A 144,179-nucleotide genomic window follows, 5' to 3' on the forward strand; every position below is an offset into this window, starting at 1 on the left:
GCAGATGTGATTTGATGCACCAGAATCTAACAACCAATCTTGATCATGATTAGACAAATCAACTGATAACACTTCATCATTCATACCTGTCTTGGATGCCGAACCTGTATCTGTCGTGTTTGCTTCTTTCTTCTCTGTTGAAGAGTCTTCTTTGGATGTTTGCTGTCTCTTCCAACAGTCCTTCTTCAAATGTCCCAATTTTCCACAAAACCAGCACTTTACCTTACTCTTATTCCCTTTCGATTTTGAACGCGACTCATTGTGCTTACTGAACTGTCTTTCTTTAGAACGACCTCTGACCATCATTGCTTCCGATGTAGAGGTTTTTGAATTTGACCTCTTCCTTGTCTCTTCGGACAACAAAGCTCCAACAACATCATCAAATTCAAGGGTTTCTGATATACTAAGACTTATAGAAGTAACAAAATGATCCCATGACTCGGGCAACGAGCATAATAAAGTTATAGCTTTATCTTCTGATTCAAATGTTACTTCTATACTTTCTAATTGCACCAAGAGAGTATTAAAGACATTCAAATGATCAGTAATAGCTGTACCTTCCTTCATGCACAAACTGTACAATTGTCGCTTCAGAAGAATCCTATTGGTTAAGGATTTTGTCATGTACAGCTTCTCCAACTTTGTCCACAAACCAGCAGCAGTTTTCTTTGACACGATGTTAAACAAAACATCATCTGCCAAACACAGTTGAATACCGCTCAGTGCTCTTCCATCCAAATCGCTCCATTCATCATCTGTCATGGTGTAAGGCTGTTTGGATTTTCCCAACAATGCCTTCGCCACACCTTGTTGCACAAGTAGATCATGCATCTTCACTTTCCAGATTTCGAAGTTGTTTTTGCCATTGAACTTCTCGATCTCAAAATGAGCACTTTGAGTTTTTGCCATGTTGTAACAAACAAAATCTCCAATTCCAACTTTTAATAAATGAAGTTGTGATTTAACAAATGCCTTTACCTTATACTAAAATGCCTCTGTCGTACCATGTCATTATAACTTCAGAAACCAAAAAAAATGCAGTTTTACCAGAGGGAAAAATGCCTGAAGCTCCTCAACTGCGGAATACCCGCACCTGAAACAAAATCCATGAGAGGCATTAAATTGGCGTGATTAACCCTTTCGTCTCCGTGCCAATAGCTCTTTCTGGCGCGCCAGCACGACTGTTCCTGAATCTTCTGTGCTAATGGGCGCGACTATTACTGAATAAACCACGCCAGCCCTTCTTTAACTCAAAATTGGCGCGACTGTTTGTGCCAAAACGGCGCCAACAAAAAATCTCCACCTTCTGCAGCAGACTTGGCGTCTCTGTCACACGTACCAGCTCCACAACATGCTCCGATACCAATTGTTGGAGCAAACAATGTGCAGCGGAAATTTAACAGGCATACACAGCACATAAAAATCATAAAAAAAATAACACAAAGATTTAACGTGGTTCACCCAACCAATTTGGGCTACATCCACCAAACAGAGGAATCAAAAATCTTATTATTCAACAGGATATTACAACAATTTAAGTCTTCACACATACTCTCAGCTCACCCTATTTTCTACATACATCTCCTCTACGGGCTTACATTTCCTTTATAGCTGGAGTATAAAACTGAATCATAAATTCTCTCACAACAGATATAGGATGCATTAACTCCTCCTCAAGAATAATGGAGCTAATATAGCAACTAATCCTATTGTTGTCACCTACATGAGATTTTTGCTAAATTAAATAAAACAGAAAATCTCAACAACTTTATCCATAGTTTAATATTATGGATTGAATTTTGCTATTTTTTAGCGTTGCATTTATTACAACAAAGGTTACAGTTGTACATGATTCATAAGATACCATAAAACTTCAACGAGTTGAATAATTTGATTACTACACATGGCATTTCATCGAACACCTTTGGTTTTTACTTGTAGAGTGTTTAGTTAAATTCCCATGGTTGTTATGTATAAAATGGGATGCATTACAAGTGCAAGTTAATAACAAACTCACGGGTAAAACAATAACAACTTCACTTTCAAATTTGCTTAAATGATTTTAAAAATTAATTAATACGATGATGTTATTTTATCACATTTATAGTAATTACAATGGTTTATATTTGTATTTAATATTCATTTATAATTTAGAATGAAAACTATATTTTGTAATGTAATATATAATTTTAATACATTAAAATACATATATTTAAATTATATGGCATTTAGAGTAGTGATAATTTAATATAATGTTACCACTCATTCATGTATGTAACGTTGTTTTTTTAGTCACATGTGAGGGGCTCGATTCATCTCTGCTAAGTTGGTCACAATATGTAAAAGAAGTGTCCAAATACAGTTAGCTTAAATTATGTTAGACAAAGTAAGATTTTGAATATTATCCTTGAATGATTGAATTTTATTAAGCTAAGCATTTTGAACTTGAAAATCTATGTTTCATTAGAACTATGGAATTTCAGGGAATATGAAAAGCGGTAACCTGAGAAACAAACCAATTTCACGATGCAACTATATGAAAAATTATTACAACTACATTCAACGGTAGGATAACTAATAAAATATTTATTAAAATATTCCATTTACTAACATCAAGTAGGAATAAAAAAAAATAATAAATAATAAATTCATCAAATACTATTACATTTTTTTTTGCCTAAATGAAATTCTCTTTTGTTGCAAGATGGGATATTTTACTTCAATTTAGCTATATTTAAACTAAGTGACAGGTACTAGCTACTATGTAGCACTTATTTACATTGTGCCCGCAAGTGACATGCACGGTTAATGCGACCACATGTTCTAATCGTACCACCTTGCAAAAGTAAATCTTTCCACATTGCAAAGTTTCTCAAGTTGCGCATCCTTTCCAACTCACAAAATCTATGGTGAGGCTAGTAATATGGAACAATTTTATAAACGACTATTAGAAGGTTTGTACATAATTCATTGCACATATAAATATTGCAACTACAGAAAAGTGTTGGCATTGCACTATCTCGTGACACAAAAATTGTGACCCCGATAATGCAAAATAATTTTTTGATGTCAAAGATAATGAGTAAAATGAACAAAAAATACTTGTCACCCGTCTTTATCATGCAATCATGAAATTTCTGCATTAACAATTTTGCTGGGAGAGTTTGACTTTTGTTTGACTAAGATTTTCTTCATGGTTTGACTTGCTCTGACTAGGAAAAGTTTGATATTTTCAGGTTGAGTTGAATAGCATGGGAACCAAGGAAATCTAGGTAGGTTGACTAGCATTGAATTCTGATTTGATCATAGGAAAATTGTAGAATTTGACTGCAACAATCTCTCTCTCCTTCGACTAAGTTTGACTGGGATATCTTTGACTGTTTTGGGCTAAATTTAACCAACATTCAATGTTGCATCTATTGTTGCTTTGACCAAGTTTCTTGGAGGGTTGACCATTGACTGTTGTGGATTGTTTAGGGCACGTTGACTATTGTTGTCTTGGATAGAATTGCAAATTTTTGACAGTTGACCAAATTTTACTTTTCATCATTGGTATATTGAATTTATGGTTGGTTGACTTGGCTAATAGTCAAATCCTTTGACTTTGACTCTCATTGATGTATATTTCTCATTGTACTCTCCACTAAATATTTTATGACAATCTAATATAAGAATAATTTCAAATGGTTTCCCCCTTGTGGGGGTTTTCCAAGGTTTTTGACCAAATCAATGTCTCTTGTTGATGTGTTGATTGTCTCCTATTGTCATTGCATTTACTCTTCCGTTGTCATGTATTGTTGATTAGTGGAAGAATTAATTATTGTTGAAAATATTTCTTATTGAAGAAGTTAATTGGGCTAAAAGTAACTGACATAACATAAAGCACTTGAAAAATTAACATAGAGTACTAGGCCCTAGGTTCTTATTTCAAACCATAGAGAGATTTCTTTAGTCTATATCCATGATCCTTGTCTTGTGATAGTTGAAGTCCTTCTAGCTTCTCAACATAATATTCTTCTTACAAATCTCCATTAAAAAATCTTGAATTTACTTCCATTTGATAAAATTTTGAACTCTTTAAAAGATGCAAAAGCCAAGAGCATCCAAATTTCTTCAGGTATAGCTACTAGAACAAATGTCTCCTCAAAGTCCACACCTCTAGCTTGGGCATATCCTTTACATATGAGTCTTTCCTTGCTCCTTACTACCTATCTATCTTGATTCAATTTTTTTTTTTTTAATAAACCCAGTTGGTTCCAATCACATTTTTTTCCTTTAGTCTTGTTACATATTCCCATGTCTCATTTTTCTCAATCTTATCCAGTTCTTCGTTCATGGATTTAACCCAACGTTCATCTTGATTGGAATAAGGAAAATTCTAAGGCTCCATCAAGGAGATACGAGTTAAGTCCTCTTGGTTTGATGTGCTAACAAGCTTCCTTCTTGTATGAACTGCTAATTCCTTATCTCCCATAATTTGTTTATCTCGATGGTTTTTTTTGAAATATATTGATGCTGTTTTTGAATGCAATGGATCACCTTCTTCTCTTTGTTCCTCATCATGCTCTTCATTTTGATTTCCATATGCTTTTTCTTCTTGGTAGATAATTGGTTTTCATTGGGCTCGAGGCAAAGTTTCATCTATTTTTACATCAATGCTTTCAACAACCTTTCAATTCCTTTTGTTGTAACATCTATATCCTTTGCTTTTATAGGCATATCCATGAAAATTTCCTCCATCATCTTTGGAATTGATTTTTCCTAAATCATCATCTTTTACCTTAATGTAACATTCTTTTACAAACACTGAAATGTTTGACTATGACTAGTCTAACTTCCCATAGTTTATAGGAAGTTTTCATTAGAGAAATTTTGAGTTCTAAAATGGGCTTCCTAAGGAATATTATAAAATAATAGTGGAAATAATAAAATAATATTAGATCACCTCATCAAGATTTGGATGGAAAAAATAAAAAACTATTCTTTCAACTTGTATTTTCAACTTATCTCCATATTTACTCAAATTTCAAGCGAGAGCACTCATTGGATGCAAAATCTAATTTTGCATCCAATGAGTACCCATGTTGCATACTTTCGGTGGACCCTACTACACGAAAAATAATGAGTGCTCCCACTTGAAATTTGAGTAAAATCATAGAGAGGTAAGTTGAAAATATGAGTTGAAAAAGTAGGCTTCTATTTTTATATTTTTAACTTTTTGCTCAAAAAATGATGAATCATCCCCCATGGCTTACATCATCATATTGAATCGTATTGACTCTTATAAAGTTGACTTTTGTTGTACATTTTTGTTTTGAGGCCCATTTTTTACCTCAAAATTTCTCTAATGATCATTTACCCTTACTTGAGCTTTATTCAAGATATAGACTACCATATACACTACTTCTCCCCAAAATATTCCTAGTAACTAAGCTTCAAAGAGCATGGATTTGGGCATTTCTTTTACTACTTGATTTTTCCTTTCAATCACACCATTTCCTTATGGAGTTCTTGCAACAACGATTTTCCTTCTAATTCCATGGTGTTCATAGAAATCAATGAACTCATGTGAAGCGGACTCTCCTCCTCTATCAATTTTTAGATATTTAATATTTAGATTAATTTCATTTTCTACTAGAGCCTTCAAGGTTTTAAAGTTTTCAAAAGATTTTTAATTTTCTTTACAAGGAAACCCAAGTAATTCTTGTATGATCATCAATTAAAAACATAACATACCTTTCAAGTTTCAAAGTTCGAGTATTGGCTCTCCCATAGAGGTCAATGTGAATGATTTCTAGAGGCTTGTATGTAGAATATTCTTTTTCTTTGAAAAAGACTTTGGTTTGTTTTCCAAATTGGCATACTTTATAGATGGAATTATGAGGCTTTGATATTTTAGGCATGCCCTTTATGGTATGTGATTTTGTAACCTTTACCAAATTATCAAAACGGATGTGTCCAAATATTTTCTGTCATAGCCAATTCTCTTCTATATTTTCCATACAACATTTTTTTTATTTCTTCTTCACAAATAATGTATTCATTTCCTTGATTTCTATTATCCTTTATCACCAGTTAATTTCTTGTATCATCATTTATGATTTCACATCTCTTGGAACTAAATTTAATATCATACCATTGATCACACATTTCAATAACACTCAAGAGATGATGTTTCTGTCCTTCCATATGAAAAACATTTTGAGCCTTACCTCTTCAATTATCAATGATGATTTTCCCTTTTCCAATAATTCTTGTAGATGCATTGTTACCAAGAATTACCTTTCCTCTATTGTCTTCCTCAAGTTTGATGAATTTACTCTGATCACCTATAATATGTCTTAAATAACCGATGGGCCTCTAAATTAGACATAAATTAAGGCATATGACCATCATTCAACACATTAAACCTCTCTTTTTTGCATTAGATAATGTATTTTGAACTTTAATACATTCATTATGAAGGTTTATGAATAATTTCATATTTGTGCCTAATACTATTTATTTTTGTGGAATATTATGAGAATATTGGGTAGATTATGAAGATTTGGAGGAGGAGATAATTTAGGACTTGCTCCCTACTACAGGAGGATCACTATTAAATAATAAATCAACAAGATATTATGGAATTATGGCACAGATTGTGGAGTTCCAACGATTGAGAAAATATGGGAATGTGTTCCTTGTCGTTTAATGCAGATTCCTAGTATTGGGGACCAGATCCACTAATCAAGGGATTTTGGTGGGGAAAGCTTCTTCCATTTATGGGGAGTGATTCCTAATCATTTCATATAAGTACCAAGTCCAATTTCCCTCTAGGGGGAGATTTACATTAGTGTTCTTGTGGAGAGAACTTGTATTTATGCAGTTCCATTGTATTTTCTTGCAGTGACGTAATTGTATTGATGAAAATAATGAAGATTGGTGTCATGTTCAGCTTCTAAATCTTGTTCTCTTCCATAGGTCTCTGAGTTTCCTTAGGCTTGGCCATCCCATGAGCCTCAAAGCCCTTTTGTATCATTTTTTTTTATTCTTTTCACTCTTATTCACACACATCGCTTGTTTTTATTTCTTTCTACTTCTGCATTTAGTATTAATGATTTCTTGTTGTAGGATTGAGTTAAATCGTTAATTTAAGTTTTTTTGCAAGATTACAAGCATCATTTCATCCTTGGAAAATATTTGTAAGGTCATAGTAATCATTGAGCTACTTGGATTAGCTTTCTTATTCCCAAATCTAGATTTCTGGAACTCCTTTGTGGCAAAGAACAATAAATTTCTACTATTTTTTAAAGCATGCTAACGAGCTTCAATCGAGTTGGTTTCACTTGCATAAGATCAAAAAAAAATTCTAGTTCGTAACAAAAATTACCCCATTGAATTTTCACTTGATTATGTTAGGCATTTTATAGATTTACTAGCTCATTAGTTCTCGAATTTCTAGATTTTCGACTAGTAATTTTGCGCTATTTTTTAGCATGGGTTAACAGAGGTATTTTTGAGTGATTCCACCTGGAATGGGGACCTAAGACATCCTAGTCAATAAAAAAATTTGTCCCGTCCAATTTGGGTTTTATTTTCTTGGTCATTTGATGAATTATAATTTCGTATACTAAATCTATAACATCATGTAGTAAATGGGATCCAGTAGGAAATCTTGTAGCATCCTGTAGGAAAGCCTGTTTTGAGACTGAATTGAGAAAAATCATAATTGAAGTTGGGATTAGGCCTCTGCTTGACCTCCATGCCATCAAGACCATTTTAACCCTCTTGCTCCACACTTGTCTCCCCTACCAAAGATTAAGGAAAGATTACCATTTGCATTTATAAATCAAAAAGATTTTAAAAAATGAGTTCTTTTATATTTACACATGCACACAATAGTTAGTACTCTCTAGATCATATTTTATGCTCGGTTAGTTTAAATCATCACATATGATAAATAGGCTCAAGATAGGATTCTTTCACATTTAGTTCATGATCTTTATGGAATTTGAATAGGTTTCTTTCCTTGTACTTTCTTTCTTGCAATAGGTTAAGGTTCCATTTTGAACATTTCATTTTCTTCAATTAGTTTAGGATTTGACTTCAATACATGCAATCCATTACATCATGACAACAAAGGAAGGACACATTGTATGTTGCACATATAGTGCCGATACCTCTTAAGTTTGTATGAAACCTGGGTTGATAATTAAAGTCGGTAACCTTGGGAGTTGCAACATTCTTGTTGCAATACTGAGGCTCATCACTTTTTGGCACTGTTGCTAGGGAGGTGTCAAAGTATGCATTGTTTTCTTCCATAGTTGATTCATTTCTTTTTAATTTTTGCAAAAACAAAAAAAATAATTACATTAGGCATATTTCATTTCAAAAGTAGAGAACTGGATTGCATTATTGTTTTCATGCAATCATAAAAACAAAAAATTTCGAACACCAACCCACCCCCCCATTTGATCACGTAGTGCAGTAAGAGCCACATCACCATCCACTTTTGTAGGTACAAGAAGAAGAGATGACAAAGAATGTAGAAGAAATGGATGGAGATGATGACAATGAGGAAGATCCTCTCGGATTTCCCATTCAAGATACCAATGGCAGCATGCACATGAAGAACATCCCTCCATTTTTTTTCCAAAATTCCATGGTCTAAGGTCAGAGGATCTAAAAACCTTTCTCTTTGAATTTGAAATTTCTTGTAGATCTTCTTGTTACTTATTAAAAACTCAAATATTGAGATTGTTTCCAGCAACATTGAAGTATAGGGCTCTTAAACGGTTCATGACTTTAGGGACTAATTCAATAAGATCATTGAATGATATGAAAAATACATTTCTAGAAATATATAAAGATCAGGATCTTACAGAAGAAATATTTATAATGAATCAAAGAGAAGATGAGAGTCTAGAGGATCTAATAGAGAGGTTCATGGATAATGTTAAGAGGGGAAAATTGCATCATTTAGGATCCGACACACAAAAAACCCTCTTACTAAGAACAATTAGGGATGAGTGGATTGATATTCTTGATCTCATGAGTAGATGTGATGTATATCAATTATCATTTGAAGAAATTTATGAAACATGCAAACACATATCAAGAGGAAAGACAAGAGTAAGTAAATCAGCATCAAGATCGGTAAGTCAAGCTAAACTTGGAAATTTGTTTGATGATTTTAAAACAAAAATTCTTGGCAATCTAACAAAACAAGTAGAAATGTTAAGAATGTAAGATGAAGGAAAATAAAATGTTGATATTTGTGTTGCAGAATCACATGATGTTAAACATTTTCCATGATTACTAAGGTTGAAAGAAGTTTACCAAGAGGACAATGGAGAAAATCAATCACCAATGCAACGATGTTATGTAGCTCCAAGAGGACCATGGAAGCCTATTCAGCTTAATATGATGCAAGAGCATAATTCACAATTTCAAGGTTATGCATATCCACCTCAAAGTAATTGGAACACACCCTTTCCTTGGCAACATTGGCCATCTCAACCCCAAAACCAATCTTGGCGACAAGGTTGGCAAGGAACTGATGGCAGCCATCCACAATATCCTAAGTATTTTCCTCAATATCCTCCATACCTTAATCCATGTTATCCTTACAATTCACCTCCACCACAACCACGACCCCAACCACATCCATATCAAATATACACTCCCACTCAACTACCTGTACCACCATTTCCAAACCCACACATGGAAGTAGCTCAACCCACTTACAATGCTGGGGTACAACCCTTCCAAACATCTCCTCTTGAGCTCAATGGTATTCATCATAGCTCAGGAAGAGTATTGCAAAAAAGAGATTCTCTTGATATCATTGAAGTACTACATCCAGAAGAAGAAGATTCAAAAGAGAAGATCAAAGAATCATGGGTTGCACTTAATGAAGAAAAGACATCAAAATCAGAGATTGAGAAAACTCCCACATGGTTACCATCAAATCCTCGATGTATTCAAGAGATCAATCAACAAAAAGAGGAGGACTTGAAGGTCATGGTAGAAGAAGACATCCAAGATGGTCCAAACTAGCAAGTGGACCAGAGTCATCACAACCATATTGAAATATGGTTCCAGACAGTCACTAAGTTGCAACAATACTCTCTTCTTCAATTGTGCTTGATAACATCAAAGTCAAAACATTTGATCACTCAAATTCAGGTACATGTCAAAGCATACATTTCAAGCCTGCACATCAGTTTTTTTGTCATCTTGGTGTGCAAATGGATCCATTGGAAGCATTCTTATACTTGAAAGTGATTTTGTTCTTCAAGTAGGGTAGGGTAGAAAAAAAATAAAAATAAGAGAAAAAATAAAAATCTCAGGTGAAAACCTCCTTTGAGGTGCCTCAGATTGGCTGACTTATTAAAACCTCCATGAGACAGTCAATGGGTTGGGAAAAAAGAAAAAAGAGGAAAAAAGAAAAGATCCTAGCTGAAAACCTCCTTTGAAGCACCTAGGCAGACCTACTAGCTGAAAGCCTCCTTGAGGCGGCTAGTAGGCCTAGAAGAGAGAAAAAACGCAAAAATAAAAAAATTATTTGCTTCATGTATCTCTCTGATGAATGCATGTACCTCCAAGGAACAAAAACAAGTTGGCACCAAAGAAAAGAAAAAAATAGGTCAAACCTAGTCAAAAGAAGTCAAATTATGTCTTTCTCCTCCTTTGCTCAAATGCTCCAACAAGGCCAAGACCATGCCAATCCATCACCCTCATCTATTTCTAGCATCACCCATCATTCTCAAGCTTTTACCATTCAGTTTACTTGCTGTCCTAAAAAACTACAAGATACTCTATATTACTACACGATACAAAAATACATAGAGCATAAATTTGTTTTTTCCATAACTTGAAAACCATGCATCAATTTCCCAAGATGTTTAAGGGGGAGATGCATATGGATGATGGTAACATGCTCAAGCAATTTCAGCAAATTACAGTGCACAATTTTCAAGAAAGCAACCTCCATCACCTACAACCATTTTTACATTTTCTCGATATCCATGCATCCATTTAAAAAGTTGTTTCATGGGTAGATGCATATGGATGATGTTAACATGCCCAAGAAATTTTAGAAAATTCTAGTGCACGGTTTCCAAGAAATAGGCCTCCATCACCTTCAACCATTTTTAGTTTTTTCTTGAGATCCGTGCATCCATTGACCAAATTTGTTTTATGGAGAGGTGTTATGAAACCAGCTCACAAAACGATGATGGAAACATGCTCAGAAAGTTCAGGTCAATCCATTCTACCATTTGGGAGATATGGACAAAAAAAAAGGTTGTCCTGTAAACCTACAGGATTCCCTAAAAACCTACAGGATCCTACAGGAGATCCTACAAGATATAGAACAACACCTACAGGATTGGCAGTGGGCATTTTTAAAATGAAAAAACAGAGGTTGGCTTCATCAGAGAGTGATAAGGAGGTAGGAGTTGAACTTTCCCACATTTTTCCAAGTGAAAAGAATATATAAAATCCTTCTATTATGTTGAAAAATATTGTAGTCTAGGGGAATTGTATACACAAAATTTTCATCTAAAATTCCTCATCCATTAAATTTGATAAGGAGATATATTCAACCCTCCACATCCATCAAAGAAAAATGACAAGGGGATTTAACAAGAGGGAACCCACCGTCACAATGAGGATTCATCAACATCACCATCCAGTACCTGCACATCAAGGAACAACATCAGAGAAAAAAGAGAAAAAAACATGGAGAAAATACAAGAACGGATTTCACTCTCCAACAAACAGCATCTACAGGAAGGCCATCAGGTAGGTACATGTATGCAATATTCTTGACCTCTTCTCTTGAGCATATTATAGTTAGAAATTTATTGTCAATGCATGAGAGATGAGGTTTTATAAGCTAAGGATGGGTCAACAATCTCAGCCGCCTTCACCCATGCAAGGTTGAAAAGTCAAATTATGAAGAGTGATGATTTCAAGGAATGAGGACAGCAGTAAAAAGAAGAAATTTCTACAAAGGCCAAAGTTGCCACAACACTCCAAGCCCTCCATCCACTTCATATTCACTATCTATTCATCATTCATCCATCCGATTTCATTCTTGAAAAAAAAAACGGAGCATCCTCTCCATTTTCACAAACCTACACTACTCCCTTTGAGCCCTAGCATCATCATCCAATCCATCTTCATCATTTCTCATCATTCCCATATAGTTAAAAGACACTGAAAGAAGAGGAATGAATACTACAGGAAAGAAGAATGTTGCTACAAGAAGGAAGAAATGAACAAACTATGCTAAACCCCAAGATGGCAGAGCTTAAGAGAAACCTAATCAAAACAGAGAACTCCAAGGCCATTAGGCAGTCATCTAGGCCACAAGAGAGAAGAAGAAGGCAACAAAAGAAAATGAGGTATTCACCATCAAAACAAAACTCAAACTGCAGTGATGAAAAGATGTTTTCCAAGAGGTCTCCAATCTCTTTCTAGCTTTTTTCCAAGGCCTAAAAATGGGAAAAAGGCATGGGATTCAAGTTGAGGCTCTATCCTAGGCTTAGAATATTGTTTATGCTCAAAAAGGGTTTCTTGTAGTTTTAACATGGTTTGTTGCAGTTTTGACAGGAATTACTACAAGATGTCCTAGTTCTCATCTAAAGGCAGTTTGAAGGTTTTAGAGGTGTCCAAATGGTGGAACAAGGTAGCAGAAGGTTGATAAGGATATGGAAGACCTTGATAAACTGAAAAATATTCAAGAACCCATCTTGAATAAGGGTAAGAAAGAAATATAATGGTCTCAAGAAACACTTATTTTTCTTTGCACAAATATGTTTTTGGGCTTGTCCTTGCAGAACTTACAACCAAGATTCTTAATGCACAAGAGAGAGGCCACGAGAGCCATGGATGAGGCACAATGAGGTCACTAAGTTTCTCAGAGGATGAGCAACAATTTTAGCAGGGGGGTATGATGGGCCTCTAAACTAGACATAAATTAAGGCCCATGCATCTAAATTAAAATTAAATTAAGGCCTATGACCATCCTTCAACACATTAAACCTCTCTTTTTGCATTAGATAATGTATTTTTAACTTTAATACATTCATTATGAAGGTTTATGAATAATTGCATATTTGTGCCTAATATTATTTATTTTTGTGGAATATTATGAGAATATTGGACAGATTATGAAGATTTGGAGGAGGATATAATTTAGGACTTTCTCCCTACTACAGTAGGATCACTATTAAATAATAAATCAACAATATATTATGGACTTATGAAATAGATTGTAGAACTCCAATGATTGAGAAAATCTAGGAATGTGTTCCCTGCCATTTAATGTAGATTCCTAGAATTGAAGACCAGATTCCACTAATCAAGGGATTTTGGTGGGGAAAGCTTCCTCCATTCATGGGAAATGATTCCTAATCATTTGTATAATTACGAAGTTGAATTTTCCTCTAAGGGGAGATTTTCATTAGTGTTCTTGTGGAGAGAACTCGTATTTCTGCAGTTCCATTGTATTTTCTTATAGGGATGTAATTGTATTGATGAAAATAATGAAGATTGGTGTCATGTTCAGCTTCTAAAGCTTCTTCTCCTCCACATGTATCTGATTTTCCTTGGTCTTGGCCATCCCAAGAGCCTCAGAGCCCTTTTGTATCATTTTCTTTCATTCTTTTCACTTCTTATTCACATGCATCTCTTGTTTTTATTTCTTTCTATTTCTGCATTTAATATTAATGATTTCTTGTTGTAGGATTGAGTTAAATGGTTAATGTAAGTTCTTTTGCAGGATCACAAGCATCATTTCATCCTTGGAAAAGCTTTGGAAGGTCATAGTAATCATTGAGCTACTTGGATTAGCTTTCTTATTCCCAAATCTAGATTTTTGGAACTCCTTTGTGGCAAAGAACAGTAAATTTCTGCTATTTTTTAGAGCATGTTAACGAGCTTCAATTGAGTTGGTTCCACTTGAATTATATCACAAAAACATTCTAGTTCATAACAAAAATTATTCCATTACATTTTCACTTGATTAGGTTAGGCATTTTATAGATTTACTAGCTCACTAGTTCTCAAATTTCTAGATTTTTGACTGGTAATTTTGTGCTATTTTTTAGCATGGGTTAACAGAGGTCCTTTTGAGTGATTCTATCAGAAATGGGGACCTAAGACATCCTAGTTAATAACAAAATTCGTTCCATCCAATTTGGATTTGATTTGCTTGGTCATTCGATGAATTATAATTTCGTATAGTAAATTTGTAGCATCCTGTAGGAAAACCTGTTTTGAGACCGAATTGAGAAAAATCACCATTGAAGTTGGGATTAGGCCTCTACTTGACCTCCATGCCATCAAGACCATTTTAAACCTCTTTCTCCACACTTGTCTCCCTTGCCAAATATCAAGGAAATATTAGCATTTGCATTTATAAAGAAAAAAGATTGAAAAAAATGAGTTCTTTTATATTTACACATGCACATAGTAGTTAGTACTCTCTAGATCAGATTTCATGCTCAGTTAGTTTAAATCATCACATATGATAAATATGGTTAAGATAGGTTTCTTTCACATTTATTTCATTATCTTTATGCAATTAGAATAGGTTTTTTTCCTTGTACTTTCTTTCTTGCAATAGGTTAAGGTTGCATTTCGAACATTTCATTTCATGAAATTAGTTTAAAATTTGACTTCAGTAGATGCACTCCATTACATCATGACAACAAAGGAAGGAAACATTGTATGCTGCACATATAGTGCCACTACCTCTTAAGTTTGTACGAAACCTGGGTTGATAATTAAAGTCGGTAGCCTTGGGAGTTGCAGCTTTCTTGTTGCAATATCGAGGCTCGTCAATAACCATTGTCAACATACCATTTATTTTCTTATTTTTGGACATATAACATGAGAGCACACTCTTCCTTCTCTTGTTTCTTCCATACTATTGGATTTATAGGAGGACATTTTTTCTTGCCTCTGTTTTGAGATCTGATTAGACTACTGCAATATTGTGCTTTGTGCCCATATTTGTTGCATATGTAGTATTCAACATAATTCTATAGAGGACTGGATTGCATTATTGTTTTCATGCAATCATAAAAACAAAAAATTTCGAACACCAACCCACCCCCCCATTTGATCACGTAGTGCAGTAAGAGCCACATCACCATCCACTTTTGTAGGTACAAGAAGAAGAGATGACAAAGAATGTAGAAGAAATGGATGGAGATGATGACAATGAGGAAGATCCTCTCGGATTTCCCATTCAAGATACCAATGGCAGCATGCACATGAAGAACATCCCTCCATTTTTTTTCCAAAATTCCATGGTCTAAGGTCAGAGGATCTAAAAACCTTTCTCTTTGAATTTGAAATTTCTTGTAGATCTTCTTGTTACTTATTAAAAACTCAAATATTGAGATTGTTTCCAGCAACATTGAAGTATAGGGCTCTTAAACGGTTCATGACTTTAGGGACTAATTCAATAAGATCATTGAATGATATGAAAAATACATTTCTAGAAATATATAAAGATCAGGATCTTACAGAAGAAATATTTATAATGAATCAAAGAGAAGATGAGAGTCTAGAGGATCTAATAGAGAGGTTCATGGATAATGTTAAGAGGGGAAAATTGCATCATTTAGGATCCGACACACAAAAAACCCTCTTACTAAGAACAATTAGGGATGAGTGGATTGATATTCTTGATCTCATGAGTAGATGTGATGTATATCAATTATCATTTGAAGAAATTTATGAAACATGCAAACACATATCAAGAGGAAAGACAAGAGTAAGTAAATCAGCATCAAGATCGGTAAGTCAAGCTAAACTTGGAAATTTGTTTGATGATTTTAAAACAAAAATTCTTGGCAATCTAACAAAACAAGTAGAAATGTTAAGAATGTAAGATGAAGGAAAATAAAATGTTGATATTTGTGTTGCAGAATCACATGATGTTAAACATTTTCCATGATTACTAAGGTTGAAAGAAGTTTACCAAGAGGACAATGGAGAAAATCAATCACCAATGCAACGATGTTATGTAGCTCCAAGAGGACCATGGAAGCCTATTCAGCTTAATATGATGCAAGAGCATAATTCACAATTTCAAGGTTATGCATATCCACCTCAAAGTAATTGGAACACACCCTTTCCTTGGCAACATTGGCCATCTCAACCCCAAAACCAATCTTGGCGACAAGGTTGGCAAGGAACTGATGGCAGCCATCCACAATATCCTAAGTATTTTCCTCAATATCCTCCATACCTTAATCCATGTTATCCTTACAATTCACCTCCACCACAACCACGACCCCAACCACATCCATATCAAATATACACTCCCACTCAACTACCTGTACCACCATTTCCAAACCCACACATGGAAGTAGCTCAACCCACTTACAATGCTGAGGTACAACCCTTCCAAACATCTCCTCTTGAGCTCAATGGTATTCATCATAGCTCAGGAAGAGTATTGCAAAAAAGAGATTCTCTTGATATCATTGAAGTACTACATCCAGAAGAAGAAGATTCAAAAGAGAAGATCAAAGAATCATGGGTTGCACTTAATGAAGAAAAGACATCAAAATCAGAGATTGAGAAAACTCCCACATGGTTACCATCAAATCCTCGATGTATTCAAGAGATCAATCAACAAAAAGAGGAGGACTTGAAGGTCATGGTAGAAGAAGACATCCAAGATGGTCCAAACTAGCAAGTGGACCAGAGTCATCACAACCATATTGAAATATGGTTCCAGACAGTCACTAAGTTGCAACAATACTCTCTTCTTCAATTGTGCTTGATAACATCAAAGTCAAAACATTTGATCACTCAAATTCAGGTACATGTCAAAGCATACATTTCAAGCCTGCACATCAGTTTTTTTGTCATCTTGGTGTGCAAATGGATCCATTGGAAGCATTCTTATACTTGAAAGTGATTTTGTTCTTCAAGTAGGGTAGGGTAGAAAAAAAATAAAAATAAGAGAAAAAATAAAAATCTCAGGTGAAAACCTCCTTTGAGGTGCCTCAGATTGGCTGACTTATTAAAACCTCCATGAGACAGTCAATGGGTTGGGAAAAAAGAAAAAAGAGGAAAAAAGAAAAGATCCTAGCTGAAAACCTCCTTTGAAGCACCTAGGCAGACCTACTAGCTGAAAGCCTCCTTGAGGCGGCTAGTAGGCCTAGAAGAGAGAAAAAACGCAAAAATAAAAAAATTATTTGCTTCATGTATCTCTCTGATGAATGCATGTACCTCCAAGGAACAAAAACAAGTTGGCACCAAAGAAAAGAAAAAAATAGGTCAAACCTAGTCAAAAGAAGTCAAATTATGTCTTTCTCCTCCTTTGCTCAAATGCTCCAACAAGGCCAAGACCATGCCAATCCATCACCCTCATCTATTTCTAGCATCACCCATCATTCTCAAGCTTTTACCATTCAGTTTACTTGCTGTCCTAAAAAACTACAAGATACTCTATATTACTACACGATACAAAAATACATAGAGCATAAATTTGTTTTTTCCATAACTTGAAAACCATGCATCAATTTCCCAAGATGTTTAAGGGGGAGATGCATATGGATGATGGTAACATGCTCAAGCAATTTCAGCAAATTACAGTGCACAATTTTCAAGAAAGCAACCTCCATCACCTACAACCATTTTTACATTTTCTCGATATCCATGCATCCATTTAAAAAGTTGTTTCATGGGTAGATGCATATGGATGATGTTAACATGCCCAAGAAATTTTAGAAAATTCTAGTGCACGGTTTCCAAGAAATAGGCCTCCATCACCTTCAACCATTTTTAGTTTTTTCTTGAGATCCGTGCATCCATTGACCAAATTTGTTTTATGGAGAGGTGTTATGAAACCAGCTCACAAAACGATGATGGAAACATGCTCAGAAAGTTCAGGTCAATCCATTCTACCATTTGGGAGATATGGACAAAAAAAAAGGTTGTCCTGTAAACCTACAGGATTCCCTAAAAACCTACAGGATCCTACAGGAGATCCTACAAGATATAGAACAACACCTACAGGATTGGCAGTGGGCATTTTTAAAATGAAAAAACAGAGGTTGGCTTCATCAGAGAGTGATAAGGAGGTAGGAGTTGAACTTTCCCACATTTTTCCAAGTGAAAAGAATATATAAAATCCTTCTATTATGTTGAAAAATATTGTAGTCTAGGGGAATTGTATACACAAAATTTTCATCTAAAATTCCTCATCCATTAAATTTGATAAGGAGATATATTCAACCCTCCACATCCATCAAAGAAAAATGACAAGGGGATTTAACAAGAGGGAACCCACCGTCACAATGAGGATTCATCAACATCACCATCCAGTACCTGCACATCAAGGAACAACATCAGAGAAAAAAGAGAAAAAAACATGGAGAAAATACAAGAACGGATTTCACTCTCCAACAAACAGCATCTACAGGAAGGCCATCAGGTAGGTACATGTATGCAATATTCTTGACCTCTTCTCTTGAGCATATTATAGTTAGAAATTTATTGTCAATGCATGAGAGATGAGGTTTTATAAGCTAAGGATGGGTCAACAATCTCAGCCGCCTTCACCCATGCAAGGTTGAAAAGTCAAATTATGAAGAGTGATGATTTCAAGGAATGAGGACAGCAGTAAAAAGAAGAAATTTCTACAAAGGCCAAAGTCGCCACAACACTCCAAGCCCTCCATCCACTTCATATTCACTATCTATTCATCATTCATCCATCCCATTTCATTCTTGAAAAAAAAAACAGAGCATCCTCTCCATTTTCACAAACCTACACTACTCCCTTTGAGCCCTAGCATCATCATCCAATCCATCTTCATCATTTCTCATCATTCCCATATAGTTAGAAGACCCTGAAAGAGGAGGAATGAATACTACAGGAAGGAAGAATGTTGCTACAAGAAGGAAGAAATGAACAAATTATGCTAAACCCCAAGATGGCAGAGCTTAAGAGAGACCTAATCAAAACAGAGAACTCCAAGGCCATTAGGCAGTCATCTAGGCCACAAGAGAGAAGAAGAAGGCAACAAAAGAAAATGAGGCATTCACCATCAAAACAAAACTCAAACTGCAGTGATGAAAAGATGTTTTCCAAGAGGTCTCCAATCTCTTTCTAGCTTTTTTCCAAGGCCTAAAAATGGGAAAAAGGCATGGGATTCAAGTTGAGGGCCTATCCTAGGCTTAGAATATCGTTTATGCTAAAAAAGGGTTTCTTGTAGTTTTAACAGGGTTTCTTGTAGTTTTGACAGGAATTACTACAAGATGTCCTAGTTCTCATCTAAAGGCAGTTTGAAGGTTTTAGAGGTGTCCAAATGGTGGAACAAGGTAGCAGAAGGTTGATAAGGATATGGAAGACCTTGCTAAACTGAAAAATATTCAAGAACCCATCTTGAATAAGGGGAAGAAAGAAAGATAATGGTCTCAAGAAACAATGATTTTTCTTTGCACAAATATGTTTTTGGGCTTGTCCTTGCAGAACTTACAACCAAGATTCTTAATGCACAAGAGAGAGGCCACGAGAGCCATGGATGAGGCACAATGAGGTCACTAAGTTTCTCAGAGGATGAGCAACAATTTTAGCAGGGGGGTATGATGGGCCTCTAAACTAGACATAAATTAAGGCCCATGCATCTAAATTAAAATTAAATTAAGGCCTATGACCATCCTTCAACACATTAAACCTCTCTTTTTGCATTAGATAATGTATTTTTAACTTTAATACATTCATTATGAAGGTTTATGAATAATTGCATATTTGTGCCTAATATTATTTATTTTTGTGGAATATTATGAGAATATTGGACAGATTATGAAGATTTGGAGGAGGATATAATTTAGGACTTTCTCCCTACTACAGTAGGATCACTATTAAATAATAAATCAACAATATATTATGGACTTATGAAATAGATTGTAGAACTCCAATGATTGAGAAAATCTAGGAATGTGTTCCCTGCCATTTAATGTAGATTCCTAGAATTGAAGACCAGATTCCACTAATCAAGGGATTTTGGTGGGGAAAGCTTCCTCCATTCATGGGAAATGATTCCTAATCATTTGTATAATTACGAAGTTGAATTTTCCTCTAAGGGGAGATTTTCATTAGTGTTCTTGTGGAGAGAACTCGTATTTCTGCAGTTCCATTGTATTTTCTTATAGGGATGTAATTGTATTGATGAAAATAATGAAGATTGGTGTCATGTTCAGCTTCTAAAGCTTCTTCTCCTCCACATGTATCTGATTTTCCTTGGTCTTGGCCATCCCAAGAGCCTCAGAGCCCTTTTGTATCATTTTCTTTCATTCTTTTCACTTCTTATTCACATGCATCTCTTGTTTTTATTTCTTTCTATTTCTGCATTTAATATTAATGATTTCTTGTTGTAGGATTGAGTTAAATGGTTAATGTAAGTTCTTTTGCAGGATCACAAGCATCATTTCATCCTTGGAAAAGCTTTGGAAGGTCATAGTAATCATTGAGCTACTTGGATTAGCTTTCTTATTCCCAAATCTAGATTTTTGGAACTCCTTTGTGGCAAAGAACAGTAAATTTCTGCTATTTTTTAGAGCATGTTAACGAGCTTCAATTGAGTTGGTTCCACTTGAATTATATCACAAAAACATTCTAGTTCATAACAAAAATTATTCCATTACATTTTCACTTGATTAGGTTAGGCATTTTATAGATTTACTAGCTCACTAGTTCTCAAATTTCTAGATTTTTGACTGGTAATTTTGTGCTATTTTTTAGCATGGGTTAACAGAGGTCCTTTTGAGTGATTCTATCAGAAATGGGGACCTAAGACATCCTAGTTAATAACAAAATTCGTTCCATCCAATTTGGATTTGATTTGCTTGGTCATTCGATGAATTATAATTTCGTATAGTAAATTTGTAGCATCCTGTAGGAAAACCTGTTTTGAGACCGAATTGAGAAAAATCACCATTGAAGTTGGGATTAGGCCTCTACTTGACCTCCATGCCATCAAGACCATTTTAAACCTCTTTCTCCACACTTGTCTCCCTTGCCAAATATCAAGGAAATATTAGCATTTGCATTTATAAAGAAAAAAGATTGAAAAAAATGAGTTCTTTTATATTTACACATGCACATAGTAGTTAGTACTCTCTAGATCAGATTTCATGCTCAGTTAGTTTAAATCATCACATATGATAAATATGGTTAAGATAGGTTTCTTTCACATTTATTTCATTATCTTTATGCAATTAGAATAGGTTTTTTTCCTTGTACTTTCTTTCTTGCAATAGGTTAAGGTTGCATTTCGAACATTTCATTTCATGAAATTAGTTTAAAATTTGACTTCAGTAGATGCACTCCATTACATCATGACAACAAAGGAAGGAAACATTGTATGCTGCACATATAGTGCCACTACCTCTTAAGTTTGTACGAAACCTGGGTTGATAATTAAAGTCGGTAGCCTTGGGAGTTGCAGCTTTCTTGTTGCAATATCGAGGCTCGTCAATAACCATTGTCAACATACCATTTATTTTCTTATTTTTGGACATATAACATGAGAGCACACTCTTCCTTCTCTTGTTTCTTCCATACTATTGGATTTATAGGAGGACATTTTTTCTTGCCTCTGTTTTGAGATCTGATTAGACTACTGCAATATTGTGCTTTGTGCCCATATTTGTTGCATATGTAGTATTCAACATAATTCTATAGAGGAGAAAATTAATTGCCTCTTCTAATATTATTTTCATAAATACCTATAGATTTTTTGCTTAAATAGTTGTTGATTAGATTGATTAGAAGTTTTATTTCATAATTTCTTCTTGCATAGGATCCACAATCAACTACCTTATGACCAAAATTATTGCAAGAATAATAATGTCCATAAAAGAAATTTTGGTACCTATATGAATATTTCCTATTAAATGGATAACTTTGTTGAATATGATTTTCCTACCTTCTTTGCTATAACATTTTTGATTCATAGTTGCATTTCAGCATTTTAGCATGCTTGCATGGGTTCCATGTTCTCCTTTTTCTAATTTCATTGCACATCTCTTGAATTTTTTTGGATTATTCAACATTGTTTTAATTAAAGAAGATTCATGGCTTTGTTTTCTTTTTAAAATTTTATTGAGTGCATTAGCATAATTGATAGGTTTTTACTTTCTTTTTTTATTGTTGTTGATCTTGAATCTCACTTGGGTTCTTTGGTTTCTCTTCATAACCAATACTTGTATTTAGTAATGGAGATCTATAAATAATAATGATGTTATCTAATGACTTAGAACCTTTTTAATTAGTAATTTCAAATATTGATTGAGAAAATCTAAGACATTATCTAATTATTTTCTTCAAAATTAATTTCTTTTGCCAATCTTTTATAGTGTTCTTCTTTTTTTTTTAACTACTTCGACAAAATCTCCTTTATCATTTTGGTTTCTTCTAGTTCAATTTTTAGAAGAATGACAGAATCTGCATGACAATATTCATCCATATATTCTTGCAATTGTTTTTCTAATTGATTTACTCTTCTTTTTAGAGGTCTTAATTCTTCTAGGGAACATACGAGTTCTCCTTTAAAATCCACTTCCACTTCAATCTCTTCTTAAACATTTTGATCACTTATAGCTATGAATAAATCTCTCCTCTTTCATCTGCATACATCATTTCATTGATTTCACAATAACTATGGTCTTTGGGGTACAAGCTTCTCTTTTTGATATTTCATCTTCTTTTATGATCACAAGGTTTGATTTTTACTTTATCATCACTATCATTCAATTTTGCAAAAGGAAATTTGGATGTGTAGTGGTCTATTCTACCATATTTGAAACATTTGAATGGAAGGCTACCTTTTATATTTCCAATTTCAATTTTAAACTTTCCTACAAATTTGGCTTCCTCTTCATCTAATTCATGATTGGAGTGTTCCTGAACCTTATGCTTGTTTATTTCTTTGGTTGATTTATGTAGCTTCTTTGGATCCTATTTTCTCCTTCCCCTTTATTAACTTGTATGTAGTAAGATTTCCATGAAGAGTATCCATATTAAGGCTTTTAATGTCTGATAATTCCTCAATAGCTCAAAATTTTGGATTAATCCTTGAGGGAAGGGAGCTTAATTTTTTTCAAACAATATCATACTCCTTGAATTTCTTTCCAAGACCTATGATAGTGTTGAATATCTCATCCAAACAAAGAAAGAATGAGGCAATATATTCATCGTCATCCATTCTCAAACTTTTGAACTAAGTTTTATAAGTTTGGTACTTAACTTCATTTACTTTATCATCTCAATCATTACAAATTGAAGCTTGTCCATAGGATCTTTGGAAAAATTGAAATTCATTACTTTGACAAATTTGGTATTAGATATACCGCTTAATATGGAATTATTTTCTATAGCATTATATGTATAGAGTGAATTTCCATTTGCATTAGAAGGATGAGTTCAAGGAACCTAATAATAATTTTAAATAGCCATCCAGACATCAATAACTAAAGACATAATGTAGGTACTCATTTTTATTTTCCAAAAGGCATTGTTTAATCCATGAAACTGAGGATCCTTGCTTGAAGAAAGTTCCTTGAGATCTACCTTCCAGTGATTAGTTGTCCTTGAAGGAACCTCACTCTGAAATCAATTGTTGGAAATATAATTATACTGAGAGGAGGGGTGAATCAGTATAATTTTCAATATTAACTAAGTAAAAAAATGCACATGTGAAAGAAATCACATTAACAATAAGAGGTGCACTAGATATGTGTGAAATAATTATTTTAGTAATCATGATAATGCATGAACCAACCAGAAGGAGGAACCAATCCCATAGGATTTTTTACTAGCACCAACTAGAAGGAGGTGCAGGTTTTAACGCCGTACAGAAATCACCTGCATACAAATTCAAAAAACAGAAAATAAACAATGGCGAGAGCATAACACATAAAACACATATACATAGAGATTTTCCCCTGGATCCCAAAACCGGCACTACCAGATTGATTTTTCATTATATTCCTTTCAATGTTACAATACATATATATGCATGTTGAAGCATCCAATACCATGGACCAAAAACCATCACGCCCAAAACCATGTGCGAAAACCATGCACAAAACCATAGGTAGGTCTGCCCACCTAATATAAGGTCCCAAAAAAATTTCCCCGGGTCACTGCCCTGGACCCCATAGAAGGGGGTTAACTTCCCCCCTCTAACCCCCTTGTTTGACTAGGGGTGCTAGTTGTGGAAAGAATATAACACAACCCAACATTCTACCACTTGTTGTTTTCTTTCCATAGGGGGCCACATGAGAGCTTAGTCATTTATCCAGCCCTGCAACGCCCATTGTTTCTCTACACAAAGAGAACTTATCAAAGCTCACAGATTTTGTCAATGCATCTGCAGTATTCTTCAAAGTGTTTACCTTTACTAGCAACACCTTTTCGTCTTCTATCATATCCCTCACAAAGTGGTATTGAACATCAATGTGCTTTGTCTTTGAATGGTAAGCAGGGTTCTTTGCCAAGAAAATTACACTTTGGCTGTCACAGTCTATCCTTATAGCTCCCTGTACTAACCCCATACTTGAACACAATCTCTGCAACCAAACTGCTTCTTTGCTTGCATGAGTGGCTACCATGTATTCTGCCTCTGTAGTTGATAGTTCCACTACCGATTGTTTCTTACTCATCCAACTGATTGCACCTCCAAATAGGTTAAACACATACCCACTTGTAGATCTTCTCTGATCCAGATCTCCAGCCTAGTCTACATCAACAAAGCCACAAATATCCAAAACTATGTCCAATCGTGGTCTTCCTTAGTAGAAAAAACCATAATCACTAGTGCCACGCAAATACCTGAAAACCCGCTTCACTATTGTCCAATGCTCCTTTCCTGGTTTTGACATAAACCTGCTCAAGACTCCCACTACATGTGCAATGTCTGGTCTAGTACAGACCATCGCATACATCAGGCTACCGACTGCACTTGCATATGGAACACGAGACATGTCCTTTTCCTCTTCTCGTGTCTTCGGACACTGTTCAACAGATAAATTTACACCTACAGGAATAGGAACTTTCACAGGTTTATTATCCTACATATTAAGCCTCTGCAGTATTGTCTCAACATACTTCCTGTGGTTTAACTAGAGCTTCCTCTTTGCCTAATCTCTTTAATTTCCATGCCTAAAATATAGTTTATAACACCAAGATCTTTCATTTCGAATTTGGAGGACAATGGGGTCTTCAAATCCTGGATAGTTTCTTTGTCATTTCCAACCAGCAACATATCATCCACATACAAGACCAAATAAATAACATGGTCTCCAATTAATTTAAAATACATACAGTGATCTACTTTGCTTTTGATGAAGCCAAGTCCCCGTATAAATGTATCAAATTTCTGATACCATGTCCTTGGTGACTGTTTTAACCCATACAGAGACAGTTTTAACTTGCATACCAGTTCTTTCATAGCCTTCACCGCAAAGCCTTCAGGTTGCTTCATGTAGATCTCTTCTTCTAAATCCCCGTGAAGAAATGTTGTCTTCACATCCATCTATTCTACCTCAAAATCAAAAGTAGTAGTAACAGATAAAAGTAATCTAATAACAACTACCTTGGCAACAGGAGAAAAAATATCACCAAAATCAACTCTCGACACTTGGGAATAACCTTTTGCTACCAATTGAGCTTTGTATTTCTCCACCTTTCCTTTTGCATTTGTCTTCTTCTTGAACATCCATTTGCTGCCAGTGGGTTTCCTTCCAGCTGGAAACTCCACCAGATCCCAAGCGTCATTTTTGTGCAAAGATTCCATTTCATTAACCATGACCTTTTTCCAGAGTTTTCCATTCCATGAATCTACGGCTTCCTTCATAGTTCTAGGATCATCATCAGTAATAGGTAAAGCAAAATTTGAATAGAAAGAAGATGGGCTATATCTTTCTGGTTGCCTTCTTTCTTGAACTGATCTTCTCACACCCAGAGTTTGTGGCTCTTCATCTTCTGATTCCTCTTTTGCTGTAGAGTCTAATTCTTCCTCCTTAAGTTCAAACTCTATCTTCTCAAGTTCCTTTGGTTGGACTTCATGTTTAATAACATCTTTCACCTCTTTGAACACCACATCTCAGCTGTACACAACCTTCCTTGTCACTGGGCTCCAAAGCTTATAATCCTTTAAACCATCCTTATACCCAATAAAGATGCACTTTTCAGATTTACTATCTAACTCGGTTATTTTATCCTTTGGAACATGTACATATGCATCACATCCAAATACCCTCATATGTGAAAAAGATGGTTTCTTACCACCCCATACCTCTTGTGGATTCTTATCCTCCAACATTGATGAAGGTGATCTGTTAACCAGGTAACATGCAGTCTGCACTGCCTTTGCCCAGAATTCCTATCCTAACCTGGCACCACTGAGAATGCTTCTTGCCCTTTCAATCAACGTCTTGTTCATTCTTTCTATGACTCCATTTTGATCAACTGTGTCTGGATTAGTCTTCTGCCATGCGATACCACACTTCTTACAGAATTCTTCAAATTCCTTCTTGCAAAACTCTCTACCATTATCTGTCGTCAACACCTTTATCTTCTTCTCTATCTGGTTTTCCACTAGAGCCTTAAATTCTTTAAACTTGTCAAAGACTTCAGATTTATTCTTAAGGAAATATATCCAGGTATTCCTTAAGAAGTCATATATAAATGATACATAGTACATAAACTTACCTAGTGATGGAACCTTCAAAAGTCCAAACACATCACTGTGCACAAGCTCTAATATGTGTTTTTCCCTCTTAACTCACCGATTTTTCTTCCCATATACACAATTTTCACAAAAATAAAAATCCAGAGAGCTATTAGTCATACCTTTTACCATAACTTTACCATGAAGTGTTCAAAGGCCCTTCTCTCCAATATGTCCAAGCCTTTGATGCCATAGCATGGTCTTTTCTCCAGAGACCACTAAAAAAAAACAATGCTACCTTGCAGCTTGTACATAGTTCCAATTTGAACTCGCCACATCAATGCCAGTGCTCCCCGAACCATCTTGCAGGTATCTTTCTTGAACACTATTTTTACACCTGCATCATCCAGCGTGTTTATAGAAATTAGATTTATGGCTAATGTAGGAATATGCAGAACACCCGAAAGTGTTCTAATCCTTCCACCTTGCAAGTTCAACTTGACTTTTTCACGACCAACGATTCTAGCCTTCCTGCCATCCCCCAAAAAGACATCAACACCATCATATTTCTCATACTCGCAGAACCACTCTCTATGGGGAGTGAAGTGAAGGATGCACCTGAGTCAATCAACCATGCCTCATGATCTACATGTGTACTTGAAGAAGCCAAGTACACATCCCCACCTTCATTTGAGGTGGTTTCTTCCTCTGTAGAAGGAGCATCATCAGATCCCTTTCCTTTGTCAGGATCTTTAGATTTACAGTCCCTTTTGTAATGCCCTTCCTTTCTGCATTTCCCGAACACCTTTATAGGTTTTCCTAGAGATTTAGATCTCCCTCTAGATTTAGATCTCCCACTCGATGACTTATTTTTGTTTTTGTTATGGGACCTTCCTCGTATAGACAAGGCATCACCATTCTGGGTCTCCATATTTTTCCGTTTCATCTCCTTCATCAGTAAGGATGAGACTATTTCATCAAACTGCAAGGTAGTTGCATTGATACCTATTGCAATAACTAGAATATCCCTCTGGTAGAGAACACAACAAATTGATGCACTTATCTTCATCCTTAATTTTAATATCAACAGATAATAACTGACTTTCCATAGTATTAAATGCATTTATATGCTCTGTCACCGAGTCTCACCTTTCATCCTCAGGTTATACAACTTTTTCCTTAGGAACAATTTATTCACCAGAGGCTTAGATTGGTATAAAGTCCCTAATATGTCCCACAAAGCCTTCACCGTAGCTTCCCCTTATACATTCAACAATAATGAATCTGAAACACAAATCATATTGTGCTCTTTTCCTTTCGATGCAACTTCTTCCATTATTCATCGGACATTCATGTTGGTTTAGTACCTAGATCTACTGTGATCCATTGATCTTTATCTACCAACAGATCCTCCATCTTGAGTTTCCATAACTCAAAACTCTGACCATTGAATTTCTCGATCTCTATCTTTCCACTACTCGCCATCTTCTTTCACCACCAGAACCGATCCCGCAGATCTCCCACTGAATGGGGTCTACCATAGGCCCAGGTGAAACCCATTAGCAACAAAGGGGTCCCCTTGAAGCCAAAACAACTCTGATACCAAATGTAGGTTTTAACCCCGTACAGAAATTACTTGCATACAAATTCTAAAAACAAAAAATAAATAATGGCGAGAGCATAACACATAAAACACATATTTTCCCCTGGATCCCAAAACCGGGACTACCAGATTGATTTGTCATTATATTGCTTTCAATGTTAGAATACATGTATATAGATGCCTAAGCATCCAATACCATGGACCGAAAACCATCGCGCCCAAAACCATGTGCAAAAATCATGCACAAAACCATAGGTAGGTCCGCCCACCTAATATAGGGTCCCAAAAAATTTCTCGGGGCACTGCTTTGGACCTCGTAAAGGGGGCCTAACCAACCTCCTCTAACCCCCTAGTTTGATAAGGGGGGATAGTCGTGGAAAGAATATAACACAACCGAATAGGAGGCACCAACCACATAAGAAATAAATAAATCGACCTAATGAATGCTTAACCAATTCCTTTTTGTATGCTTTCATATTTTGTATCTTACTTAGTATTTTGAAACTTTAGTGCATCTCATAGACTGAGGATTGGTGTCCTCATCTCCTTAACAAATTGGAGATTGCTATATTTGTAATTTCGTGATTACAATAGGATTAATGTCATATCCTTGACAAGTTGAAGCCTGCTAAATTTTTAAGTGGGTTCTTACAAAGGATTAATGTCCTCACAAATGATTGTAATCAATTGAAGATTGTTTTCAAGTGTTTCGTCTTCAAGATTTAACTTGCACTTTAATTTCTATGTTCATACATTATGGATGATTGATTATGTGATATGAATTCAATTTTCAACATTAATTAAGTAAAAAATTATTACAAGTAATGAAATATTTATTTACACCCCCATGTATTTCCAACAATTGGTATCATAGCCAACTTATTCAAGAACAATATAAGAATTGGAAGAATTTATTACGAGGGGCCATGACCAGTCGAGAAGCATCAATAAAAATTCCTTTCTATTATGGAAAATATTTTTTCTTTTGGAAGATAATAATGAGAACACACTTGATGTTTCTTGGGGTCAATGTTTGGCATTCTATTATAGATGGATATAAGGTCCCATCCTCTCCTCCAACTATGTAATATGGGATAAAGGCTTATGCATCCAATGAAAAAACTATGAACCCCATTTTAAGTGCCTCATTAGATTCAAAATTTGTTAAAACTATGCAATGTGAATTAGCTAAAGAGATGTGGGAAAATCTTGTAAGAAACTATGAAGGAGATGACAAAGTAAAGAAGGAAAAACATTCAACTTTTTGGAGACTTTGGAAGCTTGTAAATTATTGATGTAGAGGATGTTGCTTCTTATTTCCTTCAAGTAGATGAAGTGGTTACTTGTCTCAAATGGTTTGGTGAATAAGTTAAAGAAACAATGGTTGTTCAAAACATTTTGAGTTATCTTCCTCTGCATTTTGATGCCAAGATATCTTCCATAGAAGAATTAAGAGATTTAGAGTCTAAAAATGGAAGAGCTTCGTAGAATTCTCTACACATATGAAATGAGGACAAAAAATTCGTCACATAAAGTAGAAACATTTAAAGCATATAAGAAGTCAAGAAAATGCAAGTTTGGAGACTATTCCAGTGATGGATCTCATATAGAAATGGCTCAACTAGTCAAAAAACTTAAGAGAGAATCCAAGTTCAAAGATCATTTAACTCTCATATGTTTTATCTATGGTAAGATATGACATTTTGTTGTTAAGTTTCCTTATAGGGAGGATAGTGATGATGAATAAAAACATAGAAAAAGGGAATTAAGAGGAAAATATTTCAAAAATAAAAATATCTATTGTTGTAACCAAAATAACACTAGCATAAGGAGTTGATGCTCAACGAGTCTTTCCCAATACTCACCAAACAAGTGTGTGATAAAGTAAGTAATGAGATCCAAGATGAAATTAATACATAAGCATAGACTTATAAATGAGAAGTTAATAAATGTGCACTTGAAAACATCTTAGGTTGGTGTAGACTAATAGATCAGAAAAATATGTTAGAGATGCTACTCCTAAGAAAAGATATTTCTCCAAGCCACCTAGATCCAAATTATTGCACAAAGCATTGACAAACAAAAATAATATTTCTTTTTGTAGAGGGAAAATTAACACATATAAAGGAAAATTACATCAAACCATAACAACATAAATGCAATGGATGTATGGGATGGGAATCATCAATTTGCATTAATCAATCAACTTAATACAAAAGTATACCATTCAAAAAGTGAAACCTCTTCTTTATTTTGTAATCCTAGCTTTCTCTCAAAGATGGTCTCTAAATAATTAGACAAAATGATAGAACTCTCTCATAAATATTCATTATCTTTTACTCACTCTTTTCCTCTCAACATGATTTAATTATAAAGGCCATTTTCGTTCCCTAGAAGTATGTATTTTGACACCTAAGGTCTCGAAAAGTTTTGAAACCTCTAAAATAATTCACCCCTAACCAAGTCATGAACAATTAGATTGAATTGATCTCCTCAGGAAGGAAAAAAATCTAGAATTATTAGCAAAGAAGCAAGTTGTGCAATAGAAACCTGCATTTAATTACTTATAGTATACACTAGAAAATGGACTCTAGACGCATGTTGTCAATATGAAACTAGCATTTTTGCTATAAAATTGGAAAAATCAAGAGGAAAAGGTATGCATCTTGGTCAACAAGTAAAAGGTCTCTCCTACTAACTTAACGTGGGTAAAAAGGATATAACATTTTCCTCTTAATGCATGAGGTTAAAAGAGAAATTGATGGCCAAAACGCATTAAAAAATATAGAGCTCAAAGTGGAAGGAAGGAGCTAGGACTTTAGAGTTAGAACAGAGGAAGTCATATGTTGAAATATGAACCATACTAGTATCATCCCCACGTTCGGAATAACCATGCTTGGTCATAAAGAGAAATTTAACATGGATACCAATTATACACTACTAATCTATGACATTAAATGCTAGGACATGGCCATGAGGAATACATAGTGGATCCATGTGACAAACTAGAAGATCATAGCCACCAACAAATATGACATGGATCTATGTCATATTATGCATCAGTAGGACTATGACACATAGAAAGAAGGTGTTGGGTCCCTATAATACTAGTGATTACCCCATTACTATTGTAGTTATACCCCTTATTTATATTGTTGTGCCCCCATTACCCCCATATTGTTATTAATGTGCCCATAGAATCCCTCTATTGTTATTTTTGTGGCTTTATATTATTATTGTTAGGTCGGCTAGATTATATTGTGACTCCATAGACTCCTATATATAGAAAGGAGGTTTTGTCATTCGAATCATCCAAGAATTGTTCATTTATATAATGTAAAGGAGGTTGCCCCCTCGAAGAGGCTGAATTCTAAGGCGTGGATCTCTCTTTTCTATCTTTTTGTGAGCTGGTTTCATAACATTTGGTATCAGAGCTTTGGATTCTAGGGTTTCGCTGCTCCAAACAGGTCATCGTGGCATTTTCGCTATAACTGTTTTTCTGTGATGTTTCAGAAGTCACAAAAAAAACCCATTTGAGAAGAAATCGCGCTGAACCTTGGGTCCAAATTTCAGAGCTTGTCGCACGATATTTTCGGAGATATGATCTCAGGAAGTTGGTCTTTTTGCAGACTCCTGAATTACACTCAAAACAGGTGACCTGGGGAAAATCGTCATAACTTTCTTTCTGAGCATCAGATTGAAATTTCGTAAGAAGTTACAGAAAGAGGATGGACTGTAGTTTTCTTTTATATATTTTTTAGAGTCAAAGGGTGAAACAGTGACACGTGGCACTTCATACAAGTTTTCTCTACTGAACTAGTCTATAATCAGGTCACTGCGGGAGATTGTGCATAACTCTTTCTTGGAGAATCCAATTTGGTTCAGACTAGTGGCATTGGAAAGAGGACACAGAAGGCTACTACAAGTCACAATTTCAGAACTGGATGATTCGAAATTACAGAGATACATCAGATTCAATATCAGGCTTCTATAAAGTAAAAAGAAGGTGTGTAGTTTTTATTTTTTATTTTTGCATAAGCTTGGTTTGAAGGAATTCAAAGGACCTAGTAAAGCATTATTATCGGTAACTGATGCCCCGAGGAAAGAAAATGCAAACACCTAGTAAGGAACCTGAAAGCTCTACCATGACTCATGAAGAAGAGGAAGAAATGCTACATGATATATCAAAATTACAAGAAGTGAAACAAATGTCACGCTCACAAAAGCTAACAGATGCTAAGATAAATGGCGTGGAATCTAAGATAAAGGGAATGGAAGCTAAGATGGACGATTTGAAGATAGATTTGTAGACAGATTTGAAGAAAGACATGGCAAATTTGAAGACAGATTTGAAGACAGACATGGCAGATTTGAAGACAGATTTGACAAATTTTCTACAAGAGATACTTACTAATGGTGAAAAGGTTGTAAAGGAAGCTCATGATGTGAACAAAATTAATGTTAATCATGATTCCATAGATTCTAATGTTGGATCGAAGACCCACCATATTCCAAAAATCGATATGAGGAAGTTTGATGGCAAGGATCCCGCCACATGGATATTACAGATGGAGCAGTTCTTCGATCTCAATAATGTGCAAAACACACAAAAGGTACGTATGAAAACTTTATATTTGGAACCAAATCAATTTGTATGGTATCAATGGCTTTGCTCTCATAAACAATTTATCACTTGGGCAATTTTTACGGAAGAATTGATAGCACATTATGAGGATACAAAAAGCAACACTTTTTTTAGCCAATTGATAAGTCTCAAACAAAAGGGTTCAATAATGGAGCACATTGAGGAGTTCCAAAAATTGAACATAAGGGTAAAAGATATTCCAGAGCAGCATAGGATTGATGTGTTCATAGGGTCTTTAAAGGATAATATCCAACATGATGTTCGACTTTGGGAACCTGATTCATTAGAGAAGGCATTCAGGTTAGCAAGAAAAATGGAAAGCAAAATTATGGCAACCAGGAAGCATACCACTCACAACTATAAAGACGGAACGACAGTTGCCCCTAGTCTTCCACAACCTATAAGGTTGACACCACAACAATTGGAAGAAAAAAGAGCAAAAGGGCTTTGTTATAGTTGTGATAGCAAATACACTAAAGGTCATAAGTGTGCTGAGAAGAAATTATTCTACATAGGTTGTGAAGAGGAAGAAGAAAAGGAGCAAGAAAGGTCAAAAGAAGAAGATATAAACCAGGAACAAAGCCTAGATGAAGAACAAATAAATCCAACCATATCTTGTAATCCATTGGCGGGAATTACCACTCCTCAAACCATCAAGATAGAAGGACAAATCAAGAAGAAAAAGGTGATAGTGTTGATTGATTCAGGAAGCACCCACAATTTTATTCATTGTAGGGTAGCAAAAGAATTGAATTGCTTCCTATATCCAGCACCAGAGTGTCAAGTGATGATTGCAAATGGAGGAACAATAAATTGCTCTGGAAAGTGCCACAATATCAAGCTATCCATGGGAGAATATGTATTGACTAGCCCAATGCTTTCCATTCCAATGGGAGGTGCTGATGTTGTACTAGGAGTTCAATGGCTACAATCCTTGGGTACAATAGCTTTTAATTTTCAAGAACTTTTCATCAAATGTTCTGTGGAAGGAAAGGAAGTTGAATTAAGGGGTATTGCAGGGAAACCAGGAAAGATAATCAGCTCTAATGGTATGACAAAGCTTCTAAAAAAGGAGCAAAGGGGTGTAATTGCACAATTATGTTCGCTAGATGTTTCCACATTAGAATCATCTATTTCTCCAGATATCCAAAAAGTCCTGAACAATCATTCCAAGGTATTTGAGACTCCCAAAGGTCTCCCACCTATGCGTGATCATGATCATGCTATTCATCTGATTCCAGGAAGTGTTCCTCCAAACATCAGGCCGTACAGATATCCCTATGTCCAAAAAAGTGAAATTGAACGTATGGTTGCAGAAATGCTAGAGGCTGGTATAATTCAACCGAGTCAAAGTTCTTTCTCTGCTCCAGTAGTATTGGTGCACAAGAAGGATGGATCATGGCACATGTGTCCGGATTATAGGGAGCTCAACAAGCTCACTATTAAAGATAAGTTCCCCATTCCTGTCATTGATGAATTACTGGATGAATTGCATGGATCAATTTACTTCACCAAGTTGGATCTTCGTTCAGGATATCATCAAATCAGAATGAAGATTGAAGACATTCCGAAAACGGCATTTAGAACTCATGAGGGTCATTATGAATTTTTGGTCATGCCTTTTGGCCTTACCAATGCACCTTCAACATTTCAAGGTTTGATGAATTCAATTTTTAAACCATTCCTTAGAAAATTTGTGTTAGTATTTTTTGATGATATACTTATCTACAGCAAGTCTTGGAAGGATCATGTTGAACATGTTGACAGGGTGCTACAACTATTGGAAGAGAAACAATTATATGCCAAAAGATCCAAATGTTTCTTTGGAGTCCAGGAGGTGGAATATTTGGGTCATATTGTATCTCATGAAGGAGTTAAGGTAGACCCTACCAAAATTAAAGCCATTAAGGAATGGAAAATCCCCACATCCATAAAGCATTTGCGCGGATTTCTTGGGTTGACAGGGTATTATCGCAAGTTTGTTAAGAATTATGGGAGAATAGCAGCACCTCTAACGACATTATTGAAGAAAGATGCATTTTCATGGACTCCGGAAGCAACAAAGGCCTTTGAACATCTTAAAGAGGCAATGTGCCAAGCACCGGTCTTAGCTACACTGGACTTCACAAAAACCTTTATTGTGGAATGTGATGCTTCAGGAAATGGAATTGGTGCTGTTCTAATGCAAGATGAAAGACCCATTGCTTTTGAAAGTCGTCCAATCAAGGGAAAGTTTCTAAGCAAAGCTATTTATGAGAAGGAAATGTTGGCAATACTCCATGCACTTAAGAAATGGCGACCCTACCTAATGGGAAGACACTTCAAGGTAAAAACAGATCATGATAGCCTTAAATACTTTTTAGAAAAAAGATTATCCTCTGAAGAGCAACAAAAGTGGGTCACAAAGATGTTGGGTTATGACTTTGAAATCATCTACAAAAAATGGAAGCAAAATGTGGTGGCAGATGCACTCTCAAGGAAGGATGAGGATGTGGAAGCATTGTTGTGCGCTATTTCTATCATCCAACCAGATTGGATAAATGAAGCAAGGGAGGACTGGAAGAATGACGAAGAAGTGTGGGCACTTATTCGAAAGCTACAACAAGATTCCAGTACGTCTGATACATTTAGCTGGAAAAATGATCCGTTATGGTACAAAGATCGCTTATACCTCTGTAAGAATTCCCAGCTAAAACAAAAGATTCTTATGGAATTGCACACTTCTCCTTAGGAGGGCACTCAGGATTTTTAAAAACTTACCACAGGGTTAAGAAGGAATTTTTTTGGGATGGCCTTAAATTAGATATTCAAAAGTTTGTGGCAGAATGTTTGGTTTGCCAACAAAATAAAGTTGAAACAATTAAGACACCAGGTCTATTACAACCTTTATCCATTCCAAGCCAACATTGGGAGGAGGTATCAATGGATTTTATCACAGGTTTACCCAAGTCTGAGGGAAAGAGTGTCATCATGGTGGTAGTTGACAGACTTACCAAGTATGCACACTTTTGTGCATTATCACATCCATTTAAAGCCAGTACAGTTTCTACTGCATTTATGGAAACAGTTCAAAAGCTACATGGAAACCCAAAGATTATTGTAAGTGACAGAGATCCCATTTTCACTGGAAATTTTTGGACACAATTATTTTCTTGTCTTGGTACTCAGTTAGCTCATAGCTCATCTTATGATCCTCAATCTGATGGGCAAACTGAGATAGTAAACAAATGTTTGGAAGGATATCTTCGTTGCTTTGTATCTGATAAACAGACACAATGGGTCAAATGGTTGCCTCTGGCTGAATGGTGGTATAACACTTCCTTTCATACAGCAACAAAAATGACCCCATTTATGGCACTTTATGGGTATCAACCACCATCCATCACATCATATTTAAGAGAAAATTCTAAGGTTTAGGCAGTGGAACATCACATCGAACATCAACAACAAGTCCTCCAACTCTTAAAGGATAACCTCGTGTTGGCACAGAATAGAATGAAACAACAGGCAGATCAACATCGCAGTGAAAGAAGTTTTGATGTAGGTGATTGGGTATTCCTACGACTACAACCATATAAGCAAATGTCCCTCAAGCAAGCTAAGAAGGATAATAAATTATCACCAAAGTATTATGGTCCGTACAAGGTGTTGCAAAAGATTGGTACTATGGCATACAAATTGGAGCTTCCTGCAGCTTCTTGATTGCACCCAATTTTCCATGTTTCATGCTTAAAGAAGGTTATAGGCGACAAGCTCCCAGTTCAAACAATATTGCCAAAACTTGACGAGGAAGGAAAAATTATATTAGAACCGGAAGCAGCTATAGAAACAAGAACTTGACAGCTACGAAATCGATCAATTTCAGAGTACCATATCAAGTGGAAGAACTTATCCACTGAAGATTCCACATGGGAGGATGAGAATTTTATGCAGAAGTATCCTGAACTACTCAAGCGTTGAGGACAACACTTTTTTGAAGGAGAGGGGCATGTTGGGTCCCTATAATACTAGTGATTACCCCATTACTATTGTAGTTATACCCCTTATTTATATTGTTGTGCCCCCATTACCCCCATATTGTTATTAATGTGCCCATAGAATCCCTCTATTGTTATTTTTGTGGCTTTATATTATTATTGTTAGGTCGGCTAGATTATATTGTGACTCCATAGACTCCTATATATAGAAAGGAGGTTTTGTCATTTGAATCATCCAAGAATTGTTCATTTATGTAATGTAAAGGAGGTTGCCCCCTCGAAGAGGCTGAATTCTAAGGCGTGGATCTCTCTTTTCTATCTTTTTGTGAGTTGGTTTCATAACAGAAGGTTCCCTAGAGTAGTCCTCAAAGTACACAAAGATACATAAGTCTAATGCATCTTAGGAAGGGTTCCATATAAGAGTGAAATGTCTTGAACCCAAGGTCTTCTACACAGACTCGATGGTACAAATATACAACATATGGATAGAAGTGTTGATGTAAAGCATGGCATAAACTACTTGATTACCAATTAGTGAGGTATACCATTAATGGATGCAAGGGGAACCATCGAAAATGAAAATGGATCCTGAGGTACCTAGAATATTAGTCTAAGTGTCAATAAATGAGAAGAATTCAAACACTCATGGACTCAAACAATTAGGATTTAATAAGGTAAACCCACTATTGATCATGAGGAATCCTTCCACTAAGGTTTGCAATCTCCAAGGTACTACTAGATTCTAGATCAAACTCCCGGATAATGAGTTAGAGTAAATAGGATAAGATCTGTTGAAGGAGGGCCCTAAACTATTCCCCTTCAATAAACATAGAATAGACCAAGATATGATGTGACTAAATGAATTGATGAAGTGCAATTGAAATAGGGATGGTCAACACAAATAATGTCAGCAAGGATTGTAGATAACTGACTAAGGCTAGAACTTCTCATGAACATATAACGGCATGACACAAAAGTGACTTGGAAGCATTAACTAATGAGAATCAATCCAAACCAAGAAGGCCAATGCTTTCCTACAAAACTACTATTAGCAATAATAATGCCAAGATGAACAACTCACTTCTACTTGATCACATGAACTCATATTCTAACTGGAAGCATCATCCTATCACAAAGTATTCTCAAAAGGCCATAATTATACTAAAACCCAGTCTGGATGTAAACAATAAAAATCATTGGTCAATGTCCTAGGAATACATTAAAATTTTGATTTAGCAGGAGTTCATAGTGGATAAAACATATATATCTTGGTCACAACTGTTATCACAAAATCACTACTGAGGGCTGCAACCAAGCAAGATTTCATGTAACTCTCTCAACCTAACTTTAGATCAAAGATTAGCCTCTTTGATCAGAGAGGGCTCTCTCACAAACTCTTGATAAAATCCTTCACTACAATAGATGGCTAACTCTTTATTCATTCATGAAAGCAAAAGCTGGTTGGAAACATATCAAACTGGTTCTCATTGGGCTATGGAGTCTCATACACTAAGTGAACAAGAGAAACAAAGTCATTTCATGGAAGTCAAGGCTCTTTGCATTACATGTCCAAACATATTCCATAAAAACCACAGCTTGCTAAATACACAGGAAGTCAGAGCATAGGATATGAATTCTGAGTGATTGTACTATAACAAGGCTGTAAAATAACATATGATATAAAACACCACCATTACATTTGAACACAATAATCCATCGAGAATCTTGAGAAGAAATCAACACTGTTTTACTATTACTGTCATAAGTCTTACAATGGCCCAAAACAACTCTGTTTTTGTATAAAATGTCCAACCCTTTCTACATCCTCATCTGATCCCTTTATAGGCAAACAAACTTATTCACCTCGAGCTTCCTCCTCCAGCATGAGGGGAGCCTCGAAGGTGGCTATTCACTATCCCTATCTAGTGCATAACTAACTTATTAATTACATAATGGCTAAACTGAAATTACAAATGATTTTCATTTAATCAAAATCCACAATCTTTGCTCCTCGTAGCATGATGCTTTTCTGGCTCCTGACACATGTCCCTTTGCTGATTGAGTTGAGAAGGCTGAGCTACAGATACAATGAATACTGATTTTGGATGCTTGAAAGCGCTGATGGCTCATTAATTGACCAAAAGATGTGCTCCTATTTTAACGGTCTCTGTCTCCCATTTTCCTTCATCATATAAATACCACGCTCCAAACTCTTTAAACCTTTAATGACAACGCATAATAACCATATGCCATATGATCTGGATGCTTCATGGACCAAACAGGTGTACCAACCGAACATTCTGGTAACCCTACCAATACCCTAGTAGCTCGGTCATAAAGTGCCTTTGAGAAAACTTTATGAAAATAAACAAAATGTTTTATTTTCCCTTCAAGACCTACACCTGTCACTGTTTGAGCTGTTATGAAATCCATGTATGATCTCCCTCCTGTGTTTGAGACCTTCTTTTTACCATCCGCTGACCTCATCATCGAAATTCATTGTTTTTCCACAAAACAGCATTCTACAGCAGTTTCGTAGCGCGCTACGAAACTGCTGTAGATGTCAAAACAGAACCTATGTATCTTTGAAGCGTTTTCTACTTAGATTCATGATCTCTTCAGACATTTGTACAGCTATTAGGAACCTAAATAGTTTTAAAAAGATGAATCTTGCTTCTGTCATTTCATATCACAGCAAACTTGATTAGCATCAAACCAATAAAAAGCTTCATAAATCCCAACTGGAGCATAAAGTCACTGCAGTATTCCTTGCTGTCTTCAATAACCCCTGAATTTTCAGTTTCCAGTTTGTTTGAGTTTTTCATCCTCATACCATTTAGCGCAGCTAAGGCCTTCGACTTACTGTATACAAAATAGCCCTCTCCAACTCTAAAAATCATCTTCACCTGAAACTGTAATATGGATTTGAATGAAAAAATCATAACTGGCGCAGAAAGGAAAACATTCAAAGAGTATATTCTGGTCAGCACTATTTGGCAAAGTGCTCCAATTTCACTGATATAAATTGCACAGCCTCTGACAACTCGTGCAGCACCATGGCATTCAATTGATGGATGTAAGTTATGAAACATATCCCAATCTGGTTGTATGAATTCTCCCAGCAACAAGGTATTGTAAGTAACAGAGGAAATATATGCCTGAATTATAACTGTTGTTTGCTTCGCACTGTAAAGTCCGTCAGTATCATGGCACATATGAACAATATATTCATTATCAGGAAAATTGCGAACAATTGAAACTTCTAATGCCTGATGATATTGCCTTGTAATAGACACACAACCCTTATGACCATTACCTAAAGTTTCAATACCATCAATACCAACCGATGCCAAATAGCTGTGTAGCTCATTGCAGAAATTGTAAACCTTCTTCGAATGAACAAGGCCTAATCCACCTGCAAAAATGTTCCTGTACCTCTTTCGGAATTGGCTTTGAATCTAAATCGATGGCCATTTATGAAGTATAGAAAGAACTCTATTGATTATGATGAGCTGGATGCTGAATCCGTCGATATCACCGTCATCTTCCATCTACAGTGCCATGTGTTCAATACCATGCTCTGATGCATGCCATGTGTGCATACTGCTGTCGTTCAATCATCAGTGCAGAAACTTCGCCTTTCCACCGTCTTGTTTTTCTGTAGGTGGTATTTAAATGTGCATAGAAAGCTAAAAGCAAAGATCGGAATCTTGACCTCAGCATTCCCAATGTTCGTATCTCACCAAGTCGACGAAAGGAAATGCTCGTATCTCACCATAGATACCTCCAAAGATAGTGGAGTAAATGGTATACCAAATCTGTATGTCCACGAAATAAACAAGTACTATTGGAGCCCAGAGGGCAATCACCACGCCAATGTTGTTTTTTTGCGTTTGGAGAAATTCATGCCCTTCGAATGCAATAATATGCATTGTCACGCTAGCCTTTGTAGGCCCAATCAAGGGATGAATCTCATCGTAGTAGCTGAATGCCAGTTTGGTTACAAGAAGTAGGATCCAGAACATTGTGTATTTGAAAAGAGAAAACTGACTTTCGTGCATTGCCCAACCAACATAAAGTCACGGCCGTGCCCACCACATCAGGATATTCGCAATGCGCCATTTCGAGCTTTCAATAAATCGCTTTATCATGGCAATAAAAACAATATCGCCCCAATTACATTAAGAACCAGATTAGAACACGATTGCAGAAATGTATAATGAAGGGCTTTCCCACTTGTCACCAAACCGATTCTTGAAAATTTTGCCAAGACCAATTGGGTTATCATCAAACATACTGCAGAACCCAGTATTAGCAATTGCTATCAAACCAAACAGGAATCCCTGATCATCTTAGAGAATATGCTCACCCACAGCCCTTATTTTCTGGAACTCTAATGCTCTAAAATCTTTCTATGGGTACAGAGGCTACAGATTGACGAAGAAGCCATCACACGCTTGTATCTTACTTTAGAGCACTGTCATTCGGGAAGCATTCCCTTTGTAAAACCTCAAGGACTGAACTCAATGGCTAGAAGCCACTATGATGAAATGAAAGAATCTGGACAATTATCCTCGAGTGACCAAACCACTACAAGCAAAGAGGTAGTAGATGGACCGTCAACCTCATAGATGATACCAATTTTAACAAATAGGTATCATTTCTTTTTGCTGCTATAATGTGATAAAATTATGTACATTTTTTAGAACAATCATTACAAAGAGGCCTGCTGTAATGGGTGTAGGGTAGGATTTATCAGCTATTGGCCACAAGTTTGAATCCCAATTAAAGCACACTGCAACATCTGACAGTGGAATGCTATCAAACCTGAACCCCAGATCATCATAGGCAATATTCTCACCGCAGTTACCTTGTTCTACTCAGTCATAATAACCTTCTCATCGTGACTTAGGAAGTCCACCATTTATACTAATGACATCAATAAGTCCATTATTTGAAATACAAGCAGTCTCTGTTTCACCCAGATTTTGCATGTCATAATTAGTTTCTGGGACAATCTTAAAGCCAACAAACATTGAAGCGGCTTCAACTGCATTCCTTACATTGCCTTTCTCATCAAATGTGCAGCCTTCCAAGAGGCCACGAATTCTATGGTTCTGAATATTAAAATAATGCCAAACTGGATTTAACTCGGGCTCCAACTTCAATAACAGTATGATGGTGTTCTCAAGCTAAGATACATCAGATGCAACAGGCCGAGGCTCGTACTGCATTCAAGGGTGCGCAGTCCTTCCCTTAGTTTCACAAACAGATATAATGTCCTGTACCATTCCAACAACTTCCTCCAAGGAATGATTTGAATCCTTTATGTCACCAAGATCGTCTTCAAAGGAGTTTTGTCTAGCAGTCTCTTCATGTTTCACTGAACCAGGAGCGCCATTTGTTGAACCTACCTTAGCAAACTTCCCATTGAATATCAAAAGAGCTAATCTCCAAAATATTGGTACATGGTGCACAATGACAGATGTAAGCCTACGAATGAGTCTTCCTCTGAAAACATCTGCTTCTTTACCAGTCACTTCTTTAATATGAGACTCCCCTCTTATATCATTATCACCCAACAGAAAATAATAATCTATCGAAGACTGCACAAGCTCTTATTTGATTACCCAGAAGATTGGCCACTAAACCATAGACACTGTTTTGCAACAATGCCACATATGCAGCTTTGTGTAGTGCTTCTAGAAGTTTCCCTTAAATATCTGTCATTTCCCAATTTCGCAGCGCAGCCAATGCAAGGTCAGTGTTTTTCGCTACGAAATCACTAAAACAGGTGGCACTGCGAAACTGCTAACGGATTTATGCGCTACAAAAACAGTTTGTCCTTCAGCTAAACTGAAAATTTTTGGCAACACTATTTTCAGTGATAACAACAACAATAGTAATCAATATAGAGTCCACATAGACAAGATTATAACCCTAATCATTCATCATAGAGTGATTGGAAACTTGGCAAGGTAGGTTCTTCAACTTTACATAACTCCCCTACAAACACAACACTCTTATTGTAATTAGTCTTGTTGTTCTAATCAACATTCCTTACAACTAGAAACTTCAACAATATAAAATTTAACAACATACAATTTATCACATGATACATGAACAACAACTATTCAAACCCTACTACAAACAAAATGAACAACTAACAACCAACATATCAATAAAGTACAATACTCTTGCAACAATAGAGATCTATGAACTATACTACAACAACAACAAGGGCTTTTCCATATAAACCCTAGGTACACAATCTCCAATGCACATAATCTCTTAACGTAGACACACAACACATGGAATCAACCAACTAACTCTCTTGACATAAAAGATGCATCAAAAAAAGATGTTTTAATCAACACAATATTGTTCAACAGTAGAAGACACAAAATCCTTCTTATAAGCATGAAGTAATATTACACTCATTGGCAATAATTACAACAACCTCCATAAGCAATAAATTTCTCAATAAACTTGATCTCAAGCACCATTATACACTATACATTAATAACCCCTGTGATAAATTAATGTTAGATAATCACATAACAAAGAATGAGGATCATGAAAAACTCCTCCAATGAGTAAAATTGGTAACTGACTTTTCCCTTTTTAACAGCATGGAATTACAATGGAAAAAATCAATTTCTTAACCACCAGAAGCATTTGAAATTCTCCCCCATGAACATGTGTCATATCTTCATGATCTAAAATCCTTCAAAACTACCTCCCCGACGGGTTTACACTCTTTGCATACATGGTTGCTACTTTATAAGTGACTGCTGTTAAATTTTTTCTCTTGGTTGCTTGAAAAAATTAAGTTATGTGGAAGAAGTAGCTATTCCAAAGGATATCAATGAGCATACATGGATGAACCAACAATTATCAAACTAAAATAGACGTAAAACAAAAATTAAAATGTAAACCTTCACCTCCATGTGTGACTCCTCCTGAGCTCGTGCACTTTTCCTCCATGCCTCCTAATAATCTTGTGGACATGTCTTAATTTTAGGCCCTTGAAACACTCCATACTTCTATTGTGGATACCTCTTCAATGATCCTTCATGCAACTCACGATGTGCCATATGCTCCCCTTGGACCAAGTTGACTTCAATTTTCCATTTAAAGCAGTTGTTGCTCTTTCTTCTTCAAAAATTTGGTGGGCTACTCTCTGATCACTGCATATTCTTTTCTCTTCCATATTTTGGCATGCATATCATTGTTAAATGGGCCTTCCTTTTGCTTGGGTTGCATTTAAAATCTAAAAAAAATTCAATCTCTTTCCATGTGACCAAAATTATCACATGTACAACCTTTTATGTGACCATGAAATGAAGAAAGAGGATCATATTTTATGTTGATCACATTACATCTATGACTTGCATTCATGACATTATTTTCCCTTGCATGAGATCTCCAATCCATTGTATTATGATCAGAGATGTTACAAATAAAAAAAAATCCATAAATGAAACTATTACGCCTAACAATAGATAATCTTTGTGAGGGGAGAAATCATCCTTGATTGATTGGTTGAGAGAGTTTCCTTTTTGGTTGCATCTTCTGCTACATATTTTGCTAATGAACACTAGTTTGACTACTCCTACAATCAAGTGAAACATGCCAAAAATTATGACAACCAAAACACTTGACATCTCCCAATAAAGGAGCAAAGGGTCTGCTTGATGAAAGTATTTTTCCTGTTTCATTCCTTGGCTTCTTATTCTACTGTGGTTTTCCTTCCTTATTGTTTATGATATTTTATGTTTTTTCTATAGCTGCCTCTAAACTAGATTTTCCCTTATGAAGGATAAATATTGATTTGACAGAGGGATAACTTTGGCTACTCTTTTCCAATTTCAGTTGAGAGGTTTTCTGACTCTAGATCACTTCTTAATGAAACCACTTCAACTTCCAAACTTTCACGTTTTGTTATTCTTTTAGTTGGTTTCCCAAAATTTCTTTAATTATTCTTGATTCTTCTAGCTTGGTTATTAATATAATAATTTCATTTTTGAAAACATATTCCTTCTCATAAAAAAATTGTTTAACTTCTTCTGGTCTTTGTTCTCACTGTGAACAACTCAAATTTACCTCATAATATGTTGGACTAATGGAAGGCTTGCTTCGGTCTTCATCTTGATTTTCTGAAATTGATTTGTCGACCTAACAATCAACATCTTTTGCACTTGGGGAATGAATTTCAACTAGTTGATTATCGTCCTTGGCTCAAATATCCTCAAGAACATCATCTTCATTATTTGTACTAGGATATGGACAATGTATGCATAATGACCCTCACTTTCACAATTGAAGAAGAAAACAATACTCAATTATTTTTCCTTATTTTTTTGGCACCCAACTTCATTAGGAAAATAATTGGATCTGAAGTATTTCCCTCAGGATTAAATCCCTTCCTTTTCTAAGAAAACTTCTCCTTAGATTTCCATTTATTTACCATAGGTCCTTTGATCTACCTTCCAACAGTCAAGTTACAACTGAAGCCACCCACTCTTATACCAATTGTTGGTAACCCAGTCACCACTGAGAGGGGGCTGAATCAATAGTGAGGCTTCTTAAAAAATTATTATTCTTTTTCACTTTCTTAAAGCATTCATCAACATATATGAAAATAACACCATGAAACTGACACACATAACCACCATGACAAGTATACAAATGTGACACAAAGATTTAGGTGGAAACCCTTCCTAAATAAAAACCATCAAACTACTTTGATTCTTTGTTATTTATATTCTTTAATCTTGTTACATTGGTTTGTTGACTCCCACTAGCTAGGAAGCCCCAACTCCCTCTACATAAATTTTCTAGCACCCACCCTTATAGGAGAACCCACTCCCCAACTTGATTTGTTGGCACCAACTAGCGGGAAGCCACAACTCCCTCATTCATCAAGCCACCACTTTTTGAAGGTAATATTCTCCATTAACAATATGGATCGCCATTTCATTCATTTTCATACTGAGCCCAATCACAATCTACTCGATATTAATACATCAAAAATGAAACACCTCTCTCCAACACAAACACTCTCTGAAGCACATCAACAACCCATCTAACAACCATAAGCCCCATCTCTATAGGGCTCACATAACTAAACCCTAGTATCATACACACTCATAACACTAACAACACAATACATCATTTAATCTCATAATCTCATCCATACATGACATACTCACTCAAATCTATCAATATACTGGAATCATCAATGACACATTAGCAACAATATGCAATTACAACAACCTTACTTAATCCTACAACAATGAAAACAAGGCTTATATAAGAAATACATTTGCAAAGATATTACAAGGCATCTATAGCAGAACTATAGCAACAACAAAGAACCAACTTTGCTCACATACTAGTGCACTGAAGAATTACATGTATCAAGGCCCTCACACAAAGCTACAGTTCCAAAGACATTATCCTTTGCAATAATAAAACTATTAGCAATATTTGGAACTCATATCAAACCCTCAGGTACTTTGTTCTCTATAGCAACACCAACGCCTTCACACATACTTTAAGCCTGCAACACAAAACCACTATCATAGTAACACACAATACATGAAAACTCTGTGTGTAATAATTCACTCACCTAGTAACATATAAAACAAAAAAACATTAAACACACATTATATATATTTTTTGCTACCATCAACCAATGGTCAAATTTTCCCATCACTCTCATGGCTTAATGCCAAACCAAACAACCTTGATCTCATTCTCTTTGGCAATCAAACAATGTACTACAAATTATATGGTATATGTTTATTTAGCTCTAGAGTGCACACTTGATTCTACAAGTTTCTTCAAGTTGCACATCATACATTAAGTACATGCACCAGAGCTAATCGATTTACCAAGATTGCACACCAATACACAATTTGATCATGTCTACGTACTCATTGCATCATACAATCCAATGATACAACCATAACATTTTGATATGAACATTTACGCACAAAAACATTGCTCAGGAGCACACTTTGTTCCAGTCATGGCATCATCATTTAATATGATTATCAAACAACACCTCTGTGCACTTGATACTCCAATGTGAACTATCAGCCACCTATCATTAACTTCAATTTCTAATATATAATACACAATAATTCCAATCACAAAATCTTAACGATCTAATCTATTATAGAGAAATAAAAAATGACACAATAAATTGATCGCTTTACAACCGTGCTTCCAAACTATAACCATTTCTCTCTAAGTTACTTGAACAACTAGATCGATCCACAAGTTAATCCCTGGAAAAAATCAACTTGGAACTAATTCGCCCAAGCAACCTATTGTCACTGACTTTGTTTTCAGTCACCAATGGCTTTAGGAGCCAAATAGCAGTGATGTTTGATCCCAAAGTTTGAGTCATATAACCTATAAGAACTAGATGGGACCCTCTTCGGTGCATAGTGCTCGGAAATAGCTTTCCAATTATATATAGAAGTCCAAAAAAGGGTTCTTGGATAAGAAGTTAGGGCCTATTGAAGAATCCTTATATAAAGCTTAGAAAGCCCAAAAAAATGGCCAAGTTTTGGAGAAAAATCGCAATCTATACTTGGGACATTTCATCGCAATCACATTATCAACGATTGAATGATCCGGGCGCGTCACGTATATTGCATTTTCGCATATCGGCACGGTCCTGGGTCTAGGAAGAATAGTTTATCGATAGATTATCAATGCTGAAGGCCAATATTATGCTCTTGCAGTCCCGCATTATCACATTTCAGTCGGGCAATGTATTTATCGTAATCGGTGGGTCAAGGCCCAACACTTTCGATGATTGCGATGGTTTAAGTCTTGAAACTAGAAAGGGGTTGATTTGCGATATAGCAAAAAAAGTTTCAAAAAGGGGTCGATTCTAATTTACAAAGGAAATGGCCACCAAACCAAGGGTCGGGCCGCTCTTTCTCTCTCCTCCATGTGGTGCGATCCCGCAGTATCGCATATCGACGAGGTTTGAGTCCCAAAACAACGAATGGGGGTCGATATTGCAATATGTACCAAAATCACCAAGGAGGGCCAATTTTTACATACAAAGGAAAAGTATGAAAAACCAAGACCTGATCGGCCTCTTTCTCTCTCCTCTAGGGGGCCACGTGGCAACTTCTGATTGGTCCTCAGAGCTGATGTGGTGGATGGCATTAGAAATGATGTGGCAAGTAGGAATGATGATGTGGCAAGTAGGGATGGTGACATGGAAGTGGACACATGTCACTCGTTTTTGGCATTTTCAGGGGTCTAATGGGGCTGTTTCTGGGTGCCATGTGGCACGACTCATAGGGTGACATGTGGTAGTGATGAAATTAGCAGGTTATCAGAGATCGACAGTTCCTGGTTTGGGGCTTATCGGTGATTGTGATGTAATAAGGAAAGGGCCCTGGATGCGATGTATCATGAACTTCCATCTATAAAGGTTTTAGGTCCAGGAAATCAACCGATGAGGGACTTCTGTGATATAAAGAAAAAGGCCCCCTGCACAACAAGACAAGGCCTTAAGCGCTTTATAGATGAGCCTCTGGTCTCCGCCTGTGGTCATATGAAGAAAGCTACACAAGGGGCTATAATAAAGGGGCCTAAGAGATAAATTCTCGCAGATTTGTTTGTTTGAAATGAGTCAAAAGCCCACGGCATGGTACACCGATAACACTACATAGAGCTCTAAAGGATGGCTAGATTGACAGCTGGGAGTTTAATACAGACTTGGGCATATTCATGGAAAGATGACGTGCAACAAACCTCCATAAGTCTGTGTCGAAGGAATTTAAAGGTTGAATTGACTTAAGCAAACCAATGCTGCAGTGAACTGCCTCAAATAGCCGAAAGAAGCCTGATAATAGCAGGGACGTGACTTGATCAACGGCCTCCACTAAAGCAGCAAGGGGAAACCTCCTCCTTTCTCTCTTTATTCTCCTTCTCTGTGCATTTATTTCTGTATTTTACAAGAAAGGGATGCGATCCTGTTATAATGTTTTTGGGGGCAGCAGAGCCTATCACAGAGCCGAGATAACTAGTCTAGCATGAAACTCGCTTGGGGCTCAGATCTTTTTTTGTAAAATGTAATGATAGTTCCCCTCTCTTCTTATAAAAGGGGGAGAAATATTGTAGAAATGGGTTCTGGTTCTGGGGGGGTTGCAGAGATTCTCGAACCCGCGAGGACTAATCTCTATAAGGTTGATTTGGACTCAGTTTGTTGTATTCATGGGAGGGCTTCACTAATTCATTACTGGATGTAAGGACTAGTTATTAGACCTTTGAGACTAATGTAAATTATTCTATGGATTCCAAACATGGTTGATGTGCAGTAAGTTTTCCCTATTGTAACTTCATTTCATTGTGTATTTCTTCCTTAAAATGATGTTAAGGTAGTTGTGATGTTTGTGGTTGATAAATGGATTTGTCTTCACTGCTAAATAGAAGAGAGTACATGTGCATGACCACATAATTACTTCTATTATCTTTATGCATGGAGTACCTATCATCCTTCAGATTTACTCATGTCTGTGAGTAGATTACAGTACCTGTGCTGGCTCAGACTTAACTCAATTGTTGAAACAGAGATTGATACCCATTAATATGCAGTCTGAATCTTTACACCAGATCCCCCTATTTCTGTCATCCCACTTTCTTAATCTTTCATGTTTATGCTAAAATACAGTGGCTAAGGACTCTATTTATTACATCCCTCTGCACCTGATTTCCTCCTTCTCCTCCCCTCTCCATCACCACTTCAACTTTAGTTCAAGCTGTCTCATTTCCATGTGTAGGCCACTAGAAGGAGAAACCATTTCTCTTTGAGATTTCTCCATATACCCCCAACATTTGGATCCATGAGTTAGCTTGAATCTCACTCATTAAAGGAATATTGAACCAAACTCTCCTACCACCATCTTCATTTTGTGACAATTCGAGTACTGGAAACCCCCTCGCATATAACCTTACAAGCACTCTATTTAAGATGTCCTAGGCACTGGTCTACAATCAACCCAGAGGTTATCTCTAAGGAGATTTCCTTGCCTCCTGGTGGACTTGTTTTGTAGGTGAAAGATTTAGCCACAACATCTTTTTGGTGCCATTGCCAAGGAATGGATTAGAATATTTTTCCCTGGGTACGACAAAACATTTCATTTTATCTATCAGGTGATCATAGAAAGTGTGGGTAGAAGATCTCTCACCTTGGCAATTCCACTATCAATTTTATGGTAAACATCTCGATGAATCCACTATCCATATCTCTATTTTGATCATCCTCGCTTTTAAGCAGCCCCATACTCACTCTGATGCTACAGCAGCCCAAAAATCTCCCTTCTTTTGAAGCTAAAATCAATCATACAGGGAGTTTTTCAAGATGGTTGTTCCTGCATTCCTGGCCAACCAATTTGCACCACTGGATTTTTCTTCTATTGTCTTTTTCCCAATCATTTCCCTCCATATCATGAGTGGAACACCTATTTGCCTAAATTCAGTGAGAACTCAGAGAAAAGACCTGACCAGCACCTCAAAGACTTTCATGAATGCATGGAGGAACGAGGTATTCTTCTTGAAGATGTACAAATGAAGTTATTCAAACTATCTTTAGAAGGAGATACTAGGGTCTGGTTTAAAACACTACCTCATGGAAGCATATCTTCCTTGAAATGTTTCCATACAACATTCTATCAATATTATAAGAGATTTTATCCATAGAATGCTCTTCTTAAACATTGTTTCACACTTTGTGATGATGAAAACAGTCTTGAGGTTGATGAATCTGCTAAAGATGTTGGTGGAGCTCCTTTCCAAGAAAGCATCTACTCACACCAAGAAGCATCATCCTATGAGCCAGAAAGAGAAGAAGGAAACGCTAATGAGCTGCAAATAAAATCTCAAAGGGATTATTTAGTTGAAACTGATGTTTCTCCTTCTTATGATGGATATGACTATGATAGAGAGTCTAGTGAGGCAAATGTTGGGTGCTAAAAGGTGTCTTTTAAAACTCCTAATCGCCTCACATTAATTATCAATCTGGGTAAGTCTTTTTATTCCAAGAGTGTACACAATGTGTGCAAGCTATAATTCCAGAGAGTAATGCTTTATAATAAGTTGTTAAATTCAATACAAGAGTAAACGGATACAATCATAAATCTCAAGCTTGCAACTTTAAGGGAAATAATTCATCTAAGCATCATGACTCAATCTCAAACAAAACCATAATTCAATCTTAATCAACCAGTTCGAATGATAATCAACCGAGAGCACCGTAGCATTAACTGAGCTCTTTCAGTTGGACTTAAACTATTGGATAGAAGGAAGGAATTTAATCAATCACACTATATTCTTTAATTAACCAGAAATGATTCTTTAACTGATAACTAATTCAATCCATGACATGAATTAAATAAAACCAACTAGGATTGCGCATTAATTAAATGAATACTAGAAATCCGAATTAACAAAAATAAATCAACTTCAAAGTTGTAAAGAAGAATAAACTTGTAGGAAACAGAAAAAGCATAAAACAAGGAACAACAGTAAGATCCACCAGAGACCGGGCCCTAGCCACCAGCGAACACTGCTTAGCTACTTCAGAATATCCGAATGAACAACAATGCAAGTTGTATATTAATCATCAAAGTCACTTATCATTACAATACGATCTTGTTCTTCAGAATCATGCTTCTGTAAATTAAAATTACAATCAAAGTAAAAGATGAGAGATCCCTCTTCAGTTTTCCCTTTTATAGTCAAAAGGAAAAAGATAAATGTGATCCCTCAGGATCAGGGGATCCTGAGGGATTCAAAACTAAATGCTATCTTCAGACAATTCTTCTATCTTGCGCTGATCTTCTTGATTCGTTCCTTGGTTCGACCGCACACGACGCATCTCATTTTCCTTGATTGGCTTTTGTTGTTCCGACTTTGGAACAACATTTGTTCCATTTGTTGTTTTTCTACATAAAAAGTAATGAGAGTTAGTTTGGTCGGTCAAATCGTATCAAGAGAAGTTTCATTCATTCCTTATCAAAATCCTATCAATATTTTATTATATCATGGCACAAAATGGATAAGAAAGGAGGAAAAAGACAATAATAAAGAGTAAATACATACCTATTGCAAGGCTCAACAGTAGAGCTACCATAATCCTAGTTATGTGAAGTTGAACAAGAAGAAGAGGTCCATCAGGAGGTCAGCAAAGAGGCTTCATTCCATGATGAATATATTTCACATGAAGAGCACGATCAAGGACCTCCTCCTATATATGATTCATATGATTCAGAGGAGGAGGAAATGGTCATGGAGGTGCAGAAGGAGTTGTTTACCAGCAAATGGGGAGAAAGCTACCAACAACAAGTGTCTCAAGAAGAACCTAAAGATGAAATAACACATAGAGTTTATTGCTGCTTGCTGCAACAAGATGCCTGCTAAGAATTATCAACGCACCCTTCAATCTATGACTCTTACCATTCAGAAAGTGGAGAGACTGTTGCAGATTCCCAGGACAACTGTCCCATTGAAAAAGGGGCAGTAAATGAGCAGCAACCAGTTTTTCTTGGAAACACTGATGTTGAGGAGATGAAGTGTGTTTGTCACTTCCTTGACCAAGAGGATATTGGTGAGCAAGCTATAAGTGAAATAAAATTCTCTGCAAACATTCCTAGTTTATTCCATGACCCTATGGCTGAGTACATGAACCTATTCTTCAGTCAGCACTAGAGGTCATTTCAAGATCATGTATCAGGTTCTTCGTTTGCTAACTTTTCATGGTGCATGCTAATTTTGATTTTGTTTTTTCAGCAGTATGAAGGAATGTGGTCCAGTACTCTAATGTTGGTCCAGTTATATTGGAGAGTTGAACATACTTAGTTGAATTAAGCATTCTGCATAATTTAGGATTGTACATAAATAAGCTCACCAATTGAGCATTTACTTTCAGTTGTTAGAGTTTTTATTTTCTACATGTAGATGGATAAAGAAAGGTCCCATGGAGATTTTTCTAATTATAAGGTACATATATTACTGACTCCATGCCCAATGGTGAAGGATGCTGGTCTACAAGATCTCAGTACCTTGCCAACAAGGCACTGTCCCTGGTAGGAGTCAATGTTGTCACTCACTGTTTTTCAGTCACCAATGGCGTTAGGAGCCAAATAGTAGTGATGTTTGATGCCAAAATTTGAGCCACAAATGCTACCAGAACTAGATGGGACCCTCTACAATGCGTACCTCTGGGAAAGAGCTTTCCAGTGGTATATAGAAGTCCAGAAAAGGGTTCCTAGATCAAAAGTTAGGGCATGTTGAAGAATCCTTTTAGAAAGCTCAGAAAACCCAAAATAAAAATAAAAAGGGCTAAGTGTCAGAGAAAAGTCGCAATCGATACTTGGGACAGTTTGTCGCAATCACATTATCGATGATCGGCAGGTCCAGATGCATTGCAATATATTTCTTTTTTGCACATCGGCGGGGTCTTGGGTCTAAGTAGAACATTTTATCGGCAAATTATCGACACTGAAGGCTGATATTATGGTCCTACAGTCCCGCATGATCACATTTCAGTCACCTGGTGTATTTATCGCAATCAGCGGGTGAAGGCCCAACTCTTATCAGTGATTGCGATGGTTTAAGTCCTGAAATTGGAAAGGTTGTAGATTTTTGATATAGCACTAAAAGTTCCGAAAAGGGGCCGATTCTGATTTACAAAGGAAAAGGCCACCAAACCAAGGGCCGGGCTACTCTTTCTCTCTCCTCCACATGGCACAATCCTTCATTATCGCATATCAGTGAGTTTTGAGTCCCAAAATAGTGAAGGGGGCCTGATATTGCGATATGGACCAAAATTGCAGGGGAGGGCCAATTTTTAAATACAGAGGAAAAGTACGCAAAACTAAGACCTGATCAGCCTCTTTCTCTCTCCTCCAGGGGTTCACATGGTGGCTTATGATTGGTCCTTAGAGTTGATGTGGCAAATGACGTTATTAATGACGTGGCAAGCACAAACGATGAAGTGGAAAGTATGGGTGATGACGTGGTGGTGGACACGTGTCACTCATTTTTTGCATTTTTAGGGGTCCAATGGCGTTGTTTTCGGGTGCCACCTAGCACCACTCATAGGGTGACACATGGAAGCAATGAAATCAATAGGTCATCGGCGATCGACGATTGGTGGTTCCTAGTTTTGGGTTTATCGGCGATCGGTGCTTCTTGGTTTCGGGCTATTGGAGATTGCAATGTGATAAGGAGAGGGGCCCAGATGTGATATATCATGAACTGCCATCTATAAAGATTTTAGGTCCGAGGAATTGACCTATGAGGGACTTCTGCGATATAAAGAAAAAGGTCCCCCACACAGCAAGTCAAGGCCTTAAGCGCTCTAAAGATTATCCTCTCGTCTCCACCTATGGTCATATGAGGAAGGCAACACAAGGGGCTATAATAAAGGGGCCTAAGAGATAAACGCCAACGCCCACTGATTTGTCTATTTTAAATGATTTAAAAGGTTGTGACATGGTACACTCATAACATTGCACAGAGATCTAAAAGATGGATGGGTTGGAAGCTGGGAGTTTAATACAAATTTGGGCACATTCATGGAAAGACAACCTACAACACACCTCCATAAGTCGGCAGTGAAGGAATTTAAAAGTTGAATTGACTTAAATTGGCCAATGTAGCAATGAATAGCCTCAAACAACTGAAAGAATCATGATGACAGCAGGGACGTAGCTTGATCAATAGGCTCCACTGAAGCAGCACGGGGACACCTCCTCCTTTCTCTCTCAATTCTCCTTATCTGTACATTTATTTCTATATTTTTCAAGAAAGGAATTTTATCCCAATGAAATCTTTTTGGGGGCAGAAAAGCCTATAATGATAGTTCCCCTCTCTTCTTATAAAAGGGGTAAGAAATATTGTAGAAGGGGGTTCCGGTTCTTGGGGGGTTGCAGAGATTCTTAGACCTGTGAGGGTTGATCTCTGTGAGGCTGATTTGGGCTCAATTTGTTGTATTCATGGTAGGGCTTCACTCATTCATTATTGTATGTATGGACTGGTTATTGGACCTTTGAGACTAATGAAAATTCTTCTGTTGATTCCAAACATGGTTGATGTGCAGTAAGTTTTCCCTCTTGTAACTTAATTTCATTTTGTATTTCTTCCTTAAAACGATGTTAAGGCAGTTGTGGTCTTTTTGGCTGATAAATGGATTTGTCTTCACTGCTAAATAGAAGAGAGTACCTATGCGAGACCACAAAATATTACTTTTTTTTAATCTTTATTCATACAGTACAGATCATCATTTATATTTACTCGTGTCTATGAGTAGGTTACAGTACCTATAGTGGCTCAGACTTACCTCAACTTTTGAAATAGAGATTGATACCCATTAATATGCAGCATGAAGCTTTACACTAGCTCCCCCTATTGTCGTCATCCCAATTTCTTACTCTTTCATGTTTCTGCTAAAATACAGTGGTTGAGGACTCTGTTATTACAGTCCTTTGCACCTAATCTCATTCTTCTTCTCCCCTCTCCATCACCACTTGAAATTTAGTTCAATCTGTCTCATTTCCATGTGTAGGCTACCAGAAGAAGAAACCATTTCTCTTTGAGATTGCGCCATACACCCCCAACATTTGGATATATGAGTTGGCTTGAATCTCCCTCATTAAAGGCATATTGAACCAAACCCTCCTATCACCATATTCATTTCGCGACAATTGCAATGCTGCAAATCCCCTCACATATAACCTTACAAGCACTCCTCTAGTTAAGATGTCCTAGGCACTAGTCTACAATCAACCCAGGGGCTATCTCTAGGGAGCTTTCCTTGCCTCCTGCTACACTTGTGCTGTAGGTGCAATATTTAGCCACAACACCACCAAATCGAAACTAGATCAATCATGGACCAAATCATTTATATTTTAATTACATTCAGTATGCCTCATAATTGTAGACCAAATCAACATGAATTAATTGTGACCAAATCAAAGTATTAAATTCATTCCATTATGTATTTGGATAGAACCAAACAAGACCAATTCAATCACTTCAAAACCATGGGAAATTTCCATGGGGGAGATTCAGAAATTTCCTTTTCCACGCTAGATGATGTGGACATTTTTAACCATCATGAATCTAGATTGTTGATGATGTTTTCCGACGAGAAATTTGGGTTTTCAAATCTGCAAGTGTTGATTGCCCATATATAAATTGCGTTCGTTAGCTAATTTAGGGGAAAATAAAAATTCTTTTCCTATTTGCAACCACTACATCAACCTATACAACTTAGCTTCTAGCACACTCAACATTCAGTGGAAACCACCTCATTAAACACCTATAACAACATAACTTCACCAAGTTGACATCATTGTCAACAAAAAGCATTTCATAATATTTATTGTTTTAAAAAAGTTAAAATTTCAAGTAACATATTTCAATATAAAAGGTATGTATTTTATTCTCTAATGTAGAATATTTAAATGTATAAAATCTCAATGAATATTCATCATTTCTAAAGGCAAGGATTTGGTTCGGCCTTTGGGTGCTATTTATTGCCACTTTATCTAATTGATTTTTGTAAATTTATGCCTTGCTCATTTGGAACTGGTTTCCAATTAGATTGATGGCTTCTTCACAAAAATCTAGGCTTGGGCCACATAGCACTCATAGATTCAATAAATCTTAGTTGAGTTACCAATTTAGGGATAAAAAATGTTAAGAATGACAAAAATTCAAAATCATTGTTAAATTTAATTATCTTAGTAAATATGGTTTTATTGTTAAGGTAGTTGTGTAACCATGGGGAGTTATGTAATAGAGTCTTTGTATTAAAATGATGATTTCTTGAGAGGCTTCATGTAATATTGGAGAGTCATTATTGACTTTGGAGAAATAAGAATTCCAATCCCTTGCGCCATGGAGGTTCCCTTGACACACTGTTGGGTTTTTACCACATAAACTCATGTGTTTTTGGTTGTGTGATTCAGTTTATATTTCTTGTGCATTTCTTTCATATTGAAATGTTAACGAGCTCAAATACCAACAAGTGGTATCAAATATTAGTTGTGAGGGTCGTGAGGTAATTAAATTTTGTAAGTTTGTCTACTTACCACAACCACTCCAGGAGATTTGTTGAAGCTATAAAAAATCAAAGACAAATCCACCTAAGTCGCATACGAATTGTGGCCCACGAGGTCAAATTTTTAAGTTTAAGCCAAAAGTAGATGAAGAATTTGACCAAAGACACCACTGATGAATTATGTCACATGTAAAAGAGAAACTGATCAATTCTATCAAGAGCTGAGTTTCCATGCCACAAATTCATCAAAGTTGAACAATCGAAGAAGTTAAGGAGCTAAACCGCCATGCCACAGAGACATCGAAGTTGAACAGTCGAATAATTTAAGGATTTGAGCCAACATTCCATAGAGACGAAGTTGAACAATTGAAGAAGTTAAGGAGTCAAGTTGCTATCAAACTTGAATAGTTGAACTCTAGAGCAAGATGGGGTTTAAGACTTGGTCTTTGGCTTTATCCAATCCATTCAGGGTTTTGGCTTAGCCACTCCATAGGCTTGTGACGATGATTTATACAATTGAGTTTTCTATCGAGGTTGATCCAGGTCTGGGTGTGACGAAGGACCCTTCCAAGACCTTTTACTTTCATGATGTGTTAAATTGCATTTTAAAAGAACATTAATGAATACATCTGCATGCGGAAAAGGAGAGGAACATAACAATCATCAGCACATGAAAACATAAGAACCCAAGAAGTTGATAACGAAGTTCATCCAGGAGGGACTATGTCTCCGGGCCCCAGTGTCAAGATGGTGTAGGCTGCTGCATTAAGTGTTGTCAATAATGGTGATGTACACAAGAGATGATGTCACGATCATAAAAGAAAAAATGCCCTCATAGAGGAGTGGCTCTAAAAGATATTCCACTACTGGAATTCTCAATCAAAATACTTCTATTAGTATGACATAAAAACATGCATGATGAACATCCCACCAACATGGCATAAAAGGGATTTCAAAAACAAAACATGCGTGATGACAATAAGAGTATCCCAACAACATACAACAAGGGATCTCAAAACATAACATGATAAGTTATGACAATAAGTACATCACATAGAAGATTCTGCATCAAATCAAGTAAGGAATCATGACAACATGTAATAAACAAGATCTTGCATCAACATCAATCAAGGATCCGTGCAACATAATGCATAAAGAAGAAGTACATGAACACATAACATACCTCACAACAAAGGGCCATCTGAAGCTCGATGTTCATATCCTTAGCAAAAACAATCCACAGTGAATAACGTTGTTCACATTGTCGATGCGCAAGCAGGGCCCATTACCAATCTGGACTTTGGCTCCCCTTGCATCGATATTTTTCTGGCTTGTCACAATCAGGGGCATCTGAAACAGAAGCTGTCAAAGTGTTGAAGCTTGCTGAACCATCGATCTCACAGCATCGATCACAAGAAGAAGACTGCTCTGGATTATTTGGCTATGTATCTCTCTAGCTATCTGGCTTTGTAGTGCTCTGGCTATGTCGCTACAGTTCTGCGGTTCTACCTATCCCTCTGGTTCTTTGGCTCACCTTCTCGCACTGCCTCGATCAAGATCTGTGGCTCTGCGGCTCTGCTTGACCCTATGGTTCTTTGGCTCACCTTCTCGTGCTGCCTCGATCAAGCTCTGTGTCTCTGCAGCTCTGCAGTGCTCTGGATTTCAAGCTTCTCTGAGTAACTCACGGCACTGTCTAGCTATCTCTGGCTTTGTCTGGCCCTCTCTTTCTATGGCTCTCCATTGGGCATAGCCTCCTCCTTGGCTCTCTAGCACTCTAGCCTTGGCTCTCGACATTCATCATGTTTTATAACACATTTTTGTGACATTGCTACTTAAAACGTGGAGTCTGTTGGTTTAGAATAGAATCCGTTTGAGCGGAAGGTTTGGCTAGTGCAACAATACCACAAAAATGGCCTTTTTTCGTTCAAAATCAAAATACACAGAAGCATTGAAAATTCTGAAAAACCGGACTTCAAATTTCATGAAATCGGGTCTATAAATCCATCAGGTCTGGCCCTTTATCGCTGTCGGCATATCGCATTGTCAATGGCCCATGTCGCAGGGAATGGCAGATCGCCAATCGCTGATATGTTGATTCGCTGATCGCCGATATGCCGATATGTTGATATGTCGATCACTGATATGTCGATTAAATCTGGACCATTGATCTGACTTCCGATCCGACTGTTGAGATTGCATGTCGCGGATCACTATCGCATATCGCATTCACTGCGGCCTGGGGGTTCTTCCCTTGTCATACGCCGATGCCAATCGTTGATATCGCAATTGCAAGTCAGCTCTGCCCGGGTCCCGATATGGCATGTCTGCCTTCCTTCAACCCGATATATCAGAGATCACCGATCGAGGGTTCTAAAGACCCAGCCTTAAGTCCACCCTTTGGAATCCTGTGATTGTGATTTGCCTTATAAGGCTTTTAGACCCACTTTTAGAGGAAATGCCTCCTTTTTCAAAGGAACCAAGGCAAATTCTTTTCGCGATAACTTCATCATCCAGACTCGGATTGGAGTGTCATTCACACTGTTGGAATCAGGACAATGATATTTACGCTCTGGTCCTGGGTCAACATCATTCTGAACACTTTGATTTTCGAGCGTTCATAAATCCTCTTTGTCCTATGTGTCTTTCTAGAGCCACCTGGATCAATCCTCCCCACTAAGGAGCTTTTGGTCCTCAAAAAATCATGAAAGATAATCTACAACTCTCTTTGTACCCTGCCTACATCACAAGCGTCCTGAAAAGGTCTCGCTTCCATCTCCTTCACCTTTGTTCTTCGGAGCCTTAAGCGACGAACTGACACCTGCTACCTCTGCATCTTGTAGTAAATTGTTTTGCAAATTACATGCTTGAATGACATGACCAACTAATGACCCAAATGTCCCACACTTGCCACGAGCTTATAACACATACTCAGTGGTCAAGTTTACATTAAGATGGACGCAATATCCCAGCTATGACAGCAAGGCCAACCTATCATGGTTGCTTCAACAAGTAATGAAAAACATTTCATCACTGCAACACATGATTTACATACATAAAGCCAAACACTATTATTTTGACAAGTGATGGAAACATAACATCACTTTCAGAGTCTAAAATACAACTCAAAACATGACCAAACATCATTGTTGCTGACCAAGTGATGGAAACACATCATCACATTTACATTTTAAAATGCAACAAGTGATTTACAAAAGAATGACCATGAAACAACAACATGTCTAAAAACCATTTTTCCCTTATCACGGTGAATGGGTCGCCTCCTTGTGGTGATTTTTCTTGTCGAACAACTGCTCTTCCTAGTTCATGCACCGACACTTTGTCTTTAAGGCACTGCTCTGGATGGAGCCTCCAACAAGTGGCTCTTTGATGGCCATTTCTGTCACAATGACTGCAATAGGTTTTGTTCCTCCATATCTACTTAACCTGTTTCCTTTCATGCTGTTGAGAGGGTCTTTCACACCTCATGAGTGCCGCCATTCTTTTCCAACACTTAGAAAAGGTATGGTTGGTAAACCACAAAAGGTACACATTTTTTGATGCCTTGATCTTCGTTCATTATTAACAACATGATCATAATCAAAATGAACATTCGAAGATCGAAAATGGTTATACCTTCCCTTGCTATCTCTAGTGTTAGTATGGTGATGAGAGCTTGCCTCAGCTCTCTCCTTACAATGGAAACTGCCATGCGATGATGGGGATGTTTTCCCATCATTCTATTTCCCCGACGATGTCTCGGACGAATCTAACACCTTCGAGCACTCTCCATTAGTGTACCTCGAGCCTACAAATGGATATTCATGCATAACCTCCAAAGTTGGAGTTATGCCTTGGTTATTAGCACCAAGTTCTTCTTTCTCCTCATGCGTCATCCTTGTAAGGAGCCTCATGTTTTTCCCTGTAATTGGGATCTCCAAATCTCCAACAGACATCATACTATGAGAAGATGAAACCGACAGGAAAACAACATCTTTTACCTCCTCTTTCGATTTGGAAAGATCTGAAGAGGGTTTCTCATCATTCGTTGTTGGTGGTTCGCTCGTTGTCTCAGTGCATTCCCCAACTTCTTTCCTGACATACCCAAGTCTTGCCTGACGGGGTAATTTTTCTACTTTGATGGGATTGACAATGCCTTGGCCATTAACACCCAAGCCTTTTCCATCATACCCCATTCTCTTTAGTATTTTGGAGCCAATTCCTGTGGTATGATTTTCAAAAACAATGAAATCATCATTAGGAAATATACATGAAGATGGAGAACTACTTTTTACCTCACATGGGTTATGCTGCAGTGCTTCCAAGGCCTCGTCCTTTGCTTGCAGCTATCGTAGCAAAAAAAAAATTTCCTCTTTCTCTTCATGTAGATGCATCTTCAATTCATTGTTCTCTGTTTGAATATTATGTTTTTTTTGCTTCAGTTCAGCCATGGCCTCTTCTATGGCTTGTAACTGAAGCTACAATCGCTCCTTTTCCTCTGTCTCTTTCTGTAGAGTTTCATACATAATTTCCACTCTCTTGGAAATGTTAAGCATGGTCTCGTACATCGCTCTTTCATCCTCTGTCATTGTTCACACTGCAATTCACATCAACGCAAAGACCGCGATAATACCACTTGATCCAAGTCTGGGTGTGACGAAGGATCCTTCCAAGGCCTTTTACTTTCGTGATGTGTTAAATTGCATTTTAAAAGAACATTAATGAATACATCTGCATGCGGAAAAGAAGAGGAAAATAACAATCATAAGCACATGAAAACATAAGAACCCAAGAAGTTGATAACGAAGTTCGTCCAGGAGGGACTACGTCTCCGGGCCCCAGTGTCAAGATGGTGTAGGCCGCTGCATTAAGTGTTGTCAATAATGGTGATGTACACAAGAGATGATGTTGCAATCATACAAGGAAAAATTCCCTCACAGTAGAGTGGCTCTAAGAGTTATTCCACTGCTGGAATTCTCAATCAAAAGACTCCTATCAGTATGACACAAAAACATGCATGATGAACATTCCATCAACATGGCATAAAAGGGATTTCGAAAACAAAACATGCATGTTGACAACAAGAGTATCCCAACAACATACAACAAGGAATCTACAAACATAGCATGATAAGTTAAGACAACAAGTACATCACATAGAATATTTCACATCAAATCAAGTAAGGAATCATGACAACATGTAATAAACAAGATCTTGCATCAACATCAATCAAGGATCCGTGCAGCATAATGCATAAATAATAAGTACATGAACACATCACATACCTCACAACAAAGGGCCACCTGAAGCTCGATGTTCATATCCTTAGAAAAAATAGTCCACAGTGAATAACGTTGTTCACATTTTTGATGCACAGGCAGGGCCCATTACCAATCTGGACTTTGGCTCCCCTTGCATCGATAGTTTTCTGGCTTGTCACAATCAAGGGCATCTGAAACAGAAGTTGTCAAAGTACTGAAGCTTGTTGAACCATTGATCTCATAGCATCGATTGCAAGAAGAAGACTGCTTTGGATTCTCTGGCTCTGTAGCTCTCTGGCTATCTGGCTTTGTAGCGCTCTGGCTATGTCGCTGCAATTTTGTGGCTCTGCCTGACCCTCTAGTTCTTTGGCTCACCTTCTTACGTTGCCTTGATCAAGCTCTATGGCTCTGCGACTCTGCCTGACCCTCTAGTTCTTTGGCTCACCTTCTTGCACTACCTCGATCAAGCTCTGTGGCTCTGTGGCGCTTTGGCTTTCAAGCATTTTGGCTTTCAAGCTTCTCTATGTAACTCGCGTCACTGTCTAGCTATCTATGGCTTTTTCTGGCCCTCTCGTTCGGTGGCTCTTTGTCGGGCACAGCCTCCTCCTTAGCTCTCTGGTGCTCAGGCTCTCTGGCACTCTAGCCTCGACTCTCAGCATCCATCATGTTTTATAACATGTTTTTGTGACAAGGCTGCTTAAAACATGGAGTCTGTTGTTTTAGAATAGAATCTTTTTGAATGGAAGGTTCGGCTGGCGCAACAAAACCACAGAAATGGCATTTTTTTGTTCAAAAATCAAAATATGCAGAAACATTGAAAAATCTGAAAAACTAGACTTCAAATTTCATGAAATTGGGTGTATAAATCCATCAAGTTCGTCCCTTTATCATTGTCGACATATCGCGTTGTCAATGGCCCATGTCATGGGGAACTGCCAATCGTCGATCACCGATATGCCAATCCACCGATCACTGATATGTCGATATGTCGATCACCAATATGCCGATTAAATATGGACCGTTGATCTGACTTTCAATTTGACGACTGAGATTGCACGTCATGGATTGCTATCGCATATCGCATTCGCTACAACCCGGGGGTTCTTCCCTTGTCATACGCCGACATTGATCGCTGATTAGCCGATCGTTCCATTCGTCGATATTGCAATCACAAGTCGGCTCTGCCCGAGTCCCGATATCTCATGCATGCCTTCCTCTGACCCGATATATCGGAGATCGCCAATCGAGGGTTCTAAAGACCCAGCCTTAAGTTCGCCCTTTGGACTCCTCCAATTGCGATTTGCCTTATAAGGCTTTTAGACCCATTTTTAGAGGAAATGCCTTCTTTTTCAACGGAACCAAGGCAAACTCTTTTCGCGATAGCTTCATCATACGGACTCGGATTGGAGTGTCGTTCACACCATTGGAATCAGGACGATGAGATCTATGCTCTCGTCCTAGGTCGACATCATTCTAAACACTTTGATTTTCGAGTGTTCGTAAACCCTCTTTGTCCTGTGTGTCTTTCTAGAGCCACCTGAATTAGAGGCTGAGAGAGTAATTTGCCTAATCATCCATGCTTGGCACTGAGGAGCATGTTAGGTAACTTAAGAATTTTTTTTGAGATCTTTTTGGAATATTTTCTGAGTTTTGAAGTTTTTTTGAAGGTTATTTCTTTTTTTAAGAAAATTCTTGTTTGACTCTATCAAAGAAAGTGGGATTTTGTCATTTTAAAGAACAAAAAACAAATGTAGGTCATTGTTGGTAAGGTAAATCCCCTCTGCGGACAGAGGCGATCCCACTAGCCTATCACAGAACTAGCCACAAACAAACCACGCTGCTACGCAAGTTCCTAGTTATGCATCAAAGGTGAATCAAGAAGACTAACCTGGAGTCCAACGCTATGATTGAAGCAGAGTGGATATCCTCGCTCCCTTGCTCCAACAGACCATAAACGAACACCTGCACAAGCAAAGGAAGAGACAAATACCAACATAGAAACTACCAAGGCACAACTATATTTCAGTCAGAAAGGAAATAAATCAACATATCACCATGATAGATAATGAGATTGGAACTATAACAGCAGTCGCTCATCAATTAATAAACAGGAAAAGTTACAACCATTGTTCTGACGTCGACCCTTCTCCTGGCTGGGTGAGTAACTATATGTGTCTTGGCATGCATCTCCTCTCCGGCAGCATAACCTCTCTAGCACTCATTAGCATTCTCTCCATGACCAATAATCATCACTACTATCACTCAATTACCAAATCACTAGCATAACACTACCACCAACACTCTCGAACTAGCTTGTCCAATGCATAATGACAAGCTTATATAGATGGAGAAGGGAGGAGGATGCGATGAACCGGGACACCTTTTGTGGAATTAGCAAAAGCCATAAAGATGGATAAAGCTCGACAAAAGACTGATTTTCTATCCTCAGAAAAGCTCCATGTAATGAAGGAAACAACAGTCGGACGTGCATTAAGGCAAAAAGCATGACAAAATTTGGTTGGCGCGACCGTTGCTCTGAGACAGGGCGCCAATGGTCGCGCCCTCTTTTGAGGATCTCCATCATTGGCGCGGGTAGGATGCTGTGGACTTGCGCCAATGGAAAAAGAGCACTTTTTAGGGATGATCTGCAGAAGGTGTCTTCAGGGAACATGGAGTACATACTCAGGGGAACATAATGCAAGTGTTTTTAGCCCTTGTCACTTCTTATAACTCCCGGAATGAGTCCTCCAAGGTACGACAAGAGGAGTAACAGGGATGGTGACAAATTACTGTGTAACAGATGCCCCCTAAAGCATGAAGTCCGAGAGGTGGAGAGGGGTGAAATGCTTTACAAGAACACACACATAAGAGCACACAAGAGCACATATAGTTACTGCCGCCGAGGAGCTGTATTAAGAGACATGACTGATAGTTCAATTACAAGATGTACGTGGTATGGTCGCAGCCATCCATAAGAGAGTACATAAATAATCTAGATCCATAGTATGGACGCAGCCATCTGGTTAGGATCAATGGTTTGACTCAGGTATGGTCGCAGCCATCCAGTGAATGAGTCAAGTATCAAGAATCACGCCTGGATTACAATAGACACAATCCAGGGTCTTGCGCTCCATCTCGACCCGAACAAGAGTACAAGTCCAAGCATGTGAATATATGAGCTGAAGTCGAACATGCATGAACATCGCCTGATTACCAGTCAATAATGGAAACTGTTAACAGACGCGAGAGGTACCACCAATAATGACAATGGCCCTCAAGGTACTATAGGTACAATCTACAGCGTGTGAATCAATGTGCTGAAGTCGAACACCCGTAGAATCATTCGATCGGAGGGCAATGATGAAAACCTCACGTCGAACACGAAGAACCTGCCATTGAGGCATGCAGGCTCCAAGGCACCGGAAGGGAGCCTCTAGGTCAACTTCCTGGATAATGAGCTGAAGTCGACAGGGAGTGACCCTAATCGAAGGTGGGCCATAATGTTTCCCACATCATCGACACGAGATAGAGAGATAATGTCGTGAATCAAGATTGTGCGAACTATCAGAGGGAGGTTGTTTATTTTCAGAGGTCAACTTCTCTTGAACATATCGGCGGCACATTAACGGAATTGGCAGTATTTGACATCAATGTATCAATGGTCATTATGACGAGGCAATGAGTGAATGAGAGGTCAAATAGGGTACCCAAATCCATGGAAGCAAGTGAAAGATATGAGATGAAATATCCCCACCCTGGACACGAAAGCAAAAAGTGCCATGTTCAAGAGCGACATACTGCCGTTATGGTAATAATTATGGTTCAAAAAATTTTATTTTCCCCCACCATTTCTGGCGAGTACCCCAGTTATTTTTAACAAGCTTGATGGGGATAGCATATGCTTGTGTTGTGACAAAATCCGATGTCATTAAGTTTTAACGAGTCTGACAAAGGGAGAACTCGGCGTCTTTTCTTGTTTAGAGAGTTTGAAAAGACAGCAGAAAAGGAAACTCCAGGGATGTCCTTTTTCGTAAAGTTGTGTCTCTCGGGCCCGAAAAAGTATAAAATAATACCCGAAAGAACCGCCCGATCATTACGATCGAGGAGTACTTTTCATGATTAGTGACTTCGACCTGAAAAAGTAAAAAAGAGGTCAAAACCACGTCGTTTCGTAACCACTAACGAGTTTGAAACGACAAAAACCCAGTAATCTTTTTATGTTTTAACGGTCGACAAAAGAACTTAAAACGACCGCCTCTTATCACCATTTAACGAGTCAAGAGGAGCGACTCGGCAATCTTTTCCTCTTTAAATGGTCAGAAAAGAGCTGAAAGCGGACCTCCATTTTTATTTTCTTTAACGAGCCAAAAAGGGAAAAATACTCGGCAATCTTTTCATGTTTTACGAGTCAGAAAAGAGCGTAAAGGCGACTCGTCCTGAAGGAACAAGTGGTATAAGGGATGGCAACTGGTTCCGGTAATGGTGGAACTTTACTTGAAGCACGTGAAGGTTAAGAGGCTGGCTAACAAGACCACTCATCGCTGCGGTTCCTCAGGAAAGGAGAAACAACCAAGTGAAAGCGTATGATCGGTCAAAAAAGATGGTGGCGATGGAATAAAACAACCAAGGCTCATCTAGCAGAATTTTAGCGGATAAAAGGCAATCACGGGATGTAACTAGGTTCATTTTTACACAAGCTTGAACCATGAAGAACTTTGCTTGGATTCAGTTTCATGTTTACACAAGCTTGAAACGAAAAAAACTATGCTTGGGTTCGGTTTCATGTTTACACAAGCTTGAAATGAAAAACTATGCTTGTTAAAAGACAAAAGAAAATTGTTGCATGCCCCCAGCATGATTATACCAATCGAGATACATGCCTCCTTCATGACATTCACGGAGTGGATGGAATGAAGGTTTACTTAGAAGGGCTCGATTGGAGGATGCCCCCGGGCTTCAGTCACGCGCCCGGGCGAGCTGCCGTCATCAGAATGACGGGGTAGGTGCTGAGGCATTTCCTGTGGAAATAAGACCATTTAGGAATGGCAAATGGCTATATGTGAAGTGTGAACCGGGGAATGAAAGTTGGTCTACGACTTTAATCGTTCTGCCTTCATGCGGAAAACACATCACTCTGAAGAGTGAGGACACAATAGCACGTATGCGGTAAATATAGTCTCGTCCAAGGAGTAAATTATAATCTAACGGACCTTGGACTACCATGAGACCCATTTGGATAGCCTTCCCTTCTAACGTGATAGGTACATTGGGAAGAATTCCTGAAGGTCGAGTGATTTCTCGATGGAAACCTACAAGGCTTCTCATCTCAGGCAGAAGCAGTGGGGAACCAAGTGCTTCCCAAGCTGTTGAAGAAAGGATACTCACAGGAGATCCTTCATCAATAATTGTACCAGCCATAACCATGCGATAGACTTGAACTATAATTCGAAATGGTATGGAGGCTGGTAACCGAGGATTGACTAGGTGATCCCAATTAAAGGAAACAACCAGGTTGCTCGGAGGTGGGACTAGATAGACAGCCGGATATGTGTCTAATGGACTTTCTTCCTGTTGTGAAGAAATGAGAGGAATGCTCACTTGATCATTAACGTCTACGTCAATGAATAGAATTTGGACGGTGGGTTCGTCATTCTTGGCAGTGATAACATCATCTGAGGAGGTAACTTCTAAAGGCGAAACCGGGTCACTTGTAAGCCGGACCGTTTGACTGTTGTCTGGTTTGGATTCAGATGTAGGATCATCTAGGGGTGGAAGTTCTGAAAGCAAAACCGGGTCACTTGTAATCAGGACCGTTCGACTTTCGTCTGGTTTAGATTCAGATGTAAGAGCAGCTAAAGATGGAACTTCTGTAGGCAAAACCTTTTGAAAGACCGGGTTACTTGTAAGCTTGAACTGTGGACTTTCGGTTGGTTTGGACTCAGGGGGTTCATCTTTGATGATCAAGTAGTGCGTAGATGATGAATATAAATCACTTGTTCCGACCAGGGACTGGTCTGGAACAGGCTGAGCAACATTCTTTCCGACCAGGTACTGGTCTGGAACAGGCTGAGCAACACTCTTTCCGACCAGGTACTGGTCTGGAACAGGCTGAGCACAGGTAGGTTCAGGAAGAGAAAGCTGGACCAAAGAGGAATCATGTTTGACCACTTGGTTAGCGGAGAGACGCTCTGCAGGTGTAACAAGACGCTCTACAGGTGTGAAAAGACGCTGATATCCAGCGGGTAGTTGGGGTAAGGAATTCGACAGACTTGCCAAAAGACGGGAAGCTTCATCCATAAGTGGACAAAGGCGAAGGAGATGATTACCCTCACAAAGTCGACAAGGGAAACGAACCTTCCCTTTTCTGTTACCAACTAGTAAGGTGTCGTCAATTTGCGACAGCAAGGGACGAGTCGGGTCACGGGACCATATATCTAGGATCCTGGGAATGCCAGGACAATCAGAAAGAAAATGGTCCCCTTTGCACAATCGACAAGGAGACCGGAGCTTCCGCGGAGGAGCAGAAGGTGGTTCCACTTCTGATAGCTTCGTGGTAGATACGACCTTTCCCTTAGGAGACTTCTTCTTTTTGGTCTTCTTCTTCTTCTTCTTATCCACCTGGTTAGTGAAATCCAAGGTTTCACCAGGCGAAGTAGAAGATGAGGACACGGCAATAGGCGAAGAAGGGAAGGGGTCCACCTTAGAATCAACATGGTGTTGTTCGGGTGGAGGAGGTGGTGGTGGGACAGGAGTCATCACACTTGGGACCACCGAGTTTGAAAACAACCATACGGGTAAACCAATGGTCAACCCAGGCAAAGACAATGTTGCGATATACTGAACACCAACATTTCCAACAGAAGGAAATGGGTGAGGGTACCCATCAGGAGGAACACCTTGGCCGGTGGGCACCGGAAAGGCTGCCATTGAACGAGAATTAACCCTACTCAAGCTAACGCACGCAAAATCTAATTGGGTAGATGTTATCGTGGCCAATAAATTTTTAAGACACTGAACTTAACCTTTTCATTTTTTAAGAGTCGAGAAAAGGGTAAAAGATGACTCTAGTCTCCTTCGAATATTTAATGAGCACGAAGTGACAAGACGCTCACCGGCACCTTTTCGTTTAAGGAGTCCGAAAAGGATCAAAAGTGACTGCTCTGGAATTCTAGGTAGAGGGTGTGCCAAACTTTTCGCAAAACCACAGAATACTTTTTAGGGCACGGGTGGTCGATCCTCGTGAATGCTGTGTTCACTGCATTGCGAATCGTAGGGCGGCCGACACGGCTTCCTATGGATAAAGGCTTTATTCCTATAGGGGTCTCCCAATATATACTCGACGGTACGTGGGAGCACAGTCCGTATTGGCAGCTACCGTTTCACCGTGGAGGAATCACCCAACCACTCGACGATAAACTACCAGGTTTAACGACGCCGGAACACGTCTCTAACCTAGACCTCTAGAGTGTTTGCGTTAGGTTCCAATGCGTTGTTATGTTCATTTGGTTCATTTTAAAGTTTATCTTTGATTATGTTTCAGTTTTTTGGTCCTACCGTATGTGATATCTCGGAAACTTCTTACATGCAAACTATATGCCGGAATTAAATCAATTGATTCGATGAATTCTATCTACAGGAGGGTTGAGATCTTTTTCACAAACGAAATGATCACTTCAACAAAGAACAAAGATCCTAATGCAACTAATAACAAGAAACGAAATTTTGTCTTTTTCTTTTCGATAGCAACAAATAACAATAAATGCTAACTACTATAATGCAAAAGATTTTTTGTTTTCCTTTCCTTTAAGATGGCATGATGCATGTAAACAAATTCTAAGAGATATGCACAATCCAAGTTCAGTCAATGAAATAGAACCAACTCTAAAACACAAAATGAACCATGCAAGCAAGGAAAAACACAAAAACTAGTGAACTTCAAAGAGGCTAGAAGTGAAGTATTCAGAGTATAGAAGATCAAGCTTCAACAAAGCATTGGATAGGTGTAGAACAATCAACAAGCTGACTGGATGATCAAGAGACCGAAACTTCCCACAGAAGGCTGGACATGCAAAGTCACTGGAAATAAGCAAACAGCTGAGGGATACAGGCTAAGATCAGTCAAGCAGAGGTTCAACACAGTTCCAGAGGCTGAAAGAGATATATAAAGAGACTGAATGAGCTTTCTACCCACACACAGGCAAAATTTACAGAGTTGGCGCGACTGTCAGCCTGCAACTTGCGCTACCACAGAATTGGCGCGAGTTGCTTTTGAGAAACATGCGCCAACTGGCGCGACTGTCAGAAAAATAACCGCGCCAATAAAGCTTGCCAACTAAAAGGATAAATGATACAACCTCAGGTCGAGTTGACAGTGCTCAGATGGGTCAAACAGTAAAGAATCAACTCAAAACTGACTCAGGAAGCTCATGCACTCAAGCAAGCAGAAGAAAATTAACATGCAAGACAGAAATCAAAGAGTTACTCCCCAGCGGAGTCGCCAATTTGTTGGTAAGGTAAATCCCCTCTGCGGATAGAGGCGATCCCACTAGCCTATCACAGAACTAGCCACAAACAAACCACGCTGCTACGCAAGTTCCTAGTTATGCATCAAAGGTGAATCAAGAAGACTAACCTGGAGTCCAACGCTATGATTGAAGCAGAGTGGATATCCTCGCTCCCTTGCTCCAACAGACCATAAACGAACACCTGCACAAGCAAAGGAAGAGACAAATACCAACATAGAAACTACCAAGGCACAACTATATTTCAGTCAGAAAGGAAATAAATCAACATATCACCATGATAGATAATGAGATTGGAACTATAACAACAGTCGATCATCAATTAATAAACAGGAAAAGTTACAACCATTGTTCTGACGTCGACCCTTCTCCTGGCTGGGTGAGTAACTATATGTGTCTTGGCATGCATCTCCTCTCCGGCAGCATAACCTCTCTAGCACTCATTAGCATTCTCTCCATGACTAATAATCATCACTATTATCACTCAATTACCAAATCACTAGCATAACACTACCACCAACACTCTCGAACTAGCTTGTCCAATGCATAATGACAAGCTTATATAGATGGAGAAGGGAGGAGGATGCGACGAACCGGGACACCTTTTGTGGAATTAGCAAAAGCCATAAAGATGGATAAAGCTCGACAAAAGACTGATTTTCTATCCTCAGAAAAGCTCCATGTAATGAAGGAAACAACAGTCGGACGTGCATTAAGGCAAAAAGCATGACTAAATTTGGTTGGCGCGACCGTTGCTCTGAGACAGGGCGCCAATGGTCGCGCCCTCTTTTGAGGATCTCCATCATTGGCGCGGGTAGGATGCTGTGGACTTGCGCCAATGGAAAAAGAGCACTTTTTAGGGATGATCTGCAGAAGGTGTCTTCAGGGAACATGGAGTACATACTCAGGGGAACATAATGCAAGTGTTTTTAGCCCTTGTCACTTCTTATAACTCCCGGAATGAGTCCTCCAAGGTACGACAAGAGGAGTAACAGGGATGGTGACAAATTACTGTGTAACAGTTATTTTAGGGAAATAAAATGAATTTTCTAAGGAAGAAACCTTAGTTGAAAGGAGAAGGTGAAACCCTAGCAGGAAATCTATTACAGAAAGAGGAAACCCTAGTGAACCAGAAAAAGGAAATTTAGAAAAACTCTAGCTGGAAAATTTGAAAGAAGATTTTTTAAAAGAACTCAGACATTAGTAAAGTTTTTTTTTTTTAAAGAGCCCATGTAGGAATAAAATGGCTAAAATGACTAATGCTAAGTTTGAGGTGGAGAAGTTCACTGGTAAGAATAATTTTTCATTGTGGAAACTAAAGGTATCATATTTTCTGGTGCAACAATGATTGTGCAAGAATTAGATGGGTTTAGAAAGAAACATGCAAGCATGCTAGATTTGGATTTGGAGGACTTAGATGCCTGAGCTCTTATTACCATCAGGTTATGCCTTGCAGATGAAGTTCTCTTCAACATTGTTGAAGAAACTATTACTTTTTGTAGCATCATATGTGTTCTAGACACAAAACTTGGTGGAGAGGCTAGAATACATGAGATCTCCAAAATCAAGAAATTGTTTATGGAAATTCTGCCTAGAAGTGTCTCAACTAGATTATTGACCATTTTTTTAATATTTCCTAAGTCTAAACTTAGGTAATATGGCTAATTAATCAGTATTAATAGAGATAAGGCAACAATAGTCTAGAAACTTACATGATTTGATCCACAGATGATCATAGTCATCAATTATGTTTTAATCTTGGTTGTTGGTGATCCAACTACGGATTATAAGAGGAGGTTGATGTGGTGATGGAGAAGACACTGGAGCAATTCGGTTTCTTGGCAGATTAATCTACAGATTAACATCAGTCAGTTTCTAGAGAGAGGCATAGATCGAAGCAGTGAGTGAGGGGCAAGGAAAGTGATTCAAAGGAAGATTTCCACATCTGGAGAGGAAGCAGTAAGATGGCTAAGTTATCCTAGAGAGGCAACATGGAAGACTTCACAGTAGTTTTAGAGAGGGAAGTTCGATTTGCTGGAGAGAAAATTGTTCTCAGTTCCAAAGGCTAGGCAAAGGTTCTAGAAGGTCAGGGAGAGGATTTCTGCAGTAGTTAGAGGTAGAATGACTTCATCAGAGACTAGTTGGAGGCTTGACGTTAAGAAGAATGCACAGAGGGTCATAGGGCCGAGTTTCTAAAGGAAATTTGTGCCAGGATTAATGGTGGAGGAAGGGTAAATTCCCTTCAATAATTTTTCCTAGAACTGCTTGTTGTGGATTTCCAGTTTTAGGCATCCATATTGTACTCATATTCTCACTGCTGCACCAGTTTTCCCCAGTTGGGTTTTTCCAAGGACATTTGTCCAAAAACAATTCTCTCATATTTTATGTGTGTGTGCTAGGATTTCTCAGTTTCCAACGCATTATTTTTCTGCAATATTTTATTTGTTAAGGTTGAATTATGTTTATTTCGATATTTGTCGTAGCAGATAAATTGTTAAATTAATGAACAATTACGAGAAATTATACCAGTTGCTAGAATAGGATTCCAGTTTTGGAATTTTCATATGGTATCAAAGCACAATACATCATCCGAAGAAATCAGAAGAAAAAAGAAGGAATTTCACTTCTCAGTAAGAGCAAAGGGCCAAAATTCTTGAGGGCAGCGCAATATTTTTCCAGGAGGCCGAGTTTCTTGAGAATGTTTGTTTTTTTCTAAGAGAGGGATAGAAAAATTTGATCCTTCCATATCGAGTGATTCAAGAGGCAGATGGAGCAGCTCATTTTTTTCTTTGGGCAGATATCTAGCTAGACGTAGAGGGTTTTGCAATAGTTTGCTAGAGCAGAGTCAAAATCTGGGTGGAACAAAGAAGAGCACACATAGTTAAGGGAAAAATTTCCTCGGGGAATTTCTAGTCTTAAGAAGTTTGATTTGCTTTGCAGATTGGTAGTAGTTTTGAGCATATATTCTCACTCCAAAAGGGAGTGTGAGTAGTTGAGCAACAACTAAGCAAAAGGAAAGAGGGATATTTTGACAGTTTGTTGAGATGGCCACTACAGAGCTTCGTGATTAGGATAGGTTGGATGGAGATTCCAACTATGTCATCTGGAAGGCTAGGATGTCCTTCCTTCTAGATGAATATGGCTTGAAAACCTACATTGATAATGTAGTGGTAGTTCCCGAGGATGCAGATCAATAGAAAGAATACAAGAAAGAGATGGAGTGGGTGAAGCGATTGATCTTGGATGGAGTCTTGGAACATATTGTCTCACATATAGTTGGAAAATATACTTCCAAACAGATGTTGGATTCTCTCTCCAGGTTATACCAGGGAACTTCGAAGCAGCGAAAGATGTTTCTTGAGGAGAAGCTGAGATGCATCTAGATGAAAAAGGGGGAAGGAATAGATCCTTTCCTTACCATGATTCAAGAGGTCCAAGACCAGCTGTTGGTTGTTGGGGTAGCACCTCAACCCATGGAGATAGTGTGATTGGCACTCAACAATGTCTCAGAGGAATGGCAAGAATTTGTCCAAATCATACTAGGCAGAGATAGGCTACGAGAGTGGGACATGATGTGGGTCTATTTGCAATAGGAGGAGTTGAGACGAGATCTTTTGAAGAGCTCCATCAATGGTAGCAACAACATTGAATCAAAGGTGGTGAAGGAGGAGGAGAATGTGGCCCTCACATCAAAAGGTCCTAGTCAAGGGAAGGGGGAGTAAATAAGGAAGAAGAAGGACCTGTCAAAGTTAAAATTCTTCAGATGTGGTGATATTGGTCAATACAGTACCTAGTGTCCTCTCATGAAGAAGGACGAGTAGGAGAAGCAAGACCAACAGGAAGCTTTAGCAGAGATCGAAATGTTTTCCTCTAGGTTGGAGGAATATATCATGATGCTTTCATATATACCTCCAAGAGTGAGGCATGGAGATTTCATATTGTAGTCCTAGAGAACTACAGATATTGAGTAGGGTCCTTGAGGAATTCACTTCATGGATCATTACCTAGCGACGGGGGACCACAATATTTAGTAGCAGGATGGATTAGTGGCAGTTAATGTAGTCAAAGATTGAGTGACAGTAGCAGAGACTAGTAGCAATCAAATGTTGGGGAGCGTAGTGAAGTGTGAAAAACAAAGCAGTTGGCTCAGTGAAGAGGTAGTAGGAGTGCAAATTCTTCAATGATAGTGTAGATGCTAGTAGTAGTCAAAGAATCGAGAGAAAGATGCATTATACTGAACATAGTGGATTCAGTGTTTTAGATGCTTCTCAGTTGTAGTTGTTGTAGCAGTAGCAACAATAAATGAGAGGGAGTTGCAGTGCATATGTAGTGTTGGAAGCAGTATGGCAATGTCGAAAATAGCATAGATGAATTGTATATCATATTTGTGCAGTGGTTGGTGGGCAGCAACAGTCACAAATTAGTAGTATGACAGGAGATGATAAAAAGAAAGAGTGTTGTGGCAGGGTGTGCAACATTAGAACACATTCCTCACTAAGAGGGAGTGTTACTTTTTGTATCATTAGATGTGTTCTAGCCACAAAACTTAGTAGAGAGGCTAGAATACATGAGATCTCCAAAACCCATAAATAATTTCTAAAAATTCCACCTAGAAGTCTCTCAATTAAATTATTAACTATTTTATAAATATTTCCTAAGTCTATACTTAGGGAATATGGTTAATTAATCAATATTAATTGAGATAAGGAGAGAATAGTCTAAAAACTCACAGGGATCGATTTGGAGATGATCCTAGCAATAGATTATGCTTTTATATTGGTTGTTGGTGCTCCATAAATGGATTATAAGAGGAGGTCAATGTGGTGATGGAGAAGACACTGGAGCAGTTCGATTTCTTGGCAGATCGGTTTCCAGAGTAGTAGCAAAAAATTGTCGAAGAGAGTCAAATATCGAATAAATGAGAGAGGGGCGGGGACATTGATCCGGAGGAATATTTCCATATCTAGAGAGGCAACAGAAAGAGGGTCAAGTTATCCCAATGAGGCAGCGTAGAAGACTGCGTAGTAGCTTCAGAGAGGGAAGATTGATTTTCTGGAGAGAAAATTGTTCTCAGTTCCAGAGGTTAGGAAAAGGTTCTAGAAGGCTGGAGAGATGATTACCTAAGTAGTTGGAGGTAGAATTACTTTAGTAGAGACTGGCTGGAGGCTTGACGTCAAGAATACTGCATAAAGCAGCACAAAGGCTGATGTAGAGGGTCAGAGGACCGAGAGTCTAAAGGCAGGTTGTTCCATTTTTATTGGTGCAGAAAGGGAAAAGTCCCTTCAATAATTTTGCCTAAAATTTCTTGCTGTGGATTTCCAGTTTCACACATCCAGATTGTACTCAAATTTCGCTATTGCATCGGTTTTCCCAAGTTTGGTTTTTCCGAGGACATTTGTCCAAAAATTATTGTCTCATATTTTATGTGTGTGCTATCTTTTCTTAGTTTCCAGTGCATTATTTTTCCACAGTATTTTATTTGTGAAGGTTGTAGTGTGTTTATTTTGATATTCATCATAGCAAATAAATTGTTAAATTAATTAACAATTAGGATAAATAATATCGGTTTCTACAATAGGATTCCAATTATGGAATTTTCACAAAAAAATCAATGGGAGGTTTGTGGGGGAAGTCGGAAACACTGTATATGACCAACTCTTTAACCAAAAAAAATTATTTGAAGAGGCAACTATATAGCCTTCAGGTGAAGGAGGATACTAAAATTGCAGAACACTTAAATGTATTTAATACACTTATTTTCCAATTATCAGATATGGATGTTAAATTTGAAGAAGAAGATAAAGCTATTACGTTGTTTTATTTGTTGCTCGAGTATTGGGATCATTTTGTGACTTCTATTAGTTTGAGCACAACCAAATCTTTAGAATTTGTTTACGTTTTGGGAGCTATGTTATAGAAGAACTATGGAGGAATTGTAGCAGTGAAACTTCCATGCCATAAGCCATGGTAGCCAAAGGTCGGTCCAAGGAAAGAGGTGAGAAAGAAATAATTTCTTACAAATCAAAATCAAAGGGAAAGAAGTGTAAAGCCAAATGTTGGTACTGCAACAAAATAGGGAATCCAAAGAAAGACTGTTGGAAAAGAAAGGAGTCAATTGAAAACCCAAAGAAGGATGAAAATCAAGTTGAGTTAGGCATGATTGATGAAGTTTTATCTGTTGAATTAGGTAAGTAGTGTTGATGTTGCTCGATTTGCCAACATGTCAAGGGGTTCTACCTGGTAAGAAGTCCAATTAGACCTAGACTATTTGGTGTAGGAGTCCCAACAGTGGGTAGTAAGGTAATGCATTTATCGTGGTGTTGCATAGAGGCAAGTAGGATAACTCTGTCAGCAGCAAGGGTATGATTGATGCAGTGAGTCAAGGAAGGTGTATGAGAGGTTCCAGCACTTTGAAGGGGGAAGGCGGTGAAGATGAGTTCCAGGTTGGAAGGGATTAGTCCCAACTCGACTAGGAACACACAACACAAAGGACATGCACAGCTTCTAGTGGAGCAGTCCACTCAGATGTGGAAGTCACATCATACAAGGTAAGATAACACATAAAACACTCATGCATTAGTCCTCGATGAGTGCGATGGTTGTTATAGCAAGGTTCAAGTGAAAGGCTTGTCTAATGTTCGACGGAGAAGTTGACACGAAGGGTGACAACATGAACAACATATGCAAAACTTTAACAACAAGATTCATATAATTGCATGTGAATCAGTTCATACACAAGTACGTAAGTTAAACAACATATATCATTAAAGAAATCAGAGCAGTCTGACTACAATAACAACATATGCATGAAAATGTATTGGCTCTTATTACATAAAGAAGTGTAAGTCACAATCGTACAATACATCCATGTAAACCTGCTAGCCCCAACAGTGGAACGTTACAACCACATCGCCCTGCGCCTCCAAAGAGATGTACTAGCTCTGTGTAGTGGAGAAGCCAAGGTGTGTTATAATATTGTCCAAGCCTTCTTCAAGATAGTCTTAATAGAAGCTTGGCTGAACAAAAGCCTATATAATGAGTTATGAGGGACTATTTATAGCAAAGGGTGGGGTGACCCTTGACATTCCCCTTTGTGACCATTCGACTACCCTCTTGACTCGTCACCTACTCTATGACTGTTACATCCACTCTTGACACTTGACTTACACTTGACATGACTCAGCATTACAATGCACATGTACCCATGTGAATAATGGCTTGGACAAGCCAAACTAGACATCGTTCTGACTTAGATAACCATAGAAGTCCAACTACTCGACATACTCATGCTGACCAATAGTGACATATTGATGCCAAGATTGGTAGTCCTTGACAGTGTCCGTGTGTTCTGATATGAAATCCATCTGAACCCTGAACCTTGCCTCCATAGCATCTGGGTACACTGCTCGGGCTTTGTTATAGACATTTTTGGGCACTGAAACCCCAATCATAAATTTCCATAAACCAAGGGCTCTTAAGTTCCTAAAAGTGTTGTTCCAACCCCTAAAAGAACAAGGTCAGTTGATTACATCATCTCCCAGAAGTTCTCCATGAAAAACTACTCATAACCGGTCAAAACTGGACCATCTCACCTGCTCCATGGTCAAAGTGCGCTGCATCCCACCTAAATGCACATGGGAGGTGCGATGCATACTGAAAAGCCCTTCTATGGGGTTGAATGGGTGAGAATGGATAAATGGCAGGGTCAATCTGCAAGGTGGAGGACCATGGAATCTTCCAGAAACTTCTCCTGTGACACTTGCCTCTCTGAATTTGCCCAGGGATGAGTAAGAGATCATCAATCTCCAAGTGGAATCAAGAACTATCAAAGAGAGGACACTAATCAAATCTCAAAAGCTGACTCACCCCCCTTACAAACATCTATATATGGATCTCTCATCCCAAAGATCCAGAGGCTGGAATTTTTTATCTTGTAAGGAAGTGCTGCTGGTTTCTTGGTGTAACATCATAGTGTTGGGTGATATAAGCTTTTCATGAGGTGAAGAAGGGCTTTCTTGCTGAGAGGATGATGCTGGTTCAGAACAATTGGTTGTAATCCTCTTTGCTATTCTTGATTATTAATAAAGCTATTCAAGTTTTCCTCTACATTCTTGTATGATTGATGACATATGCATTTGTGTGGTCAATATATATCTGGTCCTATATTGTTTATGATAGTAGATCTTTGTTCTTGGATAGTGTTATGCTGCTTTGATTCCACAGGTGCTCTTTGAAGTTGGGTAGATGAGGAAGTGAGTGGCAAAGATCTATCAGAAGGGAGAGGAATCAAGTAAGGAACCAAGCGCAAGACAGAGGTTGGTCTCCTTTGTTCCCCTCTTATCTACTCCTCATAAAGGAAATCAAAAGTGGTTTTAGTTTGTTTGTTTCTAAGGTAGCTACGAGCCTTAGTGGGACTAGCAGATTTGCATAGACACTATATTTCCGGATAACAAAATGGCGACTCCACTGGGGAGAGAATATATTGTTTGTTTGTCTATATTTGTTTGCTTTATAAACTTATAGATGGAGCCTTAAGTCAAGCCAGCTAGCCTTCGAACTGCATTTGCTATGAAAGTGAAAAGTAGATCAATGTTGCTTCAGTTTATCTCTGGGTTTTGTTTATAAACTAAACAATCGATTTACAAGCTCTCCAATTGCCCTTGTGGTGGCTCTAGTAACCTCCTTAGATCTACCCCTATGATTTATTTACTGATTACCACTTGCTCGGCCAAAATCCCTGAACTGTGCTGCAAACTGTGATCAAGAACTAGATCAAAAGTCTCGCATTGTACCATCGCACCCTCTCTTCAAGGATATCAGTATGCATCGCACTTCCCGTGTGCTATAGGTGGGATGCATACTGGAATCCCTGTGTAACAGGTGCACTGATCAGAAAGGGCTAATTTTGCCTCGAGATTTTGTTTTTTTCACTCTTTTCAACTCTATTCAGGAGTTTTGATGTCTGTAGTCAGTATACCTCTGTTGGAAACCCCATTCCTTGCCATTATTCTGCCTCCATTGTGCAAAGAGCTATAAATGTTTTTATGTATTGTGAGCCATTTTCAGTTCTCTTTTACAAAGAAGTAGCGTAATTGAACTGTCGTTTCTTGATCTGGAAGTGTTGCAAGTGTCGTTTTCAGTCATAGAAGAGAATCCAATTGTTCTTGATAGTCGATTACACTGTTACTCTTGTATTTGATTTGAATTAGTAGTTTTTCAAGTGTCGAAAGCAAGTTTTCAATTCCAAATAACAAAGCGTCATCATTGTCTTCATTTTGTCTTGAAAAGAAACTTGTTAGTAATGTCGCTTTGAAAAATAATTTAGATTTGCGCTTAGCTTTCTTTTTATCATTCACACATTAAGAAGGCCGAAAACAAATACATGCATGTCCATTTGCATTTAGACTGTTTGTTGGTTTGATTTAGGACAGTGCATATAGTGTTTGCTCTCTGCTCTATGTTGAAAGAATATAGTCTCTCTTTCCTTAGTAGCTAGGATTTTCATTGCAAAAAGAATACTAAACGATTGTTTATCATCTTAGATTGTATTTTAGGAATTGTATATCTACATCACGTGGTGAACCTGAAAGGAAAATTTCTTAAGCAAGATCAACTGTAAAATAAATTTAATGAATCTAAAAATGCTTTGGAACCTAACGCACAACATTTAGAAGTCTAGGCTAGGGACGTATTCTGGCGTCGTAAAGCCTGGTAACTGTTGTTTTCATTGTTGGTTGGGTGATTCCTCCACTTTGAGACGATAAGTGCCAGTACGGACTTGTGCTCCCACGTATCGTCGATTATATATTGGGAGACCACAATAGGCTTTATACTTTATCCATAGGAAGCCGTGTCTTCCGCCCTATCGATCGCAATGCACTGAACACAACATTTGGGAAGATTGACTGCCATACCGTAAAAAGTATTCTGCAGTTTTGCGATTGGTTTGGTAATCCCTCTGTCTAGATTTCGAGAGTAGTCTCTTTCATTCCTTTTCAGACTCCTTAAAGGAAAAGGTCCATCTGAGCACTTGTCACTTCAAGCTCATTAAAAATCGAAGGCGACTAGAGTCATATTTTGTTTTTTCTCGACTCTTAAAAATTGAAAAAACAAGTTGTGTCAAAGTGTCTAAAATTCATTTAATTCGGAAACATATTTCCCCTTGATTTATATTTGATCGAGTAATCCGCAATCGTGGAAGAAAGTCAATTGAAACCCCGTCGTTCGCGGAGGCTTACGAGTCAACCGTCTTTGTCTCCAGAATCAAAATTGTTACGGACGAAGCGAACTCGTTTAACCTGCTCCAAATCCCCTGGTAAAGTTAGAACAAGTGTTCCAAAACCATCGGAGACTCTGCTTACTCCAAACATTTCTGGTATCCCTGCCTTTACAGAAGAAGTTCCGCAGCAACCAAAGGACAGTAGAGCTTATCCTAGTGTGGAGGTAAACACTTGTATTACTAAACCAGCTCCATCTACAACTAATTCGGAAGGTGTTATTCCCCGAACATCTGTCGCTACAGATTCTATACCTTCTTCGACACCAGAAATATTTTACGGACCTGACGGTCTACCTCTTCCACCTGGTCTCATTGCTATAGCAGAGATTGTGGAGGATCCTCCATCTAGTACTCCATCGCAATTTGGAGTCGGGATCACCCTATATCCTTCTTCATCAGAAATTAGTCTACCGTTATCGGAAGCTCCTATAGAATCTCTAGGAAATCTTTTGGATAGACTAGAAATGTCTGAACAACCGTCGACATCTAGGACTGTGCCATCAGACACAGCGACGGCAGAACTTCCTGCTGTCACTCCAACAATGTTCGCCGGCATACCATCTGTCGCAACTAGCTCTCAATCGCTAGATGGAGCCCACTCAGGGGCTATTTTGATAGTATGGTCCATTCCCGTTTGTTCATCCGGAATAATATCCGGGAACTCTTATGTTGAGTCTTAGCAAATTGATCCTTCACGGTGTCAATTTGGGTAGTCCGGTCCTCAAGGACAAACCATTCCTTTGAGTACCGGATTATCGCCATATGTGGGGCAATATACCCTTTCATTGTCTCCTCCGGGAGGACAACCATACGAGACTTCACAATAAAATTCAGGTTATACTCAAATTACATCTAGCAGTTGGGTGCCAATACTGCCTCAACAACCAAGAGTTGTATATTCGATGCAACAATGTTTACCTATGTCAAATATACCAACTACGTCGGTTATTGTGACGATGTCGCAAGTACAAGCGTTGCCTGTTGTATGCCAACCTCAGTTTTCTCAGGTTGTAATGCAACAGTCGCTTGTCCCTGCGACTCAACCACAATCGCCAACTAGTGGAATGACACAGGCCCAAACAGGTACAATTACCCCTAATCTTGGTCAAACAGCCAGTATTGGACAACAGCACATGGCTTCACAACCATGGCTGGTGCAATATCAACATCCGCAATTCCAACAAGTTTACCAAGGGTCTGAGCAACAAATCTTTGCAAATAATGGGCAGCCGTATATTCAAAACGGTCAAAATCAACCATTCTACAATGGTTATGCCCATCAACCTTACCAAAGTTACCAACATCAAATGCATTATGCTGGTATGAAAAGACCAACTGCCCAGGCAATTCCATCTTATCCTGGGTATTCTTCGCCAAACCTGAATCAACAGTTACCCTTCGTGGCGACTTTAGAGTTACCGGATCTAAATTGGCTAACGAACGATCCAATTTCTTACGCCCCTTGGTGGCCAGCGATTCCACATAAACTTCTGTAAGATATTCCTAAATTTAATGGAAATCCGGGTGAAGACCCGTCGAATCATGTGATGACCTTTCATCTGTGGTGTTCATCAAACACCCTAACGATGATTCGACTAGGCTTCACCTTTTTCAGAGAACGTTAACTAGTCTGGCAGCAAAATGGTATATCGTATTACCTAGAGCTTCGTTTGATAACTTCAGTACCCTAGCCACAACCATTTTAACCCATTTTCAGTTACCCATAAGGTATGAAATGGGAACAAAACTTCTTACCAATTTCAAACAAACGACGACCACTCACATATCGGATCATATTCATGAGTGGTGACGTCGTCGTAGAATGGTAAAAACGTATGTTCCTGATAAGCTTTTAGCTGAATGGTTTATTAAGTCATTGTTACCTTCCATTACAGAAGATGTGGCAAAAGGGGGAGTCGTCACTGAAGAGCACATTATTGCTCATGTGCAATATTTAGACTTGATTTATACTCAGTCTGGCACACTCTATGATAAAATACCTAACACTCCCAGACCAGAATTCTCCGTTCCTCCTCCTCCTAAATCGAACAATGACTCTCATGCCGGTGATGGCGTGATTGATACAACAGACACAAAATCAACAAAGGCTACATCTAAAAAGGCCTGTAAGATTTCTAGTAAAAATGCAAAAGAAGAACTTCTAGCCTCGGAAGTAAATGCCGTCTCAACAGACAAAGGCAAAGAAACCAAGCAACCAGGAGGCAAGAAGAAAAACAAAGGGAAGAAGAAGAAATAGGAGGAATCATCACTTGAAAACTCTTCTGCAAACCCTTCTGGAGATAAGAAACCAAATCATCCATGTCTTATATGTGATGAGGATCATTGGATAAGAGAGTGTCCATATAAAGCTGAGCTTAGAAAATTCTTCAAGAATTCGAAAACCTCGGCGGTATTAACTGATCCATTTCCAAATCCAGGAACAAATTTGGTTGTCAGTGATAATGCTTCCCCATCCCAAGTACTGATGTTGTCGGTTTCGAAACAGCAAAATGATGCTTTGATAATGACAAGGAATAAAGATTATGGGAATCCAGAGCTGTCAAACAACAAGGATAAAGATCAACCTAGTAGTTCGATAACAACTTCGATAGAAGTTGCGCCGCCCATCATTCCAGAGCTGGATAGCGGCATCACGATGGGTTTCATCCAATTGGATTAGTTGCAAGAAACAAGCCTCATCTTCTGAAGTTTCGGGGAGAAGGTCGACTACGAGTTTGAGGGACGAGATCTCACACTGAACTGGTAAGACTGCTTCTAGGCCATACACCAGTTGAAAGGGTGTAAACCTGGTTGCATTCGTTACCGATGTTCAGTATGCCCACAAGGCTGAGTACAGGATCAGGTGCCAACTCCTTTTATGGACTCCAATCATCCTTTGTAGCATCCGCTTCAGGACTTTGTTGATTGCTTCAAATTGTCCATTGGCTTGCGGGTAATATGGAGTAGAGCTGTCGTGGGACAACCCCAATTTGGCAGCCAGTTCAACCATCATGTGATTGCGAAAATGCGATCCATGATCTGTGACTATGGCCTGTGGAACACCAAATCTGGCGACTACATGATTGAAAAAGAAAAGGGCAGCTGTTTCACCGGTGTTGTTTAATGTAGGCATCGCCTTAGCCCATTTAGTAAAATAGTCTACAGCGACTAAGATATACCGACCCCCCCCCAGTCGAGGTGGGGTTACATGTCATGAAATCTATGCCCCATTTGGCAAATGGCCCAACAACAACTATTGGTTGCAGGGGTGCGGGTGGTCTTCTGGTTTTGCTATCGAAAATTTGACATGCATGGCAACTTCTGACTGCGGTTATGTAATCTTTGAACATTGTTGGCCAAAAGTATCCTGCTTGTAAATTTTTTTGCATCGTAGCGTAACCAGATTGATGCCCCCCACACACGCCTGAATGGCAATCATTCAGGACTTTTTCAGCCTACTCATGGGTGAGGCACCTCCTCAGAACTGTATCAACACCACGACGGTAAAGTGTATCACCGACGATCATGTAGTCTTTTGATTGGTATCGAATACATTTTTGTTCTGAGCGAGAGGTATTAGAACTATATTTTTGGTTTTGGAGATAGATGATTATATCTCCACACCACGGATTGCTTGAAGATATCAGAAACAAAGACTCATCCACGATGGTTTCTTCGGATGTTTCATCGTTGGACGACGATGGGAGATCGCATAGTAATTCTGCGAAAACCAGGGATTTCTTTGATTTGGATTTTACAAATTCCAGATCAAACTCTTGAATAATTGCTATCCATTTTGAATATTTGCCCCCCAGCAACTGTCGCGACAATATATAAGTCATGGGGTTGCAATCTGACAAAATGGTAGTTTTTCGAAAGAGGACATAGTGTCGAAATCTCTGTATCGCTTGAACAGCTGTGAGAGCCAGCTTTTCAACATAGGAATATTTGCTTTCTATATCATTTAAGTTTCTAGTCAAATAATATATAGGATGTTCAATTCCATTGTCTTCTTGTACTAAAACCATTGCGATGGTTGTATCTGCTGCAGTGAGATACAAAAGTCTTTTTGATAATCAGAAGCATACATTAATGATGCTTTCTTTAGGGATTCCTTTAAAGCATCAAAGGAAGCTTGTGCGACCTGATCCCAGATGAAGGGTACTTCTTTTTTCAATAGACACATATAACCTTTAGCAAGTTCGGCGTAATTTGGAATGAACCTCCTCAGAAAGTTTGCTTTCCCTTTGGAGTTTCTGAATCTGAAGCAAATTTGAAGGTGGAGGCAAATTTATGATTGCCTGAACCTTACATGGGTCGAGATGAATGTCGTCCTTTGAGACTACAAAGCCAAGTAAATGACCAGAACTGACACAAGACACACATTTGTGTGGATTGAGTCGTATCTTGTAGTGTCGACAACGTAGAAATATTGCTCTTAAATGCTGCGGATGATCGGTCCGCTTTCGCGAATGAGCTGGAAGATCGTCGAGATATGGTTGAACGATGTTTTTGATATCATGGAAGGCATAATTCATTGCCCTCTGAAATTTTTCCCCTACGTTCTTTAAACCAAAGGGTAACTTATGATATGTAAATGTACCCCACGGACAAATAAATGCAGTCTTTGACTGGTCCTGTGGGCGGATATTTATTTGATTATACCCGGAGAATCCATCCATAAATGGAAAGATTTCACATCCGGCGCATTCATCAATTATCTGGTCAATAAAGGGTGTAGGGTAGTTGTCTTTTGGACAAGCTTGATTTACATCCCTATAATCGACGCACACTCTAATCGTTCCTTGTTTTTTCATTACAGGAACAATGTTCGATACCCAATCGGTTAGAGGAACTGGGTAAACAAAACCAGCGTGGAGAAGTTTCTCAACTTCTGCCTTGATGGCAACGGCTTTCTTGGGGTGCACCTGTCGTAGTCGTTGTCGTACTGGTTTGACATCTGGATACATCTTTATTTCGTGTTCAACTATACTCAAGTCAATGCCTGACATTTCATCATATGACAAAGCAAAGACATCTCTGAATTCGCGAAAAAAAACATTATATATTTCCAGTTCTGAAGGAGAACAACATTTGCCGACATAAATATTCTCTACGACATCTGTTTTGGTTTAGATATTTATGGCGATAGTCTATTCAATATTGGACAAGTTTCGCTCGGAATCCACCGTGTTTACAGTATTTGATAGAAAATAAAAAACTGAAGGATGATGAAGGTCATCAGGAGTATCTTCTTGACAATCCGGAAGATGGGAACGATGGTGGTAATTTTCCCATGGCGCCCCGTCAATTATCATTGACTGAACAATTCCTTCGTCGGTGTAATGCACTTGCGACCAAGGATCTGAAGGGGTGCCATATTCCTTAGACCTAATATTCCTTAGACCTATCTATCCAAACTCTTGATGAGCATTGATTTGGGGCTGCCTCCCATGCCAGATTGATGCCCCCCACACGCGCCTGAATGGCAATCATTCAGGACTTTTTTGGCCTACTCATGGGTGAGGCACCTCCTCAGAACTATATCGAAACCACGACGGTAAAGTGTATCACCGACAATCATGTAGTCTTTTGATTGGTATCGAATACATTTTTGTTCCGAGCGAGAGGTATTAGAACTATATTTTTGGTTTTGGAGATAGATGATTATATCTCCATACCACGGATTGCTTGGAGATATCAGAAACAAAGACTCACCCACAATGGTTTCTTCGGATGTTTCATCGTTGGACGACGATGGGAGATCGCATAGTAATTCTGCGAAAACCAGGGATTTCTTTGATTTGGATTTTACAAATTCCAGATCAAACTCTTGAATAATTGCTATCCATTTTGAATATTTTCCCCCCAGCAATTGTCGCGACAATATATAAGTCATGGGGTTGCAATCTGACAAAATGGTAGTTTTTCGAAAGAGGACATAGTGTCGAAATCTCTGTATCGCCTGAACAGCTGCGAGAGCCAGCTTTTCAACATAGGAATATTTGCTTTCTATATCATTTAAGTTTCTAGTCAAATAATATATAGGATGTTCAATTCCATCGTCTTCTTGTACTAAAACCATTGCGATGGTTGTATCTGCTGCAGTGAGATACAGAAGTCTTTTTGATAATCAGAAGCATACACTAATGATGCTTTCTTTAGGGATTCATTTAAAGCATCAAAGGAAGCTTGTGCGACCTGATCCCAGATGAAGGGTACTTCTTTTTTCAATAGACACATATAACCTTTAGCAAGTTCGGCGTAATTTGGAATGAACCTCCTCAGAAAGTTTGCTTTCCCTTTGGAGTTTCTGAATCTGAAGCAAATTTGAAGGTGGAGGCAAATTTATGATTGCCTGAACCTTACATGGGTCGAGACGAATGTCGTCCTTTGAGACTACAAAGCCAAGTAAATGACCAGAACTGACACAAGACACACATTTGTGTGGATTGAGTCGTATCTTGTAGTGTCGACAACGTAGAAATATTGCTCTTAAATGCTGCGGATGATCGGTCCGCTTTCACGAATGAGCTGGAAGATCGTCGAGATATGGCTGAACGATGTTTTTGATGTCATGGAAGGCATAATTCATTTCCCTCTGAAATGTTTCCCCTACGTTCTTTAAACCAAAGGGTAACTTATGATATGTAAATGTACCCCACGGACAAATAAATGCAGTCTTTGACTGGTCCTATGGGCGGATATTTATTTGATTATATCCGGAGAATCCATCCATAAATGAAAAGATTTCACATCCGGCGCATTCATCAATTATCTGGTCAATAAAGGGTGTAGGGTAGTTGTCTTTTGGACAAGCTTGATTTACATCCCTATAATCGACACACACTCTATTCGTTCCTTGTTTTTTCATTACAGGAACAATGTTCGATACCCAATCGGTTAGAGGAACTGGGTAAACAAAACCAGCGTGGAGAAGTTTCTCAACTTCTGCCTTGATGGCAACGGCTTTCTTGGGGTGCACCTATCGTAGTCATTGTCGTACTGGTTTGACATCTGGATACATCTTTATTTCGTGTTCAACTATACTCAAGTCAATGCCTGACATTTCATCATATGACGAAGCAAAGACATCTCTGAATTCGCGAAAAAAAAACATTATGTATTTCCAATTCTGAAGGAGAACAACATTTGCCGACATAAATATTCTCTACGACATCTGTTTTGGTTTAGATATTTATGGTGATAGTCTATTCAATATTGGACAAGTTTCGCTCGGAATCCACCGTGTTTACAGTATTTGATAGAAAATAAAAAACTGAAGGATGATGAAGGTCATCAGGAGTATCTTCTTGACAATCCAGAAGATGGGAACGATGGTGGTAATTTTCCCATGGCGCCCCGTCAATTATCATTGACTGAACAATTCCTTCGTCGGTGTAATGCACTTGCGACCAAGGATCTGAAGGGGTGCCATATTCCTTAGACCTATCTATCCAAACTCTTGATGAGCATTGATTTGGGGCTGCCTCCCATGCCAAAAACATTGATTACTACAATATTTCTATTGGGCTTAGAGGCAATACTTGCAGATGATCCATGTTAATATCGATTTCTGAGATCTTTGAATAGAAGATATCATATTGCAGGTTCCTACCGTCACCACTTCCGCCAGATTGATTGGAGGCGGGAGGGAAAAATTCCCCATTAATATAGGGTTTTTTAGTAGGCCTACTCTGATATTTTGAAGCGAATGGGGGCTTCCATGGATCATCGGAATGCTTCCCGTAACTTGGGAACTATTGGGGAGAAAAGTTTGTTGGTCGATGATTGTAATTCCTCCTTGGAAGGGCAATGCAATCTTTCTAAAGTAGGTCGACACAATGGCAGCCATAGCATATATCCAGGGCCTTCCCAACAAGATGTTGTAATCGAGGTTTTTGTCGATTACTTCAACATCTATTTCTACTGTTTCCCCCCCCCGGTTCAACTTGCAAGTTACTTAAAATCCCATACGGGGTATATGTCCGTCCATCAAATGATTTAAGTGTTGTCGAAGATCGCGACAAGGTTGGAGATCCTAAAGTTTTCCAGCAACTCATCGACATAATACATGTAGATGCCCCCTCATCAATAATTGTTCGATGAACAATTTTGTTGAGGGCTTTCACTTGAATGAGAAAAGCTAGTTGAGTTGGTAACTGAGGATCGTATCCTTTGTGATTAAAGGACACAAGATTAGAATCCTTTGGGTCAATCGCACCTATTGCTGATAATAAAGCCTGCTTTTGGGAGGGGCAATTTTGCAGTACCTCAAGTGTCGACATAGCAGATGGAGATTGGACCAGATCTTCCACTATATTATAATGTTGTGCTGCTCTGGCACAAGGATTAAATGTCGACTTGTGTACTAATCCCTTTGGCGGTTTTATTGTTAGCTCTGGAATGATGGGCAGCGCAACTTCTGTCGAAGTTGTTGTCGAACTACTAGGTTGATCTTTATCCTTGTTGTTTGACAACTGTGGATTCCTGTAATCTTTATTCCTTGTCATTATCAAAGCATCATTTTGTTGTTTCGAAACCGACAACATCAGTACTTGGGATGGGGAAGCATTATCACTGGCAACCAGATTTGTTCCTGGATTTGGAAATGGATCAGTTAATACCGCCGAGGTTTTCGAATTCTTGAAGAATTTTCTAAGCTCCACTTTATATGGACACTCTCTTGTCCAATGATCCTCATCACATATAAGACATGGAAGATTTGGTTTCTTATCTCCAGAAGGGTTTGCAGAAGATTTTTCAGGTGATGATTCCTCATGTTTCTTCTTCTTCCCTTTGTTTTTCTTCTTGCCTCCTGGTTGCTTGGTTTCTTTGCCTTTGTCTGTTGAGAAGACATTTACTTCTGAGGCGATAAGTTCTTCTTTTGCATTTTGAGTAGAAATCTTACGAGCCATTTTAGATGTAGCCTTTTGTTGATTTCTTGTCTGTCGTACCAATCACGCCATTGCCGGCATGAGAGTCATTGTTTGATTTAGGAGGAGGAGGAATGGAGAATTCCGGTCTGGGAGCGTCAGGTATTTTATCATAAAGCGTGCCAGATTGAGTATAAATCAAGTCTAAATATTTCGCATGAGCAATAACTTGCTCTTCGGTGACGACTCCCCCTTTTGCCACATCTTCTGTAATGGAAGGTAACAATGACTTAATAAACCATTCAGCTAAAAGCTGACCAGGAACATACGTTTTTACCATTCTACGACGACGTCGCCACTCATGAATATGATCCGATATGTGAGTGGCTGTTGTTTGTTTAAAATTGGTAAGAAGTTCTGTTCCCTTTTTGTACCTTATGGGTAGCTGAAAATCCAGCTATGTATCGCATGTTCCTAAGGGTCAAAATTTTGGAAAGGCAATTCCGGGATCTTGGTGAAAATCAAGGGGGAAAACACCTCCAAAGCTCCAACAAACCAAAGTTCAAATGAAATGGTAAAATGAGAGGTAAAAACCACTTTTAAATTAATTTTCACACAATTCAAGTAAAATATTAGTGTTTGACTCATTTTTCAAGCATATATTATTTGTTTCTAACTAGTTTGATGAAGCAATTGAAGAGGCAGTACAACCTTTCAAGGAACAAAGTTGTCAATGACCATTATATCGAGCAGTTTTAACGCAGAATTCAAGCTCGTTAAAAAATAAACATAAGCAATGAGCAAACGTTCCCCAGAGTTTAAGCTCATTAAAAAATGAACCAATTTCCGGTAAATAACCATTGTGAATGCATTATCATCAGCCTTTGAAGCCTTGGTCGTGTTCTCATCATCACCTCCACTCTGTATTGGCCGATCATTCACCTCCATTTGATTGTTTACCCTTTTGAGGAATAGCTGGGAAGAGTGATCCTGTTAGCCATCCTTGTGACACTTCCGTGATTGGAAAATTCCAAACCTTACCTGGAATTAGTTGCTACCCGAACTTATCACTCGTTCCTCGAAAAATGAGTCTCCTTTAAGCTCTTTTCATCTGACTCGTAAAATATGAAAAGATTGCCGAGCAATTGGCCTCTCCAGCTCATTAAAGTGACCGGAAGTGCTATCCCTCCTTTAGATTTAAATCTTTTTGGACATGAGGGATTATTACACAAAAAGATCGAGCACTTGCTTTGTTCGGCTCGTTAAAATTACCGAAAATTCATCCCTTTTGTATTATTTTATACTTTTTCGGACTCAAGGGATTATATGATGAAAAATGATTATTGGAGTTTTATTTACGTCCCTTTTCAGACTCTCTAAAATTGAAAAGGACCGAGTTATCTTTGTCGTTAAACTCGTTAAAACCAAATAGCGACAAACTTGTCCATACAGACAAGAACGAGTTTCACTATCGCTAGGCTCGTTAAAACATAGCGATGGGTTTGCCCGAAGGGAAAATTATAGAACAAGCATATGCTATCCTCCTCAAGCTTGAAAAAAATAAAGAGGTACTGGTCAGCAATGACTGGGGAAAAATTGGGAAGAAAACTTGAAGAAACTTTGTTGGTAGCAAGTCGCTCTTGAACATGACACTTTCACTCCGCATCCGAGTTGGGTTGGGTTGTTCCATTCACTAGTCATATCACCATTGGTCCATCACACCATCCATATTTTCCGTCATGTTAGTGTCATCGATATGTTCAAGAGAAGTCGCTCAGAGAATTCACTTATGTCTCACCCACTACAATACATTTACGCTCCATTCTTTCATGACCGCCACCCTGAACCTTATGTCATCAGATCGTTTTCACCTCCATTAAAATCATTTGCTCCGTTCCGTGTCATTGATGTGGGATTCATTAAGGCCCTCCTATGATGGATCGCTTCTTGTCGACATCAGCTCATTATCCAGGAAGTCGATCTAGGAACAACCCTTTCAGTACTTTGAAGCTTGCATGCCTCAATGGCAAGTTTCTCACTTTCAGCGACAGGTTTACATCAATGGCCTTCGACCGAAAGATTTTGAAAGGTGTTCGATGCCAAGTCCCTTATTCACACCACGTGAATTGTACTGTAGTACCTTGAGGGTCACCATCATTATCGGTGATTCCTCTTGTGCGTGTTAACAGCTTACATCATTGGCTGGTAATCAGGCAATGTCTTTCCATGTTCGACTCCAAAACATCTATCACATGGATCGACTTGTACTTTGAGTGAAGATTGAACGAGATTGAAGACCCTGGATCTAGTTTCATCCATTCGGGCTGCGATATATATTCAGGAAAATAAAGACATCAAATGTACATCATTGTTGCACAGATAATCATCCAATCCAAGGGATGATGGCTCTACCAGAATCATCAGTCTGCACTCAGACGATTGTCTGTCTTATGTACATGAAAATGAATTTATAAAGCTGAGCATGGGAATGCCTGCCTCAGCTAGATCATGAAAATATTATGAAGATAATGTGTTGTATTGTATCTTATTACAGGTCGCCTTCCAGCTCGAAAAAACTTTGGATCCTCATGATAAAGCATTTCACCGGACATCAAAAGATTAACGACCTCATGCTTTAGGGGGCAATTGTTATACACATTTTTGGGCACTACAACCCCAATCATAAATGTCCATAAACCAAGGGCTCTTAAGTCCCTAAAAGTGTTGTTCCAACCCCTAAGAGAACAAGGTCAACTGATTACATCATCTCCTAGAAGTTCTCCATGAAAAACTACTCAGAACTGGTCAAAATTGGACCATCTCACCTGCTCCATGGTTAAATTGCGCTGCATCCCACCTAAATTCACACGAGAGGTGTGATGCATACTAAAAATCCCTTATATGGGGTGCGATGGGCGAGAATGGACAAATGGCAGCGTCAATCTGCGAGGTGGAGGACCATGGAATCTTCCAGAAACTTGTCCTGTGACACTTGCCTCTCTGCATTCGCCCAGGGATGAGTAATAGATCATCAATCTTCAAGTGGAATCAAGAACTATTAGAGAGAGGACACTAATCAAATCTCAAAAGCTAACTCACCCCCCTTACAAACATCTATATATGGATCTCTCATCCCAGAGATCCAGAGGCTGGAATTTTGTATGTTGTAAGGAAGTGCTGCTGGTTTCTTAGCGTAACATCATAGTGTTGGGTGATCTAAGCTTTTCATGAGGTGAAGAAGGGCTTTCTTGCTGAGAGGATGACGCTGGGTCAGAACAATTGGTTGTAATCCTCTTTGCTATTCTTGATTATTAATAAAGCTATTCAATTTTTCCTCCACATTCTTGTATGATTGATGATATATGCATTTGTGTGGTCAATATATATCTGGTCCTATATTGTTTATGATAGTAGATCTCTATTCTTGGATAGTGTTATGCTGCTTTGATTCCACAGGTGCTCTTTGAAGCTGGGTAGACGAGGAAGCGAGTGGCAAAGATCTATCAGAAGGGAGAGGAATCAAGCAAGGAACTAAGCACAAGACAGAGGTTGGTCTCCTTTGTTCCCCTCTTATCTACTTCTCATAAAGGAAAACGAAAGTGGTTTTAGTTTGTTTGTTTCTAAGGTAGCTACCAGCCTTAGTGGGACTAGCTACGTACTTGCGCATGATGTCTACACTGATAGGCAAGTTTGTGTTGGTGGTGGTGTGCATCAACTCATAAAAGTACAAGTCAAGCTCCTGTTGGACCTGCTTCTTTGTCTTCACCTGGGTGAGAGTCCTAAGTAATGGGATTGCATGAGTGTGCACTATAACATCCATGCTTTTGAATACTCATGCATAGGAAGCCTGTATGCTAGTGATGAGTTGCGGTAGGTCTTCATAGTTACAGATCTAACTCTAGATATGTGCTTGCAGCTCGACCGCATTGGCCTTCATAACATTTGGCAAGTGAAGCGGGGCTCCTTGTACTTCATCATCCATGCTTGCATGTTATCAACGAAGTTTGTATGTTGTTGAGGATGCATGCTGTTAAAATTGGCAACCAAGGCAAAACTTCATGTGGGTCATCTTATTCATGGCTGATAATATTTTTATTAGATTCCTCTCGTCGAGAGGTGTAGGATTGATATAAAGATCATCCGATTCTGATAAGTATTCATGGAGATATGAATTTATTTTGATTATGGAATTATTATCAAGCCGACCTACAACTCATGTAGGCTCAGAAGCCCAACAGTCGCATCTATTCACCCACCAACGTTGTGTATAAATATAAGAGGACTTTTGCACATTTGGACTCACTCATCTCATCACATCTCTCTCTCTCTACTGCGCAGATATGATTCTCTTCTCTACTGCGCTGAAATGGGTCTCTCTCTCTCACACATGTGAAGCCGGAAACTGCTGAAACTGAAGCTGCAACTGCAGAAGTAAAGATTGACTTGCGTGGCCTAGAAGATCTCCTCTTTGGAACTACGTTGTAGGTTCATCTGAACCTCCTCTGAAAGCCGCAACTTTTGGTGGTGGAATGAAGTCAATCCGACGAACGGTTTGCAAGATATCGACTGCCCTAGTTTGAAGCCGGAAACTGCTGAAACTGAAGCTGCAATTACAAAAGTAAAGATTGACTTGCGTGGCCTAGAAGATCTCCTCATCTGAACTGCACTATAGGTTCATCTGAACCTCCTCTGGAAGCCGAAACTTTTGGTGGTGGAATGAAGTCAATCAGACGGTCGATTTGTGAGATATGGTCTGCCCTAGTTTGATAATTAAGCCGCTAATGCTGATGCTACTGATCTAGGGTTTGCTACTGCTGATATGAATATGATTTATTGTACTATTTCTCTCTGCTGAATTATTGAAGATAAAAGAAGATTTTATCAAAGGGTTTCCCCAGACATTGTGGGGTTTGTCCCTGGCTAGCCACCACATCTTGTGTCTCTTGTCTTGGCTTGTTTTCTGTCGATCATTTAATGTTCTATCTGCACTTTACTTTATGTACATGTGATTGCTAATCGGTGGAATATAATAAGAAAAGGAAGTAAACTTTTATAAGCATAGAACATACCATAATTTAACATGGTATCAGAGCTGAGGTGAAGACAAAGCCCGAGCAAGAGCAAGAGCAATCATTGAAGAGAAGATTGGCAAGGCTATCCTGAAAGAACTATGGGGTCCTCAACACTCTTTCCTGCCGAAGACAAGCTCCGTGAGAAAGATGACTATCACGGATGGAAGATGTCTATCTATCTAACCCTTGAAGATCAAGGAGTGCTGGACCATGTAAGAGGCAATATTGTTGAGCCTTCATCAAATGCATCTGCTGCTGCCTGGAAAACATGGAAAAATGGAGAAGTCAAAACAATAGAAGATCATCCGGGACTCTATCGACAAGCACTTGGTGGCCTACATCTCGGAACTGGACACCTCCAAGGAAATCTACGATAGACTGGTGAGTTTATTTAAAGTTCATAATGCAAATCAAGTTTTGTTTCTTAGAAATAAGTTGAGGGTAATCATTAAGGTTAAAGATGAAAGTATGCAAGCATACTTCTTAAGAATCACCGAGATTAAGAACGATCTCCTATCTATTGGGGAAACTATTACTGACAGAGAAATGGCACTCACAACTCTTGGAGGATTACCATCTGAATGGTATGTGTTCAGGACTACTCTTCTGAACTATAATGTAATTCCTGGTTTTGAGGAATTAATGGCTAGATGCATTCAAGAAGAAAAAAGGGAAGAAGTGCAAGAAATGCCCATGCCTAAAGGTCCTCCTACTGTCTTTTCTTCTCATGCAAAGAAAAGAAATAATTCCAGGACTAAATCAAAAGGAAAGGCTGGACCTAAGGCTAGAAGAAAACGATGATGTTACATTTGCGATAAAGCAAGTCACTATGTATGAGATCATGAGCATCATGATGAATGAGATCATGGACATAAAGGGCAACATGAGATCATGGACATATAGGATAGCATGATGATGATGCACACTAGTTTGAGCGGCATTATGATGGATAAAATCATGGACATGGGTAGCATGATGATAATCATGATTAGAGAAGCATGGTACAGTATGCAGTGGTGCAACTCGAAATCCCTTTGTTGGCAATCAAAGGAATGACAAATTCAATAGCAAAGGTAAGAGGAGAGCTGGGAATCAAGGAAGAGGACAAGCATTCAAGAAGGCTAGAAATTCTAGGATGTATTAAATGCACCTGACCTCAAAAGGAACCTAGTGTCCATCTTGGCAATGGAAGACAAAGGCTACAAGGTAACCTTCAGCAATGGCAAGGTATGTATATGGAAAAATAATGTTAAATATGCCTTTACTCTTGGGTTTAGTGTTGATTCATTATATCAGGTCGATGGAAGTCCACTAGGTGTCATGTCTTGTGACACAACTCTTCAGTCTGAACTTTGACATCAGAGGTTTTCGAACTTTCATTACAAAGCTCTACTTGGTGTAAAACAAATGGTGACAGGGATGCCCGAATTCCAAGTAGAGAAAGAAGGTGTATGTCCGGGATGTGCTGAATGAAAGCTCAAAAGGGGACCATTCCCCTCAAGCCAAAACAAGACCTCCGATATATTATAGTTGGTTCACTCAGGCATATTTGAGGCTAGCATTAAGAGGGAGACTACTACACCACATACTCCTGAGCAAAATGGGGTGGCAGGAAGGAAGAACCATACGATTATGGAAGCTGTCTGAGCCATGCTACATGATCAAAGACTTCCAAAGTTTCTATGGGCTGAAACTACAATCACCGCCCTATATGTACAAAATCGATGCCCTTATCAAGCATTGGGTTCCTAAACTCCTGAAGAAATGTTCACCACCGGTCAAAGGGAAGTCGTGATTAGTCATGATGTCACCTTTGACGAAGATATGGCTCTCAGCAAGGTGATCAATCTTCCAACTTTGAGGAGCTCTCAAGAAGCCAACACCAGGGAACCGAAAGAAAAGGATGATGAATCAATGCCTGATGTAGAAGAACCCATGGATCCGATTGATCCTCATCCACATGAGCCTTCCTCTTCTAAGAAGAGGCCTTCATGGCTTAGGGGGATACTTGATGATGCTGAAGGACATGCTGCACCCTGAGGAACCTTCCATCAATGTAAAAAACTTAACAGGTATCAGGGATACCTGACCATCATGAGCATGATCATACAAAATGAGCCTTCGTCATTCTCAGATGTCGTCAAGCATCAAGTATGGAAGGATGTTATAACCGAAGAATATGAGTCTATCATAAAGAATGATGTCTGGGAAGTAGTTCCCAGACCGTGGACAAGACAATTGTTACTTCAAAATGGCTTTACAAGATAAAGCATGCAGCAAATGGAAGTATGGAAAAGTATAAGCTTCATTTTGTTGCTCGTGGTTTATCCCAGAAGGAAGGTATAGACTATGATATTTGCACCTGTTGCCAGATATACGACCATTTGCTTGATCATAGCCCTTGTGGCTTCACAAGGATGGAACCTACATAAGATGGATGTCAAGACTGCGTTCTTGCACGGCTCGATCAAAGAAGAGGTCTACATGGAGGAACCCGAAGGATTTGAGATTTATGATCAAAAATATCATGTATGCAGGTTGAAGAAGGCTCTCTATGGGCTGAAGCAAGCACCCTGAGCATGGTATGAGAGGATCGATAGCTACTTGATGAAGCTGGGATTCATTAGGAGTGAAGTCGATTCTAACCTTTACTTTAAGGTTGAAAATGACAAGCCTCTCATACTGGTGTTGTATGTGGATGATCTCTTTCTAACAGGTGCAGACCCTCTCATTCAAAAATGTAAGAGGGAGCTGGCTTCTGAATTTGAAATGAAGGACCTAGGACTGATGCACTACTTCCTAGGACTTGAAGTGTGGCAGAATCCAGGAGAAACTTTCCTATCTCAAGGAAAATATGTGGTGAAGATATTGGAAAGATTCGGTATGATGGACTGCAAGCCTGTGACTACCTCGAGGATCTTAACTTTTAAAAGTTATATGGTAATGATGTCGGACCAGACTTGGGAAATGCCTCTGAGTTTCAAAAAAAAAAAACTCATTTGCATTGATGTTCTTAGTGAACCTTCGTCCGAACATATGTTTTACAGTTAGCATTGTGAGCTCATATTTGGTTGAGCCTCACTGGATTGATGCCAGGAATCTTCTGAGATGTCTCCAGGACACAATCTCTCATGGATTAAGATACACTGCCGGAGATGTGAGACTACTTGGATATACTGATGTTGATTAGGCAGGCAGTGTGGTGGACCGTAAGAGCACTTCTGGGTACTGTTTCACCTTGGGATCTGCTTAGATATCCTGGATGAGCAGGAACAAGAAGTCGGTGGCTTTGAGCACCATCGAAGCAGGATATATTGTTGCTAGCATAACCTCGTGTGAGGCAGTCTGGTTGCGAAAGCTCTTCAGTGAGTTGTTTGGATTTACATTCAATACCACTGTGATTCTCTGTAACAACTAGAGGTGGGATTCGATTATTGAGGAATCTCGTATTCGTCAATTGCTCCAGCAGATAGACATCATCTGGGATATGGTAAGTCGATGAGCAAGGAATCTCCATCACATTACGATGATGTACAAGTTGATACACCTTGTCAAAGCCCTGAGGAAAGATCTAATCTGTGATTTTCCCAAATGACTTTGAGTCAGCAAGAAACCTTTGTACAAGGGTCCTGCATGTTTCATATATTGAGCTCTGGGAGCTCTAAGGGCTTGCGGTTCCTACTGGAGCAACATATGACCACAGGGTGACTCACCCTCCCCTGGTGGTGCACACTGGAACAAGATGATTCGCTCTCTTGTGGGACAAGATGATTTGCTCTCTTGTGGAACAGGATGATTCGCTCTCCTGTGTAGCAGGATTGATGTGTTCTCCTGTGAGGCCTGGATTGATGTGTTCTCCATGGAAGCCTGGATTGATGTGTTCTCCATGGAAATTGTAGTAGGATTGATGTGTTCTCCTGTGAGGCCTGGATTGATGTGTTCTCCATGGCAATTGTAGCAGGATTGATGTGTTCTCCTGTGAGGCCTGGATTGATGTGTTCTCCATGGCAATTGTAGCAGGATTGATGTGTTCTCCTATGAGGACAGGATTGATTAGTTCTCTTGTCGAGGCATCCTACCCATGCAGTCTGGGACTCATGGGAAGTACCTCTCATCTGATCAATGAGCAGGGAAATGAAGTTAGGGACCATAGTAGTACCGATGGATGCATCGTTGTAACTACCGTACTCCCTATGCTAGGATGACCTCCATTGATCTGGGATTAATGATACTGGTCTAGGACCAGTGGTAGGAGTTGTACCATACTATGACGCTGACTTCGGGTCGGTTGAGACTGGTCTGGGATCAGTGGTACATACTCTGAGACTGACTTTGAGTCAGTGGAGGATGATATTGGTTTGGGACCATTGGAGTTGTACTCACTATGACGCTGACTTTGGGTTGGTTGAGACTGGTCTGGGACCAGTGGTACATACTCTGAGACTGACTTTGAGTCAGTATGATACATCCTCGATCATTTCTTCTTCTTCATAATTCGGACAAAAGTAGAGTAGAACAGAACAATGCAAGAGCAAAGCAGAACAGAGCAAAACAGTACAGATCAGTGTAGGGCAGAACAAGACAAAGCAGAATAGAGCAGAGCAGGGCAAGGGTCAGGCTGTACAGGGCAGTGCATTTTATGGATGAATAGTAACGACCGATAGACGGATTGCAGATGAAGTTCTCCATGGTTGAGAGGGAGTGTTAAAATTGGCAACCAAGGAAAAACTTCATGTGGGTCATCTTATTCATGGCTGATAATATTTTTATTAGATTCCTCTCGTCGAGAGGTGTAGGATTGGTATAAAGATCATCCGATTCCGATAAGTATTCATGGAGATATGAATTTATTTTGATTATGGAATTATTATCAAGCCGACCTACAACTCATGTAGGCTCAGAAGCCCAACAGTCGCATCTATTCACCCACCAACGTTGTGTATAAATATAAGAGGACTTTTCCTCACTTGGACTCACTCATCTCATCACATCTCTCTCTCTCTACTGCACAGATATGAGTCTCTTCTCTACTGCGCTGAAATGGGTCTCTCTCTCTCACACATGTGAAGCCGGAAACTACTGAAACTGAAGCTGCAACTGCAGAAGTAAAGATTGACTTGCGTGGCCTAGAAGATCTCCTCTTTGGAACTGTGTTGTAGGTTCATCTGAACCTCCTCTGAAAGCCACAACTTTTGGTGGTGGAATGAAGTCAATCTGACGAACGATTTGCAAGATATCGACTGCCCTAGTTTGAAGCCGGAAACTGCTGAAACTGAAGCTGCAACTACAGAAGTAAAGATTGACTTACGTGGCCTAGAAGATCTCCTCATCTGAACTGCGCTATAGGTTCATCTGAACCTGCTCTGGAAGCCGAAACTTTTGGTGGTGGAATGAAGTCAATCCGACGGTCGGTTTGTGAGATATGGTCTGCCCTAGTTTGACAATTAAGCCGCTAATGCTGATGCTACTGATCTAGGGTTTGCTACTGCTGATATGAATCAGATTTATTGTACTATTTCTCTCTGCTGAATTATTGAAGATAAAAGAAGATTTGATCAAAGGGTTTCCCCACACATTGTGGGGTTTGTCCCTGGCTAGCCGCCACATCTTGTGTCTCTTGTCTTGGCTTGTTTTCTGTCGATCGTTTAATGTTCTATCTGCACTTTACTTTATGTACATGTGATTGCTAATCGGTGGAATATAATAAGAAAAAGAAGTAAACTGTTATAAGCATAGAACATACCATAATTTAACACATTCTCTTCATGCACAACATTGCTACCATCTGTGGAGATGAACGACTTCTCGATGCACGATACCAAACTTGGAGTACAATGCTCACATAACTATTTCCAAGGAAAATATTTCATCTAGTATTGCCTTCTTTAGTTCAGCTCAGGTGGACGTTGTCACCAAATCTCTTCCCTTCTTGGCCACCTGTAGTTCCTTCGCCATTCGTTCATTCTCAACTATGAGAAAAAGAACAGTTGAGCTAGTGGCTTCGGCATACACTCTAGTTACATTGGCAAAAGCAGTTGGATGCTTGTGCACATTAGCCATGATCACTTTCTCTTCAAATTGCATAGGGGATTTTTGGTCCTCCAAAGTCGGTAATCTCTGAGACTGCACAGCTGTGTGATGAGATTAATCAAAGGAGATGTTGTGCATTTCTACTTCCGGCTAACCACCAAGGATCTTAGTGCCTCCTTGGTCATTCGAGACTTGCTCATCATCAGGATGCAATGAAGCGGGTGAGTCGACCTCTTTGTGATGAGGCATGAGGTCGGTATCCTGTTCCAACTCCTGCTACTCCATGTCTGCATCCAACTGTTCAAGAGTCTATTCTATTTCATGAGAAAATTCTTGCACTTGCGATGGTTCACCCTGTTTGCCTCATGCCAGTTGTACAAATGAATCAACTACTTGTACGAGCGCTGCTTCATTTGCTGCACGTGATGTGCCCCCTGTTGAATCTACTGTTGCTGCACTTCCTGCTCCTATTGGCACATCTCTTGTTCTCTTCTTATCCCTCTACCTTCAAGCGATCCCCTTGTTGCGCTTCTACCTCTTTTCCTAAATAACCATAGCTTCTTGTTCTACAAGTGGATCTGCTCGAAACTTGCATCTTTGCTCCTCCTCCATGAGGTCTACAATCTTCCTATTCCCTTTCTCGCACAAAGGTATGCTTGTCTCTGCTACCTCTGCTGCTGCTACTGTTGGTGCTCTCCATGATGCTGCTTCATGCTACTTTGTTAGCTAGTCTACGGCAAAGATGACCTGTTCATTGGGTCTAGAGGAATTGTAACAGTATCTCCATTAGTCCTCCTCGGCCCAATGACATGCCCCATGGATCTAGTTGAACTGAACTCTCATGTAGTGATCCTTCACAATGCAATGTGGGTCATACGGGTTGAAGCTTTGGAGGTCGAAAGGATAATTCCTCATCTTTTCTTCTTTGACATCCACTTTCTTGATACTCTAGATCTCATATAACCCAATCTACAAGGGAAGAGCGGGCCAAGGTGCCTTCTTCTACTGCTACAATGTAGTTGTCAATCCTGTCGAGATGTGGTACATTACTTCCTGCATGACAAGCATGTCCAAGGCAAACTTGGGTAGAACATGCGGAGACTTTTCCACACTGAACACTCAGATGAACTTGCCAGACGGTGAGGAATACCAATCTCCAGTGCCTAGCAATGCCTTCATCGCTTCCTCTGACATGCAAGGTGGATCCTGTTCAAATATCAACCTATACAATGGGGTGAAAAAAATGGTCGGACAGCTATATGATCACTCCTCTAAAGCTGCATTCGGACAATAGCTTGAAATATGTGTTCACAACACTCTCCACCGATGACCATGCCCACTCCAAGCCCAAGAATTCATGTCGGGCATAAACTGCATCTAGAATGTAAGTGGACATATAAATCTCTACATGCATATCATCGGGTGACTATCAAGCCTTCATGACTTGTTCCTTCAGTTGGTGAGTCAGTATGCCAGACCAGTTCCATGGTCTTCCTTCTCTCGCCAGTTTGTCCAGCGCGATCACCCAACTCCGAGGGAAGGTCTCAGTGCTTTCTTGGCCACTCAGTTGGCATGCAAATATGACCAATTATTGGTATGCCTTCCTCAATATATTTGTCTTATAGATCTAGTTGGGTGTCATCCTGAAATGAGATGGCTCCTTTACCCAATCCTTCATAATGTCTCTGGAGTGAGCTCTACTGTTGGGTAAGCTGAATGGAGGATTCATGACAGTCATGGGCTTGGTCATCTGATACATCTCATCGTAATCTCGTGCCCAGAAGGTTGCGAACTTCATCCCATTGATAATGGTAAAGGTCATCATCTCGGGGTTAGTGTGAGAGACAATCCAGTGAATCATGTCCACGCATGGGAATGCAGGGTATCTCCATGCAATTCAGTACAAGTCGGACTTGTGGATGTTCACGTACACCTGATGGTCTTTGAGGCATTCCCCAAAAGTGCATGTGAATGCTTCATTAACCTCTTTCCATTTCAGTTTTATGTCCTTGTCTAGATACAACTTCGTATCTTCACATATTGGCAGACTAGAGGACACTTGCTCAACAGTTGCTCCAGCTGCAATACCATCAGTGTCCTGAGATCCTGTTCTCTTGGAAGCCATTGAGACAGATGAAAACCTAAAATATCTAGAAACAATAAGCATGCATGGCAAGAAATATGTCAGCGAAAACAAAGAAAATCTAGGGAAGGACACAACACATACCTTGGGAACTGATGAGCGAGATTGCGCAAATTTCACTAGGAGGCTGGGTGACTGCTTGCCATAAATGTGAAAAAGGTAGTTCGGGTTATCTGGGAGGCTAGACTAGCTATTGGATCTATGGAATGTGCAATCTAATTAGGTAGTTGGTTATTGGGATTGTGCAATGCGCAATTCCAACTGGAAAGGACTGCTAGCCTAGGGATAGATTTGCACAAATTTTTGGGCCAAGCAGCCATTGTCCTCCAGAAATGTGAAAAACAGTCCTGGAGGCTAGTGTTGGTCAAGAATGCGCAAATCTGGAGAGGAAGGTGAGCCTTCCTTCCCTAGATTGCATAATGCAGCCTTGGTGAAGGCAGAGCCCGGGCCAAGGTTGGCCCGACTTGTCGAGGGGCAACAAAAAGTAACTAAGACAATAAAATGCACGGTGACACTAAGTGATAGCAAAAGTGATTAACAGTGTATGTAAAACATGAATGAAAGATTCAGCTAACAGATCAACATGCATGTGGGTGAGGTAGTTCACCGGTTGGGCAAATGTCCGTGCAAAATAATTTCATGCATGCAAGAGTAGTGAGATAGAAACGGAAACTAAAACAGGGCTTGAAGAAGCTAGAATACATGTAAATGACAACAAACATTCAAATAAATCAAGAAAACAACACTCACACAAGCGAATACTTAAAAAGCGATAGAAATGTTGAAAAACACAAGTTAAGGCCACTTACCCGTGAATAGATGAGCCAGATTTGTCAAAGAGTCCTAGATGTGCTGTGGGATTTCAGATCTCCAAGATTGATGTGAATGAATGAGATTTGATGCATCGAATAAATAATTTTGGTCTCATGATGTGCAAGCCACAAATCTAGGAAAAAGTGACACTTGGAGGGAAACTTCAAAAACAACTTTGCATGTAACCCCCGGTTGCTAAAAATAGATCCCTGAATCATGGGATGTCTTTTCCATGTTGTCTCTTGCTATTCCAAGAAGATCAAGTCATGCATGTATGCAAGTCAAGTTTCCTCAGTACCGGGTGGAACTGGTCAACTGGACTGTCCATGCATGTAAGTGATCAACTGCTTGGGAGAAATGTGCATTTGTGGCTGGGAACTAGGCTAACTGCCCAGGAGGTTTGCGCAATTTCTGGGCAGAGCAGCTGATTGCTACCCAGATTTGCACAAACCTTGGGCTGAATAGCCTGCTATTGGGAAAATTTGAGTAAATCCTGCTGGGATGGTTGGCTTACAAGATTGCACAATCCTGGAGCCCAACAGGCTGTCAGAGAAGATTGCACAATTTCTAGAGGGAAGGTTGGCTACCCTCCAGAAATGCACAATTTTCAAGGGGAAGTTGCTCAACCTACAACTATACGAAGTCTAGGTAAGCAGCCTGTGAGGGAATGGATCAACTGCGATTGACAGGCTACCTTTGTACTGAAGCTTGAGTACTTGAAGAAGTAATACAAAGTGTTGTGTGAGATTGGTAGGGAGGCTCCAAAACAGCTAAGGAAACATTTTGAAGGGTGGTTGTAGCCGCTACAATAGGTAGATTAAGGTATGCATGTTTGTAATGTTTCTCAACATTATGAAAAATGGTCGTTAGATTTTGGTGTTTCTCATTACACAAGTCCGCACATAAATTGGTTCACTTCATATTAAGTTGTGAATGGTAGTTCTATGTTTATGGGTAATAATGTATCTTTTTAGTCTATTGGGATGGGAAATGCCAGAACTAATATTTATCATGATACAGTTAGAACATTGATTGATGTTAGACATGTACTTGAGTTGAGAAATAATTTTATTTCTTTGGGAGTATTGGAATCGGAAGGTTACAAGTTTACAGGTGAAGGTGGAGTGCTGAAAGTTTCAAAGGGAGCTTTGGTTGTTATGAAGGAAGAGAAGATCAAAAACCTTTACATACTCAAAGGAAGTAGTCAGGTCAATGAGGCAATGATTTTATTCGAGAAGGAAGAAGAAGATACTCACCTATGACATCAACGATTGGGTCACATAAGCGAGAAGGGTCTTAAGGTATTGATGAATCAAAAATTACTTCCTAATTTGAAATCATTGAGTTTGAAATTTTCAAACATTGTCTACATGGAAAACAATGTAGATATAAATTTAAAGCCGATAATCATAATAGTAAAGGATTTTAGACTATATTCATTATGATCTTTGGGGACCATCTCCTATAGTATCTTATGGAGGTGCATATTACTTCGTAACATTGATTGATAATTAATCCAAGAAAGTATGTGTCTATATGTTGAAAATAAAGTAGCCCACGGGGCATTGGATTGACGGTGAATGGGTGCACTGTTAAGGCACTCCTTACGATAGGTCACTGGTTGAAATCCCCCGTGGGTTCTTACCTACCAAAAAAAATGTTGAAAATAAAGTCAAATTTAGTTAATGTTTTTAAACAATTTAAAGCTATGGTGGAAAAGAAAATACGAAATTTTTTTTTAAGAATTGACAACGGCGGTGAATTTACTTCCTTGGAATTTGGAAAATATTGTAAGGATGAAAGATTGTTAGACATAAAACTCTTGTCTATACTCCTCAGCAAAATGACATTTTTGAACGTATGAACCATACTGTTATAAAGAGATCCATAAGCACGATCATCAATTGTAACCTACAAAAGGAGTTGTGGGAAGAAGCAGTATCCACTGCTTTTTATTTGGTAAACAAAACACCTTTAGTTGCCATTAATTATAAAATTTATGAAGAAGTTTGGTTGGGTTAGCCTTGTGATTATTCATATTTAAGAATTTTTGGTTGTGATGTCGGTGCTCTTATTCCAAAGAATCAACGTTCTAAGTTAGACCCAAATAAAAATGTTATGTATTTGTTGGATATGATGATGTCATGAAAGGATACAGGTTGTGGGATCCTTCTTCATGTAATATAGTCATTAGTAGAGATGTAATCTTTGATGAATCTTCTCTTCTAAAATCAGATGTTGGAAAATTTGAAGAGGAATAAGTATTGCCGAATCAGGGAATTTAGTTGGAGACTAAACCTTTTTTGGAAATTTAGAAATAAGGATAGACTTCTGAAGAAAAAGATGAATAAGATGAAAAGGAAACTGTAGAAGTTCAGGAACCAGTTCGACAACCAGTCAATCTAAGGAGGTCTGTAAGGGAAAGAAGAATACCCAAAAGATATGAAGATTATGCTTTATCTATATCATTGATTACTGAAGAAATGGACGATGCAGATAATGAGAAATGGAAGAAGGCTATGAATGAAGAAATGGATACTTTAGCCGAGAAAAAAACCCGTGAACTTGTAGAACTTCCTAAAGGAGAAGTATTGTTAGATGAAAATGGGTCTTCAAATTGATGTGAAATGTTGATGGAAGTATTGAAAGATATAAGGAAATGGTGGTAGCAAAAGGGTATTCTCAGGCAGAAGGTATTGATTTTCATGATATTTTTTCACCAGTCATAAAGCTTGTTTCTATTCATACTGTGTTAGCACTAACTACATTATTTGATCTTGAGTTAGAATCGCTAGATGTTAAAAAAACTTTTCTTCATGGAGATTTGGATGGAGAGATATATATGGAACAACCATAAGGTTTTGTACAAGGTCACAACAGAAGATTAGTTTGCAAGATTAGGAAAGCATTGTATGGCTTGAGACAATCTCCGAGGTACTGGTACAAGAAGTTTGACTCCTCCATGGTGAGATAGAACTTCACTAGAAGCGAGTATGATCACTACATGTACTTTAAGAGTTTTAATGACATATTCATTATCTTGGTTTTGTATGTTGATGATATGCTTATGGCAAGCAAAAACATGGAAGAGATCAACAGGTTAAAGGTTCAACTTTCTAGGACATTTGATATGAAGGATCTTGTAGCTTCAACACATATCTTGGGCATGGAGATACACAGAGACAAAAAAAATGGAAATATTTGGTTATCACAACAAATGTATGTGGAGAAAATACTTGCAAAGTTTGGTATAGATAATGTGAAGCCTGTTATTGTTTCTTTAGCTCCCCATTTTAATATTTCTTCGCATTTGAGTCCTATAAATAATGAAGGAAATAAGTATATGTATTGTGTACCATTTTCAAATGCGGTAGGAAACTCAATGTATGCGATGGTATCTACAAAACCTGACATTTCACATGCAGTTGGAGTTGTCAGCAGGTTCATGGAAAATCCAGGAGAAGACCATTGGTGAGTAGTGAAATGGGTGCTTCAGTATTTGAGAGGAACAAGTGACCATTATATGATCTTTAATGGTAGTGGAGATTCAATTTGCAGATATGTAGATGAAGATTATGTAGGTGACTTGGAAAAAAGGAGATCTACTACAGGATATGTATTTACTCTTACAGGTGGAGTAATTAGTTGGATGTCAAAGCTTCAAGAAACATTTTTTTTTTCCATTACTGAAGCAGAGTATATAGCTGCTTTAGATGCATGTAAAGAGGAAATCTAGTTGAAAGGTCTACTTGATGAGCTTGGAAGGATGCATGATAAAATGAATGTATTCTTTGACAGTTAGAGTGTTATTCATTTGGCTACAAATCCAACTTACCATGACAAGAATAAGCACATTGATGTAAGGTACCATTTTGTAAGACATGTGATCGATAGCGGAAACGTAGCTCTTAAGAAGGTCCATGCACATGAGAATTATGTAGACATGTTCACAAAGCCAGTATTGGTAGAGAAGCTGCAATGGTGTTTGGATTCTCTTGTCTTCCAAAAGAGATGATGAATGGGCATGGGCAAGGGATTAGGAAATTGTTGTGAAGGTGTATATTGTTAAGAATGAAAACAATTAAAATCATTCTTAAATGTAATTATCTTGGTAAATATGGTTTTGCGTTGAGGAAGTTGTGTAATCATAGGGAGTTATGTAACTGAATCTTTGTATTAAAATGATGATCTCTTGAGAGGCTCGATGTAACATTGGAGAGTCATTCTTGACTTTTGAGCAATAAGAATTCCAATCCCTTTCCCCGTGGAGGTTTCCTTAATGCACTGTTAGGGTTTTACCATGTAAAATTTCGTGTTTTTTGTTGTGTCATTCAATTTCTATTTCTTGTGCATTTCTTTCATATTTAAATGTCAACAGACTCAAATACCAACAAAAAAACAAAGTGATGGAAGGAAAAAGTGATAGAGAATAAAAACTAGGAAAAAGGGATTATATTTATAGCAATTTTAGTTATAATTATTCTTATTATTTGGGTTTATATTTGAATTTAAATTTAAATGGGTGCTCTATAATAATTATATGTTTTGGAGTTTTTTTTTGGTGTAGTCTAAATATATAATTGTTAGTGATATTGTTATTTTTGGTTGTTTAAAATGCATTTTTAATTATATAAATGGATTCAATGCCTTAAAAAACCTCTTGAGCATTTAAATTATGGAAATTATATGATTAAACTTGTAATTTTAACAATAAATAAAATGATTTAAAGAATATAGTCAAAAATGTTTTAATATGTAGAAGAGTTCAATTACCACTTTAAATTCAATTACTATTGAAATACATATGAGAATATGTTCCACATTTTAAATGAAAAAAATGATTTAAAACAATTTTGAATATATAAATATATATTTTAAATATAATTTTTTTTTTTAAATAAAAGGGAGAGCAATTTATGCACATATATCATAATAGTTTTAATAAAAAATGATAATTGAACTAGTCTAGATCTACCAAGTGTGGAGAGGAATCAAATCTATTTTCAATTTAAAAGAGGTTTGCACCTAAAGAGATTTGATCCTCTTGAGAGCCTCATGTTACAACCTAATATGAAGGCAATGTATAATTTTGTCTGTTATCAACGTGAAGTTGACATTTGTCCCTTTTAAAATAAAAATAAAATACTCTAATAAAAAGCAAGGTCGGAAATATATATATATGTGTGTGTGTGTGTGTGTGTGTTAAAATATATCTTCTAATAGTTTATTTAAATCTTTTGTTGAAATATTTTTGAAAATTATTATAAGATTTAAACATCTTACTCGCACATTTTTTAACTTCTAATTACTTTACACCAAATATTTAGTTTTCCATATTTCGTGTAAAGTAATTAGAAGTAAAAAAAAATGTGCAAGTAAGATTTTTAAATCTTATAATACTTTTCAAAAATATTTCAACCCAAGATTTAAATAGACTATTAGAAGATATATTTTAACTAATACACACACACACACACACATATAATGTTAAAAGATAATATAATAAAATGTTCAATGTCTAGAAAAAACGTAATTGAAAGTTAAAAAATAAAATAAAAAAAATAACAAGTACTTCCTAATAAGAATGATGAGAGAGATATGTATATTCCCTTCAATTCTTAATATAAAATAAAAAATATTCATAATAATAAAAAAATCAATATGGGTTATCAATAAAGAATATTCATAGGAGTTGATGTATACTTAAAAATATATCAATAACAAAATGCCATTTCAATGTGTGCAAACAAAATGTCTAGATGCACTTGTTATTTAAAATATTTTAATGTCAACTATGTATATCTTATATATTGTTTTAAAAATATTATGTACACATCATATAAACCAATTGAAAAAAAAGGTAAGTTTTTATATAGTTTGGTCATATATATATATATATATATATAGAGAGAGAGAGAGAGAGAGAGAGAGAGAGAGAGAGAGAGAGAGAGAGAGAGAGCACTCTAAAAGAAGATTGAAGAAACTTGATCCCTTTCGGCTCATGTTATATCCATGCTTAAGATGGATCCAGATTTAGTTTAACAAAAAAAAGGGAAGAGAGTTATTGTCTTAGTCCTCCAAAACTAAATCAATAGCATATATATGTTTCTTTAGACTACATGACTAGTCCAAATTAATAATGGTCATACAATATAATAGTGACATCTTAAACATTCATACTCTTGTCGAGTCTACATGTATTAGGTGGAGAAGAAATATCCTTGGCCATGATAGATACTTTATTTTCAAAACTCTCTACCTTAGCCATGATAGATACTTTATTGTCAAAATTCTCTAGTTGGATCTACAGTGAATTGATGCCAAGAAGAATTCCATGCTAGGATTTAGTGCTTTAACACCTTGTCCATGATTGTCTTAAATTGTCATACAAATCAATGGTATAGAAATATTTGGTCTTAGTAATATGAGTGATCTTGTGTTGGGGGTTGAATATCCCATTTTTCCTTCACTTTTGCATAAAAAATGAATTGGTGTTCCATGTGAGCATATTTCTTTGCATTGTTAATTTCCTAGGTGTTTATAGAGGAGTGTTCTCTGAATAAGTTGTCACAAACATCTTTGCACCTAATTGAGCCCTTGAACAAGGTTGCTACCTCCAACCCTAGTAGAAATGATGAATAAAGGAGGAGCTTGATCTCACCAACAATGGAAGAGAAGGAGAGATCAAGAGAAAGGTGGGAGAACAGAACAAAAACATAAGCCAAGAGGGCAAGGGGAGAAGCTCAACTACTCCAAAAGAAGAGACAAGTCCATAAAGGAGAGGGGACTAGGAGATCTTTTAGAAAAACAAAGACGAAACCATAAATCAAAGAGAATCCAAGAAAGTATATAAAGAAGGGGTTTTATCCAACCTTTTCTCTCAAGAAACCCCTTCAAAAAGAGAGAAAATAACAAAAAAGAGTTGTAAAAAATAAGAGAGAGAAAACCCAATTCCAACTACAAATGGAGAAACATACTAGAAAGTTGCAATTTTTAATGCCAACAAACTCAAAGCTCGCATCAATGTTTGTAGTGGGGCTATCTGAATAAGTAGAAGTGTAATTATGCTTTAGAGATGGAAGGAAATAACTAAATCTCAAACAAAAACTAGATTGAGCTTGGAGAGATCAACATAAGGAAATGCATGTACTAAGACGTGAGTGAAACTCCAAGTGTGAAGACCATCTAAGGGAAGTGATTAAGAGGTGAGTGTGGGTTGTTAGAAATAAAACAAATAATATTAATAACATTATATTTTATAGATACAAATGAAAATATATATACTATTTTTTGTAGGGGATTATGTTTATTAGAGAAAGGGTCTTAAATTTTACAATTTTTTTAATGAAAGGTTGTGATTAAATTTATTGAGTTATTTGCATTTTATAAATAGAGATTTGTGATTATTTATATTATTAAAAAGTTTGTAAGTCATATAGCTCACTTCCAACCCTATGGTTTGTATACTTGTCAACCTATTGTCACAACCAGGATAGATTCATCTTAACAATGGATCTACCAAGAGTTCAGAGGGATAAAATATCTCAAAATGCAAATAGATATATATATATATATATATATATATATATATATATATATATATATATGTTTTTTTAACGCAAAACTTGAGGAAAAGTTAGCATAATCTAAGAGGTTTAGTGTGCCTCGGAGCTCAGTAGATCTCAAATTGAAATAGATTTATGCAAATTATTAATAATGTTATTTATATTATATAAAATTCACATCTCTCTATATATAAATTTTCTTACTTTTAATTTTATTAAAATCCCAATAATAAATATAATTTTATATATTTTCACATAGTTACATAATATATTTGGATTATTTTTTGACCCATTTCATAATTTAAATTTTTAATGTGATATACATAACATTGATTATGTATATAATTTAGAACTAGAATTTGTTGTAAGCATTAAGTTTTTATATGTTTATAATTTAAACATGACGTTTTGAAATATAATGATTATGAATATAAATATTGCTTTAATTTAAAAGGTAAGAGGACTATTAATTTATAGCTACTATTTATATTATATATATTTAGCATCTCTTTACATAAAAATATCATTTATTAATTAAATTTATCAGGCACTAGAAAAATACGGAACCAAAAACCACCAGTGCCAAAGGATTCCAAGTAAAAATTAAACACCATGTAGGAACCTCCAATAAGATGATAATGTATATTTAAAACCATAGAATTTACTAGTGTTGAGGTCGTGTTGATGGTGCTGGACCCACCAACATGTCAAGGGGATCTCCCCAGTGAAAAGTCCTATTAGACCTCAGACTGTTTGGTGTAGGAGTCCCAGCAGTTAAGGTAATGCTTTGATCGCGATGTCATACAGAGGCAAGTGAGATAACTCTGTCAGTAGCAAGGGTGTGACTGAATCAGTGAGTCAAGGAATGATTATGAGAGGTTCCAACACTTCAAAGGGAGAGGAAGGTGAAGGTGAGTTCTAGGTTGAAAGGGATTAGTCCCAACTCAGCTAGGAACACACAACACAAAGGACATGCATAGCTTCTAGCAAAGCAGTCGACACGAATGCGACAATCACAACATACAAGGTAAGATAACATGAATAACACTCATGGATTAATCTGAGATGAGTGTGACAGTTGATATAACAAGGTTCAGAGAAAGGTCTGTCTAATGTCCGACAGAGCAGTCGACACGGACGGTGACAACATTAACAACATATGTAACACATTAACAATAAGATTCATATAATTGCATACAAGTTAGTTAATATACAAGTATGTAAGTTAAACAACATATATCATTAAGGCAACTAGAGCAGTCCAACTACAATAACAACATATGCATGAAAATGTGCTGGCTTTTATTATATAAAGAAGTGTAAGTCACAGTCATACAATACACCATGTAAACCTGCTAGCCCCATCAGTGGAACGTTATAGACACATCTGCCTTGTCCTCCAAAGAGATGTACTAGCTCCGTGCAGTGGAGAAGCCAAGGTGCGTTACAATACTGTCCAAGCCTTCTTTAAGATAGTCTTAGTAGAAGCTTGGCTGACCAAAAGCCTATACAATGAGTTATGAGGGACTATTTATAGAAAAGGGTGTGGTGACCCTTGACATCCCCCTTTGTGACAATTCAACTACCCTCATGACTCTTCACCTACTCTATGACTGTTGTATCCAACTGTCAACACTTGAATTACACTTGACATGACTCAAGATTACAATCCACATGTACTCATGTGAGACAACATGGCTTGAGCAAGCCTTGCAAGACATCATTGACACTTGGTCCGATGTGGTGAGACCAACTCTTTGACATGCTTGTGATGGTAAAGTTGGTGAGATAATGCCAAGCTTGGTCATCCATGATGATGTGCATGCACCTCATGGTGACATCTTGCTGAAGTGAACTCTTACCTCTGTTGCAACCAGTGCATTAGTTCGGCCCCTTCATCCAACTCATCTGCTAACACGTGCATGGTATTCCTGGGTACGGTTGAGCTGGAAACACACTGATGGATAGTGTATGTGCTGATCTTCAAGTGTCTGTTGGTGGTCATGCGTATCAACTTACCGAAGTGCATGTTCAGCCGCAATTGGACTTGCTTCTTTTCTTCTCCTTGGTGAGTGTGTTGAATGGGTTGGATTGCATGCATGCGCTCAACACCATGCATGCTACTAGATCCTTTACATGTGATCAAAAACACTGCTCACCATGTTTTCTCTTTGTCAGTTGCTGGATGGATGCTTAACTTGTACTAGCATAGTTTCATCTGTGAGTGCATGTTATGCCTATTGTTGTTCCTGTTCCTATTGCGACTCATTGGACTGTCTATGCAACTTCATCTTCTTCCTGGATTGTTGCTTCAACACATGCAACTCATTCTTTGTTCCATCTTCTGCCTTCACACGATCTCCAACCTTTCTCCACCTCTATGTTGTCAATAACCTTGTTGTTGCATTTGTTGCATTCACTTCATTTGTTGCGTTCGTTGCATTCAGTATGATGCCTTTAGTTGTTGTTCATGATACTGCTTTTTGTGTTGTTGTTGCTTGAATTCCTTTTCCATGAACAACTTGATGTCTTCGTGAGTAGGCAAGCTCATAGGCACTTGATCGACTACATCCCCAAGCATGCTCTGAATAGTGTCCTCGTCTCTTCTCTCCTGGAAGCCATTGTACTTGTACTGCTGAGAGTAAGATGAACACATGTGATACCTAGAGACATGGAAACACTCATAGCAATAAATCTATCAATTGAAAACCAAAATGAACATGAGAACTGACTTGCAACATACCTAGGTGAATGATTATGAAGGTTGTGCAATTTTGGCCGAGAGGTCAGGGGGCCGACTATCAAGACTGCACAAGGCACAGTATAGGCTGCTCGGAGACTTACTAACTGTTGGAAATGTGGAATGCACAGTCCAGTTGGGCAGTTTCCTGTTGGGATTGTGCAATGAGAATTCCCAGTTGGGAAGGACTACTGGCCCAGGGGCAGATTTGTGCAAATTTTTGGGCCAAGTAGCCACTGACCTCCAGAAATGCGCAATTCAGTCCATGAGGATAGTGATGGGCCAGAATGTGAAAATTTGGAGAGGAAGGTGAGCCTTCCTTATCTAGATTGCGTAATGCAGCCTTGGTGAAGGCAGAGACCTAGCCAAGGTTGGCCCGACTCGCTAACAGGCAAATGAAAGCAAGTAAGCCGACGAAATGCATGGTGACACTAAGTGATAGTAGAAGTGATAAATAGTGAATGGAAAACGTGAATGGAAGATTGAGCAAACAGATCAACTTGCATGTAGGTGAGGCTGTTCGCCGGTTGGGCGAACGTCTGTGCAAAGCAGTTTCATGCATGCAATAGTAGTGATATAGCAATGAAAATTGAAACAAATCTAGGACAAGCTAGAATATATGTAAACGACAGAAATCATTCAAAGAAATCAAGCAAACAATAATCATACAAGTGAAAACCCTGAAAGCGACAGAAATGCATCACAAGGTATGGGAAGCGAGCTTACCCCAAAACAGCTGAACTGAACATGCCGACTACTCCTAGATGTGATGTGGGATATCAGAGATACAAGGTTGATATGAGGAATGAGCTCTGCAGTGTCCGGTTGATGAGTTTTGATAATATCGAGGTTGTAATGCGCATGCAACAAATATAGGGGAAGCAACACTTGGAGGGAGGTTTTTGAATTGTTCCTTTCATGTAACCTCCAACTTCTAAACATAGATCCATAAAACAAGGGATTCCTTTGCATGCTTCCTTGGGAGAAACAACACATGCATGCAAGTATGTTTTGCTCAGTCCTGGAGGGAACCAGTCAACTCAGCTGCACATGTAAGAGACTACTTGATTTCCCAAGGGGATTGCACAATTTCTTGGTCTAGCAACTAACTGTTGCTTATATTTTCACAAATCCTGCACTAAACTTCCTGTTGATAGGAAACATTGTGCAAATCTTGCTCATAGGGTTGGATGGCAGGATTGCGCAATCATGGAGCCTAGCAAGCTGTCAGAGGGAATTGCATAATTCCTAGAGGGAAGGGTTGGTTGCCCTCTAGAAATGTGAAAATTTCATTGGGAAGCTGCTCAGCCTACAGCTAGACCAAGTGTGGATGAGCAGCATGTCAAGGGAAAATATCAAATTGTGATCGACAAGCTGCCTTTGAGCAAGAAAGATAATGAAGCTTGAGGACTTGAAAAAGAAAGGGAAGCTGTTGTGAAGGTTGGCAGGGAGGCTCCAAAACAGGCTAAAGAAAATGTTTGGAGGGTGGTTGTAGCCACTACAACACTTGGCGACACAATGGTAGAATTCCATCTCTTTGAATGGACCTTGTTCATGAAAAGCAAGTCTAACACCTCCAGAAGTATTGTTCAACTCTTAGCTCGTCTTGGCTTCACACTAGCTTGATTGTAAGATGTAGTATTTGCCAGACTCTTAGTCGATTGACACACATTCTAAGCCAAGGCAACACAGTTGTTTCAATTGGGGTTGAGGGGTATATAAGTGCATAAGTAGTATAGTCATCATAGTTTAAGTTTCATCTCTGGTGTTGCTCCACTACCAGCAGGCCTGGACAGTAACCTGGTGGAGTCACATAGGAACACAAGCATGGCTCCTCTACCAGCGAGCCTAATTAGTACCCCGATGGAGTTGCTTGCATAACCTCCCTGCGCAGGAAGCCTTTCTCTTCTTTTGACTTATTCATTTTCATTTTTGAATTTTTTGACTTTTCATTTTTTTCATTTTTCATTTTCACTATGCATAGCACTTATTCATTTCAAAGGCAGAAGAGGGATCCCGACTTATTGAGGGAAGACAACATTGTTCCAGCAAAGAAGTAGTTTAATGTATCTTTGACGTGCCTGTTGAGGTTTTCCCCCTCACCTTACTCTACTTGATTGAGCTGACAAAGGTTAACCCAAAAACAATCGACTAGAGAAGGTGACACTAGTTAGTGCGCAAGCATTGTGTTTACACGAATTTTCACTTCGAAGAGTACGTATTTTCCTTCGACGTATCATGAACTAAGAGTAACAAGTTCATCATACAAAGGAAAGATGATAGATAACTAAGTAGTGATAGCTGTACAAACCGTCTTGTACTTTACCCAGCTCATTTCATGAGTCACACATGGTTTCATGAAAACTAACCTATGAACGAAACAAGTGAACGAACTAATAATCAACAAAGAAAAGCAAGAGCAGAAGTGAAAATGAAAGAGAAACAAGTAAAAAAATAAGCAAATAAACAAACAAGCAAACAACGCATGTAAGCAAACAAGAATGCAAGCAAACAACTGAAAGAAAACACTACTTATACCCCTACACTAATGGTACATGGGCATGATCACGTGAGGTGATACTTCCAATGCAGCCACCAGAGCATTGGTAGACCCATGTGGGTGAAGGCTTCGTCCGTGAGTAACCCAGTTGTGCGGACGAGCATATAAGAAAGATATAACAATGAAGACAACCACACCTTTTGTTTCAAATTTCCCATGGGACATAAGTGAGTGAATGTGCATGACGGACAGTCCTTGGACTTATCATGGTGTTGTGTGACACTACCTTCAACTTTTAAGCACAAGCACACACTTGACTGTGACATGCAAGAAAATGATAAAAACAAAGATAACTTGCGTTGTGCACGATTTATTGCAATATAAGACTCCTCAAATGCATGAGCAATGGGATCGTGAAGTTCGAGTGGAGGAATTGTGATCTGAGTGTTAGATTGATCTTGAGTGCATACATATGTGCGATGAGGAGCTTTGAGTGTTTGAACAATTTCTTGATAGGAAGCAAAACCAACCTCAGAAAAATGAGGGCCTGACATAACCATCAACTTGGATTGAAGTGCCTCGATGGTTTGTGGGGTTTCGACTTCATTGACAGATGAATCTTCGTAGACCAGTGGCTTCGACGGATTGACAATGAGTGAATCAACATCGTGATCAGATGATGAGGTGAAGAGATCCTGACAACCAAGATCAGAAAATTCAGGATGTTGGTCGGCATCCTCATGATTTGATGAATCATACAAAGGGGTAGATGAGAAGAAAGGACGTTCACCCTCTGTGTTTCCGAAAAGAGTAGATGAAAGATCAAGTGGATTTTCAATGAATGATTGGTCCTCTCCGTTGTTGGATGACGGACTAACATATGGTGTGTCCTATGAAAGATCAACAATGGGTGCATCCGTAGATGAAGACACACATGCAAAATCATGGATGGCAGGTTCACCAACAATGTTAGGAAAGAACGAAGGGGGCTCGGATGGAAGGGATTCATCCTTCGTCGAGTCTTGATGCTCAAGCTCCCACTTATACTCTTCATGAATGACAGTGCATGTTGGTTATGCAACACCAACTTTGTGAGTAGTTTGTTCCTCATTCACAACAAGCGAAGAGTCTGGAATGGATGAACACAACACAACGTCATCCGAAGGAACACCTGGGTGCGAAGATGGAGGTCGAAAAAAAGAATGAATATGAGAACTCGAAGGACTCAAAAAAATAATCATGAAAATTGTGTGGAGTGATGTTGGGAGGGTGTGAAGGTTGAATAGGTGTGTGAACATGATCCTCAACATCACAGGGAGATGGTGGAACTGTTGAATGAGAGGGAGGCGGACAGTCCATTGAGACAGTGCCTGCTCCCACATGAGATTGTGTAGTTCCATTAATGAAGAATGTTAAGGTAGGCTTGATATCAAGCTTCCTCTTGGGACGGGCTGATTTCTTGAGGCTATACTCGAACCAGTCCCAAAGATAAGCAAGCTTCATCTGGCTCTTCGGATCTTGAAATTGCAAGTCACAGAAGCGTTGCCAAAAATAAATAACAGATTCATATGGAGCCCTCTGTCGCTGTAAGAGTTTCCGGTCAAGATGGTCTGGATCAAAATGATAGAACATGTCTTCAATAAGATCATAGAATTGATCACATGAGTGCATGGTGTCAGCAGGTAGGCTGAGCACCCAATGAAATGGGGATTCGTGAAGTGCGAATGCAAGAAGCAGACCAACATGTTCATCAGTAAACTCATATTCCTCATAAATCATGGAAAGGAAGTTATATAAGTGCTCAAGCTAGGCCACTTCGCCTTCACCATCATACGTGTGAGTGGACAAGAGATTGAAAAGCTTCCCCGATATGGAGACATCTTCAGGGTTTGAAAAACACCTTGGGGAAAGAAGAATTCAGGACTCCATGAAAGATATGCAAAGGTTCAAAACTGGATGAGAGGACATTGCTTGTCATTAGGCCCTCCTTCTAGCACCAAAAATGTTGAAGGTGCTAGACCCGCCAACTTTTTAAGGGGATATCCCCAGTAAGAAGTCCCAATTAGACCTCAGACCATTTGGTGTAGGAGTCCTAGTAGTGGGTTGTAAGGTAATGCCTAGACCACGATGTCGCACAGAGGAAGGTAAGATAACTTTGTCAGTAGCAAGGTTGTGACTGATGCAGTGGCTCAATGAATGAGTATGAGAGATTCCAACACTTCAAAGGGAGAGTAAGGTGAAGGTGAGTTCCAGGTTTAAAGGGACCAGTCCCAACTTAGCTAGGAACACATAAGACAAAGGACATGCACAACTTCTGGCAAACTAGTCGACACTGATGCGACAGTCACAACATACAAGGTAAGATAACATGAACAACACTCATAGATCAATCTGAGACGAGTGTGATGGTTGACATAACAAGGTTTAGAGAAATGTTTGTCTAATGTTTGGCAGAGTAGTCGATACTTATGGTGATAGCATTAACAATATACGCAACACATTAACAACAAGATTCATATAATTGCATACAAATTAGTTCATATACAAGTACATAAGTTAAACAACATATATCATTAAGGCAACGGAAGCAGTCCAACTACAATAACAACATATGCATGAAAATGTGCTGGCTTTTATTATATAAAGAAGTGTAAGTCACAGTCATACAATAAACCATGTAAACCTACTAGCCCAATCAGTGGAACGTTATAGCCACATCCGCCTACTCCTCTAAAGAGATATACTAGCCCTCTGCAGTGGAGAAGCCAAGGCATGTTACAATATCGTCCAAGCCTTCTTCAAGATAGTCTTAGTAGAAGCTTGGATGACCAAATGCTTATACAATGAGTTATGAGGGACTATTTATAGCAAAGGGTGGGGTGACCCTTGACATTCCCCTTTGTGACAGTTCAACTACCCTCATGACTCTTCACCTACTCTATGACTATTATATCCAACTATTGACACTCGACTTACACTTGACATGAATCAATATTACAATGCACATGTACTCATGTGAGACAACATGGCTTGACCAAGCCTTGCAAGACATCATTGACACTCGGTCCGCTATGGTGAGACCAACTCTTTGACATACCTATGGTGGTGAAGTTGGTGAGCTGATGCCAATCTTGGTCGTCCGTGATGGTGTGCATGCACCTCATGGTGACATCTTGCTGAAATGAACTCTTGCCTCTGTTGCAACCAATGCATTAGTTCGGCCCCTTCATCCAACTCGTCTGCTAGCATACGCATGGCCTTGTTGAGTACGGTTGAACCAGAAACACACTAATGCATAGTCTTTGTGTTGATCTACTTCTATTTTCTATTGCAGTGTTCTGGGTTCTGGCTTGGGTTCTCGTTACTGTATTTTGGTTACTATATTCTAGTTACAACATTCTGAAGATTTGTTAAAGTGATTGGTTGATTGAGTTTTGGTTGGTGCAAAAGGAGATTGATTGATGCAGATGATTGAATGAAGTTATTGATGGATCCAGTTTGAAAATTTATGAAACGTGGTCCCTGGAAGAAAAGAGAAGGTTGGAGCCTTCTGTAGCCCGGCACCTACGTACTAGTACACATATATGCTAGTACAAGAGCTAGGGGGTTGTAGCTCCATTCCAGGAGAAGCTAGAGAACGAGAGAAGGTTGTAGCCTTCTGCAGGTAGAAGCCTGGGTATAGGTATAAGACTGCACTAGTACAAAAATTGTAAAAAGAAGTTTCTAATTTTAAAAGGAAGATAGATATGATTGCAGCAGGTGGTTTTCACCCACATTGGGTTTCCACCTTATATCTTGTGTTCTTGTGTGTGAATGTCTGTTCTGTTTTTACTGCACCTAGTTATTGTTTATATGGTTCTGATGCACTGATTAAATATCAACATATGATGAATTAACTGAATCATAAGTCTGCAGGATATATGCTAGTTGCCTTAAACACAATTGCGTATACATGTGAGTTCCATTAACTGAAGTAGCGTATATGAATCTGATTATGGAAATGAAAAATTACTAACTTTCTAATACTAATTCACCCACCCCCCCCCACCCTCTTAGTATTATTTCCAACAATTGGTATCAGAGCAGGTCCTTTAGAATAAGCTTGATCGCTTGAAGGAAGATCCATCATCATGAGTAACTACGAAAGAGAGGGATCTATTAGACCACCAATGTTTGATGGGAGCAACTTAGTTTATTGGAAGGTAAGAACCATAGCCTATCTTCAATCTCTTGGAACAGATGTCTAGGAAATCGTGGAAGGAGGATATACATTTCCATCAACAATTCCTATAGATACGATAAGTAAAAAGCAATATGAAACCAATGCCAAGGCTATCGATACATTATTGGGGAGTCTGTCACAATCAGAATTTGTGTCAAATTTATGTAGCTTAAAACCACCAAATAAATATGGGACAAGATCGTTCTAGGCTATGAAGGAGACAATCAGGTAAAACGTGCAAAACTGCAAACTCTCAGAATTCAATATGAATCTCTCAAAATGGACAATGATGAAATTATAGCTCGTTACTTCTTATGTATAGATGAGATTGTTAATTGCATGAAGAACTTGGGTGAAGAAATAAAAGAAGTTACTTTAGTTGAAAAGTTTTTAAGATCCTTGTCTACTAAGTTTGAATCAAAAGTATCTGCCATAGAAGAAAAGCAGGATCTTCAGACTATTACTATGACACAGCTGCACAAAATCTTAACTGCTTTCAAAATGAGAAAAGGAGGTCCATCAGATATGAGAGAAGTCACATTCAAAGCCTCAAGAAGAGAATAACTCAATGAATCAGGACATATTTCAGAAGGAGAGGAAGAAGCAAACTTTGTCAAGAACCTTCAACAGGGTTCCGAAAGATTCAGAGGTAAACTGCCCTTCAAATGTTTTGCTTGTGGAAGAGTCGGTCATTATGCTGCCAAATGCCCTCATAAAGATAAGCTTGATAAAGGTAAGGAATCAACAAAATGGAATAGAAAACAAAGTGTAAGTAAGAATAGCTACTATACGCATGAAGATAGTGATGGTCTATCTAATAGTGATGAAGATGAAAATAGTAAATAATATAGACTTTTGATGGCTTTTGAAGATGATAATTTCTTGGATGCTTTAGATGAAGATGATATGTATGAAGAAATCTCTAAACTCAAAATTTGTTTAGAAGAAAAGAATATGATTATAGATACTCTGACATTCCAACTTGCTGAAAGAGAAAAACACAATGAAAAACTAAAATGTGAAATTGTGGGTCTAAAAAAGGATATTGAGAAAACAAAAGCTCTCAATCTTAGATTTGCCAAAGGATCAGAAAAATTAAATGAAATTATCAAAGTGCAACATTCTCCTCAGAAAAAGATAGGTCTTGGATATATTGAAGAAGCATCTCAATCACTGAAGCCGTCAACCTCCACTAAAAGCTATCTTGATGCAGCAAAGAGTAGTGAACAGTTTGAAAGTCGTCAGCAAAGGCAATAAGAAGACCACCAGGTAAATCAGGCTCAATTTACTTCAAGGATGAACAGAAGCTACAAACCTCAGGTAAATCATACTCAATCTACTTCAAGAATGAATATCAATAGAAACTACAATCACCAGGTAAGTAGATTTGATAATCACAAGAACTTCTTTAATGGCCATTGTTTCTCATGTCATAACTTTGGAAACAAAGCTGCTCAATGTGTTTCTTACAAGAAAATCATGACTAGAGAAGCACGAAATCAAAGGAATGTGACAGGGATCATGAAACGGAACTACAATAACTTTTCTCTTCTTGACAATGAAATAGAATGCTCTATCTGCAACAACTTCGGTCATGAAGAATTTGAATTTAGGAGTAAATTTCGGTAAACATCTCAGAAGGAGCAAACTTCATTAAGTCCCAAAATATGGAAAAAGAAAGAGCTGCAACCAAAAAGATGTGGTATAGCCTTGTATGCAAAAGGACAAGAAAATCAGTGGTATATCAACAGTGGATGCTCAAAATACATGACAGGTGATAAAGAAAAACTTCAGTCATATAATGCCTTAGAAAAGGAAAAGAAGGTCTCATTTGGAAATGACACTCCTACTGTCATAAAAGGTAAAGGCTTTGTTCTCTTAAAAGAAAAGGTTAAAGCTAGGAATGTTATGTATGTTGATGGTCTTAAGCATAACCTGTTAAGTGTCAGTCAAATGTGTGATTAAGGAAATGAAGTAGTATTTTGATCAAATGGATGTGTTGTTCATGAGCTTGATACATGAGAAATAGTGATCAAAGGTGTAAGAACTCCAAACAACTTATACATACTCAAGGAGGACAACAACAGTGCTATCTAAGCAAAAATCATGAACACTGGCTATGGCATAGAAGACTCGGGCATCTAAGTTTCCCTCAAATAAGAAAAGAATGAAAATACGAGGTTTTTCATGATCTTCCATATATTAGCATTCCATAAAATACAATAGGAAAATCATGCCAATTTGGTAAGCAAAACAGAGCACATTTCCCTGAAAAGGAAGGATCAACTAGTAAGCCTCTTGAACTTGTTCATACTGATTTATGTGGACCATCAAGGAAAAAGTCACCGCATGGAGAAGAATATTTTATATTGTTCATTGATGATTTTTCCAGAATGTGTTGGATAGGACTTCTAAAACATAAATATGAAGCATTTGAAAAGTTCAAAGCCTTCAAAGCTTTAGTTGAAAATGAATCAAATCGCAAAATCAAATGCCTCAGATCTGATCAAGGAGGGGAATTCACCTCGCATGAATTCTTCGACTTTTGTGAAGAACACGGAATAAAAAGGGAATTCTCCACCGCAAGAACACCTCAGGAAAGTGGATTGGTAGAAAGAATGAACATAATTGTTCAACAAATGGCTTGTGCTATGCTAGATGAGTTTGGAACTCCTACAACCTTCTGGGGTGAAGCTGCATTCGTTGCCGTCACTATTCTCAACACAACAAATGTTCAGCTAAACAACACTCAAACTCCTCATGAACTTTGGTATGGTAAGACTCCTACTGTAAAATACATCAAATTTTTTGGAAGCAAATGTTACATCAAAAGGACTGATGAAAAACTTGGCAAGTTTGAACCCAGAGCAGATGAAGGTATTCTCCTTGGTTACTCTTCCTGAAGTAAAGGATATAAATGTTATAATAAAAGACTTGGGAAAATTATTGAAAGTATCGATGTTGTGGTTGATGAAACATGCAAAAATCCAAGGCAAATAAAAACCGAAGAGCATGAAGAAGATGAGGATTATCAGACTAATTCTGAAGAAGAAACCAATGAAGCACCAAAAGAAGAGATAACGGTAGAAGAAAAGACTCCGTCCAGGTATGTTCAGAAGAATCATCCAGAGACTCAAATTTTGGGACAGAAAGAGGCAGGTGTACAGACAAGAAGAACTATTTCAGAAGCTTCAAGCTATCTAGCATTACTATCCTCCACCAAACCTCAAAATGTAAGTGAAGCTTGTAAAGATGAATGTTGGGTCAAAGCCATGAATGAAGAACTTGAGCAAATTGAAAAGAATCATAATTGGGAATTAGTTCCTAGACCTCATGATAAGAATATCATAAGAACTAAATGGATATTCAAAAACAAGCTAAATGAAAATGGAGAATTTATTAGAAACAAGGCCAGGCTTGTTTGTAAAGGATATGCTCAACAAGAAGGTATAGATTTTGAAGAAACTTTTTCACTTGTTGCTAGACTTAAAGCCATACGAATGTTCCTTGCTCTTTCTAGTTTTCAGAAATTCAAAGTATATCAAATGGATGTAAAATCTGCCTTTCTTAATGGAGACTTAGAAGAAGAAGTCTATATTGAGCAACCAAACGGATTCATTCTTGGAAATGATACAAAACTTGTATGCAAACTCAGAAAGGTTCTCTATCGTCTAAAACAAGATCCAAGGGCCCAATATTCCCATCTTGACAAATATCTCCATCAACAAGGTTTTTCAAAGAGATCAGCTGATAGCAATTTATACACAAAGATTGACAACAATAAATTGCTAATACTTGTTGTGTATGTTGATGATATCATTTTTGGTAGTAATGAAGAAGCCATGAGTTGAAATTTTGCTTCAATAATGCAGCAAGAATTTGAAATGTCCCTACTTGGTGAGCTTACATACTTTCTTGGTCTACAAGTTCAACAAAACAAAGATGGTATTTTTCTGTCACAAACCAAATATCTCAAACAGATCCTGAAAAAGTGCAGCATGGAAGATTCTAAACCACTATGTACTCCAATGGTAATAGGATGCAGTCTCAGTTCAAATGATGAATCAGTAGTGGTGCATCAACCAATTTACAAATCCATGATTGGCAGCTTGCTCTATCTAACAGGTACCGGACCGGACATCATGCATGCAGTAGGAATAGTTGGAAGATTCCAAGCAAATCCAAAGGAATCACATCTTCAGGTAGTCAAAAGGATATTCAAATATCTTCAAGGAACACAAAATTTTCGTTTATGGTATCCTAGAGATATAGATCTTACACTTCATGCATATACAGATGCAGATTGGGCAGGAAGCGTTGATGACAGAAAAAGCACTAGTGGTGGTGCATTCTATATGGGTTCTAGATTAGTGTCTTGGTTCAGCAAGAAACAAATATCAATTGCATTATCTACAGCTGAAGCAGAATATGTGGCCATTGCATCTTGCTGCACACAACTCATTTGGATGATGCAAACATTGCAAGACATACAACTCACATGTACTCCACCCATTCCCATTTTATGTGATAATACAAGTGCCATTAGTATTTCAAAGAATCCAGTCATGCATTCCAAGACCAAGCACATACCCATCAAATATCATTTTCTACATGAACAAGTGCTTGAACAAAAAGTCAAATTGGAGTATGTTCCCTCCAAAGAACAGGTTGCTGATATATTCACCAAAACACTGCCCAAAGAGACATTTGAATATCTCAGACAGAAGCTAGGAGTAGTTGATGCATCATCCTGCTGTTAAAACTTATCTTTTTCAGAGAAATGTGGTTATACGCGATTTTGCTGAAGCGTAGTTGCGTACATAGGTCGGTTTTGGTGGAGATAACCGTGTATCTGTTGGTTTGAAGAAATGGGACAGACTCATGATGAAAGGAGTCTGATATGGGTCTAATATTAATCATTTGGCACAGGTTCAGGGGGAGCATATACATCTAATAATGCATTTTTGGCATTATCTTATATGATCTTGGTACAAATTCACTGTTGTTTTTTATTCAGGTAGAACAAGCTCAGGAGAGAACATAGTTGCTGGTTTCGATGCTGATTGATAGATGTTACTGATGATAGTTGCTAATGACTATCATGGTCTTGTTTCAGATGTTTGGTCTCTATTTTATATGTCATGTATATCTTTCAATGTAAAGGTCATATTTTGTTACCCCACTATGCATGGGATGGATGATGTAATGTTCATGTTTTGACATGTATAAACAATTGGTATATCCCAGTTGGTTGGGTGGATGAGTCAAAATTGGTATATCCCCACTTGGTTGGGAGATGGATGTATGTATGAGTCTTTGGTGATAGGAAGGTCCTTGGTGATGTATGTGTAGAGTCATGTTATCTTTTTGCAGACCTTGCTTATGCTTAGGGGGAGCATGGACTTGATCATAGGAGCTTAATCAACACTTTAGCATATCAGAGATTTCAGCTAGTACTCAGGGGGAGCATGACCCTTTTCCCTTGATGACAAAGGGGGAGAGTGATTGGTGTTGTTGTTGCCATCAAGTCCAAAGGGGGAGATTGTTGGCATTATGATATAGGTGATACAGGTGTTGTACTTGATGGCAACTCACTCAGATGACAGATCATAGTTCAGACTCACAGAATGAAGAAAAAGAGGTATATGCAGGTTCCCCATTGACCAAGCTTCGTGTACACGTGGGTTCGCTGACCAAAAGGCACGTATAGCGTACACACGCGCTTTCACAGAAGGAAAGGCATGTATATGTTGGAAAACTTAGTTTTGGTCTGTGGTATTTGGTCCATGGTATTTTGATCCATGGTATTGGTCCAAGGTATTGTGTTGACCCCAGGTATTTGGTCCAAGGTATTGGTTCTAAGTGGTTTTGGTCCATGGTATTGAGTAAGGCCTAAGACTATAAAAGGAGGAGAAGATCATTAGGCAAAGGCACTCATGAATTGAATATCTGATGAAGAGTAAGATCTAACATATAGGCTATTGGGTTATGGTGCATAGTTGGATCTGAACCAAGGATGAACCTTAGCACTTGAAGAAGGATAATATATAATGATGGGTCAAGATCTTAAGGCTTGAAGTGAAGTATCTTTATGTGGTTTTGATCATTTATCTGTATAACTGGCACATGTTGTAGTCTGTAAATATGATGATCTGGGTATAACTGAAGTCTAAAATTGTTGTAAAGTTTAAATCATCATTTACAGATATATTGCAGGTTCACTTTAGAAAAGGCGCATATACATGTTGGTTTGGCATATCAAAACAACGTATACATCTTAATTTTGATTTGCAGATCTGTACATAGGTTCGCCTTGAGAAAAGTGCGTATACACGCAGGTTCGACAAAAGGAAGTAGCGTATATCTCTCAAAATATATTTTAGCTACTTCTATTTGCTATTGTAGTGCTCTGGGTTCTGGCTTGGGTTTTGGTTACTGTATTTTGGTTACAGCATTCTAAAGATTTGTCAAAGTGATTGGTTGCTTTAGTTTTGGTTGGTGCAAAAGGAGATTGATTGATGTAGATGATTGAATGAAGCTATTGATGGATCCAGCCTGAAAATTTATGAAACGTGTTCCCTGGAAGAAAAGAGAAGGTTGGAGCCTTCTGTAGGCCGGCACCTACGTACTAGTACACATATATGCTAGTACAAGAGCTAGGGGGTTGTAGCTCCCTTCCAGGAGAAGCTGGAGAACGAGAGAAGGTTGTAGCCTTCTGCAGATAGAAGCCCTCGTACTGGTATAAGACTACACTGGTACAAAAATTGGAAAAAGAAGTTTCTAATTTTAAAAGGAAGATAGATACGATTGCAGTAGGTGGTTTTCACCCACATTGGGTTTCCACCTTATATCTTGTGTTCTTGTGTGTGACTGTCTATTCTGTTTTTATTGCACCTAGTTACTGTCTATATGGTTCTGATGAATTGATTAAAGATCAACATATGATGAATTATCTGAATCATAAGTCTGCAGGATATACGCTAGTTTCCTTAAACATAGTTGTGTATACAGGCGAGTTCCATTAACTGAAGTAGCGTATATGGATCTGATTATGGAAATGAAAAATTATTAACTTTCTAATACTTTTTCATGCCCCCTCTCAGTATTATTTCCAAACCACAAGCCCAAAAATGGAAAAAACAAAATTCTAAAGCGTGTAGCTCAACTGAAGAATTTCCATGGAAATGGAATCCTTATCATTTGCAAGTCCCCCCACTCCACTAGGTACAAAAAATCACACCTATAGTAGGAGATATATAGGGTAAGACCTTATCTTTAGGCATCGACCCCTCTAATGAGCAGGGATGAGAATGAGAAGGTTGTGCTTCATATTTATGGTTCACTCGTGATGTCACATGCTTATGTAAGTAGGGGGTTGGCCATGACACCCCTCTCTTAAATGAAATCTAAAGAGGTCGGGTGGCGGGCTTGCCCCCTAACACCCTATCCCACCTCGTTTTCCACCCCCATTGGGGAATTTTTGTCCTTGTTTAAAATGTTTTTGATGGGTTTCAACGAATTTAATTGATTTTCCATTCGCCAAGTTGAGTGGAGATTTAGTTCTTTATCTTGGTAGTCTAGATTGGCAATAAAATCTAAAACTTTATTATTGATTCTTCTCGAATGAGAGGTGACAACATATTGAATAGACAATAGCAATATTTGAATGTGAGAAATAAGATGCTTGAGCTACCAACTCTTGACTTTTTGGATAGATGAGCACTATAAATTAGTTATTGAGCAATTAAGATAACTAGCTAGGAGTATCCATTCGAATGTAGTTTAGAATACCCAACCACTATTGCTAATTATAGTCCTCTTTGAAAACCAAACTCTAAAGATTCCTCCATATCTTGTTGGGCCAATATTTCCTTTAGACACACCATCAAAGTTCAATTTGACGAAACCTAAAGGGGGAGGAGTGAAGAATGAAGTAGATGATTTTCTAGGAGTGAGGGTTTTTGATACGAATGGAGGAATCATTGCCTAAAAGAGTTCTAAATTATTTAAGATTTCAACCTTGTGGTTATTTACATTCTAGTCTTGGGGAGACCATCATTTTGAAAGGATTTTCTCCTTGATATTCTATTTGATGATCTTCCATATCATATCCATAGATTCTTTCTTATTCTGGAATATACTTTTGTTACATTCCTTGTTGAGTGCCCAAAAATAAATCCCCCAACTAGGATCCAGGCTCTGTTAACCACTAGGTTATTGAATAATTTACCTCAACAGTGTTCCAATAATTCGACCAAGCTATTGAGGGTGCGATCCACATGGCCAAAGAGAAAAAGGACATGTTAGATAGAGTTTACAAAAGGACATGTAATATGTAAACTGATGTGGATACTCCAATAAATTGTTTTTCATAATAGATATGATAATATCTTATTTAAAATTTGAAATTCTACACTATTACAATTTTATTAGATTTATAGATCTATAAATTTAGTGTGAATAGTGCATGCATGCAAATGAAAATTATGCAAAAAATAGAGGATGGAAAAATAAAATCTCACACACACATTAGACACAATATTTTCTCTCGAAAACCCTTTCAAGAGAAAAACCCAACTAGAAGGTGAGGTCGCTCCTCTCTCTTTCTCTGAATGGTAATATGGCTGCAAGTGCAACGAAGTATGGCCTGTGGCCCATGGGATGCTATAATTCACAAATACTCTCTGTGTGCTCTATCTCCTATCCCTGTTAGCTATTTTTGATTAGCTATGGAACAAATTCACTCAAAATAATGGAATCCCTTTTCATCCTAGTGGTCTGATTATAACACATCTTGATAGCCCACTAGTGGTTGGGTTTGACTACCTCAACCCTTAACCAAAGTTACAATATCTTATAGATTCTTTTATATCATAACCATGTCGCTCACACCTTTTCCATGAATAATGGGGGCTAATGCAACATCCTTTTGAATCATGGTGTTGAAAATAGGAAGGTCAAATTTTGAGTGGCATAACTTTTGCATATAGACTCTGATTGACGTGCTTCTCATGCCATTGGAAAGGTCGCTATGTGTAGAATAGCATGAAAAGGTGTCGCACTAAAGCAGAAAATTTTTACCCCCAAAAAACATTGTTTGATGCCTCAAAATGCTCCTGGAAGGTTTCAAACCCCATTTTTCCAAATTAGTTCTCGGCGGTAAAAATGGTCCTGTGAGTTGATTCCTCCACTTTTTCTACTTTGAAAGCATCGAGATGGATGACAAAAAATATCATGATCCAATATGGATCAACATGATTTCAAAAGGATTTCCATTGTTTCTTCCTTTTCTTCATAGAAATAGAAGAATCATTTCTTTCTGATATGATTCCAGGTGAGAATTTTCCTCCTCCCTACAAGCCATAGAAAATGTGAAACTTTGGGCTAGATATTGTTAGTCTAAATCTTTCTCCACAATGATTCTCTAGGTAAATCTTGGTGTCCATAAAGAAAAGAGTAAACGTACTTAAGTGTAAACACACCATTCATTTGATACCCTCGACAAATTTTATCTTGGTCTTGATTTACATCGATTTTGTCCTTTTATAGTTCATGGGCTAGAGCTACTCATGATAATAATGTTTGATGCCCTATCTAGTCATCCTTTAATCTTCACCCCAACCATAGCTTATTGTTTTTATTTATTTTCCAAAAATTATCCAGTGTTACCCCCTCATAGTCCTTAGTAAATTATCTCAACTCCCTAAGATTGACCTAATCTCCTAGAAGAGGGAGTTGTAGCCAGGTTTCATCCCAAAAGAGAAATGTTTGGCAGTTCCTAATTTTCCAAAAGGCATGCTCTTAAGGTTTTGGCCCATAATTTTCCTTACCGAGAAGATGTTCTGCTATACTTCTTACTCCATAATTTTGTATAGATCTCCTCCCCTCCTTATATGAATCTCCACCATAAATTTTCCCTCAACGCTTTGTTTAAAATTTTTAGGTCTCTTAGGCCTAATGCCCTGGCCAACTTGTGGAGGAAAAGATTCTCCCATGCTACGAACTCCCATTTCTCGGTATGTTTTTCCCCTCACCATATAAAATCTATAAAATTGGAAGTGATGGATATATAGATTAGTTTAGGGGCTACTAAGAATTCTAATTGATATATGGGTAATTCTTGGAGGACTGATTTTAGGAGGACCAATATGACTATGAGATTTAAGGATCTGAAAGCCTAGTTTTCCAATTTTTTAGTAATTATTTGAAATAATTTCTTTCCAACACAAGGCTCTCAATGAGTTTTCCATCAATGGAATTCCCAGATATTCAGCCAGAATACTGCTTATCTGAAATTCCAAAAGATTAGCTAGACGTTGTTGCAACGAAACACTAGTGTTGAAGAAATATATACTATATTTTTCACTATTTATTAGAGTTCTGAAGCATCCATAAATTCTAAGAGAATGTATTTTAAGTTCCTTGTTTCTCGAAGAGAAGGCTAAGATAAAATTATTATGTCATCCAAAAATTGTTGATGAGTAATTGACAGATCATTCCCATAAAGGTGAATACCTTTGATGAAGCCTTGATCCATTTCCACTTTAATATATCCATCAAAACCTTTAGCATCCAAAATGAAAATAAATGGGGAGAGGGGATAATTTTGTGTTAAAATTTGAGAGGGATTAAAGGTTATGAAGGGGAAACCATTCAATAGTATAGAGAAAAAGGGGATTGAAATAAGATATCTAACCCAAGAAATCCAAAGAGGGGAAAAGACAAAAGCATGGAGAACTTAAAGGAGATAATCCCAATTCAATCTATCATAAGCCTCAAAAATATCCAAATTAATGATCATACTAACTTTTTTGACTTTATTTAGAGAATGGATAACTTTATGTGCAACCATTATCCCATCTAGGATTCGACGACCTTATATAAATCTTTTCTTCTTTGGAGAGATAATATTTTTGAAAAGGGGTTTAAGGTAGTTCACAATGACAATGGATATGATTTTATAGATCACATTACAAAGATCTTGGGATGAAAACCATTAGGATCATTAGATTTACTTGGCTTAGGGATTGACATAATAAATGTAGGATTTAAGCCTATCCATAAATATTGTGAACAGAAGAATCCTCCACCAAGGCATGGACTTCTGATCCAATGAAGGGACAACAAGATTTAAAGAAACCTACCACGACTTCATCTAGACTAGCAGATTTATTGTTAGGAATTGCCATGACTAGTTCTTCGAATTTTGCAAATGAGATTTCTCACATTAGGGATTCATTTTCTTCTATGTGTATAATAAGGGAATATGGGTTTTAATGCATCTAATAGATTCTCATTTGTTGGGCATCGATTATGTAAGAATGTCATGATAGTAGGAGATGTGTTCCTACTCTAAATCTTAGAGATACAAAATTATTGATTCCTCCCTTGATGAGAGTGAAAGAATATTTTTATGGTGGTAGTATTTGATCATTGTCTTTTGGAAGAATTTTGTTCTCCTCCCCCCTCTTTCAATATCTGGGATTATTTCCTCCATATAGTTTCCTCTTGTTTTCGTCTCTGCTCCAACCTATTAATCAACTATCCTTATTCCATAACCAATTCCTTAGTCTTCCCCGCCAAGATAATTTCCTGTTGAATCTCCTGCACCTGAGCTACTTTAAAATCCTTAAATATGCGATCGAAATCACTTTTATTCAAATATTTTACTTATGTTTTGAATGCCTTTAACTAGAGTTTGTGCATATTTTTCTTCCCTTGTACATTGATCTCTTCCCAAAAAGTGTTGGCATTAGTCAAGAAATTCAGATCCTGAAGCCAAAAACTTTTGAATATAAAAGGGTGATTCCTTAGGGTCATTTTTAAATCTATCTCCAATCGAATAGCCCAGTGCTCGGACCCTAGGAAAGGTAGTACAGTCTCTCCAAAAAATATGTCCTAATGTAGTAATGATTATGATATTAGAAAATGATCTATGTGACTAGCAACTTGATGCCTCCTACCTCTGTGATTGTTCCAAGTAAATACCCCGTTTATGGTGTTGAGACCCATCACCCTCAGGTCATAGAGAAGATCCCTAAATTGATGTGCCTCAGGATTCAATATTCTAATTCCACCTTTCTTTATCTCCATAGTTTTAATGAGATTGAAGTCTCCTCAGGCAATCCAAAATTTGTTGTGATGGATAGATCTAATAGAATGAAGGTTTGATAAAAAGGTCACTTTTCCCCTAGGATGTGTAGCTTATATACCAATGTTAGGCATACCAACTTCGTAGTTACCCCATAACAAAATCTTTTAGAAAGAATGTGAGAATGCACAATATAGTCTTGGAAGGAGACCTATATTGGATTCCAGATAACAATAGGCCCAAAACACTTCCATTGGAATCCAACAACATAGATTCACATCCCTCCCAACACCATTCCATAATATATTTGGCCTTTTCACTGGAGACTTTCGCCTCTTGAAGAAAAATTGTTGCAAGTTTCTCCATAATTATTCAGGCTCCTTTGGATGCGTATGTTTTCCTTTTCTATTTAGGCCACATATATTCCAAGTTATAATATTCATTAGGTATGGTGTTAAGAAGCAAAGAGCATCCCTAGAATTGAAACCACCTGCCTTTAATTTATAAGATACTCACCCACATTCTAGATTTCTTCTCTAGTAGTTCTTGTTCCCTTTTTCTTGTTTGTGATGATTATATGATCTTTATCTTTGTCTCTCTATGTTTGAACCTATGTTTCTTGGTTTTCTTGTCTACTCTTGTCGTCTCCTCCCTGTTTTTGTTGCCGCCATTATAAATAAAGCTAATAATAATGATTTTTCTATTTATCTAGAATCACATTCAACTCCAAGTGTACCCATTATTTGATAAAATTCATCATCGATTGTTCATCCATGCTTAGGGTTCCTAGTTTTCTTCTATGTCTATCACAACCTTTGTATTTGCAGTCATATCATTTAGTTATGGAAACTTAGTTGGGGCTTGAGGGGTCTTTCATTCAGGATTAGGTTTACCCTAGGGGTCTACCACATTCTACTCTATGTTCATTCGATCCTATGGTCATTTGATGTTCTCTTCCTAGTTTATGATCGATGAGAAGTGCTTCTTAACTGAAATAGTCTTAGCCTTTTTTTGGGTTGGCTGATTCTCAATGTTTCTCTTTATGGTTATGAATTTATAAAACCCTTCCATGTCTTTGCGAGAAATATTCACCTACTGCTCTTCTTTCATAGTTAGGCAATCTCGAACTAGGTGGCTATACTCATGGAATCTCCGAAACCTAAAGGGGACATGCCCGTAGTCTAAGGAATTAGTCCAAACTCCATCATGATATTAAAATATAACTTATTCTGGGATAGGTTACGAGATATTCATGTACACATAGATTCTCGCATAAGAGGTATAATGACACTTCTTTGTAACTTAAAAAATTGTCACAAATGTGCCAAAAAAATCCAATACTCTCGAGGATATTAGGCTCCTAGAAATCCTCCAACAATGAGAAAAGCCTCAACAAAACTTGGGCTTACTTAAATTCACCTTTGTTTAGATTGTAGCACTCTATCGAGTACCTCATGAATAAGGAGACATTGTTGAGAAAATAAGGGTAGTTTTCAAAGACCCTAGTCTTGTCCTCTAAATTTGATGAGATCAATGTAAGAAAAACCCTTGGATCCAAATATCATACTAATTTGGCCTTTGGGTTTCTATTTGATGTGGATCCAATTCAACAAGTTCAACAAATCCCTGTCGTTTGACCAAATTCCATTGAATTTACAAATAAGAACATGGTCTTTCATATGTTAACGGTAACCTTCCACTGTATTATGAGGAACTAAAAACATAAAGTTTACTGTTGCTTTAGGTAAGCACCATCCGTTGAGGCACGATTTCCATTCTACTCTAAGAATTAGGTTTTCAAGATTATTACCATTCCTTGTAACAGTTTTGGATCCACCAACATTGTTTATAAGAAGGCTTCTCGCCTCTCCCTATTACACCACTCATGCAGCCAACGGCAAATAAAAAACAGTTCAAAAATAGTCACCGAAAAAATAACATCACGTGGTTGAAAGATTATAACCTTAATCAAATTGTGGAGTATTCAGAAAATATTATGAAAACCCTAACAAACCCTCTCATATATTTAAAAAAATAACTAATATTATTAAAATAATAACTAACTTTCAAAATTTTAATGATGAACTTAGAGCTCGAACCAATCCAATGAGATAAAATAAATTGCCCTCTTTGCCATATTAAGAAAATAGTCGATTAAAACCACTCTTATGTAAAATATCTGGTCAACAACCATCATAAATACTAGGATTCATGGAGATTTGATTAAGATTTTTCCATTCTTACCGTAAAAAAACAATATATATTAAGAATTAATGGAAATTTGAAAAAGTTTATTCTAATTATTTTATTATAATTGCTTTTTTAATGGATTAGGTAAGTGGGACTATATCCAACTTTTGAACTAATGATTTTAAAATTAAAAAGTACTTTTATAATACACCGATGACAATTTATTCAAATAAATAAATTGTTTAATCTTTTTAAATTATCGTTTAAATAATTAAAATAAATTCAATTCATATTAGATCTAAAGAGCATCGAATTTATTAAAATATAATTAAATTTTTTAAAATATAATACTAAGAATAATTAGATGTTTTATACTAATTTATATTTATTTTAATTTTGGATCTACCAAGTATGGAGAGGGATCAAATCTTTTTCACAATAAAAGAAGTTTGACCAAATAAAGTAAATTAATAAAAATATTGACCAAATAAAATAAATTAATAAAATAATAATAATAACGTAGAATTTTTATTTTTATTATTTTAGTTCAATATTATTTATATTATTTTAGTTTAAAGTTATTTTTATTTTAATATATGATTCTTTTTCTTTTTTATATTTGACGGACTCAAAACACTTTTAAAAAATATTTAATTTAAAAATAATAAAATGAGAAAACTAATGCTCTTTTTAATTATTGTAATTTTTGGAGTTTTTGGTTTGAATTGGGCAAATTTTTTTGGTCAAATCTTGTTCTTTATTTTTTAAAATATAATTTTTTACTAGATCTAAGTTGTGGAGAGGTCACAACTCAAACATGGGATTCCAATAAATCCCTACCATATCCTCGAAGATTAAACCAAAAAATATATCAGAAAAACATTCAAAATTTATAACAGATTAACTATGACATGTAAAACCAATTTGTATAAGTTCATATGAAGTTAAATATATTAAATTTAGCAAAATTTATCATGTATGAAAACCCTAAAACTTTAAGTTTTAGAAATAATAAAATAGGAAAACTAATTATTTAAAAAAAGAAATTAAGGTTGTGAAAACCTAAAGCTTTGATGAATACATTTTTTGATAATTTAGAAATTTGATGATTTTGTAAAATGAAAAATTTTCTCTTTTATATGAAAAGATAATTTAATATTTAAATTTTACTTGACAATATGTCCACGAGTTCTTCGATAGACGATGATTTCTTACTCTATTAAGGCACTTCTTGATGTGAAGTCACTAGTTCAATTTCGTCTTTTCGGAGTGATATATTGGACATGATAAAGATGTAGTCCTGCCAAGCTTACAAAAAAAGGCCCTTCTTGATGTGAAGTCATTAGTAAAAGGCACTTGTGAAGTCAGTGGTTCAAAGTGATATTTTAGACATAATAAAGATGTAGTCCTGCCAAACTTACAAAAACTTAATAAACTTGAATACCCTCTATATCTTTTTGCAAAAACTTGTCAACATCTACATGTGATTCCTTTACTTACTTCCTGTGGTTAGTTGAAACCTGACCTACAGCTTATAACAAAATTCATATAGTTAGTGATTAAAAAATAGAACAATACATCAACCAACTTTATTTAATGAAGTAAATTTCAAACCTCAGTTTTGTTAAATAATGCAAAAGGTTAATGAAGTAAAAAATCATAATTTCTAAGCTCTAGAGATTTTTTAATAAATAAAATTTGAAAACTTTGTTTTGTCGACTCTAGAAAAGTTTAATAAAAGTTTCAAAAAATCATAATTTATGAACCTTTAATGTCTAAATATTTCTCATTGATCCAATTGTAAAACAGATTAGACCAATTCAATGAACTTTGATTTGTGAAATTCTATAAAAGATTATGGTATATGACATCATCGGCATTCAATGAAGTGAAATTCAAACCTCTATCGTGTCATATTCTCTTTTTTTGCTTAAGCAAGAGTCGTACCTTCTATTTCATTAAATCCAACATAGTTTACAATATATACACGTTTCCTTCCCACAGAGTGGTGTAAGCCACCAAAGAAAAAGTCCTATAGAATCTATGCCCTCTGACCTCAAGACGTGCTAGCCACTCACATTTGAGTACTGTCAAAACCAAGTGACGGGAGTCACAGGGCACAAGAACTCTCCCCACCGAAACCCGTGCCAGCAAACCTTTATCCTTCCTCAAAAAACACTACCATCCAAGATCCAACTTAAATCCGATGATGGAAATGCTTATCGCTCCAAAAAGTAACTAGATGTTTAGTCCCCCGGTCCCACCAAACTGCACACCCCATCCTGGTCGTTGATCAGGCTTGCACTGATCGGACGATAGCGCTGATGATCGCTCGCCTGAAATGACCGATGCTTAATGTGCGATGAGGGTGGTTTTCATACCTCTCCCTTATCCACGTGTCAATCGTTATATGGTATCGCTACCCCGAAATCGAAACTGCCTTCCGCTTGAACACGGTGCGATCGCACCAAAACTACCCTAGAAGCGGTTTTAACTCCCAACGCTAGAAAAACTGAGAAATGATGTCACCTGTGCAGGGCCATCAGATATTCTTCTCATCCTTTCCCCTAACTGTGAGAACCAAACTCCCGCCTCCAGGAATTTTCGCTGAAGTGGTACCCGTAGTTGCTGAGGCTGTTCCTGGTGAGCTAACTACTGTTGACCTGTCTAACCAAAAATGTGAGTCCTACATCAATCTGCGCATGCTGTTTTCCTTCGTATTGTTCTGATACACTCTCTTGTCCTCTTTCGCCTGGTTATGGCAAAGTTCTTCTAGGCCACTCTGTGTTGCAAGCCAACCCAACAAAATTTTACTATCCTTGCAGGTGACACCTTGGTTGGCTAGAATGTTCGCCAATTTGTTGGCCTTTCTACGGACATGGGTGAATCTACGAGTGCGTAGTCCCTGCAGATGATCCTGGATTTTATGGAGTACCCTTGTTAACCTCCAGTGTTTTGTAACTTTTTCCAGCCCTGTTCCATGGCTAATTTTCTTGGCTGCATTGATGATTAACTCTGAGTCCGCTTCTATTATCACATTTTGGTAGTTTTCCTGTTTCAAAAGTTCTAAGCATTGCTCCAATGCCATAAGTTCTGCCATGTTGTTGGTGGCTTTTCCTAAATGACAATGGAAAAGGGAGACGATGTTTCCATTTTCATCTCAAAGAACTCCTCCAAAGCCCGCTATTCCGGGGTTACCTTTTGAAGCCCCATCGATGTTATATTTCAAAAAGCCTCTTTAACCTTTCCCTTCATGCTTATTTTCCTTTCCATACCTTGTGGAATGAGCCCCTGCATATCTAACTGCTTGAGTATTTCCAACTCTGTTTTTGAGGGAGGAGTTTTGGGGAGATCCCTAACTGTTGTGCTTACTGTCTCTTTTAACTGTTTCAAGATCTACTCCAGCAGGCGAAGAGAGGAATTCTTTTCTTCTTTGAAAATTCTTTTGTTTCTTTCTTTCCACACGTTCCATATTATGAAACTTGGCAAGAGAGCCCAGGCCAAGTTAAGAACTTCATTGTCTGAAACCTTATTCCTCCAATTGTTTAGGGTGTTGATTATACTATCTTTGTCTCTATCAGACTGCTTGAATAGGGTGGCAAAAAAATCCCATAACCCTGAGGTGAGACTGCAACTGTTGAGAAGATGTTCCATTGTCTCCTCATGTGCTTCACAGAGCTAGCATCTGGAGGGACCCAACATGCCCTTCTTTCTAATATTGTCCCAGGTTAGGATTTTCTTGTGGTGAAGCATCGACATAAAGTGTTTGATCTTCATCCAACTTTTTCTCCTCCATAGCTTCTGCCAAGTTCTGATTGGAGCTTGGGATTCCAGCCCCAGGAGAATACCTTTTGCTTCCTTAATATTGAAGTTGCCCTCGTTGTTGTTACCCCATCTGAGTTGATCATGTCCTTCAGTGACAAGAATCATCCTCTTATCCAACATCCACTTTAGGTTCTTTTCTCTCCTATTTAGGGTGTTGTCCTCTCTGCCACCTATTTTCTTCCATATTCTCCATTTTCTTGTGTTGCGTGCATGATCCCAAAAGTCCTTAACTTTTACTAAATCTTGGTTGTCTATCTCTTGCTTAAGGCCAATAAATTCCTCTTTCAAGAGTGTTGGTTCTTGTTGCCATTTATCCTCCTAGAATAGCACAAGGTCTCCATCCCTGATTTCCCAGAAACTGTTTTTTTGAACCACCCCTCTGTTCTCCCATGCCTTGTTCCATATAGGAGAGCCCTTTATATTTCCAGTCATTCTTATTAGCTCAGAAAAATGCTAGGAGCTGGCATATTTTTCCTTCCAGGTGCTTGCCCATTGAGCCTTAGGATCCCTAACCCACCGCCACCAAAGCTTGGCCCCTAGAACCTTATTGAGAATCTTTGGATCATCCAATCCTAGGCCTCCTTGGTTCTTAGGTTTGCAAATTTTTTCCCATGACACTAAAGCCCATTTTTTCCTGGTTTCCTCCTTGCCCCAAAGAAAATCCCTTTGAATATTTCTAAATTGCTGTAAGACTCCTTTTGGAACTGGGAGAGCTAATAGCATAAAGATCGGGATTGCTTGGAGCACGACCTTAGTTAGGACCAGTCTACTAGCCAGATTTAAAGACCTAGATGTCCATTTTCTGACCTTGTCTTGCATCTTGATGATTAATGGTTCCCAAATTCTCTTATGTAGAGGTTTGGCTGTTAGAGGAACTCCCAAAGACTTAGAGGGGAGGGATTCTCTTTGAAAGCCAAGGATTTTGGAGATATTCCTCTGAATGGCAATGTGGGTGTTAAAGAAAAGAATTTTTGATTTGGAAAGATTAACCTCCATACTTGATGCCATTGCAAAGTCATTCAAAATTTGTTTGTAAGCAAGTGCTTCCTTGACTGTGGGGATTCCCTGTAACATGGTATCATCTACAAACTGTTGATGGGTCAGAACTTGACCATTCTCCAATAGTTGGAGTCCTTGAATTTTGCCCATTGTCTTGGCTTGCTTAATGGACCGCCCCAGCCCTTCCATCATGAGGATGAACAGAAAAGGAGAGAGTGGATCACCCTGTCTAAGCCCTCTAGAAGGAAGAAAAATTTCAGAGGGAGAGCCATTAACTAAAATTGAGAAGCTGGAGGAAGTCACCAGGGCCATGACCCATCTGATCCAATTATGATCAAAACCAAACGTGCTGAGCACCTTCTTGATATATGTCCAGTTTACTTTATCATAAGCTTTGGCTATGTCCAATTGCATTATCATTCCCGCTTTTCTTTTGCTAGTTAGCGAGTGCACCACTTCATGAGCTTGAATGATGTTATCTAGGATTTGTCTGCCTTCCACGTACCCAGATTGTTCCCCCGAGACTAGTGTGGGCAGCAAAGGTTTGAGTCTGTTGGCTACCACCTTGGAAATTATCTTGTAGACTACATTGCATAAGGCTATGGGTTTGTACCTCTCTGGCATTTGTGCATTATCCTGTTTTGGAATTAGGGCGATGAAGGAGGTGTTGAGAGCTTTCAAAATAGTTCTACTTAGCCTGGAATCTTCCACAACCCTTACGATATCCTCTTTGACAATGTTCCAGCACACTTTGAAGAAATCCCAATTGAATCCATTCGGACCTAGAGCTTTGCCATTTTGCATTTCCTTGAGTACCTCACTGACCTCCTGTTCAGATACGCGTCTGTTTAAATTACAGTTGTCCTCTCTAGATACCAACTTAGGAATATGTTTAGTAAAGTCCTTGATGAAAGGTTCCCTTACTAAGACATTTTCCTGAGCAATACCTCTGAAGTGTCTAACCAACACAGCTTCTATATCCTCATGGGATTGGTGAATCTGCCCGTCCTCGTCCTTGATCGAAGATATTCTGTTGTGAGTCCTGTTAGCAATGGTGGAACAGTGGAAAAATTTAGTGTTGCGCTCTCCCTCCTTTAGCCATTGAACTCTTGATTTTTGTTTCCAAAAATTTCTTCTTGTTTGCACAACTCTTCCCATTCTAGCTGATGTTTCTCTACCTGATCATTTTTTATTTTATCAAATCCATCCTTGATCAAAGCTTGGTTGAGCTCCAGAATTTTGTTTTCAACCGATTTCTTACCTGCAAAAATATTTCCAAATTCATTCCTATTCCAGTCTTTTAGTTTCATTTTAATGTGCTTTAATCTTTTGTGAAGCAGGAACATTGTTGATCCCTAAATCTTCAAATATTCCGCCCACCATTTTTCTATGTTGCTGCTAAAATCTGGGTGTGAAAGCCATATATTTTCAAATCTAAAAGGTCGGTTCCTTGGGGTGCCTATGCCTTTGATCTCCACTTGAACCAGCCAGTGATCTGAGCCACCATAAGGTAGAATTTCTGCCATTATTTCCTTGTCTAAAAGCATGAGATCTTCAGAGATCATGAATCTATTTAACTTGGAGGCTACCTGGGAGTCCTCTCCTCTTTTGTTATTCCATGTGCATAAGCCATTGTTTGTCTCAATGTCAACAAGCTTCATGTTTTCTGAAAAGATTTGGAAGGTTGAGGAATCTTTATTTAAAGCTCTTGTACCTCCTTTTTTCTCTGAGAGTGATCTGATCATATTGAAGTCTCCTCCTATGATCCAAGGTAACCCTACATGCCTGGCCCAAAGATCCCCCAAGGAATCTATGAACCGAATTTTGTCATCTAGCCTTTGGGGGCCATAAACATTCGTGACTAGATAAGTATCCCTATCTCCTACAGGCTGTATGACTACTGATAAATAGTTCCTTGATGCCTTCACATCAATTATTCCAATCTTTTGGGGGTTCCAGAGAGTGAGGATACCCCCTGCTGTGTTTTCAGCTTTAACTTCTAGAAACTCGAATCTGCTAAGCCATTTACTATGGATTTGTCTTAACTTTTGAATAGAGCATTTCGTTTCTTGGATAAAAATTATATCTAGGGCTGCTTGCTGCATTCTATTATTCAGCATTCTCTGTTTTCTCTTGCTGCCGATACCTCTAATATTCCAAGTTGTGAACTTCATAATTAAAAATTGGTGAAGGAGTAACTGATTATATCTTTCATCTTACCTGATTCTACCATGAGCTTGCCACATTCCATCAAGAGCTCGTTCTACTTTTTCCTGCCTCTTTTTTTTTTCCAGGATTTCTCGGTGCTAACCCTGGAGTCGTTTTTACTGCTTTCCCTCCTTCATTGCTCTGTCTTTCAATGTTGTTTAATTCCTCCAAACCCTTAGCCTGAGTTTTCCATAGGAACAACTGCTGTATTCTATTGATCTCTTCTTGTGGTAGTGATTCTACCCCGCCCATAGTTCCCTGATTCAAGAACCTTCTAGATCTAGGTTTTCTCTATCCAGAATATCCTGTAGCTCATTGTCTTCTATTTCCATCTCACTCTGGTTCATTTCCTGATCCATTTCCAGCTCTGAATCACTCATCATGTTTCCCTTCTGTTTTTCATTTTCCTGTGTATGGTCATTATTTTCTTTCTTGTCCCTCTGCTCAAACCCTTCCTTCATTACTTGATCTTCTGTTGTTATCTCTTCATTCTCTTCAAGAACTTGGAACTAATTTTGACTAACCTTTTGCCCTCCCGCTTGGTTTTGCTTTGGCCCTTTTTTGCCACTTTTTCCTTTATGAATTACTTTGTGAAAACTGTCTGTGTCTTTCACTATGTTAGTATTTTCTTTTATTTATGCTTTAGTGAGAGGGCAGTCTCTTAGAAGGTGCTCGTGTTCATGTCATCTACGACATCTAAATGGAATATGCTCGTAGTCTACTATTTGTACCCATTCCTCATCAAAAACCTCCAAGATAACTTCATCTGGAAGGGCTCCAGATAGATCCATCTCCACACAGATCCTTGTAAAGGAGGTATACTTTCCCCTCCTTGTGGCTTCAGCAACTTTGACAAATCTTCCTAATTTATTGCCTATGGCAGCTAGCGATTCTGTTTGCCAATAATCAAGAGGTAGAGAATAGAGTCTTACCCAAACCGGGACTGAAGTAAAAGTTTCCCTCTCCGGAACAAAATTCATTCTCCATGGCCTCATATAGAGTCCTGCTGCTGCATAGAAGTAGGGCCCGCCTTCAAACACTCTGTCTTTATCCTCAATGTTGGTAAACACTACAGTGAAGAAACCCTTGGACCCTAGATGAAGATCAATGCTTCCTTTAGGTTTCTAGTGGTATTTGATCCAGGTTTGTAACGCTTTTTCTGTTGGCCATAACCCCATGAATTTGTATATGATTGCATAAGTCTGCATGTGCTCCCTGTGCACCTGCAGCTCTGGATTGTTTAATACTACTCTAGGAGTGATTTCTGCCTTGGGTTTACACGCTCCCTTCTGTTTTTTCTCTGTTGTTCCTTGTTTTTTGTCATTTTCCTCCTTGTCTTTTGTGCTATCATTCTTCTTTGACATGGAACCATCTGTTTCCTCTTCCCTGTTTCTCCTACCTTCTTCAGCATTACCTCTGCCCTTCTCTGGAGGTTTCTTGTACTTGTTGGCCACCGCCTCCTTGTAGGAGGGAGAGGAGATCCCTCCTCTGCGCGCATCCATAGGGAAAATTCCTCAGAAACCCTCAAGCCCTCGCCGCTCCCTCGCCTCTTTTGCTCCCTCCGCTTCAGAACACTTAACTATCACAAATAACACAAATTTCTTATTCCCCTATATCGTGTCATATTCAGGGAAAGGTTAATGAAGTGAAATTATTTAATTGATTGTTTATACATTTTGGAAAAAATGATAATTTCTAAGTTCTAATTTCTGAAGATTTTAATCATATAATTGTTAAAAATCTTAAACACATTTAATGAAGTAAAATTCTAAATCTCTATTTTGTCAAAGGTTGCATTTTATGATAAAAGACACACTCA

This window comes from Pinus tabuliformis, chromosome 4_2, assembly GCF_031772625.1.
Source record: "Pinus tabuliformis cultivar Carrire ecotype Pingquan chromosome 4_2, CPIR1, whole genome shotgun sequence".
In the NCBI taxonomy this organism is placed as follows: Eukaryota; Viridiplantae; Streptophyta; class Pinopsida; order Pinales; family Pinaceae; genus Pinus; species Pinus tabuliformis.